Raw genomic sequence first — 144,179 nt, forward strand, 5'->3', positions numbered from 1 at the left:
TTAAACATTATAAAACTCTAAGAAACTATAGTGTAACTTTAGTGTATACATGTTGAGGGGCCATTTTCAACGATGTATCTACGTCGATTTCGCACGTGGAATATCTTCAAAAATAGCTAAATACGCGACCTCGCTTCGATACAGGAGAGTTGTGTTGAATATACCAACGTACGTCCGATGTCTACGTTTGGAAATCGCAATGTTTCTATTGTGATTTTGCTCCTAGCAAACACACATCGTTGTGTACAAAATGCCTTTGTCGGATTATATAAAGGGTATATAAATGATGAAAGGGATGAAATCAAAACTCCACCGGCGGTTGACTGCCGGTCCCACCCGGTTCCGTCCGGTTGCCATTGTTTAAAACAATAAAAACGGCATGGAACCGGACAGAACATCGGCCAGAAACACGTGAACACATCAGACGCGTTCTGATTTTGCTCCTAGCAAACACACACCGTTGTGTAGAAAATGCTTTTGTCGGATTATATAAAGGATATAAGGGATGAAATCAAAACTCGGCATGAAACCGGACAGAACCGGCGGTCAACCGCCGGTTTAGTTTTGATTTCATCCCTAAGACGTTTGCTACAAGGGAATTTTTTTTTCACATCCAATTGGCTCCGTTGTCATTTTAATGGCCAACCAGTACTCTACATTCTTCATACCCTTTTCCCTAGCGGCTATTGGAACTATTGAAGATAAAAATTTCATTCCCATCTCAAAACACTTTCAACACCACAACAGACGGATTCAGGATCGTTTCACTAACTGCATCTTTTCATATCCCTCTCAAGATCACTACGCTCTAAATTATATTATATTATCGTACCCGATCTCATTAGCGCCTCGTGCAAATTGTTCATAATTGAATTTGTCTGTAGTTGTACCATAAATCTGAGTGAATCAAAAATACTAATTTATTTATACATTTGCGCCCAGGTTGGTATTATGAGCAGGAACCCAGCAAACACAAAACGTTTTCGACATCATTCGCAGAAGGTTAGAAAAGGTTGCCAGAAAACGTTTAAATGTTGGGTTATGCAATGGACATATAAAGGGTATAAAACGTTTCATACCATTCAAAAACATGTGTTGATAACCTACTGCAAATATTCCAACATAATGTTATTTTAAGTGTTGATAAAATATTTGGCAAAAAATGTTCGAAAAAAGATAGTTTACAATAACATTTTGAAAACATTTTAAAAATATTGATGTAGTGTGTTTTCATACAAAACGTTTTAAAACGTCTCTATGACCTTTATATAACCCGACATTTAATGTTATTAAAACGTTTTTATCTAAACCAGAACCCAATATATAACATGTTTAAAACGTTTTAAAAATATTTTTGTGTTTGCTGGGAAGTTATAAAATATACATTATGTTGAATATACATTCGATTTTTGGCCGATGTTGACTGACCGCGTGAACACATCAGACGCGTTGTGATTTTGCTCCTAGCAAACACACATCGTTGTGTAGAAAATGCTTTTGTCGGATTATATAAAGGATATAAGGGATCAAATCAAAACTCGACCGGCGGTTGACCGCCGGTCCCGCCCGGTTCGGGTCCGGTTGCCATTGTTTAGAACAATAGAAACGGCATGGAACCGGACAAATCCCTAAGACTTTTTTTTTTTACAAAACATTAAAATCTTGCTACAAGGGAATATAATACCTTTGTGCACAATTGCAACTCCGACAACCGAATAAAACATTTCCTGATTTCTTTCACATGCAATACCCAACCAGCACTGTACAGCCTTCATACCATTTCCCCTAGCTAACTGCTTTTGAAGATTAACATTTCTATCCAATCTAAAAAACAACAAAAAAACTTTCAACACCATAACAGACGGAATCACATCCATCTCAAGATCACTACGTTCTAAACTCTATTATAATATCGTATACGATCTATATAATTACCACCTCGTGCAAATTGTTTGTTATTGAATTTGTCTGATGTATTTGTACCATAAATCTGAGTGAATCAAAAATACTAATTTATTTGAGATATCTTTCACATGTGGTGCATCTTATAGGGGATAGCTCGTTTGCTAGACTCTGAAGTGATGTATTCTTGTCATTTATTTTGGGACATACCTTTTCGAAAAATCTCAACTTTACGAGTCAGAAGCTCTATGATTTTTTAGGGAAACGTTTTGGGATTTAAGTTTGAATAATTTGTGCTTATATTTTATACGTGGTATTTTTTCCAGAAGACCACAGCTTAAAATATGAGGACAACTATTTTCAATCCGATTTGGCAATATCCTGGGCTGGTCACCTAGCTAGATGACAAAATGGTGAGAGAAGGACTCTAAAATTGATCAAACTGATAACCACACTGGCAGGCAATGTGAACGATGTATGGACAACATCAGAGAATTCAATATTCAATGGAAAGTTGCTGGAGAGGCCTTCATTCTGCTGATAAGTGAACTATTCTACATGGGTAGATAGATGTTTATCATATCAGTTTTCAAAAATGATGCACAGAGTTTGGTAGCACAGGCTCTATGGACTCTGGTTAGTCGGGTAATTAAATATTCAGTTTGACACCAAAAAGGCTATTATTGTTAAGATGGCGTCCGTCCAAGATGTCTACCATATTACCCTAACATTGATAAACGTCATTTTTACTCAACCTAGAGCTGTAATATTTATGTCTACCCCTAGGGTATTGGGGTCGGAAAACCCATTGAGACCAATAAAAATGTCATTGAATAATTAGATAAACTTCAAATCCAAGATGGCGTTAAAATTACTGCCGATACACTAAAATGGCAATTTTTTAAACACTAATTTGTTTTAAATTAAAAAAGAAGAAGTTATTTTTAAATTTTATTGCAGACATTAAAATGGCTACCCCTATGTATTATGGGTCAGGAAACCCACTAAGGTCATTTTAAAGTATCATCAAGTAATCAGATAATCCATAATTCCAAGATGGCATCCAATATGACCACCAAAACACTTAAATGGCAATTCAATTACCCCACTCGCTATTCGAGGCTAGTTCTAAGCTGTGGTGACCTTTTGTTATTATGGTTATCTTTTTTATATTTCTTGCTTTTGCGAGCTTTTATTCACTTGCAAATAAAACAACACATTACACACAAGATAACACAAAAACAAAACAACGTACAACTACATCGGTATTAGAGGATAACAGAAATGGTAAGTTACAATTCATCCAGGGCCAAATATACACGAAGACATACATTTATATATATACCTCAGCCCACAGTCAAACTAAGAGTTAAGGTTGGTCTGAACCCTGGAATTATGGAAACTTTCGGGCTATGATAACTTCTAAATTGTTAGTATAAAGTATATAAAAGTATACATATTTAGAATGGCAAAAAGAAGTGGGCCAAAAACCGTTATTTTGGGGATTTTGGGCCAAAAATGGCATTTTGGCCCAAATTTGACCTTCTAAATATGTATACTTTTATATACTTTAGACCAACAATTTAGAAGTTACGAGGCCCGAAAGTTTCCATAATTCCAGGGTTCAGACCAACCATAATCAAGTAGAGAAACGGATCCCATTTTTGGAAATGAACATGGAGCTTATACATTCTATGTGCACAAAAGTGTTCAAGTTTGATAGTATCCCCCAAAATATTTTTAAAACCATTAAAAGAGAGTCTAGCCTGATCACATCTGCATTTATATATAACACCTCGCAATAAGCATAATTTGGTTAATACTAGTGACAAAATCAATATTTGTGTCTAAAAATCCCAAAACCTTATTAAAAACGTTAAGATCTGGGATTATATCAAAACTTTGCCAGAAAGTATTCACTACTTCGCAGGCTGCAAATAAATGAAGAATGGTTTCCTTCTGTACATGACAATACTTACACTGATCATTGTTTGTTAATCCAACTTTATATAACCAATCATTTGTTGGCAGAATATTATGCGTTATCCTAAACTGTAGCCACCTTAATTTTACACCTAATATTATTATGGTTATCGTTGCTTAAGCTATTTTTTTTTAAATATATTTATTTTTCTCGGTTTGCTCTATATACCGGTAGTTATTTCTTAAAGTTGTTACAAAGTACGATCAATCAGGGAAGTGTCATACCCTGGTGTCATATTGTTAAGGAGCTATGATTTGAATGAACCCTGCGAGTTTTTATTTCTATACTTTCGAGCACATGATTTTGTTTCGTTTATAATTTGTCAATTTGTCGAATATCTCAGATATATTGCCATACGTGTCTGCGATAGAGGGAAAGAAGGAGAGAAAGAAAGGAAGAAAGAAAATCAAGCAAAAAGTATTTAACGACATGACATTAATAAGGAAGAAAGAAAATCAAGCATAAAGTATTTAACGACATGACGTTAATAATCTGTTTGTGGAACTCCTTTTAAGGGAACACACCTACGCATGCGCCATTACGATACAATTACATTTACACTATTGAATCTCACGCTACAAATCACCACTCTTTCTTTGTGACAATTGTGAGCAATTGATCGTTTGTCTCTCGCAAAATGCATTGGATTCTTTCTATAGCAGTTATCATTTTGAACTTAAGGAAATTTGACTGTTTCGCTCAAAATATCACATCACGTGCACATATTTATTCTACTGCAGAATCTGCAACACTCTGGCAAATTACAACTCAAGTCGACACCGATTCTGAAGCAGGCAATGGGTCGGTATTCAAAATCCCCCTTTATATTGGCGCGTATTTTTCTTTCGGAGGCGGATGGGATTGCAGCGGGATAATTGTCGCTGCCCAAATGGCTTTAGATCATATCAATGCGAGGGAAGATATATTGCCTGAGTATGAGCTGAGAATGATCTACAATGACACACAGGTAAGATAGTCATTTAACTTTTCATATAATAGAATATCAGACATCTGTATCTAGATTTTATAGGCGAGTGGTCAATCTATCACCAGGGGCCTTATGACGAGCTGCTAACACTAATAGCATTGTTTAGTTGTCACCGTACACCACGAATGAGCCGTAAAGTCGGACCGAGCAATTTTGTTTTATTTCGTGTTTAGAAAATATATATCATACGCTTAAAATTGTATATCATTTGACTTCAAATGATGATCTTTGCTCCGTCAACAAAATGGTACCTTTGTCGGTTCTACGCGTGTCTCTTTTTCCACATTGCTGGTAATAAATATCAAGCAGTCATAATTGGCGGCCATTTCAAATCATCCCCAAGTCAACGAGGTTCAGGAATGTCCTCTCATTGTTAATTGTTGGTTATACATACCTAGACAAAATACAATGCTTTGTAACCCACCACTTGAACAGGATTTAGCCAAAGCAAACAAAGACTAGAGCTATTTAAGAATTCTATAGACATAGGTAGAAGCTTATTATCCTCTTCAATATTAGGAATATTGATTGGTTGAAAAGGTGTTTGACTGGCGCTATCAAAATGATATACATGTAGCACCAACTTGAGGTACCCATGAATACGACCTTCATGTACATCTTGTACTGCAACTAAGAATACAATTTATTGTGGTGAGTGACAACAGATCTAAAACATAATTGTTCACCAAAAATCATAATCGCTGACAGTAGCCTAAACCCTAAAGCTACTGCCAGGGTGCGTGGGGTTTCTTTAATTATTCCAAAGAAAGGAATATATTTTGTGGTGGATAGTTACGTCTTGCATAGATCAGCTACTCCCCACAACAAATCAAACGATGCTATCAGCAACTCACCATAATACCCACGGGCAAGTATTGCCCATTTGCCTGTAAATTCTAGATCCATAACCCTAAATCCCATACCTAAACTTCGACCCCAACTATTGTGGTCAGCCCACAAAATGTCTATCAATTCTGCAGAATACACACGGAAAGTTAAATATAGTACAACGTGTATCTAATAAAATATTACAATCAAAACAGAAACATATCAAGAATACAAGGTCGCCCTTCAATAACCGTACCGCCAGTAACTCTTCATTTTTTGGTATTTAACACATTTAATGCCCGAAAATACAGAACTAAATAGTGGATATTTTCGGGAATATAACAGCTATCGCATCATTTTTGAATTCCGACAATTAACCGATCCGTTGTTGAATTCTACCAATTTCAAATTAACTCCTCGCTTTTAATCCATTCCACGAGTCAAACCCAAGGTTACTTGAACAATCATGATAGTACATATTACCCCAAAAAGATCTTAACGTACTGATGAATATTTTTATACAAACGCTGAGACCAATGTGGGATGTTAACCTGCTCTGTAAGAAGGAATAATCAAGCTTTGGTATAATCTTACCTTATTCCACTTCAATTGGTGGTCTTGAATAAAAGTTATGCTTCATTTAAAAGAGGTGTCAAAACTTGACCTATGTCCTAAAGTATTCGCTAACCGAGTGTTAAGTTCTAGAAAGATCGAGATATTCGCCGTAGAAGTATTGATGTAACAGGGTTAATTACAATAGCAATAGATGAATACAATTATTCAATATATCGCCCTGCACTACAAGTACGTTGCATTCGTCACATGTCTACACTCATTGATTGAATACAATATCACTTTTTTCAAAGATCAAATCATTCTATAGAATTACGATCTTTATCCCTGTTCTTTGACATATGTGGTTCAATGCATAGGTACCGCGTGAACGTTGTAACACAGGGCGATAAATTCAAAAATTGTATTCATATATATTATATGGTAGTTAATTCAATGGTTATATCACTTCTACGGCGAATTGGGAAAGTATAATGAAAATAGGCACCATTTTGAATTCCAACCTGGCGGCCAAATAGCTGGTCGGAAATAAGGGGACAACTTAATTTTAGTTCTTTTACCTAATCTCTTCCTGGTCAAAAAAAAATCAAAATATAGGCAAACAAGCCAATAAATAACACAAGCAGCCATACTATTATACGACTTGTGCTCAGTGTTCGGTGCTGTAGATACAAATAACGGATTAAAAAATAGATATTTTCGAAAATGTTCATATTTCAGGAACGAAATAATCAGTTTTCAAAATTAAAAAAAAAAATGTAAAATCATGTTTGATTCGGGCATGAAAATACCCAAATAGTTAAGTTTCTACCGGTACAGTTTTTCAGGGACACCCTGTACGGTTCTGTTTGTTTGTTCGATTCATATGTCAGTGGAAGCAGACTAATTACTCAACACACTTGTAACTACGTACGAAGTTACGGTGATTTACATAATGTAGAGAAAATAGATGCAATTCCGTTATTTTGGATTTTGATGCACAAACGCTTCAGATTTAGACATCCGTTTACATGCATAATTATGATTGATGTATATATTCACAGTAAGAAACATGCAATGCATTTAAATTCGGTCAAAACGTGACTTTTACCATCGCGATTATAATAATAATAATATTAATAATGTCAGTTTGGTACAGTGTCTTACAACAAAAGCTATCAAGGCGCTTTACAAAGAAAATGAAAGAGGACAAAAGCACATAAATTATTTGTATTATACCGGGTGTTCCAAAAAAGGTTACTTGTAGAATTAAAAAAAAAATCTAAGTCAATGTTAGCAAATATAAATGTCTTTTTCATGACATAATATATGTACCCTTTACTAGTAGTGAATGTTAAGCTTTACACGCATTCCTGTGCAAGTTGTTTACCATGCATGTTTACTTGACATAATGAAACATGATCGAGGTTCACTGTCCGTTCAATGCATTTGGCGGGTCATTTGAGTAGGTCCAACCATAGCATGACAGACGCAATATGTTAATTATTATTCTGTTGAACAGTTTTGATTTTGAGAGTTCAGACAGACATCAGTGATTCCAACTCATCAAAACCCAAACGAAGCCTAAATGCAAATTGTTATTAATTTCATTATATTGATGGCAGAAGCAGAAATGCCTGTCGCAACTTAGTGTTTTTTTAATGATTGTCTTCTTCTTCTTCCGCTAAATTGGATTTCACATAGCAATGCGCGCGGGTGTCTGAGACATACATTCTTTTTTTCTTGGCCTAAGATCGGTTAAATTTGTAATCATTTGTTGGTTAATTCTGATTCACACAACAAGAGTAGGTTAAAACATATTAGTTAAAAGTTTACCCACATATTCAAAATACAATTTTATATTTTCGATAGTTCTGAGACAGTACATGTCAGAATAGCCACTTTGTATCATAACACACAAAAAGAAGTGCATTTACAAATTAACACTTAAAAAGGTTAATTAGCAACTGCATTCTTGTAGATAATTAGATTTGGAACAGAGTATAAATGATTGGTGGGTCAATTGTCAATCCTCTTGTGTTTTGGATTTTATTTTTCTTCCCGATCCCGAAATAGCACTTAAAAACGTCGTACTATACTTTGACCTTAAATTTAATTTTGTTCATTAGCCTCTGACAACTGGTGCTTTATTCGCATCTTGTAATTTAATTATACTGTGTTGATTGATCATTTAGTCCAGAAATGTCACGTGAACTAGATCATATAGTTATTAAACCATTTTGGAAATGAACGCTTATTATAATGACGTTTTTTGTTATGTTTTCGTTTTACAGTGCTCATCTGGACTAGGCACACGTGTTCTATTTGATCAGTTATTTCGTGAGCCACGAAAAATTGCACTTTTAGGAGACGGTTGTTCTACCTCAACTCAGGCAATTGCAGGAACATCGTATCATTGGAATCTCGTAACAGTAAGTCAAAATGCTTTTCTTAACAGTAGCCATTCTCTTAAGCTGTTGTTACACGAAAATTACGTCATTCTAAACTGTGCACAAAAGTTATCGTTGAATTGAAGTGGGCTATTTCAGAGAAAAATCGACAACTAAACACAAAACCTCTCACGGGAAGACAATAAAGGTCATGGACTTGACATGAGGGGATATAATGTATTACTTTATTCTGACAAGAAGACATGCCCAGCAAGCACAAAATGTTTTCGGCATCATTCGCAAAGGTTAGAAAAGGTTGCCAGAAAACGTTTAAATGTGGGGTTATAAAAGGGTATAAAACGTTTCATAACTTTCAAAAACATTTTGGTAACTTACTGCAAACATTCTAACATATCGTTATTTAAGTGTTGACAAAATATTTGGCAAAAAATGTTTGCAGAAAATATTTTTCAATAACATTTAGAAAGCATTTAAAAATATTTAAATATTTAGTCTGTTTTCATACATAAAACGTTTTAAAACGTTTTAATGAGCTTTATAACCCGGCATTTAATGTTATTAAAACGTTTTGAACAAAACCAAAACCTGTTTAAAATGTTTTAAAAACGTTCTGCGTTTGCTAGGCGCATCATTCACATAAAATAGAACGAATCCTTAAAAGAAATGCCGAGGAGACAGTTTCCCTATTTTTTCTACCCTTGCTAATGAAAATTAATCCTTTTGTTAAATTTTATATTTGCCTCTTTTTTTTTGTAACCCTGCGAGATTCGGGTCCAGACTGCATGTGGTTATTACAAACGACGTTAGGAATGACATAAACCGGTTTGAAGGAGACTAACTCTCAGCTTGAACGTTGGTCCATAAGCACACATTTGAGTAATGCACTATTTTGACTTCGAAGGAAGAAAATGTGGCTAGTTTTTTAGTTAAAAACCCGATCCTGGTAAAAAAATATCGGGATTTCGCAAGCGATCTTTATCCATATAACAGGCATTGTCGGATAAAAGACTGCAAAAATAAAATTCGCGAACAGCAAGATTCTCAAAAAGTATTTAAATTCCAACCAGAAACGCTTTTCAAAAACATATCACCTTTTTGTAAAATAAATATGTAATCGTGCAGGACGGTAGCTAGCATTGTCAGTCCGGGGTCAGTATCGTCCCTTTTTTACTCCCTTTCACTTTCCCTTTCATTCCCCCTCCTTCCCTTTCGCTTCTCTTTCTCCCTCTCATTTCACTTCCCCTCCTCTTTCTCCCTCTCCCCCCTTTCTCTTCTCTTTCTCCTTCTCCTTCCCCCCTTTTCTCTCCTTTCTCCCTTCTTCTCGTCCCCATTTCCGCTTCTTCGTCTCCATTTTACTACGCTACTGTAATCGCGGACAATCAAAATTATTTGATATCAGAAGGACACTCTTCGTATTCAGAATGCAATTCGATATGTCTGATGTGCTCTAATGTCCCACAATAAATACTGTCCAAACGTTCATACCCCACCCCTTTTAAAAGTTACGCTAAGGACGGACACTACGTTGCATTAATTATTATGAAAATGTTTCTCTTAGAAAGGGATTCTATGCTGCTGTTAATATTTGTTTACAAATTAATAGTACAACCATTGCCACAGGAAATTTCGATTGGATTTTTAATTGGCTGTCTCTCTCCATTCATATGATACCCCTCTAAAAATCATCGTGATATAATGTATGCAGTAAAATGCCATGATCAATCGTATCATAGGCTTTTGATAAATCCAGAAAAATACCAAAGGTATTCATGCCTTTATCAATCGCTTTACCGATATCATTAACAAAATCCATTACACAGCCGTGTATATTAGGAAAGAAAAAGAGCAAGGTACACCAACTTGATGTAGGGAAACAAGTAAAATACAGACTAGACAGTATGCAGGGGGGCAAAAACAGAAAAGGTAGGCATAAGAAGTAGTCAAAGTTCGATAGCCAAAATTTACCAGTTCCAAGGCCCATAGAAGTGCTAAACTTGCAAAAACAACAAGGATCAATGGGAATACAAAAGTGCACTAGAACGAGTGATTAAAATCACCGTGCATATATTTAGACACGCTAAACCAAACAAACATAGGAAAAAAAACAGGCAAAGTTCGATGGCCAAAAATTGCCAATACCAGAGCCCACAAAAGTGTCTGTAAAACAGTACAAATGTACACTGGAAGTGATGAAACTCACTATGCACATAAAGACAAACAACACCAAATCGAGAACCCCCCCCCCCCCCCAAAAAAAAACCCCGACGTTTCGAACAGATAAACTGCTCTTCTTCAGGGACAGACAACAAAATATAAAATCAAACAACAAGAACTACATGCTGTAGTTTAAAATATGAACTTTTATAATTATTGCATACTTCTACTTCTATGGTAATGCCAGGCATAGTCCATCAGCTTGGATTTCACGCAAGATAAAGTAATAATAAAATGTAAACCTGCATTTTAGCTAGAGATGGCCTGCCAGGCCTGGCCTAGTATTGTAATTCATGATTGCACAGAATATATTAATATGCCACTTACTTTTGTGCTGGGGTCAGGCTCTGCACACAAACTTTGTACTTCTTCAAAATTAAGGCTGCTTTTTGCCATTGTGCTAACACAAGTTCACAGCTAAAATCAGAACGTATTTTAACAACAAAAGTATGTATTATAGTTAAATTGAATTGAATATGACCTGCATCAAGATTAAAGACTCCACAGCCCCTGTTAGACCACCAAACCGCTCTCGTCAACTTCTAGTATTGTCCCGGGGGGGGGTTGAGGGTCACTCCCATTGTAGCCTGTACACCATCCGCGATAATGAGAACGCGTAAAAGGGTAGTTTTTCGTGGGTAGGGACGATACGCGCGTACCGCGTTTAGGGTGTCAAAAACACTATAAAAATTTGAAAAAAGGTACCAAAATTGCAATTGCTAATACGCGGAAATGAAATTTAGGGTATGAAATTTGATACAAGGAATAAAATTCCTGTTAAGGGTATCGTTTTAGCCAAGGGTTAAATCTGTTTAGGGTGCTTTTCAAAAGTTGATTATCGCGGATGGTGTACAGGCCACAATGGGAGTGACCCCCCCCGGGAGTATTGTCCTGGTGGAATTTTCGGGAGTGAAGATTACAATGTACGAAGTACAAGATACAAGGTACAAGGTATAATGCATATGAATGTACGTGCGATCTCCTTATGTATGATTCAGCACATATCTTGACACATGTCAGGTCAGTGATGTAAACAAATCTCTTCTCAAGCACAAGAGTCACCACTTTAGGGCGTAGACCACCAAATAACTTCATTGAAAAGCACGTAAAATTGAACTTTTTTACAAGGCGTTTTCTACCCCACTTGGCAATATTTTTCCCTTTTTTACGTCACCCCTGACTGAATTTTAATTTAATCTTTTTGTTAACTTTTAACAGATTCAGTTTATTCACCAAAACTAGCATTAAACTTGTCCCGTTAGCAGTAATTCGGACAGGGCCTACTTATCTTGTGAAATCGATTTGTATAATTTCATATCTATTTTAGTCATTGATAAGTTAGCATCTTTGATTTAAATCAGAACATGCCAACTTCACGAACAACATGGTCCCTAAGGACACAGTGGCGTAACTTTGGGTCAGGGTGCCCGGGGGCGAAAGTAGTTCGGGTGCCCCTGACCAACAATAATCAATTTTAGTATTGAAAGCCATAGACCTACCGAATAACTTACGAAGTGTTTCAGATTAAATCTATATCATGTTTCAATGCAGTTCATGTTAATAAAACAAAATGTTTTCATATTCTCTAATGTCTTTACTTTGGAGACTCGTCAGTGACGTAGCAAATGGCGCCCAGGGGCAAGAATACAAAATACACCCTCTTCCTAAAGCAATTGCGTGCGGGCGCGCGAAAATGTGCATAAATACCACTAATTTGGTATTTAATCAAGTTGAATTTAGGTCTTTAAAATGACAATTTATATGTTGCACTGCGCGCGAAGCGCGCGAGAAATTTTGTGTTGAATGGGCCCCCAAATGAAGAGTAATTCAATGCATGGTGGGTAAAGGCTTCCACTTCTTTCCTATAACAAAGTACTATCGTGTCAAAGGCTATCCAGGCTTGGGTGCCCCTTAGCCCGGGTGCCCGGGGGCACGCCCCCCCAGAGCCCATAGGAGTTACGCCACTGTAAGGACACCACATTCTCTCCAGTAGCCATATACTTTTAACCGGAACTCATCACCATTGTACCTTTCGCGTAGTGATTTGGTGTAATGCGCCCTTTATTAGTATTATTTATTTCCACTCTGTTAGTACAGAAACAATGGTAACCTATGTATTCCATGACATATTTACCAACTCTAAGGATGTAGTGACGTTGTAACAACAATAACAACAACAACAACAACAACAACAACAATAATAATAATAATAATAATAATAATAATAATAATAGTAATAATAATAATAATAATAATAATAATAATAATAATAATAATAATAATAATAATAATAATAATAATAATAAAAACTATAAAAACACAAGTTTTAATTATTTGCTTATATTATGTAAAATGCGTAACTGGCAATAAGAAATTCAAAAATCACAAAAATTTCGAAATTATTGCTTGTCTTGATCATCGGGCGATTCGGAGCATTTTTAAAATGTGAATGAATACTACGTAAGAGTTCATTAACCTTTGATCTATTTGACGTAATAATCCCTGAGCTGCGCATCCTACAGAAATAATGACAATTGACCTTTTTGTTGCTGAGACGGAGAGTTTGAGGTATCACACAGCATGATTGGAGCAACATTTACATTTTACATCATTATAACCTTTGACCTAAATTTTGGAAACAGGTCCATTCCTATACACCTATACAATGTATCTAAACATTTCCAGCTTTTAACCACAATGTTTAGCACTCAGTTTAATTTTCTACCTGTCTATATAATAGGTGCAACTTTTGGATAGGGGTGTTTTTCATTCAAAGGGTCACCATGGCAACAAAATTTGGGCTATTAAGGCAAATGAGGCATCCAACTTTGCAAAACAAAAGTGGGATTCCCTTTGCTATTTCAGTTTAAAATTTTTATGCATAGATTTTGAGTTATTATCTATAAAAAAAGGGGGGGGGGTATTTACTTTTTGGTAAATATTTAGTTGATATCACTACCGAGGTAAATAATATTTACATTATTTGTAAACCTTTTATCAACTTGTTTATCATTTAAGGTGCACACTACATGGACATATTCAGGCTTCCAAGGTCATTTGATGGTGCCCCAGTACCTAAAGACAGGAGTTGTAGAAAAATCTAAAATGTTTGTAGTGTGGTTAAACGGTTGGCAACTTGATAATAATACGAACTGACACTTTAGATGTAGATTGGTAGTGATTTATTTCTTCCATCATTCCTTCCAAGACTAGTACAGATATAAAATAATGTGTATATGGGCAATTCCACGGTAACTCGTGCTACATTTTTGGGCGTCCTTTTACATACTTTGTGCTCCAGTTTTTTAAACTCATTTGATTGGAATCTTTATTTTTGTTGTATTTTAATACCCAACATTCAAGGCTAGATCCTCATAGTATTGCTAAATGAATATATCAATTTTGTATGTATGGGACAGCTGCGAAAAACGGTAAATCGTGCTACGGGCGGTGGCATGACATGCTAAAAAATCGCTCATTTTTATTATGATCGTGTCCTAAAACAAAAACCCAGTAAAGCCTAATTGATTATATGATAAGTAACTGCTATGCTAAGGTTTATCTTGGTATAACTTAAAAGTTTTGTCCCTTATAGTTTTACATTGACTGGCAAAAACATGGTAACTCGTGCTACAGGTTAACAATAACTTTGACATTAGGAACGATGAGTTGTATCACCAACAAGCCATTATTTACCATAACAATGTTGCTTAACAATATGCAGACTATTGTTCTCATTTGGGAACCAAAGGCCACACACAGTATTGTTACTGTGCATCCATCCACTTTTGATTTGTAATGGTTCATCCTACTGAAATTACTATACATATAGCATAACATCCCATTGCAATATCGCGCAGGTAAATCAGAAACATGTATTTGTGGACTTAACATGGTTTGGAAACAAGCTCTTCATTATTTCTTCAAATGAACATGACCTTATCACATTATAATTTAGAAAGTTCAATCTAAAACTCGCTATCAATTTATGACAATAAGAAAGGTTTCCGTGATAATACGAACTTAGTTTCCCTTTGTTTAGTCATGTTGTCGTGATGAACGTGCCACAACACAAAGAGTTTCAGCTGAAGTCAAATAAAATAGTATAAGCATTTAGTAAACATGCAAGGTCATCTAAATGCAAAACAACCGTATATGGTTCCATAGAGCCTTCATGGAAAATAACGATTAACCTTGCAGGATAGATTTGTTGAACATAAATCACTGCAACATTATTTGTTTGTTTGTTTTTGTCAAACATTTAAGGTAGCTGTGCCTCTCAGACATGCATGTCATAAAAGTGTCGTTTTTTAATTATTCACGCAACACATATAAAATAACACATTTTTTTAAAGGCAAGACATTAAGGGCTCAGATAGCGACATTTTCACGTATTTTGTGTGTGACCAGAGGGCATATCAGACATATCGAATAACATTTTGAATACGCACGGTTGTTTGATGTAATGTAAAAAAGTGTCATCTTAAAGAAAAGTTGAACAATGATGGCGCTATTTATCTTAAATCTTGTTTGCATCCTTACAAGGGATATACACTTGTACAATAATGGTATTAAAACACCAGAAAAATACTAACAAATGTGAAGAAAATACTATTTATCATGAAATGTTAGGAATAAGTCATATTATTTGGCTAATTTAAATTTACAATATATGTAAATAGCGCCCTCAATGTGCACAGAAATGTACATTTTATATAATAAAAATTATCACAAAAAAGCAGAAAAAGATTAATAATTTGATATAGAAACTATCTAGAATCTATCTTAGAAATAGCTTTAAAATATAATGTGTATTAGTGTGATAGCTGTTGGTATTGTCCAGGTCTAGAATTGAACATTATATAAAGTTGTTTGTTAGGAAAATTAATAAATGACCACATCAAACAACCGTGTACGAGGGATGTCCTTCTGACATCAAATCACAATATAATACATTTTATGGCAAATTCCTTTAAAATTGATATTTAAAGTGTATATAGCTGGGATGAAAAGCCGTCAATCATATGAAAATGTTGATCTTTGTGCAAGATATAGAACTTTCCAAAAATGTTTCTTTTCTTAATCATGAGACTACATTCCAGAAACCATTTTTTTTTTCATATTGGCCTTATTTTCTGAAATATTGACCATATGAGGAAACAAAATGATCGTTTAAAATTCAAACACTCCAATTTTCATAAAATGATGCATACAATCGGAAATAGACCAAAAAATAAAAATGACGAGTAATCTATTTCTGGAGCCGATCTTGCTTTTTAAGATGAGCACAGTTGCTTACCTATAATAAAAGCTATTTTTTTAGTTATCGTGTACCTAAATCGTCATTTCGCCGTTAGAGTTAAAGGTGTCTGTATTTTGCCCTCACATTAGATGCATTATGTGGACATCGGGTAAATCCACATCCCATTAAGAACATATTTTAAACCATTGTGAAAAACTTTACGAAGAAGTGGTATGAAATGGGATCAATCTTAGCAATCCAACCGTACCTAAATACAGCAAACATATTCAGAAAGTGCTGTCTTCTTAATGTCATTTATAGAACGTTAATTGAAGGGCATACTAACTAAAATGAAAACGAATAAACGATCGCATTGACTTTCACTTTAAGTGTTTGCTTAGACTACCCCGTAGTCCACTTGCCCATTCTGCATATACTCTGGGTATTGTATTTGAGCTTAAAACTCTGATTTAATTAATGTGTGCACAATTGATAGATTTTCACATCTGATCTTTTTAGTCACCCTACACCCTCTGTTTGTTAGCTCCCCAAGTGGACTACTGACATTGGATTGCGGTCAGAGATGCTTAACACGGCTGTCTATGAGCTTCTATGGATGAGATTGTCGGAAATCTGGCCTACTAAAATTGGCCATGATGTAATGCATCTTTAAATGGATCTGGCTTGTGATTGGTCGCGCAGATCTCGTTATGGTTTAAATCCTCCGGGTACCTATCATTACCACTAATAACTACATGGTACACAAGTCTGCCGCCATTGTGTTGTGTAATTATTGCATGAACGCGTCACTAAGTGCATTAGCGCGTATTGTATTTGCTTGCGGTTAAATTTGATTGATAAACAAGTGTGATTGACAGTGTGAGTGTCAGGGACTTTGCCCACTCAAAATCCCGTTTCAAATTGGAAGTCCATAGTCTAGTGTTTGCTGCGTGAGGAAACAATGCATGTAAACCATATTAACATCTCAAAAAAAGTAACTAACCCCCTTTAAACATTGGCCATTGTTCAAAAAGGGGCTATTGTATTTCAAATCTGAAAAATGCGTTGGAAGCAGAAATTATTTCTGCGCATTTGGACACCTCATTTGATACGGCAGCCCAGAAAACAATAAATCACCGGTCAATTTAATGTAGTAAGGTCCAGATTTGAAACTTGCACTTACATACAAATTTTTACAATACAAAAACACTCAGATATCATTACACAGATTTCCTTCCATTGCATTGAATGCAAAATCAATAGAATTTACTGCAACTTTCAAATCTTGGGTTACATTGATTTAAATGCACGCTATGACGTCAATATTTAGTCAATTGCTACAAATGAGGTGTCAAAATGTGCAGAAATAAATTCTGCTTCCAACGCATTTAACAGATTTGTAATACAATCACCCGTTTTTGAATAATGGTCATTATTTAAGGGGGTCAGTTACTTTTTTTGAGATGTTTAGATAGAGAACGTGGTAAATTGGAATCTCGATCTGAGTGTAGTATACATGGTTAAATGCTTGTTCTTATCTAAAATGATGGCTGTTTGGTGCAAAATCAATGGCTGCTACATAAAAATGCAATACACTTTGACGCAGCCAATCAGAGTAAGAAAAGTAACATACTTACATAGAGGGGCACACAGTGTGCCCCACTTCCAAAAAGAGAAAGAAATGAGCAAACAAAACAACAAAGAAGAGGACCAGAAGAAACCTAAAAACAGGAAAATAACGAACCTAATCAATAAAGCCACAAGCTTAACTTAAGCAATAGCAAATTCCAGTTAATCATTATTACTGTTTATCATTTTCCTGACCTACTGCCGGTTTCCTTGATGAGGTACATTATGTCTATAATATATTTTTTTAAGAAGGTCAAATCCGTGAAAATAAAATCGTTTTATCCCTCGATACGATTGTACTTTGTTCGACAATGTCCTTGATGACTAGTTGTATTGGCAAATTATAACGGTATATGTCTCTCTGCCTCTAATGCGTGGCCTTCCAACTTTTTAATCTATTTTGCATTACGGAAACAAAGATGAGTAGGAATAAAACAATATGCTTCTATTATATAAAATGTATTTATAAATACCCACGTGACTACCTCCGCGCTGCCATTAACAGCTTGGAGACAGTAAGTCTCGAAGTGACCTTCTACATAGCGGGTGGTCTTCCAGTACATTTGAATGCAAAAGCGGTAAACCACGCGAGACTGCGTAGAAATTTGTTTGTCTTTTTTTGTTAAATTGTAAACGTTTCCGTGGATAAATATTTTTCCGTCGACAAATAATTTCAAAATGTTGTGTTTGATAACATATTACAAATTCAGAATCCCCTATGTGTAAAAATGTTGCTATCCAATATTATATTAATATTTAAATTTCATGGTATTTATCTAAATGGTTGTTATGGTTTTCAATGGCATGAGTATTAATTTTAATCACGCTTGCTGGTCTTGGCATGTCCCGCCCATTGGTCAGGTAGTCGGGCTCTCATTCACGCGCGGATGGGAAATAGTGTTCACTTTATGTTTGATACGGTTTCTAGACTGAAATTTTGCGTAGAACACGCTCCCGTAGTCCACTTTAATTAAAAATGTGCCCAAAGTGCATTTTCCGGGGGTGCCCCTACAATGGGGGTCAAAATTACTAAAAATGTATTCTAAGGCCAATGGTGGTGATTTTGGTGTCTAAATATATGTTTATGGACATGAGAAAGTCATTTAGATAGTTTATGAAATCCAAAATGGCTTCCTTATGGTCCAAAAATCAAAATGGCGGCCAAAATGGTGAATTTTAGCCAAACCTATTTGAACGGCTTTTTTATGCAGATGGTGGTGATTTGAGTGTCTATGAATATGTCTGTGGACATGAAACAGTTATTTACATAGTTTATCAAAATCCAAAATGGCTGCCTCATACAAAAAAAATCAAAATGGCCGCCAAAATGCTGAACATTATTCTAACTTATTTGAACGGCGCTCTCGGCCCGATGGTCGTGATTTGGGTGTAGGTATATGTTTGCGGACATGAAACAGTCATTTACATTGCTTATAAAAATCCAAAATGGCTGCCCTATGCCCAAAAATTCAAAATGGCGGTCAAAATGTCGAATATTAGTCTATATCATTTGAACGGCATTCTCAGGCCGATGGTGGTGATTTTGGTGTCCAGTTATATGTTTGGGGACGTGACAAAGACATTCAGCTAGTTTACAAAATCCAAAAAAGTTGCCCTATGGTCCAAAATTCAAAATGGCGGCTAAAATAGTGAATTTTAGTAAAAATTACTTGAAAGATATTCTTAGGCTGATGGTAGCGATATTGGTGTCTAGGTATATGTTTGTGACATATAGGCCCCTATAGTGTACATGACCAAGTCATTTAGATGATGGAATCTTAAATGGCTGCCCTATGCTAAAAAATTCAAGTGGAGGTCAAAATTGCAAATTTTATATTGATTTCACATAATTATCATATAGACACCCAAGCTCTTAATTTTTGTTTTAAATCTAAGGTGGCCGTGTCACAATATAATCACTTGTAATTGGTACATAGATGCCCAAATTATTCAAAATGACGCCATTAACCAAATAATCACATTTGATGTCTATTGATCTATTATGATTTAAAAAGGTGGCCAACTCTTGTATATCCCTAAAAAGGTAAACGATTTCTATCTTTAAACCGGGGTATTTGAAGATCGGCCATAATATGAAACATAATAATCATTATAACGCAAAAGTGATTATCCCTAGAACTACGTAGGGGGTTGTACCACCCCTAAGGTTTTTCATCCTCCATAAACACGCGTCTTTACCTCCAAACGACTTAAACTAATCGTAGATCCATCCTGTACGCTCTTTTAAGTGATACAATTTTTACCCCAGCACCTTACCCGGTGTATGGCCGACCATCAAAGATGATTGACCATAGAGGTGGGGGGGGGGGGGGGAGGCCCACCATAGGTTTCTACAGTAAATACAGTTTCATTTCACTCTTGTAAAATTATTCCAAGATATATTGACTTTTTACTTGTTAGTAAGGTTGAAATAGTCATTTTCCTTTATATTTAGGAGACAATTCGGTGAAATCGCATTTTCGTAGAATTTTTGGAAGAAGATCAATTTTGCCTATACTTTTGTAAATAACCAGAATTGAATACATGAATACAAAACCCACCCAAGTCCATCGAAAGTGATTTTGAAAAACTAAAAACAAATGTGAATCATACATGCCGGGTGTAGGCCATGTTGGATTTAACATGCTAATAGACCCACGTAGAGGGTTGATTTGGATTCAACTTTTATACATATGATAGGCCTATGTATAAGCAACAATTTTCCATGCTTAACTCAATTTGGCCAAAGTACGGACTTGGGTGGGTTGTACATTCATATATTCAAGGATGTGCTCACATTATGACGTCATAGCGATATTATGTGGGGAATGTTTGTACTTCTTTTGGTATCACTGGATAAACGAGACCCATAGCTATACTTTGGTACCTAATACAATTAAAAATTAGGGGCAACACCCCCCCCCCCCTCCTCTTCGTAGTCCGTGGTACAAAATATGGCTCAGTAGTTCTCAGTAGTATATAGCGACTGTTCCTTGGAGTCAGGTAACTGAGAAAGTTGGATTTGTTAGAAAGCCATCACATTCGCTTGACCAAGACCGATATCAAGACCAAGATAGATAATAAACAATAATTTCCACTTTTAGCACATTAATTTCACTCATAACAGATCAAAAGTGGAAACGTCTGTAAGTTTAACCCTAGAACTACTGAGCCATATTTTGTAACACGGACTACAAAGGGAAGGGGGTGTTGCAACCCCCCTCCCTAATTTTCAATTACAAACGTCATATGCCGTTATATTTGGCACCAGCTATAGGTCTACTCTCTCCAGTGATTCCAAAAAAAGTCCACATTCCCCACATAATATCGCTATGACGTCATAATGTGAGCACACCCATGTAAAATTGGGAAATTTTAGCTATCGACAAAAGTATAGGCAAAATAGATTCGGCCAAAAAAATCTACGATTTTAAATCTAAAGTGCGATTTTCACCGAATTTTCTCATAAATATAAAAGGAAATGGCTATTTCAACCTAACTTACAAGTAACAAGTCAATATATCTTGGAATAATTTTACAAGAGTGAAATGAAAATCATGATGGGCCTCTCCTCCACCCCCCCATGGCCATCTTTGATGGTCGGTCCTACCCGGTCCCCCCGGGTAAGGTACTTGGGCAAACATTTTATCACTAAAATGAGCGCAATGGATGGATCTGCGATTAGCTTAAGTCGTTTGGACGTAAATACGCGGTTTTTTTTTTATGGCGGATGAAAATCTTTGGGGTGGTACAACCCCCCTACTTAGTTCTAGGGTTTATCACTTTACTTATTGCGTTATAATGATTATTATATGATGTTTCATATTATGGCCACCAAGGTCTTCAAGTGTCCAGGTTTAGAGATAGAACTAGTTTACATTTTACGGGATATACAACATTTTCAATCGTCTTTAGAGTACCTTTTTAAATCATAATAGATCAATGGACATCAAATGTGATAGTGTTAGTTAGTATTAACATTTGGTTAATGACGCCATTTTGAATATTTTGGGCATCTATGTTGCATTTATAAGTGATTATATTGTGACAAGGCGACTTTAGATTTAAAACAAAAATTAAGTCCCAGGAGCTGGGGTGTCTATATGATAATTAGATAAAATCAATATAAAATGTGCAATTTTGGCTACCACTTGATTTTTTAGCATAGGGCAGCCATTCTAGATTTAATCAACTATCTAAATGACTTGGTCATGTACACTATAGGGGCCTATGTGTCACAAACATATACCTATAGACACCAATATCGCTATCATCAGCCTAAGAATATCTTTCAAGTAATTTTTAGTAAAATTCACTATTTTAGCCTCCATTTTGAATTTTGGACCATAGGGCAATTTTTTTATTTTGTAAACTAGCTGAATGACTTTGTCATGTCCCCAAACATATATCTGGACACCAAAATCGCCACCATCGGCCTGAGAATCCCGTTCAAATGATATAGACTAATATTCGACATTTTGACCGCCATTTTGAAATTTTGGGCATAGGGCAGCCATTTTGGATTTTTATAAACAATATAAATGAATGTTTTATGTTCTCAAACATTATACCTACACTCAAATCACGACCATCGGCCCGAGAGCGCCGTTCAAATAAGTTAGAATAATTTTCGGCATTTTGGCGGCCATTTTGATTTTTTTTGAATTTTTGTGTATAAGGCAGCCATTTTGGATTTTGATAAACTATGTAAATAACTATTTCATGTCCACAGACATATTCATAGACACTCAAATCACTACCATCGGCATAAAAAAGCCGTTCAAATAAGTTTGGCTAACATTCACCATTTTGGCCGCCATTTTGAATTTTGGAGCATAAGGAAGCCATTTTGGATTTCGTAAACTATCTAAATGACTTTCTCATGTCCATAAACATATATTTAGACACCAAAATCACCACCATTGGCCTTAGAATACATTTTTAGTAATTTTGACCCCATTGTAGGGGCACCCCCGGAAAAGCACTTTGGGCACATTTTTAATTAAAGTGGACTACGGGAGCGTGTTCTACGCAAAATTTCAGTCTAGAAACCGTATCAAACATAAAGTGAACACTATTTCCCATCCGCGCGTGAATGAGAGCCCGACTAAGGTGCGTATTTATAAATACGTATTTATAAAAATATATTCGAAGGTAGCTGATAAATGGACACGTATAAACAGATATGTCAGATTGTATTGTTATCTGCTTCATCAACGACACCATCATAATCTTACGGAAGCATAGGGGTCATCCTAATTGGCATAAAAAGCGAGATAAATATACATTGACAAGTATAAGTAATAGGTCTACTTATAACTATCAAGATTCGATTTCCTATTTTCCTTACAGATGTCGTATTCCGCTTCGTCACCATCTTTATCGAACAGAGTGCAGTATCCGTATTTCTATCGCACTATTATGCCAGATACGATGTTTAATCCAGCTAGAATTCAACTCATTAAATACTTCGGATGGACTAGAGTAGCTACCATTCATGAAAACTACGAAATATTTTCACTGGTAAGTTTAGATTTTCCCAATTATTTTGGCTATTTGACTATTGCAATTAATAGTAACAAAGAAATGTAAACTTCGTCCAAAAAATCATGCACTTTCATTAATCTGTCATTTAAAATTCTTTTAATGTCATTGTATTTTGTCTCATTCATATTTTCGATCGTCTAGCAATCAAATTTGTTAAAGCGGTTTCTTCTTTTGTTTTGTCAATAAATCGAGTTGTTAACGAGTCGGAATGAGAAACATGTTAAAAATGTTGATTGCTTGTACATATATGAATTAAACATTTGATGTCTTGAAATTTGTCATTGTTAAGGATAGCAACGTTTGACAGCATTTTTTTATCCAACCTGAGAGCACATCAGACACACCAAATTGCATTCTGAATATGAAGAATGTCCTTTTTTTTTTAAATTAGTGATATAATACAAATTTTATGACAATGAAGTAATTTGCCATTTTTTGTATTTTTATCCACTTGTTTTTTCTATGCTCTTGAATAATCGACTGCTCTGAATGGGAAGAAAATTGTCGTCGTAACACAATCTATAGTTACTTGAGGCTCGTTTCGCAAAGACTTACGATAGATTTAACAGTGGATTACGTGTGGTAGATCAATCGTAAGATTCATGAGACTTTGAGAAACGGGACCAAATCAGGTCGAATGAGAAGAATTATGACATATAATTAAATCAAAATGCTCTACATTCTTAAGGTTAGCAACTATTTTAAACTGTTGTGATTTAGTAGTTCACATCATCTAGGGAATGGTAGTGAGTTTTGGCAAAAATTGTATGATTCATAGCGAGTGTGCAGAAGAATTCAAATATCACAGATATACTTTTGTAGGTTCTGTGGGCTGAAAAACTTTTGCAAAACGTACATAACTCATTAACAACAATAAATCTGACAAGTTTTCAAAGTATATGATTTGTAGAATGAACTTTCTTTTTCCATTTTTTTCGATCAACAATACCTCGTCTACCCTTAAAGCAAAGTAACGTTTCAACTTAAATTTGACTGTCATATAACACATACTCACTTTTAATTAACAATACTGTCCTTACTTTGTTGGATCACATTCTTTCCATAAGTATGTTAAAAAAAAATAATAAAAAAAAACCAAAAAAACCAAAACCCAAAAAACAACAACCTCAAACTGATTCCCAAGCCATGCAAGTTCCCACTGAACATGCACACGGAGTTACCACAACAATATCACATGGACTCAAGTTTGCACAAATTAAGAGCCTTAAAAGGTAAAACAGAATCGGGTTATGAAATTAATTGAAATGAAAAATGATAACCAGTCATTGTTCAACAAGGACATCAACCTATCTTTGCTTTGGAAATTCACTTATGTATGCAGACCGCAAACTTCTGCACGTAAATTTCGGAAGCCTAATGTATAATAACATAACAAAAGAGTAGTAAAAATCTATTTAAGTGCGAAATTGGTTATTTGCACACAAAAGAACATACTATATTCGTGACGCATATGTTATTAAAAGATATTTCATGGTTTGTTGTGGCTGAAAACGGAAACATTCCAAATCAGTGTACACCTTGTCTCGGTCCCAGCCGGTTTGTGTTCCTCTGTCACTAAGGAGCACAAATCGGCTGGGACCGAGACTAGTTTACACCATGCACCACATGGTGGATTCTGGGATGCAGGTGAAAATCTTATTTGATTCTTTTCCCTCATTCTACTAATGTCGTTTGCTGAAAGCATAATTGAATCTTTTAGATGTTTCAGATCGATTTTTACAACGGAACTGACCTTTTTGATTACCTTTGTGGACAAAGAGGGCAAAAGAAAACGATATCCAAAAGTTGGCAGGCAAAAGAGTTTGCACTTTAGAGTTTTAATTCATTTCATAAGAAAAACATTAGCAACGAATTGTGCGAGGCTCATTTTCTTTACTTAACGGGAAATACTCGTTAATGATAATATTATTATTTTACCTCCACCAAAGGAATTTTTCTCCTTAATTGGAATGCAATAATACGAAGTTTTTGGAATTACAAATAGCAATTATCGAGCCGTCTTTGATATACAGGGTTTGATATGACTTGTCTATCTGTCAATAACTATCATAGTATGTATGCCTTCCTCAAAAACTGCTTATTTTTGCAGGAATCTGTTATGCTAGTTCCCTACGTCACTTCCTTCCTGAAAATATATACTATCGTCATTACTTGTCGATATACAATGAGGATCACTATTGATGCCTCGAGGAAGGCATGTATCAGACTATAGTGTTATTGTTATAACAGCGACCTATCAAAATAATAATAAAGATAAAGCAAACAAAGAAACAATCGAATATCAGAAACAACAAATATATCAAGCTCATGCACCAAGAACGTGTCATTATCGGCATATTTTGTTTTTGTTATAAAGAAACTGACTCTTGGCCCATTCAAAGAATTACAATGTCAGCAATAGTTTTGTTATTGATGTAAACGAGATGCCAATAGGTGTATGGCCAGAGATAACAGGATTGAGTTTCTAAATTTGTCATATCAGTAGAGTATTTGAGTATCATTTTGTGGTCTTTTCTAAACCTGAAACTTTCATCTGAATGCATGGGGTCGTTAAAGTCAGGAACCCAGTGTTTTAGCAATATTGTTCAAAAATCGGGTGACAGCCATATTTTCCCACTTTATATGTCGTATTTCAGAAAAATGAGATGTTGGAATGTTGGCTACCAATAAGGTAGCGCGCTTTTCCCCAACGCAAAAAAAAAAAGTAAATAAGATCGCTCTACCTTTGGGACTTAACTGTATAACAGTCAAGTTAGCTCAATCGATAAGGCGTTCGACTATGGTGCGAGAGATTGCGGGTTCGAACCATGGCGGTGCCTAGTACGCTCTCGTGGAAAAATTAAGTTAGCTTGAAATTCCCCTGGACAAGGAACTCACTGCTAATTTGTCTCGTTGTAACCCGTACGAAACTCGGGGAGCTGATCCTGGTTCCGAAGGTTATTTGTGGTATGTCTGGGGTGTGCGCTCTTGAAGCAGCAAAGTCCCCGAATTGTTGTTTAATGGTATATGGAATGATGTGGGGTCATAGTTGTCAGCGACAACCTGTAAAGTGTGCTGAGGCTTGTGGATCAACGTCTAGGCGTTGTGCCTGTGCGAAGCGCACTATAAATCACTGCGCTTTTTTTTTTGTTTTACCTCATTGGCTAAAAATCAATCACTTTCGCTCAGTGATGGAGTATAAATTCTGCTTAAGCAATCAAAACATGACCTCACATAATGCGACCGTTGAGTGCTTGATGATTGGAAAACTTCAAAAATGTATATTGTATGCAAGTGAAAAATTTGTCATCTTTCATTTTGTCATCTTTGATTTTAATAAATTTTTCATAATTAACATTTTGAAACATTTTTTTAAAACAATTATTGCTTCTTTGGATTAAATGTTACCGTATATCGACAGTTAGTCATGAAAATTATTATTTTTACTGATTCATTAATTCATAGGCTATCGACAACCTACTAACACTTTTGCGTAAAGAAAACATTACCGTTGTAAGCTCTGAGAGTTTTGCTGAAAATCCGCACAACCAAGTTGAAAACTTAAAGGTAAAGTAAATTATGTTGCTTTGTATTATTTTGTTTTATTTGACCGCGTTTTTGTCTGATTTAATTTCATTCTCTACAGCTTGTTTGAACATATACCGAATGAAACAATAAATACAGATTGATATAAATCAGTCAAGCATTTACATAAAAGTATTGTGAATGAAATTTTATTTTTATCTTTTACCTCATTTTATTCACTAAGATTATTTTGTGCATGACACATAAACATCTCAAAAAAGTAACTAACCCCCTTCAATAAAGACCATTATTAAAAAAACGGGCGATTGTACAGTATTACAAATCTGTAAAACGCGTTGGAAGGAGAATTTATTTCCACACATTTTGACACCTCATTTGTAGCAATTGACTAAATATTGACGTCACAGAGTACATTTAAATCACTATAACCCAAGATTTGAAAGTTGCAGTAAATTGTATTGATTTTGTAATCAGTATAATGGAAGGAAATCTGTGTAATGATATCTGAGTGTTTTTGTATTGTATGTAAGTGCAACTGTCAAATCTGGACCTCACTACATTAAATTGACCAGTGTTTTATTGTTTTCTGAGCTATCGTATCTATTGAGGTGTCAAAATGCACAGAAACAAGTTCTGCTTCCAACGTATTTTACAGATTTGTAATACGATAGTCTCTTGAATAAGGGCCATTTTTAAGGGGGGGGGGTAAGGGTTAGTTACTTTTTTTGAGATGTTTATTATATTTACTTATCATACAGTATTAGAATGCAACTTGTTTCAGATCAGAATTATCTATTTTTATGTGATGAAGACAACAATGCTTATATATCTGCTAACAGAGATGGCCCAGAATTCTCGCCTTTCAATTTTTATTTTGATACACGTTTTGATTAAATTTTCAAGTATTATTATACTTGTAGATATGTACAAAATTCTTTTCAATTTCTTTCTTGAAAGACTTTTATGTTCAATTAAATTCTCGTCTATGATATAGACATTGTTAGTCAATCGCTGGCACATTTACAATACAATTCTCGTGTATGATATAGACATTTTTAGTTCATTGTTGGCACATTTAACAATGCAATAATATTACATTTTTTTAAATGCGTGGTTATTGAAAATAAATGGCCAATGTCAATAGTGCTTATTACATTCAAACATTATTTTTAACTCACACGTTCAGAACCAAGACGCACGGATTATCATCGTGAATATGTATCAAACTAAGGCTAGACGTGTATTTTGTGAGGTGAGTTATTTACTACTCTTTGGCCAAAAAAAAACCCGATTCTCTCAGAAATCCCAGCGCATTGCTATGTGAACTCCAATATTTTGTACAGTTTGGTTGTTATATTTTTTGTACACATTTCGCCAAGATTTTTAAAGGGACTAACAAAACTATTGTGTATGTATATTACTATGTTTCTGTTTTTGAATACATCAGGAAGTACATAAATATTGCCTTGACTGTAAAAAAATCGCATATTTCATAGCTCATTTTCTAAACAAAACATAGCACCTACAATCCGCGAAATTAATAGTTGGCACACCTGTACTAATTAATTGAAATACGTGCCCTATCATAATTGGAGAGGATAGTAAAACATGCATGCGATATATGTGACGCACAGACTCCCCCCTGTATCTCACCCTTCCCCACTCCCCATCATTCAAGGTTGGAGTGTCTCACGGACCTGTTCACAACATGGCTTGGTCCAACATTGAATTGGGGGAGCGGGGGCAGAGATATACAAAAAGACAGGCAAAGTGTGCCAACCTTTTTTTTCGTAGATTGTAGCTTTTTTACCAAATGTGTCTAAGACAAACCTTTTTTGCCTTGTTAGAGAATAAACACACAGATTAGAAAGAAAAAACACTACTTCTCCATTTACGATGGTGAGTTAAATAGATTCTACCCGGGTATTCTATTACCAAAATTTAACTGTTTTTCCTGAGATCTTAGAAGCCTATTCTGTTGTGATAGTAAGAGTGTTGTTTTATCTTTTGTTTTCTAAAAATCATAATAATATGATATGGCGTAAGATACGGCGAGCTTAAAGACATATTTTAACATTTGCTGAAGAGCACGCCTTCAATATTTTGCAAATTTCCATTTTTTACACGATTATAATGTATGTTATTAAACTAACATACCCAACAAAAATCAAGACTCTTGGTGATGTAGTTTAGTCAAAATCGAGATTTTGAATAAAACGCAGGAACCGTCGTTTAATTATTACGATGGAAATATTAGTTGAACATGTACTTGATGTTCATAACACAGTACGTATATGGCGTGTGGGACACTCAGCAGCACGATCGATGGAGTGATACGCATTGACGACATCGGCGCTGGTATGAGTAAAATCCAATTTGCTTTGCTTTATCTCAGTTGTTCAGCTTTATTAAAAGCGGACATATCCGAAAAGAAAATACTAATCTATTTTAATGGAGATGTTACAACATGGCTTAAAGGTAATTATACCAATTTCCAAAAGCTACATTTATTGTTTAATCTTTGGTGTCTCCTATGCTTAGTTCTTATTATATGCATAGCACTTTTGAACAACCTCTTTTGCAATACTAACTTTTCGACGTTTCTATGTCAAAACATGGTGACATGGTAGTCCTGTACATGTGCATCCCCCAGGACTCTACCAAACCAACTTTGTTAGCTTCCTTTTATGGTCCAATAACACATTCAATATGTTAACAAAAAATAATTCCCGACACCATTCAAAACAATGGTCAAATTTCAAAGTTGCTCTAATCTGGTTAACAAGAACACTAAATTATTTCTCTCATTGCAAGGATTCAGAAATAGTATAGTTTGACATACCTCCGATATACCGTTCTTGAGTTATACATAAAAAGGCCAGATCTTGGGGGAGGTCAGTTTTTTCAACGCAAATGGTCTGAACATATCTCGTCATGTATAAACAAGTCAATGAAGGAATTGTTTGCACTATCTAAAATGCTTCCATTACGTTTCACTACCTGGAGAGAATTGATCAAAAATTGAATTCCCTCCTGAGGATCGTGTCTGTTAATGATTTAACCAGATCACAAGGATGTCATTATAGCTAGAGGCAGTATATAACACAAATGGGTCAATGAGTTACATACAAATGACCTTGTGTGGTATTTGGTTCCCAGGAAGTGAGTTTTGCCTGAGGCAATTTGTGGTTAAATGTTGATCTCTCACTACAAGAGTTATTACCGTCGATTTGGTTGAAAAACGAAGCGAGACATGATCAAATCTATCCAGGTAACAAAACGTAATCCATATGCAGCCTTTTGACCACAACCTATGTTATTATGTTTCCTAGGTGACTCCCTTTTGCACGATAAGCAATATTTTTGCTTATAACTCAATAATCAATAATCCTTTCAATGAGAGGAATGATTTGGTGTGCTTTTTAACCAGGCTTGAGGAACTTTGAAATTTGACCTTTCGCCTTAAATATGGCCGGAGTGCCGGGTAATATTTCTTATTAACATATTGAATGTGTTATAGGTTCATAAAAGGAAGCTAAAAAGGTTGGTTTGGTAGAGTCCTGGAGGATGTACATTAAACCCTGCTATGTACAGGACTATGGGGAAGGGTTGACGACAACCATCTAATATGCTCAAAAGTGGTTAAAATTGTTACATATTGGCGTCCATCATTCCACGGGGAGGGGTGGGGATATTTCGTGGGTTGCGAACCTTGCTGCCATCTGGGTTGTTCATGAAAAGCTGACTTTCGCTTTGGTAGCCTAGATTCAAGGTATTTGACGCCCAGATAAACGTACTCTCATTGTTTACATTGTATTATTGCAGAAATGTAAACAAGATATAATCGTCTGAACAGCAGCATCAGCCATTTTATTTCCACTTTTCGTTTTCTCACAAAGCTGGATCTTCTACCTATTATTAGTATGTATTTTTCATTATTTTCTTTTTTATATCCAGGCTTATAAGCAGGGCATGACAGGCCACGTATGGATTCTTCTTGGGTGGTACGCTACCGATTGGTATAAGGCTGTTGATAATAACATAGACTGCACGGTGGAAGAAATGATCCAATTTGTTGAGAACTCCTACTACTTGGGAACTGAGACGCAACATTTGGAAGATCTGACATCGGAGAAAAAAACCATTGCTAACATAGTAAGTGAAACCATTCAAAGTTATTTTCTCTTGCAATAATTATTGTTGTGCCTATGCTCCACGAAATGATCAAAACACTTCACATTTCGTCGACGGGTCCTTAAAGAACTTTAGCAAAATTACCCTCGATTAGAGAAAAGCGAGGGTAATAAATTTTGTTTCACAGGTTTCATTTTCTGATATTGGATTTCATAATTTGATCTCATATACCTCGACACCTGCTGATGTTTGACCTTTTGCATGTCAACACATTCCTGGTGCTCTGGAGGTCAGCTGGGCAGGGGAGTGAGTTTCAGGGCTGGAGTTGCCAGAGGGCATATAATATGGTGACCCAAGTGAAGTCCAGCTGGTTAGGATGACAGATTGACCACTGTGTTTTTAAGACTAACTTTCATGCTCATGGCAATTGCCATGGCAACTGGCTGTCAAAGCTGAAAACATTTGAAGAAAGCATGGATTCAAAAGTTTTAAGGACATGTACATGGGATAAATAGATCTAGATGATCACAGCAGCTCATGTTTAGATTACTATAATCAAATACAAAGTTAAAAAAGACTAGTGTTTGCGTCTGACGTCATCTGTCAATCAAACACGACACGGTTTGTTTACGAGTGTCGTGATGTTGTCTTTCTGAACGAACTTGGCGGTGAAACGGCGATGATTAATTTGACACCTTCAAATATAGACTTACAAACCTTCTCAAAAGTTCATGTCAAAATTTCAAATGTCAACAATGTCTAAAAAAGTTGATTTTTGCCTTGTTAACAAAGTACCGTATTCCTTTTCTCCGATCGGCACCAGTTGCATCAATCATCCTCTTAGGCGCTTATTATGGGTCGTGGGGAGCTTGATTGACAGTGACATCAGACTCAAAACTATTTTTAATTCTGTTTCAGATTAATTATAAAAAAATTGCAAATAAAGCACCACGTCGACTGCTCGAGTTTGTATGTTTACCATACCTAATTCGATAGCCTCACTTTGGTACACCTATTCGTATTCATATTTTACATTCTTAAACACTTGAGAATATTCTTGCAATCTTATTGGTTCTTACCCGTGTGATATGACACGATATCACACACCTAAGCGCGTACGTGTCAACGCGATACTCGTACGCGTTATTTGAACCAATCGAAGGTGCATGGCAACAACGGGACTGATCGATTATAAGCCTTGGGTAATTCCTTGTAAAATGTAGGATTTAATTTGATTAAAATTTGGTATACTTATGATTAATATATTCAATCAATCAATCAATCAATCTTTTATTTTTCATCAATCTCATAAAGCATACAATGTAACAACAGAGGTAAATTAAATTATTGCACATTAACAAGTATTGATGAAGGCAGGCACATCACAAGGCCAAGAGGCCTGAAAACGATGTACCACCTTATAACATATAATTATAATTGTACATTAAATAATCAAAACATTAATTATACACAAAAACATAAAAACATACAAAGAACCCATCTTAAGTTATACAAAATGCAAATTAAAGCAACAAATAATTTAGCAGTGTTTGATAATACATTATGGTGAATTGTGTACAGAGTCGGCAAAAACAAGAAATTATGAGATTATTAGAGGTATTAATTAGATTTTAAATACCTTATAATGCTATTTTTGAATTCATTTACCCGTTTAGCTTCTTTAATTTCACTTGGCAAACTATTCCATAACCTAGGACCAAGTGTTAGAACATCAGTCATTTTATGGATATCAGTACGATAGTTCTCTTTCTTTCTAGTATTATAATTGTGAATAGACTTCATGTTTATGAACAAATTGTCAAATGATCTTGGTAATAAACTCATATGATATTTGTACATAAAAATACCCAGTTCTTTATTAAATAATTGACATATATTAAGTAAATTGTACTTTTCGAACAGTGGTTTGGTGTGGCAAAGATACGAACTATTTGTGATAATTCTAACTGCTCTTTTTTGGTGCTTCACAATTCTGTTTAAATTATAGTTATTAGCAGAACCCCACAATACTATACCGTAAGTTAAATATGGTAAGATTAGTGTACAATACAACTGATACAAGCTTGGTTTAGGTAAAAATAGCTTTACTTTGTTTAAGACGCCAATATTCCTAGAACAGGTCTTACAAATGTTGTTAATGTGTGACCTCCAAGTAAGGTTTTCATCAAGTGTAATTCCCAGAAATTTGACATCATACACACGTGAAAGTTTGCATCCATCGAGAAATACATTGTGAACTTCAGTTATATTTTTTGTTTGATGAGGTGTTCCAATAAACATAAGATTTGTTTTACTGGCATTTAAGGATAACTTGTTACACTTAAACCAGTTAACAATTTCCTTCAACTCTTTATTTAAATTATCACAAAGCCTTTGAATATTGTTATCAGAAAGAAAAACAGTTGTATCATCTGCAAATAATATGAAAGATAGAAGTTTCGATGTTTCACTGATGTCATTCATATATACAATAAATAGTAGTGGCCCCAGGATGGAACCCTGTGGCACCCCACATTTAACACTGGTATGAGATGAATTTGCAGAATTAAAGGATACATATTGTTTACGATTTGACAAATAGTTTTCGAACCAGTCATATGATACACCACGAAAGCCATAATGGTACAACTTTTGTAATAGAATGTCATGATCAATAGTATCGAAGGCCTTTGAAAGGTCCATGAAGATACTTGCAGTACACATATTTTCATCAATAGCCTTATTTGTATCTTTAATAAAGTCTAATACGGCCATATACGTAGAATGTTTATGACGGAACCCGTATTGTCTATTGTACAATAATTCTTTGGCATTTAAAAAGTTACTACATCTTTCATGAACAATTCTTTCAAGAATTTTGGAGAAACAAGGCAACACAGATACTGGTCTATAATTACCAAATGATTGTGGAGAGTCTTTCTTGTATATAGGCACTACCTTTGCTATTTTCATGGCATCAGGAACTATTCCTTCTGTGAGCGACTTGTTAAATATGATTTTCAATGGATATACAATTTCATCGGCAACCAATTTTACCACATCAGACTTTATTTGATCATAACCTGGACTTTTTCTATTACCCAAATTATTAATAATCTTCAGGATTTCATTTTCGTCAGTTGGTTGGAAAAAACAAGTAGAGTTGCTGCTATTAATTAGGTATTCATCAAAATTTTTACCTTGATGTTTTATAGAAGCAGCTAATGAGGGACCAATGCTTGCAAAAAACTCATTGAATTTGTTTGCTACTTTAGGGGGTCAGTATAAGTTTCATTGTTGCTTACAAACTTCTGACAAGATGTCTTTTTCGGACATCTGAGCACCGAATTCAAAATTTTCCATGTATTTCGCATATTAAACCTTTCTTTGTTCAGTTGGGAACTGAAATAATTTTGTTTTGCCCTCCTTAATAAGGAGTTTAACCTGTTACGATACATCTTATATCTTTGTACATTTGCATCAGTAGGTTTTTGGATTTGTTTTTTTTGAACAGCTTGTTCTTTCTACGAATACATTTCAGCAGAGAATAGGTTATCCAAGGTGCCCTAGGCATCCTATTTTTAGTACGAGATTTCTTAACTACCTTTTTAGGAATACATTCATCAAATACCTCTTTAAATTTATCAATAAACTTGTTGTACGATGCATTAGCATCATGATTTTCACACACACTGGCCCAGTCAACCTTACGAAGGTTATCTTTAAGTGTATCAATGTTTTGAACACTCATATCCCTAATTTCTATGACAACATCATTGGTATCTTTACCATAAACACTTAGGTTTGTAGACACAAATATAGGAAGATGGTCACTTATATCAGTAAGAATAATGCCAGATGTTTGATTTGCATAATTGTTGGTAAAGAAGTTATCAATAAGAGTTGCTGATTTTCTAGTTATCCGAGTCGGTTTAGTTATACTAGGGTATAAAGAGTATGATGTTATAACATCTACAAATTCACCAGTTGGTTTATGAACATCGTCATTAAATAGGTTAATGTTAAAATCACCCATTATATATAGAAGCTTGTTTTCCTGACCCGTTATTTTACATAATACTGCATCAATATACTTATTAAACTCATCAATGTTTTGGTCAGGTGGTCTATATACTACACCAACTACAATGTTTTGCGAATTACTTTTTTCAATTTCTATAAACAACGATTCAGTATATTTCAGCTGATTTAGATCATTAATATCATGTCTAACATTATAAGCAATATTTTCGTCAACATACATTGATACACCACCGCCTCTCTTATCATTTCTATTACACAATTCGAGGTTGTATCCTCTTAGATGATAGTAATCGTGAGGCTTTTCGTTCAACCAAGTTTCAACCAGTCCAATGATTTGAAAGTTGACATCAATTTCTGAGAGTAACTCCTTTAGTGTATCGAAATTTTTAGTCAGACTTCTTACGTTACTACAAAGTAAGGATAAATTGCTGCTTTTGATACCAGCTGTTTCTTTTAGGTTATCGGTGGAAAAGTATTGTGTGTTGTTATTACAATCATTTACTTCAAATGCATCACTCTTGTCTAGAGGATTATACTTCATGTTTTCAAAATGAGATTTCAGATATTCAGTATCAGCCGACATATCCTCAAAGCACCTGTACAGTTCAAGTTGGAATTCACGCTCATCAGTAAAGTGATTAAAAGGCAGTGCCAGATTTTCATTACAATTAGAACAATGCCAATATTTGGTATAGTCATTACTTCTGAACTCCTTTGCAGATAGGTCACTGCAACATTTGTGAACATATTTCTTACATAATTTGCATATTAACTTTCTATGATTTCTTTTTACAAGATGGGAACATATAGCACATAAACAAGACATAAAAATATAAATGAAAACAACAAAAGGAACAAATTATAAAGCAATAACCTAGATATGCTGTAAACACAGCAAAATATTAGGGTTATACTTAGATATTACTTGGCTTGCATATGCCATTATAATGAACATATTTATCAAACACAGTTTGCATATTAAGATAGCTACATATATATACTCAATGTGATAGATGACCAACTTATGGAATAAACATAATATATTCATATAATCAGTCACATTGGAAATACAAACATTCATGAATTTGAAAATACAGAATATCATTAATGGAATCAACATGGATTCATATGTCAAGGACATTGTGTATCATTGTTCATATATTAACATATGAGAATTTCTAGCTACAAAAGATACATTTTTTAAAGAACCAACATGGATTCACATATTAAGCACGGTAAGTGTTTATACACCGGTATTACATTCATTAGCTTGCAAATATAGCATAGATGTCATTTATAGAACTACCAAAATGGGCTTATCGTGCACATTGGAACATTACGTCAACATACTTGGAATTTTAAAGATTAATCATGTGGAAGAACATTATATTCATACATATATATATATATATATTTAATGAATATACAACATACATTAATTTGAAGAAATAATAAGGATACTGTAATTGAATCAATTTGAAATTCATGGCATATTGTATCACATGCATATATGCATTTTAAGATACAGCAATAATTATCATATAACATAAAATGTTGGACACCAAAGAACATATATCAGGCACAAGGTGTGTATTAACATGAGACTGCAGATACAACAAGAATTGTAAACACATGTTTAACAAAGTTATCAGTGTGGTACCAACAATCAACCCATGATTTGTATTTTAACATAGGCCTACTGAGTGCAGGGTATGTATCAACATATCAATATTCTTACACAGGCCATTGTATATACATAGGATTTATAGATACAACATACTTTTTGGGAACCAACATAATTTATAATTATACATCAGGTTTAAAGAATATAACAACATACATTAAATTGAAGAATACATCAATGACACCATAATGGAATCAATTTGGATTCATACACCAGACACATTGAATCGGCATGTATGGATTTGAAGATATAACAACTATCATATAACATAGAATGTTGGACACTCTGGAACATATATCAGGCACATTGTGTTGATCAACAGTGTTAACATTTCATTAATACATTCATTTGAAGAAACAATTTAGTATACTCTTAGAATGGAATTAATTTGGATTTATGGCATATTGTATCAAATGCATACATTTTAAGATACAACATAGTTATCATATAACACCAAAGAACATGAATCAGGCACAATGTGTGTATTAACATGAAACTGCAGATACATCAAGAACTGTAAATGCATGTTTAACAAAGTTATCAATGTGGAACCAACAATCAATCCATGATTCATATTTTAACACACTGGGTGTAGGGTATGTATCAACATTATTCTTATATAGGCCTTAGTAAAGTATCATACACGGGATTTATAGATACATGGGATTTATAGATACAACATAATTTTTTGGATTCATATATCAGACCCAATGAATCAACATGCATGGATTTGAAGATACAACAACTATCATATAACAAAAAAAAAGATACCTTTTTAGGACCAACATGAATTCTTGTATCATGACATTTCATATAGATTGAATTTGTAAAGATACAGCATACATATCATATGATATTATTCATACACCAGGTATACAACAGAGTCGTGAATTGTATAAATTCAACAACGAATCAGCAAAGATATCATTTGATGGAATGAATATGGATTTACCTGATCAAGTACATTGCATATAATAATGTACAAGAATTGTATAATTATATAACATATCATTTTTAACCAACACGATGATTTATACATTGGGCACAATTGTACTGTATTATAACATCATACGGCAATTAGTAGAAACATCAGTGAGAACACCATTTATGGAATCAACATGGACTCATATCAATCATATTGTATAATTTTGTCACAGAACATGGTTATTTAGAACAATAAAAATTGCTATTTCATGATATCATTTATAGCAACATACATTGAATTTGTAGAAATATACATCATAAATCATCAGTATGGAAGAAATGGTTGATCCATATAAGTATAACTGAGAGGTCGCATAGCAAACATAAAAAATGCATGTATCAGACATACCAGAGAAAATATTTACACCTGATACATCGGGCCCATAATCATGAACCTGTGGTGATAGTGAACATGGATTTAAATAAATACAACATAATTTTTGGAACCAACATATATTCATATATCAGTTTTAAAGAATATAACAACATACACTATATTGAAGAATCAAAAATACCACGATGGAATCAATTTGGATTCATATGCCAGACACATTGAATCAACATGCATGTATTTGAAGATACAACAACTATCATACAGCATATCATATTAACACACTGGATGCAGGGTATGTATCAACATTAATTCTATATAGGCGGGATTTATAGATACATGGGATTTATAGATACAACATAATGTTTTGGATTCATATATCAGACCCAATGAATCAACATGCATGGATTTGAAGATACAACAACTATCATATAACAAAAAAGATACCTTTTTAGGACCAACATGAATTCTTGTATCATGACATTTCATATAGATTGAATTTGTAAAGATACAGCATCCATATCATATGATATTATTCATACACCAGGTATACAACAGAGTCGTGAATTGTATAAATTCAACAACGAATCAGCAAAGATATCATTTGATGGAATGAATATGGATTTACCTGGTCAAGTACATTGCATATAATAATGTACAAGAATTGTATAATTATATAACATATCATTTTTAACCAACACGATGATTTATACATTGGGCACAATTGTACTGTATTATAACATCATACGGCAATTAGTAGAAACATCAGTGAGAACACCATTTATGGAATCAACATGGACTCATATCAATCATATTGTATAATTTTGTCACAGAACATGCTTATTTAGAACAATAAAATTGCTATTTCATGATATTATTTATAGCAACAAACATTGAATTTGAAGAAATATACATGTACACCATGTATCATCAGTATGGAAGAAATGGTTGATCCATATAAGTATAACTGAGAGGTATCATGCATAGCAAACATACAAAATCCATGTATCAGACATACCAGAGAAAACATTTACACCTGATACATCGGGCCCATACTCATGAACCTGTGGTGAAAGTGAACATGGATTTAAATAAATACAACATACTTTTTGGAACCAACATATATTCATACATCAGTTTTAAAGAATATAACAACATACACTAAATTGAAGAATCAAAGATACCACGATGGAATCAATGCAGACACTTTGAATCAACATGCATGTATTTGAAGATACAACTATCATATAACATATCATATAACAAAAAAGATACCTTTTTTTTGGACCAACATGAATTCTTGTATCATGACATTTCATATAGATTGAATTTTGCAATTAGTAAAAACATCATTGAGATCATAATGGAATCAACATGGATTCATATCAATCATATTGTATAATTATGTCATAGAACATGCTTTTTGGAACAATACTAATTCATGATATTATTATAGCAACATACATTGAATTTGAAGAAATATACATCATATATCATCAGTATGGAAGAAATGGTTGATCCATGTAAGTATAACTGAGAGGTATCATACAATTAAGCAAACATAAAAAATACATGTATCAGACATACCAGAGAAAACATTTACACCTGATACATTGGGCCCATAATCATGAGCCTGGGGTGATAGTGAACATGGACTTAAATTACTTTAAGCTACCCGCCCTATTTCTTGTTTGCATTGTATGCTTAGGTGAAGCTACACGAGGTTTATCAGACTTAGAGTTTAACCTAGCTAGTTTAAGACTAGCAACAATGTCTTCATCGACTTTGGGGATTTTCTTGAAGTCATTGTCATCTCTTATAATTATTGTCTGAGTTTTACCTGGAGCTGAACTTGGAACTGATGCAAAGATGCGTCCATCAATGCTCCATGCGGCGACAACACCTGGATGTTTACCTGTCTTGGAGAGCAAGATTTGATTTTGCTTAGTTAGATCTTCATGTATAGTAATGCCAGAGCCTTTTAATTTGCTTCTAGCCTTGATAACCTTGTTTCTTGACCTGTAACTGGTAAATTTGACCAAGATTGCTCTATGTTTCTTACTACCGTCTTGTTTTTCTTCATTCATTTTACCGACTCTATGACTTCTGTCAACATCACTGTCGTTTATGGTGATACCTAGTTTTTCTTTTGCCAGGTCTTTTACAATTGTGTCAGTACATTCTTTAAGGTGTTCAGGAATGCCTGTCACCCTGAGACTATTACGTCTACTATATTGCTGAATATCGTTGAGTTGTTTATCTACATTTGTAAATTGTTGAGATAGATCTTCTTTATCTACGCTACTCTCTTCCTTGGCAATTTCCAGAGCTTCTACTTTATTAGAAAGATCAAACAGGTCACTTTCACATTTCTCGATACGTTGGACAATTTTATCATCAATAACTTCAGTAATTACACTCTTTAAAAACTCTTTGTATTTGGTACTTGACATCATCTTATCTAGAAATTCATCCACATTTGGCAGTATGTTAGAACCAGCCATGATATTTGATGAATACAAACGCAATATATACTACACAACCAGTGGTATGATAAACATGAATATAAAATACAAGGTTGTGCTAGCAGTACTTACAAAATTATAATACTACACATTGGTTATATATACAGGCATTGGCAATGTTAGATTAAGCCATATTTGATAAAATACAGACACAGTATATTACACAAACCAGTGGTATGATCAAGTAAAATTAAAATACAAGGTTGTACTAGATAGTACTTACATATTACTATATACTACACACACTGGTTATACTATACAGGCATTGGCAATGCAAGTCAATAAGCTTAAGTTTACCACTACATTGATTTTCCCATTAGATGGGAGCAACGTGTGAAACACGTCTTGACTGGGTGAAATCAATGTATTTATTTGAATAGAAATATTTAAGAATGAGAATAAAGGTATTGTTTTTAGCCACTGTCGTGCATCTATCGTCTCATATAACACGCGACATCATTATTTTTGGCGTAAAACAAGTCGGCTTCGCCTCGTTGTTTTACTTAAAATAATGATGTCGCCCGTGTTATATGAGACGATAGATGCACTCCAGCGGCTAAAAACAATACCTTTATTCTCTAATTCATGTTAAATTTCAGATTTTGTTTGGTATAATAATGCTCTGCATGCGACCATAGCATTCAAAATAAAAAACAAATCCAAGTTTTGAAATATTATCTGAAAATATCCAGAGCTATCTTAAGAACCACTGAACCAATACTATATATACTTGTTTGTACTCAATGATTTCAAATATGGTTATAAAAAATGTACAATTCTGAAATTTTAAAATAACGTTTGAAATTTGTCGTCTGCAGTTGAGACCCGGGTGGAAAGAGTTAATGGGTCGTCATTTTACGTCATAAGTCAGGATTCAAGAGTGTACATTTACACATCCCCGTACTAAGTTTTACTGAATCAGGCGCTTTGTGACCAGTTCAAAGTGTGCTTTGCCTGTATCTATATCAATTAAAAGAAAACGTTAGATAGGAAATTTAACTGAATATACCTCAAATTAAAATGCATGTAATGTGTCATTTTGAATGGTGAAGATTCAGATTTATTTTCTCTCTATAGAATTTTTTTTTTCCTGCGCTTTTCTCTAATATATTCTCTATTGTGCATCACACATCATAAAACCTTTTATATCAACTCAACGGGGAATGTGTTTTCAATTCAATTTAATTAAGTGCATATAAACGTGATAAATATACTATTTCGTATCAAGAAGTGTTTTGATTACATGTGACAGTTACAACCTTATATATATATTTCTTGTGATTAAAATGAAAGACCATTGTGATATTATTGATCTTTAATAAGGTGGGCTAGAGATGTAATTAAATAGAGAATGAGGAAGTTGTCAAGATATTGGATATTAGAGATTCGTTATTCCATTGAATATTAGCACACTATTCTTTAGTTAAGGGCTCATATGAAACGGCTTCCGGCGAAGGTTTATCACGCAAATCGGTGAATTATTAATACCATTTAATAATATCTGGAAAAATGTGAAAAGATAATGCGAGCGTTACGTGATGTTTACGAGTATGTTCACACGGACACCAGTGGAAGTCAAAACGTGAGCAATCTGACGTAACCATACGGAAACGTTACGTTTTTATGTATCGTCTATTTTCTCAGAAAGTAAACAAAAATGTTAAGTAATTTATTTAATTTACTTACAATTAACTCACTCACTCACTCACTCATCAGGCTGTTTCACCCACTGCTGTGTGAAGCCCTCCTCCAGCATTTTCCATCTCCTTCTGTTCCTAGCCGCTGATACCCAAGCTGTTGTACTCATGAAGGTGGTGATGTCATCTCTCCATCGTCTTTTTTGCCTTCCTCTTCTCCTCTTTCCAGTCCTTGGCTGCCATTCTGTAAGTCTCTTCGTCCACCTGTTATCGTCAGTTCTTGATAAGTGACCTGCCCATCTCCATTTAGTTTCTTTAATCTTTTGCAAGATGTCTTTGACTTGGGTTACTTTTCTGATGTCTGTATGTCTGACTCTATCACGCAATGAGAGGTGGAGCATTTTCCTTTCCATAGCTCTTTGTGCTGTTACCAATTTCTGTTCCATTTCTTTTGTTGTGGACCAAGTCTCTGCACCATAGGTCATAGTTGTTAGCACACACTGGTCATAAACTCTTCGCCTCAGTGACAGTGGTATGTTTTTTATCTGTCAACAGTTCTTTATGCATACCAAAGCATCTCCAACCTGCCTTTACACGGATTAGGATCTCTTCAGCTGTGTTGGTATCCATTCTCAAGGTCTGTCCTAGGTACTTATAGTTGTCAACTTTCTTGATCTGGTGATTTGCTATTGTGATTGTTTCTTTTGTCTCAAAGTTTGTCATAAACTGTGTTTTTCCTTTGTGCATTTGTAGTCCCACATGTATACTTTCTTTGCACAAGCTGTTCAGTTGGTCTTCCATATCCTTCACCGATGTTGTTGTTAGTGCAACGTCATCTGCAAATCTAAGATCTGTTAACATCTCCCCGTCGATGTTGATTCCTTTTCTCTCTAGGTTAGACTTTTTGAAAACCTCTTCCAGTGCTGCTGTGAAAATCTTTGGTGATAATGTATCTCCCTGTCTCACTCCTCTCTCTATTCTCACCTCCTTGGAAACATCATTATCTATGTGTATTTTGGCGATGGCATCTGTGTATATATCTTCTAGGATGCAGATGTAGTTTTCGTTTATTCCGCTCTTCCTCAGTGCATCAAACATATCCGTATGCTCTATGGAGTCAAATGCTTTCTGGTAATCTATAAAACCAAGACATAAATCAAGCTGGTATTCATTTGATTTTTCAATCAGTTGATTTATCGCCTGTAGGTGATCTGTGGTTGAGAATCTTCCCCTACAATTAAGAATATAAACAAATAATAAATAAATAAATACATTTCGGATTTATATAGCGCCATTTTGCAGATCTCGGAGGATTCAAAGTGCTGTAATTTCGCAGCCATGGTGAATCATCACCTGGCGCAAACATTATTTGCACTTAGATTGTAACATCCACCAATTTTCCGTGCAGCTCCCCAAATTCTATTGGGTTTTTGAAGTTTTTGATAACCAAACAAAACATCACCGATTTTGAAGCAGGAGGAAACTGGATATCCAGGAGAAAACCTGCGAGAGTGAGCATTAATGGGGATAAACCAAGTGCACATACAGTCCTTGGGCAGGGCCGGGGCTTGAACCCAGTACCTCAGTGGTGCAAGGCGAGGGACTACCGCTGCGTCATAAACACCTCTCCAAAAGAAACCTTTTCAAGCATCTATATCTGAAATTATTTGTGACATGATCATATCGTGTTGCATATCAATAGTTAGCTATAATATTCACCTTTGCAATGACACCACCTTTGAAACAGTCACCTTTGTCACGCCTGTACACGTCTTGTGAATATAGTGAGGTCTCAAACAGAATGTGCCATATTGACAATTCCGTGTAACAAGCTGTAATCCCAGGGACAATCTGAGACCTAATGGAATCCTCCAGGATGACAACGTTCGCCCCAACAGAGCCAAGGTAGTCAACGACTACCTACAGGATATGGGAGGAGAGTGAATAGAACGGCCTGCATTCAGCCCAGACCTCAACCCAATTGAACAGTTGTGGGACCACCTTGGTTGTGCCCAATGAGCTCCAATGCAACCACGGGAAAAATGCCTCAAGTTTACTAAAAAGTAAAAAGCCTAAATGTGACTTTAGTGTTTTTACTTCGTGGATTACCTGAAATTCTTATTCCACAACTTCGTGTACAAAACTCTTCTGCCCGACGTGTAACTCTTGTAAAATGTCGCAAACACATAACCTCAATTTTTAAAACTCTTAATTATTATATCGAGAAAGTACAAATTTAACAAAGTTCTCACGACTTACATTGTGGAGGTTGGTAGCCTGCGACCAGCATCCACTGGTCTTCAATGTTGGATGTTGGACTGATGTTGGATTTGTTGGTAGCGGGAGATTAATTATTAATTTTAAAAACAAAACATCAAATATAAAGTCCTGCTTTTTAACAGAAATATCTAAATTATATGGCCCAATATATCTGTAACATCTCTTTTCTATACTCCAATTCGTAATCTTCGCCATGGCTCTCCATATCTACTCAGTGTAACATCTACCATAAACTCCTTAAAAGGTAACCTTGCTTTCTCCTCTGATGCACATTTATCAAGTCATACTAAAATTATATGGAAAGCCAATTAGCAGTGTTTCCTCTGTTCCTTTCGCCACTGTACGTGCTTTGTATACAAAACACTGCTGGCTGCCTTTGTTATGGTTAATATTGAAATCAAAAAATAATTATTGTGCTTTTAATGGAAAATAAGGATGAATACCTGACAGCCGAAAAAACGAAAAAACAAACAAACAAATTTAACCAAATGTTGAACAATTACTTAAATCGCATATAATTAAGACTGAATGGTTTGTTTATTTGATCATAATTAAGGTCGGTCTTAACCCTGGAATAACGTAATTTTGGGCCTCATGAGTCATACCTGCTAAATTCATGAAATTGCTGGTCTAAAGTATAGCCTACATATTTAGAATGGCAAGGACTTGATGAATTTAACTGGGAGGTCAAATTTTGGGCAAAAATCAATCAACGTCCAAGAAATAAGGACATAATGATCCAAAATCCCAAGGAAGATGCAATCTCAGAAGTTTGCTCCATTGCATAGTCTATTCATTTGTACACAAAGTGGTCTCGAACAAGAGAAGCATCGCCGTGCTTTAATCGATTAGAACATTAAAATATAACTTTCTTTGGGGTTGGATCACTGTTTTAAAAATTCTCAACCGGTTTCAACAAATGATATTAGAATTAAAGAGTCTTGTATTGGCTGGTGGCTGTTGGTTTTCATTTTGACATACTTGTCTTTGCTTAGAATATACATAGGTGAAAATAACTGGTACCTTAATTCTTTTGCAGCCTCTGTGTCTCATCCGCGCGTGACTGAGATACCAATTAATAAACATTTTTTCTGTTTTTCTGTTGGAATGCATATAGATGTTAAAACATCTATATGCATTCCAACAGAAAAATCACATGGGTTCATTTCAAAATGATTTTCATTTTTCAATATATATCTAATTAACGTATCGTGCGGTGTGTTTATGTCTCAAAATAACCTGCTCGTAGAGAAGTCAATTACGCAAAAAATCCAGCAAAAAATCTAAGCGTAAAGGCGCAATCGCAGAAAACCCAAACCATGCACGAACTCATGGGAACCTCCTTATCAAACTTTTGAGTGTGAATCCAATTCAGATAAGTTGCATTTCAATATATGAAAATCTGAGCGCAAGAAGACTGTAAGTCCACTTGGCCCCTCAGCATGTATACACTAAAGTTACGTATAGTTTCTTAGGGTTTTATAATGTGAAACCATCACTTGTTTTGGTCCCTGAACATGTATAAAACATTACCAAACTATACGAAACTTTAGTGTTTACATGTTGAGGGGCCAAGTGAAATTACTTCTTGCGCTCAGGTCTTCAAAATCACAATTATCACAATCCTATAATATATAATAGTTTTATTTTGATGTATGTTTCAAAATACCTTTTCCAGACCTCACAGGAATTCAACATCCTCACAAGAGAACGACTTTTACGTCCAGAAAACCGACAATTCTCGTGGAACAATCGGAACCCACAAGGTTACGATGCAACTTGGGCATTGGCGATGATGTTAAATGGCACATCGGAAAAACTGAAATTTAATGGACGGTATCGTCGTCTTGAGAATTTTACCTATGATGACAACGAAATGAGAGAAATGTTTTTGATGGAGTTGTCCAATCTCAAATTCGACGGTGTTTCGGTAAGCTGTTTTTAATCTCGTACAGCTAAATATTTTTAAGGTCAGGGATTGTCGGGCACACAGTTTTTTAGTTGCCTAATTAAATGCCAATATGTAATAACACTTGTCCACCACAATTTCAGATCTTATGAACTTTGCTATTATTTGATATTTGGAATAATACAGTTACAATAATTATTGCTCTTAATATTGGGTCATTATTTTGACAGTAAATATTCGTTATCAGAAAACTGTCAATATTACTCATAATCAATAAAAATAGACTGATGAGACACGGTTCTTTCAATAAAGGTCGCACTATGGGCCTTGAACGGATCACGTTCTTGTAAGAACGTGATCCGTTCAAGGCCCATAGTGCGACTAAATTACACACGCGTAAGCGCGTGTGTAAATACTACGCAAGGTTCTGTAAACAAAGGTCCAGTGGTGTACCATAGTAATATTAATGTTGTTCTTAAATTTTTGAACGGATGTGTATTGTCAGCGGTATTGTGCAAAATCACAAGAAGTTCTCTGTCCACCTCTACCGTATTTATGCCAAGTGTAACTGTCAGTCACCTCAATGTGTGCATGACCTTCTCGTTTAAAAAGAAAATTAAAATTCCCTGGATATAATGGAAGACAGAGACAAAAAGACTAATTTGCGTATCACGTCATCTGTCAATCAAACTCGATCATGGTTTGTTTACAAGTGTCGTGATGATATAAGTTGCTGATCGCGGCGGTAAAACCGGGCGCCTTATTGTAAAGTTTGCACCTTCAAACATACAAACTATCTCAAAAGTTGGATTTTTGTGGTAGGAAACTTTCTCTCCCGAAGGCACCATGTCAACAATGTCTAGAAAAGTTGCTTTGTAAAAGTACTTAATTGTTCGCAATTTTCTGCTATTCCTTTTCTGCGTTCAGCACCAGATAAATCGACCTTCCTTTTACGCGCTATTAACCAATCAAGGATCGTAGGGAATTTGATTGACAGTGACGTCACACGCAAACTAGTCTTTTTTTGTTATCTCTGTCTTCAATTATAAATAAATGCTTTCTGCTTTATCTAAAGATGGGATCCAGCAGTAACGAAATTCTTATAGAGCACTCCATCCTCTCTCAATTTTGTCTACAGAGGACGCCCATCAATATGCTGTCTTTATTTCAAATTGTGCGACATTTTATTACTCTCATTTTTTTTCCCTCATATTTTTTGATATTTTTTGCTAAAATACGTTAATTTAAGTAAGTGAGAAATAAATGTAATTTCTGCAACAAAACACCATGGAAAACAATTCATAATTCACTCACTTGAGATTTCCAGCTAAGATTTGAAACGTACTTTCTGACCGTTGGGCACCATCTTAAAGGATGACTCCGGGAATCACAATATTATGCCTTATATGTTAGAAAAACAATTATCAAGCACGAATCACGTGGTTTTATTTGAAGCAAACTAGTAGTAACCATAAAAACGAATAAAAACACCTGTCTCTCAACACGTGATATTCAAAATTCCCGGGCGCCGAAATTGTCGAGTGCAATGACGTCCCAGTAATACAATGAAGGCTGACGACATTGAGCACCAATAACCATTACGTTATTTCACTTTTGCAGAATTTTGAATATCGTGTGTTGAGAACCGACTGTTTTTATTCGTTTTTATGGTCAATATGAGCTTGTTTTAAATAAAACCATGTGATTCTTGCTTGATAATAATTTTTCTAACATATAAGGCATAATGTTATGATTGCCGGAGACTTCCTTTAAGATACTAAGAGTCATTACCGAGTTCAAGGTGATCGTGTCAATGATCATTAAATCAAGATGTGACAATAGCGTTATTGTTATTAAAATAATGTCGTAACCTTGCTAGACGTTGCTAATTACATTTTCAGACCAATCGTGATTCAACTTCTATGCGGGTTAAATACGCAAATAAATAGATGTGAAATGATCGGCTTTCCAGAGTATACCATTTCCAGTTAGGACGCTGGACAACCAATTCTTTAGAAATGCATTACACCCTTCAGACTTGCGTTCGGGTTTGTGTAGGCCTATTTGTCATAATTTAGCGCTATAGGACCTACTTTCTAAATGTATAGCTATAGCCATGCTATATAAATATTATAGGTACCGGTATGTTATATTATGTAGGCCTATGGGGCATGGGGGTTGGGTGGGTACTCAACACATTTTAACCATGACTTACAATGCAAGGCTCATTGTTGCCATAAATGATTTTTCCTTTAGGTCATTATAATAGGTTGTTATAAACTTCCATGTTTAACAATTTAATTGTTTTGGCTGCTTCATTATGACTTTCGGTGGGTTTAAGCAATTTCAAACAAACACAAACAAAAGGCACTATACCCAGTCACCTTCATGACAATTGAAACACTAGGTAATTTCTTTGCTATATTGAAGTTCTGGCAACACTGTTCCAGGCCGGGCACCCAGAGATATCGATCCACAATGCTAGTATTAGCCTAAGATTTCACGCGTGGATTTGAAAATTTTTCAGCTGGTAGTCAAAAATTATGGAATCAAAACGGAAATTCTGACAAAACTATGATATATCGCTCACGGTGATGTGCGTTAGAAAGTTGGGAAAAATCCTTCTTTAGCGAACTATATTACTTTGAAAAGCTAAAAGGTTGATCCAAAAAAGGCTCGCGGGCAGAGTTGAAGCCTATCAAAATCGAAAATCTAACACTAAATGACTGAATTTCACGACTAAGTTTAACACTAAGATTTGAAAAAAAATACAGTATCAAGCATTACAGTTTTTTCTGACATTTACTGAAAAATGAAAATTATTGCTTTTCATTTGGTCGAGAAAAAACATTTTACACTGAAAAGGTGTAACTCAAAATTTTGTTCATTTGAATACCAAATTCGATCGTTTGTATTGCCTTATTAAATGACTGAGTGAGCCTTGCAGAACAATAACAATCGGTTGTCCAGCGTCCTAACTGTTTCGTTATTAAATAAATGTAATTGTTTAATTTATTGTGTGTAAACGGACTTCTTTGTATATAAAGTGCCGAGCTCGGGTGAATCTAGCTAAATCTGGTGGTGTCAATTTCTGCTGAATCACCCAACTTCCATGATAGAATTCTATCTAGAAAATATTGAATTCTAACTGATAGATGTGCAACAAACCACTATTTATCAGCATTTAAAAGAGATGTTAATTGACAAAGATAAACAATCGAGTATACACATGATAATTAGCTACATGTACTTAGCTACAAATTACTTTGACGCCGTGATCAATATTGTGTGATTTTCTTTACGTATGTATGTGTGATTAGTGGACATTGATATTTAGTTTCATACGAGGAGATTCGGCGCCACAATGGAAGGTCACGAGATGTGTCAACGGTTTTGTGACTACAAATACTACTTGTATTTCATATTATTAGCAAAAAGTCATTCCCTTATCAGATTAGAAGACTTTTTAGGAAAAACAAATCACTGCTGCCACCGGGATCGGATCTACTAGTAGTTGACCTATTTCCGGCCATCATAACCTTGCTAAAGGGCGTTTTTTACTCTCTCTAATTCACCGTAGAAGTGATGATGTAACAGGGTTAACTACGGTAGCAATTTGTTGAAACAATTTTTGAATATATCGCACTGCACTTCAAGCAACAGGTTGTACTCAATACGCACCTGTGCATATCTGCAATCATAGGTTGAATGCAATACCACTCTTTTCAAAGATATTAAGTTTGTGCGAATGATCAGCATGATATGATATCCAGGTCTTTGTCCCTGTACTTTGTGACATCTGGTTCAATGCAGAGGTGCCGCGTGAACGTACTAGTGCAGTGCGATATATTCAAAACTGGCCCAGGAGGGTGGAAGTTACGGTCACTAAGTGATCTGAGCAGAGATGATATACCACCTCCGTGACCACGGCCATAACGTTTCTAGTACATTTCGATTTCGAATTATTTTTATATTCAACCCACGATGCAAAACAAGTCACGGAGGTACATGTCATGATTGTAATGATTTACAGTGCCGTAATGATTTACAGTGCAGTTATATAGAATATGAGTGAAATATTTTGGAACTATGTCTATATCTTCAAGATCCGTTGATCACGGTCTGATGCGGGGTTCTGATTCTATCAAGCACATAATACCTAAACAATCACCGTCATATCCCATCAATTGATTGTAGAATATACAGGATGAGTAAAAAAAACTGCAATAGAGCACAGAATCGATATTTATGTAAGAACCAAGTCGAACTTTCCCAATAGGGTCACTCCATATGAAATCAAGGAGGCGCCCCACCTGACCCCCTCAGATTTGCTTTATATTTTAGTCATATGTTGTACCTGTAAAAATATTAAAAACCTGCAAATTGGAGGTCTGTAGCTCTTACGGATTTTCTGTGGCAGCCATTTAAAGTTGGAGTAGGAGGTCTAAATTTGGACCCAAAAGTTGCCCTTTAAATAAATTTCATCTTTGGGAGTCTGTGCCTTCTTTATAAAAAGAAAGAGAGGTCTGAAACTTTGCATACACACTAACTGCATGCCCAATTGGTCAAAAAATAAAAAAAAAAAAAAATTCTGTAATTGCGCGTTGTGTCACGGGGTCATTAAATATGCAAGAAAAAATGTAATGTTTTGTAAACTGGCAAGTTTAGCCCCCCTAAATTCACATTTTTTGTCAGATTAATTATTTTTTGTTGTCACCGATGCTATATATAGGATAAAAACAATGCATACCCAAAAAATTGGGGTCACAACTCATTTACATTTCAAACAGCGCCCTCACGAAGATGAAATTTATTGCAAATTCAACATTTTCAGGGGGCCCAAAGTCGATGTGGTCCACCTTCAAAATTTATAAAATATCACTTTTATATAACTACTAGTCTTAAATTACAACTTTGCTAAGTCCCAGTAATTGTATAGGTTGACTTCATATAAAATGACAAGCTCAAAGTTGACCATTTTCTTATGATTGCATCTAGTGCAAATGTGCCGAATTCGGAAGGCTTGAAAGTCAAATTGGCCACAATATTAAAAATAAATGATTAGATGAGTAGTTATTGGCCCTATTTACTTTTATTTCCATTTCGTTTTCAATATATACAGATTTTCTATGGTAGCCATTTAAAGTTGGAGTAGGGGGATCTAAATTTGGACCCAAAAGTTGCCCTTTGAATATATTTCATCTTTGGGAGCCTGTACCTTCCTAATAAAAAAGAGAGAGAGAGTCTGAAACCTTGTATACACACTAATTGCATGCCCAATTTGTCAACAAGTAAAAAAAAATGTCTGTAATTGCGCGTTGTGTCACGGGCCCGGACACGGGGTCATTAAATATGGAAAAAAATGTAATGTTTTGTAAACTGGCAAGTTTAGCCCCCTAAATTCACATTTTTGTCAGATTAATTGTTTTTGTTGTCACTGATGCGATATATAGGACAAATACAATGCATATCCAAGACATTGAGGTGACCATTTATTTTACATTTCCAACAGCGCCCTCGCGAAGATGAAAATTAATGCAAATTCACCATTTTCAGGGGGCCCAAAGTTGATGTGGTCAACCTTCAAAATTTATAAAACATCACTTTTATATGACTACTAGTCTTAAATTACAACTTTGCTCAATCCCATTAATTTTATAGATTGACAAATTTTATAAAATATCACTTTTATATAACTACTAGTCTTAAATTACAACTTTGCTAAGTCCCAGTAATTATATAGGTTGACTTCATATAAAACGACAAGCCCAAAGTTGACCATTTTCTTATGATTGCATGTACTGCAAATGTGCCGAATTCGGAAGGTTTAAAAGTCAAAATGGCCACAATATTGAAAATAAATGACTAGATGCATAGTTATTGGCCCTATTTACTTTTATTTCCATTTTATTTTCAATATTGGGGCAAATTTGACTTTCAAGCCTTCCGAATTCGGCACATTTGCACTACATGCAATCATAAGAAAATGGTTAACTTTGGGCTTGTCATTTTATATGAAGTCAACCTATACAATTACTGGGACTTAGCAAAGTTGTAATTTAAGACTAGTAGTTATATAAAAGTGATGTTTTATAAATTTTGAAGGTGGACCACATCGACTTTGGGCCCCCTGAAAATGTTGAATTTGCAATAAATTTCATCTTCGTGAGGGCGCTGTTCGAAATGTAAATGAGTTGTGACCCCAATTTTTTGGGTATGCATTGTATTTATCCTATATATAGCATCGGTGACAACAACAAATAATTAATCTGACAAAAAATGTGAATTTAGGGGGGCTAAACTTGCCAGTTTACAAAACATTACATTTTTTCTTGCATATTTAATGACCCCGTGACACAACGCGCAATTACAGAATTTTTTAATTTTTTATTTTTTGACCAATTGGGCATGCAGTTAGTGTGTATGCAAAGTTTCAGACCTCTCTTTCTTTTTATAAAGAAGGCACAGACTCCCAAAGATGAAATTTATTTAAAGGGCAACTTTTGGGTCCAAATTTAGACCCCCCTACTCCAACTTTAAATGGCTGCCACAGAAAATCCGTAAGAGCTACAGACCTCAAATTTGCAGGTTTTAATATTTTTACAGGTACAACATATGACTAAAATATAAAGCAAATCTGAGGGGGTCAGGTGGGGCGCCTCCTTGATTTCATATGGAGTAACCCAATATTGAAAGATTCTATATATACCACACTCAATGGACACCTTCTGTGAAAATATGAAGTGAATCGCGACTAATCGCGAATTTTAATGAGTCCTTTTGCTGCGATACCCAATTTCGTTATTTGTCCACGAGGTACCATGTATTTTGAATGAGAGCACACAGTGCACAGTAAAGGCACCAGATCTGAAACTGACTTTAACTTAAATAAGGTTGATTTTTGCGTATTTCAATTTCTTTTTTCTGTTCAAACAAACTTTCTGACATTACTTTAAGTCCTTCATACCTTTCGACTCCAATTCCAGTTTTTTTAATCCCAATATGTCCAACTTATTAGATATTTTGTAATTCACTCCACTTCAATTTGCGCGCATTTCATTTTGACACATTTGTAAGTTTTTGATAGAGAATAAAGTAAAGGTAAAATGAAAATAACAACAAATTATATTTCTTCTCCTTAAACAAGACCAAGGGCAATAACACTTTGGGTGCTCCATTTTATTTCAATGACAATGAGGCTAAGAAAATGGCAGTTGTTCCAAATCTTCCTTACACAGAGTGGGCCGACATTCAAATTTTAGATGTCTCTTGGACAAACATTAAAATTGGGTAGCGATATAAAATGTGTCATAAAAACAAAACGGTAAATGCGAATTCCTTAATTTTTTCACACAAGGTCATTGATGGATATACCATATATAAAATATTTGAAAACATAAAAAGTCCAACTCGGTTCTTAAATAAAAATGGATTATTTTCTCTATTGCACTTTTTTTACTCACCCTGTATTGCATAATCTATGATAAAAAATAACGTTGCTATCCGAGCCCTAAATGCTTATGTTATTACGTTATTTAATACAAACCGTAAAAGAATTAGGATACCAGTTATTGTCACTCCTGTATATCTTAAATAAAGATTAAGAATTTAATCATATTTTTCATTGTTTAATATAAACAGGGGCATAACTGGTACCATAATTATTATGCGGTCTGTATATAAATTGCATGTATCTCTCGTTTTAGGGATCCGTAAGCTTTCTCAATGGCGACCGAGTTGACAGTGTTCGCATTGAGCAACTTCAAAGTAAGTATTGAACGGTTTTATTTGCTGTCTAGAAAACGTATCCGTGTCTTCATTTGATTAATAATCTAGATCTGCCATTTGGTTAAAGATTTTCCATTTTAACTGTTAGGATTAATGATATATAACATTAATATGTGTAAGTTGAAGGATTATTCAATCATTTTAGAACTTGTGCGTGCAGAATTGGATATTAATTGATAAATTGACCCGTTAGACATTTGCGTGGAGCACAATTCATCAAAAGTAATATATCATAGATGAAATCCATAATGTACGGTCTTTTAAAAAGGAAATGGGTTAATTAATTTAAAACTGACTTTCTTTAGCATATTTGCAATGTTTACACAATATTCAAACTTACAACTAATAGAGGTTATCCATGTTCTATAAGCTGCATGTCCTATCAACGACTGCTATACCTTGTTTAGGACATTCTAAAGAAGTACCTGCATGTGCAACCATGACTGTTTCAAAATAGCCCGCCAAAGTCATGCTGGTAACTCCGAGGTCGTGCATTGAATTAGTTTGAATGAGGAATACTACCGGAACCAGTGCCTTTTGTTAGAAGTCACACATGAGTGAAGTGGATAACCTCTATTGGAATCAGTCAAATTCCGTGCGTTTGTAGGACAACAGAGCAATCAGTTCGGGGCACTCATAATTCACGTTCGTGTCTGATATCAAATACTCTTGAAGCGTCATGTCACATAATTTTACTATCCAATTCATGAACTAGAGCGCAGACTCAGGTACTCTTGGCATTTTTTTTTACTTCAAAACATTTGATTTTGGCCATTGCAATCTAAGTGTGTTCTGGGACCATTTGTCAGAATTTGCACAAATAGATATAATTTCTGCACAGGTAGATTACTTGCTAAACATATGAAAGCTTATTCTAATACACTCAGCTTCGTTCCGATGTGCTGCATCGAGTGCCCAGCTGTCAACAAAGCTCGGCGTATGTGATATTACAGACCCCCGTATGTGAAATCAGAGACATCCGTGGATTACGAGTGCCCCCGAACTGGTATTATTACGAAATTGAATCTACCATAGAAATCCACGTTACATTTCTGCTAAAATGGACAGTCCCAAAAGTTAACTCTATAGTATTTCATAATTTTTGGTAAAAAATAACAAAATCAAAATTTGAAAGAAATCATACATTTGATATATGGATGTAATGAATCTTCTCTCAAGATCTTTTTAAACAAAGTTTCTCTTAGTTTGGACATTCGTTTCTTGAAATAGAAATAATCAAAATGTACAAAAAACTAAAGCCATATTATAACCTTTGCTGAGGAGAACGCCCTCATAAAAAATTAAATTATGGGTTTTTACACGATTGCAATGTAGCCAATAAAGATACTCTGCAAAAATCAAGACTTTAGGTGCTGTAGTTTTGTCAAAATCCGAGATTTTGAATAAAACGATGTAACCGGCGTTTTATTATTACGATGGAAATATTAGTCGAACACGTATGTACACACCGTGCGGGATACACATACACGCACACCCCGAGGATCGTACCGTATTACAACCACGGAGTAACATGCATGGGCGCTAGTAGTAAATTCCAATTTTCTATGCTTTACCTCACTTGTTCGGCTCAAAATTAAAAGGGGCATATCTGACAGTAAAAGCTAACATTTTATAAAAATATATACTAATCTATTTTACAGATTAATGTTATAATATGGTTTTAAGTAAATCAGAAAGTCCATCCATTTTGATGGTATCGATCATAATGTTGATGATGATAATAATGACGACGACGATGATGTTGTTGTTGATGATGATACTGATAACAACGATGATAACGTGTCAGAGTAATTGACTCACCGTTGTATCCATATTCAGAACCGTGTGATGTCGAATGGGTAACAAGCGGCGATTTTTGCTACAAATTTGTCGCCTCGCCAAACACATATGAACAGGCTAGTCTTAATTGCCAGTCGCAAGATTCTACACTTCTACACGTGTATTCAGAGGAAGATCATTGGAGGATATCAACGGTGTGGGAAATAGTTGAAGGAAAATATGACACAGTCTCTTGGTAAGGGTTTAATAAAAACAGAATTAAAGCTTCAAGCACATAGAGTTTCCTTTTAAATTGAACTTCAAGCCGATCCTACTTAAATGACTGCAATTTATTGACAGAGTTATTCCAATTTTCTAGAGATCATCTCGGTTTGGAATTGATTAATCCTCAGAATTTCAGACAATCACGAGCATGGAAGTAGGAGGACACACATACCTTCATACCTGACTTATTCGCCAAAAGCGATAACTAAAGACACATTCCATCTGGAATAACGTTTGCCAATGTGTACATACTTTTAAACAATCTATTGTTCTCAGGTTAATTGGTCTGCGCATGAACAATGGCCAATTTTTGTGGGACGGCAGTGAGCATGCGCTTTCTTGGCAACCAGCAGGTGGCAATATAACCGCCCTGGCAACTGTGACCGAACAATGTGTTTACGCCAATCTTAAAGATGGCGTATGGCGTACGACGGATTGTGGAAAGCAGTATTCATTTATATGTCAAAAGAGATCAGGTATGTGATTGAATATTTAGATTTTTTTTATTCATCAGAATCGCTATGGTGAGCTCAGTAGACAAGGTTTTTAGTATCAGCTCCAGAAATTGCACTTACTTATGTACGTTTCAGCAACACCTATTGCCTTTATCAACACTTGATCGCTATGGTGAGCTCAGTAGACAAGGTTTATAGTATCAGCTCCAGAAATTGCACTTACTTATGTACGTTTCAGCAACACCTATTGCCTTTATCAACACTTGATCGGTTGTGACTGCTATTGGCAACCGACGCTATAAGTGGTTCCAGCGCTCATTGTGAGGTCTTTGGCAATTGTCCTTCATCTCTAATCATGGCGGCGCCTTCATCTTCTACGATGTCGTCATTTTTGACGTCGCCATTGGATTAATACATAATCGTAAAATCTTTACAAACAATTCAAAATTTGTTATGTGGTGTCAAAACAAAATTATCTTACTCTAAAACCGTTGGGGTACGACAATGTACCACACTTTAAGTATGGGGCTATCAGCCTTGTATTTTCGCCAGCCTCGAACGTCACGTGTCACGTGTCCTATGCCGCCTGGTTTTTTTTTCTGAAACGTATACAAGTAACTGTAATTTCTGGATCAGATACTAAGAACCGTGTCAGGCGAGATCAGGTATGTGAATGAGAGAAACGATGATAGAAAATAAATAAATAAACCAACCTCCAAACAAATTTAAAGAAATACTAAACGCTACCTTTAATTTAACATTAAACACAACCCAGTGCACCTTTGAAGTAAATCTTCAATTTCAAATACAAATTAGAAACTAAAGTGACCTTGTATCGCGAATTGAGTTCAATGCTATCAAAGATACTGTCAGAGATAGTGGTGCTGTCAAGGTATTGATCATGTTAATCATTGAAATATCTTTAATAAAACAATTGCGTGGCTCAGTATAAAAACAGGCACATTTGTCATCTCGAAGAAAAAATACTTTTGCAATCTTGAATTCATATGAAAATATAAAGAAAGCGTTTTATTTTACTTCTAGCAATAAAAGGGACCCTTTACAACAACATAGGAGCTTGTGGCAGGTGAATAGAGGGCAATATGGCACTTTTACCTGTAGCCTACATCTTAATTTTTCCAAAACAATGTGCCATATAGGCCGTTTTTATACTGAACCACTTAATGACGCGTGACTCTACGATATCCGAAGCAAATAAACTAACAACCATACGGGAGTTTGAAAGTAATTACGCGAACAAAGTAATTCCAATTGAATATTTTTATTTTAAAGAAAAATGCAGAAGATCGATTGTACAGTTAAATCCCAGAGATTCAAGTAAAATGCAGACACAAAGGTATTTTTAGAAAACATAATATAAAGTGAAAGTGTGACTTCCCAAGCAATTAAACTTACCCATAGGGGAGTTTAAAAGCAATTACGCGAGATCCAATTGAATCTTTTTATTTTTAAACTCCCTTTCAATTAGAGGATGTGCACATGCCAAATTTGTGTGATCCCAATTTTCAAGCCTTAAGGGTCAAGATACATATTGCGAGCGCAGCGAGCAAGAAAATTGGCATATTTAAGTGTTTCAATTCTGTTTTCCTAAACCTTTTAGAGCGTTTTATTTAAAATGCAATCCATGAACATGATGAATGTGTGCCAAAATCGTTGACCCCCCTCTCGGCTTGCACAAAAATGCTCGTCCCTCTTTTTTGACTGGCCCTAAAGCCCAGACTTGTGCCAAGAGTGTACCAAGTATTCCAAGTACTTTTTTCCATGATGAAGTTTCAAGTTGGTACTAACACAAAGCATGTGTTTTTATGACAAAATTTACATTTACTTTTAGGTGCAGTGGAACGTTTCATCGCCCTGTATGTGCCAGGCGACTCACAAGATGGTGAAGGTCATCTAGAGTGGCGAGATGAGATATCATGGCCAGGTACATGAGAAGATGTCGATTACCCAGCACACACACAATATTTTACAGAAAACGTTTTATTATCGGGTTATATAAAGGGTATAAATAAACATTTCAAAAATCATTTTTTTATTTAATAATTGACAAAATATTCTAAAAAAATATATCTACACCCCAAAAGGAGTTTAAAAAATAATCACCATTCGGGTAGTCTAGCGTTGTTCAATATACACTCTAAATTACAGGGATTTAAATTCAAATCCAAAAGACTTACTTTTAAAACTTTCAGAGACTGTAGTTAGGGACCAATCAATATAGGATTAAAATAAGTCTTTACAAAGTTTTATAAATTTCAGTCCCACAGGGATTTAAAAATGCAAGTCCATTGGATTTAATATTCAAGTCCTATAAGATTTACTTTTAAGCATATCTGGGATTTATTTCAAAATAATATAAATCTTTATGGGGATTTAAATATCGATATTAAATACAAGTCCGTGTGACTTCTTATCAAGCAATACGGGAGTAATACCAAGTCAGGACTATTATTATTATTCATGATTTATTCAATCACACTCGCAGCTAAAAGCTGAATTGCTGTGAAGCTCACATATAAAAAATACAATATACAACATGACATATAAAGGGTATTAAAGAACATCAAAAACACACATTTGACCAAACAGGCGAAACTCCCTCCCTGCAAACCTAATCCCAAAGTGGAAAAGTCCTCTGAAAAAGGAGAGGAGAAACACCCTGAGAAAAGTCTGAAAAGAGGGGGCTTCGCCCCCGGACAAAAACATTATGACCTATGAGTTGGCAATACTATCCAAAGCATAAATAAACACAAGATCGATATTGCACATAAGTTAAAGATACATTGTTCAGATGACATATATATTAAGCATTATTTAACAGGTTGACCATGTAAGGGATTGCACTATCACGATATCTATTTGTGCGCCACCTAGGAAGAGTAAGTTTGTGTCCATTTCTGAGCTCACGGCCATGTACTTTCACCCTTTCTTTGGGAAACCATTCACGAAAAGAATCGGAAACCATGAGTTTTTGAGCAAATTCTAGGCAAATTTTTTTCTCTTCTTTGTGTGAGTCTCTCAAGTGCGCAAGTTTGGAGCGCCTCCTCATAAGATGATTGTTTGGTCAAACCTAAAATAATTCTACACGCGCGTTTTTGGATGCGCTCAATTGCAAGAGTTTGCTCTCTTGTGATACCACCATGCCATATTGGTACTACATACTCCAATAATGGCCTAACATATCCTATATAAACGGAAATCATATCTCTAACTGGAAGGTTGAACCGCTTAAGCGTAGTGAGCATATATAACCTACTAGAAGCTCGTTTTATTACATCTCTTATGTATGTGTCCCATTTTAGATCTGAACTGATTTGAATGCCTAAGATTTTGACAACATCCACTTCAGCAAGTTGTTGGTCGGCTATAGTAAGAGGAAATGGACTCTCTTGTTGTTGTGAAAAGCAAACAGTCATTGACATACATTTTTTGCATTAAGAGACATGTTGTTGTTGTCTGACCAAGTAACAAACCTGTGTAAGTCCTCCTGTATGACACTTGTTTTGCCTATTTGTGAATTTTCTACAATGGTGAGGTCATCAACATATTTTAGCGCCATAACGTGTGAGTCCTGTGCATTAACTGCATCATTAACAAGACATAGAAATGATGCAGGACCCACAAGTGTACCCTGTGGAACACCTCCGTTTAACTGCTTCCAGTCAGATGTGACATTTTGTACCTCACACATTGAAATCTACAAGATAGAAAATCACAAATCCAAGGTATCAGCTCAGATCTCGCACCCATTTGGAGCATTTTTGAGATGACAACGTTATGGTCCACCCTATCATAAGCCTTACTGAAGTCAGTGATCACAATTCGGCTCAAATTCTTGGGCTTATCAGCGTGTTTTTGAAGGTTATCAAGTAACTTTGCTAGATAATGTGTTGTGGAGCGACCTTTTCTGTTGCCAAACTGGTTACTGTCGAGAATTGGTTCAATGTCTTGCATGAGCCAGTCGGTTATGAATGATTCTGCGGTTTTGGCAAAATGATCCGTGAGCGAGACTGGCCGGAGTTTATCCCAAATTGGATGCGTAGTTTTGGGTATCGGAACTACTATAGCTTTCTTCCACTGGTGGGGAACAATACCGCTCTTAAATGAGGAATTCAAGATGATGGACAAGGGAGAGCTCAACTCATAAGCGAATTCACGAATAATGGAAGCCGGTATTCCATCGGGACCGCTAGCTTTCTTTGCACCAATCTTACGCAACTTGTTAAACACGTCCCATTCATTGATTGTAGGCAATAGAGGTGTGGGTCTGAAGGATGGCAGAGTCTCAAACTGCAAAGGAGTCAAATCCTTGCCTATCGACACAAAGTGGTTGTTAATACTGTCAGCAACCATTTTAGGTACTGACGCGTCAACACCAGGGGGAGGTTGAATCATTGGCTGATTCTTATTGTGCGTAGTCATGATTTTTATTTGACGATACCATGCAGAGGGATTGGACTTCCTGAGTCTTTGGACTCTGCCATGATAGAACTCATGTTTTGCCTTAATTATTGCTCTATTCACTTTATTGCGGTAGAATCTCCATAGCGGGAGTTTATTGTGGTTAAAAGCTGCTTGTCGCTTCCGAATGAGTTCTTTAACAGCGGGGGTCATCCAAGGCTTATCCTTGACGTGAAGTTTGATCACTTTGGTTGGAAAGTATTCATCTAATGCTTTCTGAAGAGTCTTGTAAAATGCATTACACTTTTCAACAGTACCTTCTGGCTCTAAAACCTCTGTCCACGAGTAATTAGAAACCCAACATCCAAACTCGCGAATTCCCGAGTCCTTAATGGGTCTGACACAGCGTCTAGATGTTGCGTTGGGACTAGATCTGGAACTTACAAGAGGAGACCAAACAACCCCTGAATGATCACTCTTTCCAAGTGGTGAAAATGCGACAGGCTTACGGTAGTGAATCGAAAAGTTAGTAAGAATTTTATCAAGGGTCGCACGACCTCTGGTGGGTACCTCCACGATTTGTTTAAGATCATTGTTCTTGCAAAAAGCACTGATGTCTAAGCGATTAAGATCACCTAAAATGCAGAAACCTGCATATGGGTGTTTAATGCGTGATTGATCAAGACCTGTCTGAAGATGTTCAAGCATTTGTGAAGCTTCCTTTTTATCCGGGAAATATGCACAACAGTATATCAAGGTAGATACTTCCCGTGGAAGTCTTGTTGGTTTGACTTCAATCCAAAGTACCTCTAAACTGTCTGGATTTCATAAAGTTCAAGCAATAGTCTACAGTGCCAGTGATATTCCAGTGTCACTGTGTCCGAGTGTGATCCTTCATGGAAATAAGCTTACAAATTTATAAATTATATCATGTGTATAGGTAAGCTTATACATCAGACGCACATACTACTACCTCGTCGATTGAAGATAATGCTCACATTGGCCCTTCGTGCACAACAATGTAAGCTTTTTCATGGAAGTTATAGTCACTGACATTGGCAATTACAGCATCTGGGATGCCATTCTACTCGTGTTTGTGTTCGCCCATATCACTTCATTCATTCGCTCGCCACCACACAAAATCTCAAAAGAAAGATGGCGGCTGAGCAGTCCAGGACAACTTTTCGATTTGATCACGTGCACGCACCATCGCGTTGTGATTGGTTTAATTTTTAAGTCTTTCGAAAGATTTAAAAATAGATTTTATTTTTCCCGATCCCACAGAAAATTTAAATCAAACCCGGCGTAAAATAAATCTGAAAGACTTAAACAATTTTTAAGTCTCAACTAAGATTTAAATTTTAAGTCTTTCTAATTTAGAGTGTACAATCTTTGTTTTTTTCCTGCTTTTATGTATTTTGCTTGCTGTGTTAATAAAGATTGATTGAACAACTTTTGTGTATTTTTTGTTCCAGGTGGCGTGATTCCTTTAGATCACACGCCAGAGGTTGTCATTACATACGTACGCATTCATCTTGGAATTGGTGCATCGCTATATATTCCTATGTGCATAGTTGCTGGGATTGCTATGATCAACGCATGCGTATTTCTTGCATTCAACATCAAATATCGCAAGCAAAGGTAATCAATGTTTGGTCAAAACTAAAGCGCATTAAACAAAATATTATTAATTAAATTACGATTGCGGGGAATACAATAATTATGATCATAATAGATAGAGTAGTGGATACAGTTTTGCTGAAATTCGTATCAAAGGGTATCTGCATCATAATTCCAAAACTAATAGAGTAAAAACAAATTTCTGACTTTCAAAAGTATCCCTTTCCATGAAGTATTATCTTTTCATTCTCTAAACTTCATGTATTTCATCGACACTACTGCTGGGTGTTGTCAGTCTCATTCCACTGGGTGGGTGAGATCATGTAAAGGTTTGTCAGCAAATATTTTGTTCATCATCCTCTCCTCTTCTCTCCGTTTTCTCTATTTTTCTCTGTTACCTTTCCTTGCCCTGGTTTTTATCTGCTCTTTTTCTTCTCATTTTTTCTCTCTCGTTTTCATCATTTTCTTTCTTCATTTTCCTCTTTGTTCATTTCAATTTATTATAAAAGCATCGTGACCATAAGGTCAAATTGAGCAACTTGTGCAGAGTAAAGGACATCAAAATAATAAAATATTACAAATACAAAATATATAAACAACAAATTTATATATCAATTTAAAAAAGGCCTGGTAAAAGATAAAAAGGTATTGGACATAGAAAGCGTAAATAATGGTTACATGTCACATATACACCAGCATGAAGGGATGAGTGAGTAAGCCTTGCTCCAGGATGCAAGTTCCATACCCAGAACATTTGTCCCAAATACGCTATCGTTCTGCAGCGTTTTTCACACATCTACCTTTACGCCATTTTAAACTCCCTTTTCAATCAACTATTTGTTCCAGACACGTGAAGATGTCCAGTCCGAATCTCAACAATCTGATAATAATCGGTTGTATTCTTGTTTATCTGAGTGTCGTCTTAGGTGGTATCGATACTAATATGGTTTCCTTACAAACTATGACAATAACATGCCAGGTAATATGACACAAACATGATCGTTGTTGATTTCTTGTTACCATTCACACACATTTGTTTGCCGCATTAGGCACTGTAGCGCCCATATATTAAGCACAAAAAGTAGCCTTACACTTAAAACGCAACCTAAATAACCAAATGAAGTAATCAATTGATCCATAATTTAGTCCTGCGTGCTTCGATACCTCGTTCAACACGATGCGATTTTATTTCCCGAAGCTATACCTATTTGAATGAAAAAAGAGAGCGTTTTAAAAGTACCAAGTAGAATATTGCCTCCTTCAGGGTGATTCCTACCACCTATTGAAACATACCAATACTAACTCGCGTGCTCGTAAGTATCGTATTTCGAGAGAAATGTAATTTTGTGTCACTTTTGAAATGCTCTCTTTTTCATTCAAATTGCCGAGTGAGGTAGCAAAATACGCAGAGCAAAATTCTCCATATATTGACTACTCTATTTTATTTGGTAATTTAAGATTAGTGTCTGTAAGTTATTGCTTTTGTGTTTGAAGTGTACGGATACGTTTTGTGCGCAATATCAACAGAACCGACGATCGATCAGACATCTAGATGCCGCGTTATTTCCATTTACCTCTAATTTCATAGCAGTAGCTATACATCCAATTTCCGCTGCCAAAGCAACCAACACAGGCGCCACCACCACTAGCACTACCAATAACATCAGCATTACCACCACCATAAGCACCAGCACTACCACCATCACTATAGCACCAACATTACCACCACCATGAGCACCAGCACTACCACCATCACTAGCACCAACATTACCATCACCACAACCACAACCACCACAACACATGTAAAATAGGACGTTGTGTCCAACACCCCAAATAGTATTTTCTTGTCAAGGTAATGCCAAATAGACAAATGGTTTAACGAACCTTGTATGGACAAAACATTTTCATCGTTTATTTTCACACATTTAAAATCACTATGAGGAGATAACACTTATAATTCAGTCTAGGCAACTACCTAAGTAGCCTAACTTCAAACATCTAACTTGCTATTTTTCAGTTACGTGTGTGGACAATTTCTATTGGTTTTGTAATGGCATTTGGGTCAATGTTTAGTAAGACATGGCGAGTGCACCAGATAGCTGCTTTCAAGACCCCAAAACGAAAGGTTAGTTATAATGTTTCTGAAACATATTTTATAGCAAGCAGCTTTACATGTCATGAACATTGTTATTATTTAACAGCATCTTACAAGCATTAAAGCCATAATGTATATAATTTCAGTCAAGTCTTAATGTATTTATTATTTTCCAAAACAATGAGGCGAAATTAAGAAAACCACTTAGCCGGTTAAATGTTGATCTTTATGGATGAATTAGCGAAAAAAAACCCGGCGATATCCGTTTTAAATTTTTTTTTGTAATTAAAATATTGTCAGTATAACATTGGGCATAACAATCACGCGAAAAATGATATTGATTTACATCCGAGGCTGTTACTCAAATTACATTTAAAATTGTTCACGTTCAATCATTTCTTTGTTTCAATCAAGGTTGTTACAGATACACATTTACTCCTAATGGTCTTGGGTCTTCTTCTATTCGATACCATCCTACTCACCATATGGCAAGCGATAGACCCATTGTATGGACAAATTGTGGATCTATTTGATAGGGTTAGTATTACATTTATCACTCTTTTTATTCCAATTATCTACGTCGTGTTTCGGATGGTCTATATTCTGATGCTAGTGAAAAATACAGCCGACATTATACATCTGTTATTATCAGAGCATCATCATCAGTCGGCTGCGGAGCAGGCGACTACAAGCTTTCTCCAACTAATTCGATCTTGGGCAAGCGAAACAATTTTGTTTGGCTGCAGCATCCCTTCAGTATCTCCCAGGAGGTGCTGGGTATACTGTAAGTACAGTGTGCGCGGCCATCCCGGTTTCCTCTTCCCGTGTGGGGGGATATAAAGCACATATTCTTTCACAGGCTCGCCATCTTCAAGACGCACTATATGGCCGAGAAATTTGAGTTGATGAATCTTGACTCTGGCAACCAGTGGAGTGGTGTTGGTCAGGTTGTAGATGGTTTCATGTTATCAGAGCAGAGGGGTAGAACTTATTAAGATGCCGTAAGAGAACGTGTATGCATATGTGGTGTGTGTGTGGCGGGGAAGTAGTGTAGACTGGGACAACATTTATGTTATGACCCTTATTATTTTTGGAAATAATCATGTACTATAGTTTCAAGGGTATTGTCATTGCTTATAGCAAGTGTTTGTCAAATGTTAGTAGCTGTGTGAAATAGCGGAGTTAAGGAATCTGTCACGTAAACCCAAACCATTGATGAGCCCGTTACGTAGACCGATTTCTGCTGCTTTTATGAGAAATATTCTGCTTCAATCAATAATAATATTGTTTTCATTTCCTTGTTAGGATGATCCCGATGTCCCCAATCAGCGTCTCATCCCACACATAGAGCATTGCACCTGTAACAATATGTTCCTGTGGTTGACATTACTTTATGGATTCAAAGGATTACTCTTGGTGTTTGGTGCTTTCCTCGCATGGGAAACAAGAAAGGTAAACTACTACAGTTTGGATTCAAAACGAATACGATAAAATATGTAACTTAACAACGTCTTCCTACCTAACTGAAACGGCAACTATTGAGATTATATTTAGAACGCCAACATTGATTTGACACGTCTGTTTTAAAGTCTTCACGGTTTTTCTTAAAAGTAAAGTACCAATGCGTTATAGACATGGCATTAACTTGGCTAGCATTGTTAAATTTAAACATTTGCTACAATTATTTTTTGCTATGGTATCACGTACATTCGTTGTATTTATTCTTCACTTATATTTAACTCATATTGAGCCTACTTGTCTAAATGTATTTATTTTCCACTTGTTTATTCTTCATTTACATTATAACACTGTATACTTTCACTCTGGACAAGATTATGTCCACCTTTCACATTGTGTGGCAAATATGATTTAGAATTTCCACATCATTATCCATACAGATACAATGTTTTAGGACAGACTCACAAAGTAACTCGTGTCTGGCCGAGTATTCGTCAGCGTTATCTCCCAGATTTTAGCTGTTAAGATGTAGTCTATATGCACATTTGTTTTTCTTCTATAAGGTTACCCTTCCAGCATTAAATGACAGCAAACTAATTGGCATCAGCGTCTACAACGTGGTCATTCTCTGTGTTATCGGTGTTGCTGTCAGCTATATTATGGATGCTGCACCCGCGGCTCTCTACATTTTCACATCCAGTTTTATCATCTTTTGCACAACTTTGACCCTTCTTGTTGTATTTGTTCCAAAGGTACGTTAGTTGACCATCCTTTAAGGCAGCTGTGTACTCTAGACATTGTTTCTTTCGCAAAAATACAAGGAATGAAAATCTAGATTTGTAAACTCCAACTGCAATATTTTAAGGATTTTATTTCACTATTCCACTCGTGTTTGAAATTGAAAAGGAAAGAAAATCTTTGTTGTACCAGCAGGGTACACTCGCGCAACAACGCATCGCGTTGCGTATCGCGCAATTTGTTAACGCACAAATACGCTACGCATACGCGACGCTAATCTGCATGCGCGGCGCATCTTATGGAAACATCACGGAAGCACAAAAACCTAGTGGTCAATTGGCTCCGTTTTAGCTGATAAAATGTGGGTTTTTCAAGTTCTTTCCCCCGATTTAAATATCAAGTTATAAATGGATTTCGCTCAAACTTCTCAAGAGGCCGTGGATTTACCCGATGTTGATGTAATATAAGGTAGAAAAATAAAAACTGCCGCATTCTCCTGCGAGATTCGATGAAAGTGCAAAATGTGACCACTTTAAACTTCAACGGCCATTATTTGCTCGGTAAAAGGACGATTTAGGTACACGATAACTCAATAAATACAGCATCTATAGGTAAGCAAAATATGATCATCGTAAAAAGCATGATCGACTCAAGAAACGGTTTTCTCATTTTTTTATATTTTGGTCTATTTCCGATTTTAGGCATCATTTTGTGCAAATAGGCGTTTGTGAATTTTAAAAAGTTCAATGTGATGCCTTATATGGTCAATATCTCAAAACATAAGGCCAATATCAAAAAAATAAAAAACCTGTTTTTGGAATGGAGCCTCAAGATTGAGCTAAAAACAAAATAAAATATTTTGGAAAGAGTGTTTTTTTGTTATGATGTACCTACCCCATATTGCCAAAAACTCACTTTTTGTAATTTTCTTCATAATTGTTGTTTTTACCCCAAACCTGTATTTATATTAAGATTTATTGATGTCTTGCCTTTATAAAAATGTATACTTTTATATGTCTTGCGCGAATAATTACAAAGTTATTGCACTTTTACTACATGCATGTCTGAGAGTACACAGCCTCCTTAATTTGACATGGATGTATGAAAACAGTTTTCGATATTGTGAATTTTGATTCCTTTTGTCAACACGATCAATGGTGGAATCATTCGAAAGGAGCAACAACATTGTTTACAATATTATGGTAAACAGTAGGCAGCTTCCTGATTTGTTGTTCAATAGTGCATCAACTTTGTGCTTTGACTATATTTAGTCAACACGAGACTACTGTGCAGCAAAATTATATAATTTGTTCAACTTATGATTATATAGTAAACGTTCTCGTCGATATATATTTTGTCGTCGGCAAATGGTTTCAAAATAATGTCCCTATCCTTTTTTTTGTACAGTGGTCAATGGTATGAGGATTTGGTCACGCTTGCTGATACATGGTTTTTGTATGTCGTGCTCATGTGTCACATGCGTATTAATAAATACGTATTTATGAATATAGTCGAAGCAGACTGTCAAGTAGGCCTACGAGCTGCAGTTATGCTTCTCTGCTTGAAATAATAGTCGGATGGAACTTGCATATGAGGGTAAAGTTGGGTATGCATCACATGTTTTACTTTTAATCGGAGGTATATTGATTTTATAACAGGTGCCCAGTGGCCACCTTAAGCATTTCGAGAAATTCAGGGTAAAATTTAAACTCATGGGTCAAAACTCAAAGTTGTTCTGATTTGGTTGAACATATTCCAAAATATACTACAGGTCGCAAGGATTTGTGCTATACATGGGTCAAACACAGAAAAGTTACCCAATTTAGATGAAAATGGTCTCAAAATGTTTGTCTTGGTATAATAACTCAAAAAATAAATAGTTTTTACCGCTTACAATGTTACGTTACCATGGTAAATATTCTTTTCATGAATTATTATAACACAACAAACATTTTGAGAGGTCCCACTTTTTATTACCAAAAGTGGACAAATTTTGTGTGTTGGATCCCGAATGGTACCCGAATTTCAAACTTTAACTTTTGACCTTGAGACTTATTGGTCGTTGGGAGGACAAACTACATATTTTTGAAATCCTTGTAGGAATATTTTGGTATAATTTTAAAATCCGAGCGATTTTGAGATTTGGCCCCTGTTTTTGAATGCGCAATACTTTTATTGCGCAAAGGTGCCCGCCGGGCACGTGCCATTTTGACCTCTCAACATGATAGGCATCAATTTTAAGCAAGAAAATGTTAGTCCGACACGCAACTTTACACTAAAGGGGAAAGAACAAAAGACATCTACTCGACTATAAAGGTTCGTTGTTGTCACGCCATTAAAGTAAATTTGAGTGTTTGTTTACATGTCAAGAAAAACCTTGTTCCACATTCTTGTTGCACAGTCTTCCCTCTTAAAGTGCATAATATCAGTTCGGGGGCACTGCTAATTCAAACACGTCTCTAATATCAAATACTTTTGAAGCGTCATGTTACATAACAGTATCATATTTCAGAGACGTCTCATAAATCACATACTCCCTAGTTTCAAAACCCAGTCGCAAACGATATTAGTAATTTGGTAAACGTGCCAGCGCAGTGGGAATAACTTTGTGTATAGGCCTTTACATGTCAAGAAAAACCTTGTTCCACATTCTTGTTGCACAGTCTTCCCTCTTAAAGATATTGATCATCCACAGATGAAATCAGTCCGTATCTACCCTGATGGGGAGCCTATGAGCACGATGAACATGCCAACATCTACGACTGGCAACATGTCATTTCACGCAGATCCGAGCTTTGTATCTAAAGATGATGTTATCCAACTTGAGACAAAAATTAAATCGGTGAGTAGTGAAATCTTGACCATTTTAAAGCCATAATGTGTGATTTGCTTCAAGCGACGCCCTCAATTTTACTCGGATTTCTACTTTTTGCATAATTATAATGCCCATTGGTATACTAAAATACCACGTAAAAGACTAAGCCTGAAGTAACAGTAAAAATTAACTTTTTGTATTAAAACCGGGTCGACCCGGTTTTAGTCAGAGTTCAACGATCGAGTACTTGCTAACATGTACCGTGGATGTCAGCTTGTATGTACACACCTCGAGCGCGATGCTCCGTGCAGTTACATGCATTACGATCGGCGAGCGTTGGAGGCGTTGGAATGAATCGCAATTTTCTTCGTTATACCTCATTTGTTTGGCTCGAAATTAAAAGGGGATAATGTGATCAGTGAAAACAAACCTTTAAATAAGAATCTATTATTTATGCAAATCACACATTATTGCTTTAATGTAACAATGTTACAAAGGGCATAGTATCATGACATAAACTTACCCAAAGATAATGCTAAATAACTTAAATTGAATTATTTTTTGCTTTAGTTCAATAGGACAGTGGCGTACCGGGCAACAAACATTTCCTGGGGAGATCGGCAAAACCGTAGTAAAAAGTGTAATTTTAATTCTAAAATGCGCCCTCATTAAGAACAATAATTATTGTTTCACCACCACTTATGTCCCGCCCAGTCGGTACTCTACTGTAAACATCATAATATTCTGTGTTAATCCTGAATAAATCTTGTTTTCAGCTTTTGAAACACATACTTGATGACGGGCAAGCAGGACAAAATTTGCCGCGTACTACTGGAGATGAATCCATTGCAAGCAACGGCTCGCCCAAACAGATCTTTAAAATGTTGATTGAAAAGGTTGGTTAAAATAATTGTTGGTAGTGAATTTACTTATATGAGCATAATACATGTGTTTGAGTGGATGTTCTTAGTCATCCAGTAATTTTGCAAATGAATCGAATACTGGAACTTACTATTTACGACGCGACGTTTCGTCTGGAACCACCAGACTTCATCAGGCAGCTGACCCGCTGGACTGGTCACGTGATAGACAGCTAGATATTGTCTTGATGACGAAGTCTGGCGGTTCCGGTATAAAAAAAAAACCTCAACAGACCTACTTGTGCCGACATGACTCTACAAAATTGGTTAGCATTTTTATCCACTTGCAATGTTTCCGCATGGGTGAAATGAAAGGAGCAATACTTTCCAAGTTTTAGCCATTTAACTTACAAAACTGTAGTTAAGTTCTCAATATTAGCATAACTATGATATGGGAAATGATCAGATTTTTCCTTGCGGTCATCAGTTAAAGCCAATAAAAACAAAAACTGTGGGCGTTTTCCCCCCTTTCCGTAATAAATCCTCCATAAAGGGCGAAAATTAAATCCCTATATCAAGCCTTAGGATCATCCTTTCATCGCTTGTGTGTCAGCGTTATTTGTCCAAATATATGAGTACAAATCCCGCTAGGTCATGCTTCCTTCCAGAAAAAATAAACCACCAACAATGTTTTTTTTTTTTTTTTTTTTTTTTACTTTTACAGGTTGATGCTGAACTCGTAGCTGTGAAAAATGGTCAACATACAAGAAACGCGTGGCAATAAACGGCGCATTACTCAATTTGTGTAAATCCAATGATCAACACAAATATCCAGGGGGCGTAGCTACGTTGAGACATGAATGACAAACGCCTCATTATTCGCCCCGAAAAAAAAAATAGAAAAATAATAATAAAAAAGACAAAAGTGAAAATAAAATCACCTAATTTAGTAGATCCATGCCTAAATTAAAGGAAGGTGACCTGATTATTTGACAAACCTAATTCTTTCAAACTTATGTATAACATGAAATGCTGTCCCTTTTAAGCATTCATGCAAAAAGAACACGTACATGTTCCTTATAAATGTGACTAATAATTTCCTTAATGGAATTACTGACATTTATACAGCGTGACACTGGTAGTCTACATAAGCACAAAGGTGCTCCAATCTCGGGTAAAATGCCATGAATGTAAACATTGACATTTGCAATACATGTTTTAACAAGAAAATTTCTGGAAAACAGCATGACGAGTAAAATATCAATGATTTTCGGACACCCTGTATGATGACTGTTTCGCTGTTTTTGCTTCAACCTAGGACTATATCTGGAGATTCGTATCTGTAGCCTGTCCTAGCACGATCAGATCAGATTAAGATTGATTTAGGGTTAATGGTCCGATTTAGGCTTGCTGTTTAGTGTTAGAATTGTTGATTAGGGTCAGGTTCGCATTAGGAATAGGGTTTTTATAGGGCTAGGCTCTTGGATAGGGATAGAGATACGGCTAGGTCCGAGGATTAGATATGGTTTAAAATAGAGTTATAGATCAAGTTAGGGTTCCGGCTTGAGTTAGGATAGAGTGAGGCCATACAGGATGCTGTGTAGAGGCCCATAGACAACGTGTACACAAAGACTAGGTTTTATTTTACACGTGACTATAGGCCTTACATGCGCCTTAAGCTTAAGCAAAATGCCTAGCCTAGGCCTATACTGTATTAACACGTATAGGCCTATGTACGTTATTTAGGGCAAGGAAATCACCAAAAAATGTGCATGTGGGTCTAATTAACAAAGTGGCATGTCTATATGATCATCAACATTGATTTTTCATCATCATTATTCATTAAGGGTACTTGCCTATCAATTTCATTCAGGGGCGTGTTTGAAAAACGGCACAGTGCATTAGTAAAAAGAATAAAAATTACTAAAATTTTCACCGGGGTTCGAACCACTGCCAATTGCACAAAGATGCCTACTGTGCCACGGTGACTGTGTTCAACATTTGGCGATTTTAAAAGATATACATATCAACACGTTTCTAGTGTATCAGATTTTGGTAGGAATACAGTCATAGAAAGACACATGACTCTACTTGTCTGTTTGTTTTTCATTTGATACAAATTAATTTTGATGAATTGAACTGGTACGACTCTTAGGACTCGTGATAAACGACGATTAATTTAGTAATAATAAAATGAAAACGTTGGGTCATTCACGACGTCAAAACCTGGGGAGGACCACACACATCCGTGTTGCATGTGTACGTGCGCAATCGATACTCAATGATCCAGACAATAGCGTTTGAATAATACCATGCTTACCCTAATAGCTTACAATAGATACCCCACCGTAAATAGCTCTCTTCATTACCTCGCTGTCCCAGTATATACGCGCAGCGTACGCACTTTTGAACCATATTTTGTTCAAAAATGATAGGAGGGGACTGTTTTCAGCTAAAATGTTGGTTATCAGCAGATGCTTGATGATACCGGGAAGTGTTGCAGAAAGGTAAGCGTACTCTTTATTTATTCAAAATATCACATATCAATGAATTTAAATTGGAAATCCAGGTCAAAATTTTCACCTTAGAATTATTGTGAAATAAAATCAAACCAAATTTAGGCCCCGCAAACAACGCCCAATTATTCCCATTGGTGTTTGCTACACGAGCATATAATAAATTATGATTTGGGGCTAATTTGAGAAGAGTTTTTGATCAAAAACATCGACAATTCAAGACACTGTAAAAACAAATCAAGAATTTTCTGGGATAATTGCAACTAAGTATAATGAAAGTTATGATCTAAGCTACCAGATGCATCATTAATATCCTGACTATGATATTTAGTTGTGGGAAAAGATTACTTTAATGTTTTGGCGGGATTATTTCCCGCCAAAAATTTCAACCAAAAAGAGCATGTAGCCTTAAGCTTTCTATATGTATACGCAGGCAAGCGAAGGTTGTTGAATTTAGAAGCCCTGAAATCACAGAAACCAGCCGTAAACCCAATACTAATGCCACAAGTCCCCCCCCCCCCACACACACACAACCCGTTAGGGGCCTACTACCTCAACGGGTTCTAAAAACATACCTTAGTAGTCGAAGAAGATGCACGTTTTCTTGCCAGGGCAAATACAGTTAAATATTGAGAAATGTAAGCAAAAACTAGCTAGAAAAGTCCCCATGACGAATATCAGATCCATAGAATTCAGTGTTTCTATAGGTTAAATACCACTAATTATGTATTACACGTGTTTCAATGGAATTTTCTCATATTCAGAACTCTCATAGTTCAATGTCACCAATATCAGGTGAAACTATATGATTTAGATGCCAAATGATCAAAAATTCAACATAGGTTGACCTGAGACTTTTCTTGTTTTAACGCGCTGAACCGTAAACACCTTAAAATGACAGTGCGCCCTCGAAGCTGAAAGTTACAATATGATAGGGCGACTATTTACTAAAAACCGAAGCCGTGCGTATGAATGTTGGTACTATTACATCAAAAATGTCATATAATGAGAGAAAATGTACCATTTTGAAGCATCAAACTCTAAAAAGTACTTTTTTGGCTATATAACTTGATCAATTTCAGCGATTTTAATGCCATGAAAACAAATAGTTACTCATCGTATTTCAATGTATCGCCCAGGCCTATTAGTCGTATTTAACCTACAGTGTTTTTTTTATTAATGATACCATCATGATCCTGTAATAAACTGATATCTAATGAAATATCCTACTTTTCTCAATTGAAATTAGGAGTTCCAAATGGGTGTAATACAGAAGATATCATGAAAAAACTGTTGAATTAGGTTTTTAATGATTTCTTGAGAAATATACCGAGTTGAAGCGCTTAATTTTAGTATGTTAATGAGAAATATGTGAGCTTTCACCTGATACCAAAATATACATTTGTGTTTCAAGTAATGACAGTTTGAAACATTTTAAAATTATAGTACTGGGGGACAATCCCCTTTAGGAACCCCTGCGTATATGGATATAAAGTAACCGTTTTGGGTTCTGTTACACTTTACTAAAGCAATACTAAAAATGCGCACTAAATGCATGGCTTCATTTAAAAAGAGTGCAACTAGGTGGACCAATTACCACGTAGACATCCCCGCATACCGTAAAACAAGTCTAACCGTCTACAAGCATATATAGTGTTTTTGATGAAACCTAAATTAATACGATACATGCGTTAATATGCCAATGCAATAGATTGGTCTTACAATAATACTTGTTTGTATATGCTTGGATCTGTAATTTATTTGCTCAAAACTCCATAATTTTGATTCATTTAGCTTTCATCAGAAGCACTTTATATGCTTGTAGACGAGGTTTTACGGTATATGGATAAAATGTGGTTGTTTGGAGTCTGGACACAGGTAGTACAGTTTTTGTTTCAAATAAATAGTGTAAAAAAACTATAGTACTGAGGGACAGCCTCCCCCAGGAACCCCTGCGTATTATGGATTATAAAGTGGCCGCTTTGGGTTCTGTTACACTTCATCAAAGCAATACTCTCGCAAGAAAAGCGCACTATTAATACATGGCTTCAAAAGGTCTTCATTTAAAAAAAATCCAACTAGGGGGACCAATCCCTGCATATATAGATACTACCCAGCAAACACAAAACGTTTTAAAACGTTTTAAACAGGTTATATATTATTTATTATTATTATTATTATTGTTATTATTATTATTATTATTATTATTATTATTATTATTATTATTATTATTATTATTATTATTATTAACAAATACTTATACGGCGCTCTACAGCGATCACAGCGCTTTACAATAATGCAAAATTACAAAGAAACCAAGAAGCAAAAATCAAAAAGAAGCACATAATAAATAAATCCCTAAACTTAAGGGAATAACTGGGTTTTCAGATGGCGATTGAAGATATGGACGGACGCCGTCTCTCTGATGCCAACAGGAAGCTGGTTCCAAAGACATGGGCCAACCACGTAAAATGCTTTGTCACCAGCCGTACGCCTCGAGCGTGGAACTACAAGCCTGGTAACATAAGAGGAAGAACGGAGTCGACGCCTATAGTCATCATTCCCATCTGAAACATTGTACAAAACAAGATCATTGGTAAGGTAGCTAGGAGCTAGATCATGAAGACATTTTCTGTCCTTAACCGGAAGCCAATGAAGAGTACACAGAAGCCGTGACGAACTTTGGTCCGGTCCAGAAGCAAATACCAACCGCGCAGCCTTATTCTGCATGCGCTGAATACGTTTGAGGTCGACTTCCTTGGCGCCAAAAAGTAACGAATTGGCATAGTCTATTCGGGACAGGACCAAAGATCGTACAGCGTGATGACAGGCTTCTTGTGTAATATACCTTCTTATTCTCCTTAAATTACGAATATGATAATTTACGCTCCTACACAGACCACTGATCTGGTCGGACATATTCATGGCGGAATCAAATATGACGCCTAGATTTTTTACAGAGGAGGTACTTTGAATGGTTATGTTACCGAGCTCCATTTGAATAACTTACAATGTACTCGATATTCTTGGTGTGGCGATTACCATAAATTATTCACCAAAACTAGCATTTAGCAGTAATTCGGACAGGGCCTACTTATCTTGTGAAATCGATTTGTATAATTTCATATATATTTTAGTCATTGATAGGTTAGCATCTTTTATTTAAATCAGAACATGCCAACCTCACAAACAACATGGTCCCTAAGGACACCACATTCTCTCCAGTAGCCATATACTTTTAACCGGAACTCATCACCATTGTACCTTTCGCGTAGTGATTTGGTGTAATGCGCCCTTTATTAGTATTATTTATTTCCACTCTGTTAGTACAGAAACAATGGTAACCCATGTATTCCAATCGTATAAAGGTAACTATGAATATTAATGAAGCAGGTGACATATTTACCAACTCTAAGAATAATAATAATAATAATAATAATAATAATAATAATAATAATAATAATAATAATAATAATAATAATAATAATAATAATAATAATAATAATAATAAAAAATAATAATAATAATAATAATAAAAAAAACAGAAATAATGACAATTGACATTTTTTGTTCCTTATGCTGAGACGGAGAGTTTGAGGTATCACACAGCATGATTGGAGCAACTTTTACATCATTATAACCTTTGACCTACCTAAGCTGGTGACTATACAAAGGACATGAAATTTTGGAAACAGGTCCATTCCTATACCTATACAATACCAAAAAACGTTTTAAAACGCAAAAAGGGGCCAAAGTTCAAACAATCTTTCCTGTGTGGCTTTTCACCCTTTTTAAAACTTGGTCCCATTTAATCATAATAACATGAAGAACGGGTCATAATTTTTCCATGCAACAAAATTAGCACTTAATAGTTTTGAAACTGTTCGAAAGCGGTGCAATATGACTTAGGCTATATCAATGTATGTAGGCCTATTATCAAAAACATTATAGAAGGTGTATATTTTATTATATTGTGTGTTTATATAAAGAGTAGTGGAGTATTATACTTAGCAAATCGACTGTATGTCAATCTGCTGCATATAGGCCCTACACCTCTACATAAGGCGCAGAATCCAACATGACGATGAAAAATGTAAGAAAGTGAGTATTTGCTACGTTTTCTTAAATCAAAATATATTATAACGTCTATACGGAAATACTTCAATCACGCACGAACATTAATTCATTTACTCTACGAAATAAACACTGACAACTAAGAAAACCAACAGGTATAGATGACTCTGTATGGGTCTTTAGAAACTTTCATAAATGGGACCAAGTTTAAAAAAGGGTGAAAAGCCTTTTAAAACGTTTTTTGGTAGATATTGATACTTTTTTTGAGTTGGATATCCATATTGCGCGGTTAGTGGTTCTTTGTAGCCATGCGAGGCAAACTAGTTGGATATCCATTATCGCGAGTATTGGTTCTTTGTAGCCCAGCGGGGCAAACTACTTGGATATCCATATTTCGCGGTAAGTGGTTTTTTGAAGCTCTGGGGGAAAACTAGTTGGATATCCATATATCACGGTTAGTGATATTTTGAAGCCTTGTGGGGCAAACTAGTATGATATCCACATTTCGCGGTTAGTGTGATAAATGGGACCAAGTTTAGAAAAGGGTGAAAAGCTTCACAATTTTTTTTTAAACTTTGGCCCTTTTTTACGTTTTGGTAGATATTGATGCTTTTTTGAGTGGGATATCCACGGTCAGTAGTTCTTTATGGCCCTGCGGGGCAAAACAGTTGGATATCCACATTGCGCGGTTAGTGATTCTTTGTAGCCATACGGGGCAAACTAAAGTCTGCACAAAAAGTAACTCAGCTGTTATATATACGCCTATAGATTCAGAACTAATAATTCTTTTCACAATATTTCAACATAGCGAGAAGGATGATTTATTTACACGCATTTTGATACCCCATTCGTCAAATGTCGTTCAATATTAACAACACAGTAGTGCTTTTACAGAAAAATACCCGAATTTAAAAGTTGCAGTTTAGAGCGATCAATGGTTATAATGCCAGCACTGTAAACACGTAAAGCCCGCCATTATCTTCGCGCTTACTTCAAATCAATACAAATAACTGCAACTTTTAAATTGGGGGTGTTTTTCTTTCAAAACACTGCTGTATTGTCAATAATGAACAAAATTTGACAAATGGGGTATCAAAATGCGCGTAAATAAATCATCCTTCTTTTTATGTTGAAATATTGTGAAAACAATTATTAGTTCTAAATCTATAGGCGTATTTATAACAGCTGAGTTACTTTTTGTGCAGAATTTAGTTGGATATCCATATTTCGCGGTTAGTGGTTTTACCCGTAACCACCCCAACCAGCTACATACCTCATCCAGCTATTTTACTTATCAAAATACTAGTGTCTACCCATCATGACGAAGCTCCTACTTCCGGTAATACCGCACACAATTTATACTGGTGTGTTTATAGTGCAAATACAATATCCTTCGGTTGAGAAGGATATCGATCTACCCTACATACATATACTGCTAGTGTTTATCCGGATAATTTCTGACCGGATATAAATTTACCGTAATGTACCGCACATCTGCTCCCACTATAAACACGCTCGTACATATAACAAATGCACTACGATCAAATAGGTTGATGACAACATTTGATTGAAATGACTGCACTGCACTATGATTTAGTGAAGGACACCGGTTCAAATCCTTTGTTTAGAGCCAATCGATAAAAGCATGCAGAGCCTCAATATGACCTTCATCCAGTAAGGATCAGCCAAGCACGAAAGGTTTCTTGTTTAGCTCAACTTTTTTCTTCAAGTATTTATTCATAATGCAGGCCTAAATCAAGTGTACTGAGAGAGTAGGAGGATTTGTTTGATATTATTCTTGATTTTGATTAATATTATAGTCATACCTGCTTGTTTCCTTAGCATCGGATATTAAAATTACAATTCTCCACATACACATTCCAGTTTGCAAGAGAAGATGTAAGAAAAGCAGGGAGAACAGAATTACATCTTCTCTGGTACAGTACAAAGCTGTCTTTTTATAGTATTTAGAAAATATTTACACAACCACCAACTATCAAAAGACTGTGGGTTCTGGATTCTAGCCCGAGTAATTAATGGATTATTGTGTCATAATATGCCTACTGTGGTTGAAATTGCATACGATGATTCTACACTGACGTATAGAGAACATCATTCGCAAACTTTCACACTTCTCGGACCTAAAGGTTATAAGGGATTAAACGCTTGAAGGATGTTGTTCATACTTGCATCTACCGCCGCTATTGCCATCGCTCGATGCTCGCCTTTCCACCTTTCCAATATGCTTCTTGCGTGCAGTGTGTAAATAAACGAGTTAGGTGTGAAGCATGAACGAAAGATTAACTTTGTTATACGTCGACAGATGCCCATAGGTGCTAGTATGAATTTCCATTTGATATAATTGGGCACTTCAGGGTTCAATATAGATTATATACAATTTGATATATTTTCGATGGTAAATATATTTCACTTTAAAAATTTGTAGTTTTCATAATTGCAATTTGTTAATATTATATAAAAAGCGGGTATAAGTCTATAATTGTAAGAGTATCTGATCATTTTGAATTTTAATAAATGCGAAACGCCGGCGGCAGTGACCAGCAAGAACTGTGTATGCCGCGATTCTTGCAGTAGTTTTTATGAATAGAATACAATAGCGGATACAATAGCGAATACAATAGAACTCTATTACGGGCAAATAAACCTTTTCGCTTTGCTAAATTTCACTTCTTCTTTTTTCATTAACTAACCGTTATTTTTTAAACTTTGGAAAACCTCGACGCGAGGTTTTTAATGTATCTAAACATTTCCAGCTTTTAACCACAATGTTTTGCTACCTGTCTATATACGGTAATAGGTGTACATTTTGGATAGGGGTGTTTTTCATTCAAAGGGTCACCATGGCAACAAAATTGGGGCTATTTGGCAAATGAGGCATCCAACTTTGCAAAACAAAAGTGGGATTCCCTTTGCTATTTCAGTTTAACATTTTATGCATAGATTTTGAGCTATTATCTAACTAAAAAAAAAGGGGTGGTATTTACTTTTTGGTAAATATTTAGTTGATATCACTACCGATGTGACCCAAAGTATGTAGTAAATAATATTTACGTTATTTGCAAATCTTTTCTTAACTTGGTTATCATTTAAGGTAGGCCTACATACTACATATACATGGGCATATTTAGGCTTCCAAGGTCATTGGATGGTGCCCCATCAACTAGAGATAGAAGTTGTAGAAAATCTAAAATGTGTGTAACCTGGTGAATCGGTAGGCAACTTGATAATCATACGAACTGACACTTGAGATGTAGATTGGTAGTGATTTATTTATTCCTTCTTACCAAGTACAGATATAAAATAACGTATATAAAAAACTTAATGATTTATAAACAACCAGAACAAAGATTGCTCAGTGCTATAACCCCATGTTGCTTGTCTGTCAGATTTTGGTACCTTTGTCATTTTCATAGATGTGCTAACATAGGCTGCTAGTGGTTCAGCCGAAAGCCATGTATTTAAGACAAAATAAGACATTTTACACGAATCTGTAATTTAGATACTGCAAATTAGCTATATGTATTTATACCGTAATTGTGGGGACCTTAAAGTGCTTTTCACTGTATAAGTGGGGACCAAAAAAACAAAGTGGGGACGTGACCAAGTCCCCACATTTACGGTAGGCCGGAAAAGTGAGAAAATGCCGTTTTAAAGAGTGGGGACTATAGGTAGGAGGTACCCACGTATCTCGTTGTTTTACGTGCAGAGAGAGAGTGGGTATAGGGTGTTATGGTATAGTGGTTAGAGAGTTTTTTAAACGTGGGGACATCCAAAAATTACTCCATTATGGGGGTCAAAAGTACCATGTCCCGAGTGTCTGTGAGACTATTTTGGTCTCTCACTTTCTTAAGGAAGCATATATCGGGGTGAGAGAATTGGTATGTCAAATAGAAATAGGGGGCGCTCTATCGATTGGCGCTCTATCGCACGGTGCATGCGCGAGCCGGGAAATTCAACCTTGCTGAAGTCTTGTTTTTGAAACGTAAACAAAGCCGAATGCCAGAACGAATCCAAGCAGAAAACCACTTCTTTTTATAAAACTACGCAAAATTACAACAATCACTTCAGGGAATATAAACACCAAAGTCATATCTAGCACATATGTCAACAAGAAGCTGAAAATTCATCAGGTAAGCGAGAAAGGATCGAAATTTCCTTACATTTTCGGTCAAAAAATGTTTTGAAAAAAAATCATATTTTTTTGGCCTAAAAATTGGCCATAAAAAATTCCCGTTCACCACCAATTTCATGATTTTGGTCCTCAAAAATTAACTGAGTAATCCCCATAGTGTTTTCAAGTCAATTCCCCGAGAGACGGAAAAACGGACATGTAGAAAAAAAGATATTTAATTTTATTTTATTTTATCCACAAATTGACACCTGAGTCGGCGCGTTGTATGTATGTACACGTGTACATGCGTACATGTTTACGTTTCAAAACCAAAAGAAAACACCCAAAAAGAACCCAAATTTGCCATAATTTGGCGCTTTTAGGGGCACTTTTGCTCACTAAAAGCCCACCCATTGATATATCAAAATTGCTGAAAAGGTACCCCAAAACCGTGGTACATCCCTGTCACAGCAGAGTTCAGAATTTTTCCAGTGATTTTTAATTGATGGATTTTCCCTGATCATGGGTTGCCAGTTCAAGTCTGTATTTCACACTTTCCATATCCACAGAACTTTCTTTATTTTAATTACAATAGGATTCCCCCAGAGAGCCTATGCCAGTCCATTTAGTTCAAGTATATGGACTGTTCCATTTTCATTGTATTGCAGTTTTGTGCCCAGACGTATTGAGGGCGACAGTCATGTTATCCAGACGGATGGCTGCATATGCCGGGCATGTCAATTTGCTGAGTGAAGGCTGATAATCACCTTTCTGTATAGGTATAAATAAGCTAGTATATTTCGTGTACCAGTTGGTTATAACAAAAAATTAGCATCATATTAAATATATTAAATGTATAAACTTTGAAAGTTTCATGAATTTGAAGAGCAGAGCTTCGAAATCTAGCTAAGTCAGGTGATGTGAAATTCTGCTGCGTGACCCCCTCTGCGTGGTAGAATTATATTCATAAAACATTGAATTTAACAGATATCATGGGCAGCCAACCACGATTTATCAGCATTTAAAATATATATTAATTAACAAAGATAAATAATAAAGAGTACAAATGGCAATTAACTAGTAAACAAGCCTAAAATCTTAAAATGTTGCCACGTGTTTTCCCGAACATGTGACATGCAACATGTGACCACTATTCAGATTTACCGTAAATAGTTGGAGTATGCTTGCACATCATGCACATACACTGTGCATTTCTTTACCTCCGTATAAATTCAATAATTCATGCTGGGAGCCAAGTAACATTGTCTGCACAGTGCAGATTGGTATTTTATTTTACTTGAGAGCATAATAGAAATACATCAGACGAATCATGGCACCATGATGGAAGGTCAGGTCGGGTATCAAAGGTTATTATAACTTAAATACTACTTGTATTTCCCACCTTGCCTCTGTCACATATTTCCTTCATATTATTGACAGCAAGTCCTAATTTTGACTTTGCTATTGCAAAATGTCATTTCATACCAAATTAGTAGACTTTCTTTGAAAAAACATATCACTGGTGCCTGATGGGAATACCCGTCCGCCATTTCATTAAACTGGATCGTTTTCGCGTGATTTGTGCCCAGATGTATTGGGGCGCGCTATACTCTCATCGAACAGGCAAAGTTCGCAAAACTAACAACGTTGTTATTTGTCAAACTCAATTAACATGATCCAAGGGGTCGAACATGAATTATTCATAACGAGCTATAACGGATCGATAACTGGCCTCACTTTGTAGCTAGTAAAGCAGCTGAATTGTTCATAGATTTTGCGTTGCTAATAGAACAACCGTGAATTTAGTGTCACCCCCTTGGTGCTACTAAGCAACCAAGATGTATTTCATTTCACTTGCATTTATGAGATCTTGGAGTGAAGGTGGAATTGAGTCCATCTCCAAAAAAGCAATTCAATTTTTGCGATGCGTCAAATTTGTTTGTAGTTCAAATAATAGAAAGTAATGAGACTTTTATCTAGTTTTGCTTGTGAAGCAAATTGGCCAAATTTATGATCTACAACACACCATCTGTGAGATGATATCCAGAAGAGCTAGTGTAGCCTGGAGTTTGTGTAATGACGTCATCTGCATTTGCTGCAAGTCAACTGAGACATAATATGAAGTGAGTAAATTTACCTATATTTATTGAAGTATTTATGAAAATGCATGCTCTGTTTTTAAGTAATTATTCATCCAAAAATGATTGCTGGTGATTAAGAATGAATATTTAACTTTATCTTGTGATAGTTATGCATAGTTGTGCACCTAAAATATTATCACATTTTCTATAAGAAATCATTTGAAGAAATGTTTGTTTTAATTTCACCTGAGAAATGAGAAATTTATTATAGAGACAATATTAAAAGTTGTTTGTGCTTATTCACATGATATAATCAGTACAAGAGAACTGTATGTTTGTACCAAATTTAATGATATAAATGTGGGTAATATTGTTTGAACATGTTGAGTTGAGAACTTATAGAAAACTTTTGTCAATCACAAAATTGATATTCAACTGGATCAGAAAAGATGTTTCTGAATTTAAGTAATTTTGGACATTTTATTTAATTTTGTAAAAGACAGTCACAATTCCTTTTTATTTTCATTAATGTATTTTGAACATTGCAAATTACAAAATGTTGGTTATTTTGTGAAATCTTTTTGCAGTTCTCGACCTTTCCGTCTTGGTTAAATAACACCACCATTGCGTGTGTATAATACTAGTGAATCCATGGTAGTCTGGAGAGATGATGATGGTTTTACAAACTCATCCAAGAACATCCAGCTGAACCTGTTTAAAGACTGGAATGAATATGAACTGAATTTGTGATGAACATCAAGCGCCAATAATCATGATAATTGTCTGTATCAACTTTATTGAACTTTGAAACTTAGATTTGCAAAGTATCAGAATTATATAAATATACAAGAAGTCATTATTTTGTGTATTTAATGATTGATTTCTTTTGTTGAAACTTTTGTTTATTTAATGTGGACTAGTGTCGAAAGCTCGCGTTACTAGTTAACATTAATAGTTTAAAACTTGATACACATTTGTACACGTTTTGAACATTTGTGGTTATTAAACATGTGATGTATTATTGACAATTTATATTTTTGAACATATGAGATTATTAAACATGTGACGTATTATTAGCAATTTGTACAGCAATTGAGCAATTGAATAATATATTAAGTTTAAAGATATAATCTTATTTCATTGGATATTGATTACTAGTTGTGAGATTGAAATATGAATATGGAATATGAATATGAAATGTAAATATTAAATTATTGTTTAAATTTATTTCATCATAGTATAGAGTATATCATTTTGTGTCTAGTATTCTACTGTTTGTTATATTGTGTTCTGAAGAACACTCTTAGTCACTTTTGCACACCGTGTATGTGACAATCCCAGTATACCTTCAACCAGGGAGAACCCCCTCCGGGGAATTTACATTCATTATTTAAAAAAATGTCCGATCCTAATTATTCTGCATTGTTATATAAATCCCTTTCCGTTGAAGTAGTGTGCTATATTTAAAACTTAGATGTTTACAGAGTTATGAGTCTGAGTCATTTTAGTGACCATAACAATTACTTCATATGGTCCCATCCGTCGAGAAGTGTGTTTGGATCGTTAACTACCTGGATTTTCAAACATTATGCTTAGCTCTACTATCTATATAGAGCATTTTGACCACAGCATTCCCTGTTAAAACAAACTAAATCCTAACTGGTATCATAACATATATTTATGTCATGATAATTGACTCCCATACTTTCACTTCCGTGTTTAAATTACGGTATATTCCGAATTTTTGCCGGAGCAAATCTCAATCCAATAGCCATCAGGATCTGTGATCAATGGAGGACCTGCAACAACAAGAAATGAGAAATAAGCGCAATTACGGTATGGGACTACATTTATAAACATGATCAAAACGTGTTTCATACTGTCATGAGCAAAACAAAGGAACACAATCAAGGCGGGAAATCAAGGCTTGTCATTGGCTGCTATGTCATGAAACAGCGGCAAGCGGCAGGAAAGTCTGGGGCAGAAGACGCATGTTTGGTAACCTTAATATTATGCTTGCACGGAGTACATTCATAGAGTGTGCATTTTACACGCATATTGAATGTGAACAGTGAATGCAAAAATAATAATTTAATATGAAAAAAAAGGACCCATCCATATACCAAAAATGGCCAAGAAAAAGGTTCATCGATATACCATAATAAGGCCGAAAATACTATCCATGCTTGCGGCTCATACCACAGAGATATTTCCCTACCCAAAAAATAGCACCATCTCTTGATATACGGATATGTTTGACGGCAATATTTTGAACAATTTCCGAAACATCTCGAACAGCCGAACTATAAGAAAACTATCCGCACTAGAAAATTTCCAAACAAAGCCTGGCATGTAGAAGATCGTTTCACAACTATCACATTCCCAAGAATACTTTTCCAGAAAATAAATGAGTTGCTATTTGACTAGATTCAAGCAATTTCCGAAGGGCTTTTTCGATACAATTTTCATCAAAGGTAAATTTATGATGACATTTTGTATCCCGATTTTAGAATATTTTTCGAGTTTTGTTGAGAATATTTGATTTTTTACTAGGATGTATGCAAATACAATGGCATCTTCAGGCTTCAACCATCAATTTGGTCATTTCTCCTGATTTTGTCGGACCTGCCTTTTACTATCATTTATATTCAACGCATCGGATGCATTACAGTATGCAGACATACTAAAACAGTAGAGGTTTATATACACCAGGCACAAAAAGAAACTCGTCAGTTATATTCATCCTTGTTGTTCAATAACTTGATAATTTTGGATTTTCCTGAAATATACATTTTGTTAATTGGACTTTGCTTTCTCATTTGACACCTTGTTTGTGAAAACGAACAAGAATTGATCAAGATATACGCCTCCAAAGCCTCAAACCCCAAAAGAAAAGTTGCATTTTCAACGGTTTTCAATGGGAACGCATCGTTGTATTGCACACAAGCACCACGGGCCAATCAATAAAGCACACAGTGTAACAGGCACAATTGAATCGTTAAAACTGCAACTTTTCATTTTGGGGTTTGAGAGTTTGGAGGCGCATATCTTGATCAATTCTTGCTCAATGTTCACGAACAGGGTATCAAATGGGAAGAAAAGTCCAATTAACAAAATGTATATTTCAGAATAATCCAAAATTATCAAGTTATTGAACAGCAAGGATGAATATAACTGACGAGTTTCTTTTTGTGCCTGGTGTAGGCGAGTTTCAGTTTTAATCAATTACTGAATAATAGCATGAAATGTAAATATACCTCCAGTGGCGTAACTCCTATGGGCTCAGGGTGTGCAAACCCGCGGGTGCCCCCTCAGCTTGTGTGCCCATTGGTTCCAGCTAAGATTTTCCTTCCATTCCAACGGCAAAAATGTGCCCCTTTCAACTTCAAGAATTTGTTCATAGTTTGATTGCAAAATTCTCATACTGCGATGCATTTATTCAGGTGCCCCTAGAACTAAATCTGTATTCTGTCAATCTACCAAATTTACGTATTAATTTGCCGTTGAAAATGCTGTTTCTGTATTGAAAAACACGAGAGCTTCACCAGGGGCACTTAAGGGCGCCCTGGACCCCACGTCGTAAGGCTCGCACGCTTCGCGTGCTTCGAAATTTTTTATTTAAATCAGTGGGGCACCCACCTATTAATTACCTCATGGTATTAGCTAAATTCTGAAGTTGCTAGAGCGCTTCTTGTAAACGCATCTTTCGGACGTGGATGAAAAATAGCTGTGCATCCCCGTATGGACTTTAGTACTGGGTACCCCCTTCTCGTTAATGCTTTGTCAATCTCAGTCAAACGTTTTACATGTACGTGAGAAAACTGTAGAACCTGGTAGACATTTTACAAAATGTCAATACACAAAAAGTCATATTAATGATATCCACAATCATGTTTGCGACTTTGATGCTTTATACTACACTGCCATACTTGGAATATGGTAGCAGTTGGAACAACTAAAATATGTTACAAAAACAACAAAACTTCAACCAACCTTGCTTTGGTTTCTCGGCAAATTCTACACCCAGCTCTTCAAATCTTTTGACAGCGTCGTCTATATCAGGTACACGGACTGCAATATGTCCTGCAGAGTACGACGTAAAATAGTTTTTAAACAAAATCCTTGAACAATCCGATATCAATCCTATGGTTCTAATGATGCTAACTATACATTTCGGCGGCCGTATCACATGCTGACGTTTTTGCAAAATACGCATTTCGAGAAAATCGAACTTGAAAATCTTTTATTTGCTGCATAATCTTGATTAAAACATTATTGTCGATTAAAACCAGGTTAACAATAATTAAAATATACCATATTTTAAATATAATTCACTTTTCACTATCAGAGCATATCTTATTCTGCAGAAAATCAATATTAAATAAAATACGTTAATATGTGAAAAAGACTAATGACAATTTCGACGTTCAAATGACAAATACGTCGCGCAAATACGTCACTATGTGATACAGTTGCGCAAATACGTCAGTATGTGAAAAGGACAAAACAGCAATTTTACCGCGCAATGACAAAGTTGCGCAAATACGTAGCGCAAATACGTCAGTATGTGAATCGGCAAATTCTTCAAATTACAGATACGATATACTGGGCTTGTGCAGTATAGATGATCGGTAAATACGTCGTTATGTGATACAGACATTTCAATGTTTTGTAAATACGACATATTTAAATAAATTAATATTTTACTAATTAAGGGCTGGGGTAGCAGCGTTGACACAGTATTTATTTTGGGACCTGAGAGCACATCAGACACATCAAATTGCATTCTTAATATGAAGAATGTCCTTTATGCGCTATAATACAAATGTTATGGCAAATTATTAAAAATTGATATTTTTAACATTTCACAGTCCTTTAAGTCCGAAAATTGAGCTCCTTTTGCAGACAGGTAACACACATGATTAGGAAAAATGTCCAACCGTTTTTGCTAAAAATCACCACTGCCGGCAGTAAATATCAATATTTTTCCGAGGAGCTTACAGTTTGTATGCCTTTTGGGAAACTTTATTTATATCTTCAATACAGAAGGTCAAAATTTTCATATAATCGTCGCAATTTCGTCTATATTTCATACACTTTAAGTACATAGCATTAGATTTATATATGAAGACGTACCTAGTTTTGGTGAAAATGTGCATTTTTGACATGACACTCGGTGCCGAATACAGCGAGAATATGATTTGTAAATATAACAGCTGAATGCTGAGAAGTTTGCACCCCGTCACTTTCACACCCAACCATTTACACATCCTGTCACACCCGGCGCTTTCGCGTATTAGTCATAACTCATTACGGCAACAAACACCGCTGTGAGTGGAATGCACAGCACGGGCCAAAAATATTTCACGTTTGTTTTGCTGGTGTGCACATTTGTCTTTAAGAAATTGGCTAATTATTGTTTTTTTCTTTAGGCCTACAAAATATTGGTAAAAGATGGGACGTTAAAAGAATTTTGTTGGAACTATAAATAGGCCTATACCTACCTGACAACAATTGATTTAACATAGGGCCTGCACTTTGGCTCGTTTTTTGCAGGTTTACATGGTCCAATAATCACAAGATGACTGACATGTGGTAACAAAGGAAGCAGTCACTGCAATTTGATTATGTCCCATATGATTGGCCATTCAAGACACCCCTGTGAATATACTATAGCGGCCTTTTCAAAATATAATACCTGTTTGCTTGACTGCATTGACAATACCCGGGAACAATACACACAGTATATGCATTGGACAAACTTTTTACAATAAGCATGATAAGTGATAATGTGACCTCCAGATTTATACATCGTTCGTCTCGCACGCTGACAACATTTGATTGAATGGACTGTAGGCTACTGCGCCGTGATTACGGTGAAGGACACCGGTTCAAATCCTTTGTTTGGAGCCAATCGATAAAAGCATGCAGGGCCTCTATACCCATGTACAGTTTATCCCTACATAACCTATGTCTTGAATACGCTGGCAAAGTAATGTAATAATCGGATTAATACTATATAGCAGTAGGTAAAAACAAGTTTTGAATAATCCGCGCTATAAAGTCCCATTCAGTGATCCCAGCGAAAGTGAAAAAAAAATCAAATTGTTATGTTTATAAATTTTTTAATGAAAACAAATGGCAAAAAAACAAAACAGGAAAACGACAGTATAGACGAAGTTGAAGCCCCATTCAAATACATGTAGCTAATTTATATACTGTCAGTACCGGTATATAAATTACAGACTCACGTAAATGCATTATTTTTGTCTTAGACACACGGCTTTCGGCTGAACCACTGCACTAGCAAGCTATGTTAGCACATCTATGGCAATGACGAAAGGTACAAAATCAGCCATAGGCCTTTAGATAGCAGAAGACACCAAAGTGGTGTTTTATGACCTTTGACATTCTTTTGTGGCGAGTGACATGGTCTTTCAATTCACGCCGAGTGTCCTTGACAGGTTTGACTATGCTTCAGTGGTCATGAAAGAATTCAAAAGATAACCTCTGCCCCAATAATCCCAAGCAATTGTCTGAAACTGCTCCTCGGATCATAAGAACTCAGTCCTCAAATGATAGTCATAATAATGTCCAAAATATAAAAATTACTGACTATCATTGAAGACTGAGTTCCGCAGTCTAGTATCCAAAATCTGAATTTTGATGATTTTTACGATCGCCGGTATGAAAAAAAATCAAAAAATCACTGAATGGGCCTTTAGTTCCCTCCTCTCCTTACCCTGGCAATATAAATCAAAGAAAAATAATGAAAAAAATTAATAAAACAAGAAAAGAAAAAAAAAAGACAAAGAAAATTAACCAAATTAAGGGATCTGGAATGAGCGTTTTGAGCGTTTCGATAGTATTTTTTGTGGGACATGAGAGCACATCAGACATATCGAATTGCATTCTGAATACGAAGAATGTCTTTCTGATATCAAATAAATTTCATTGAAATTTATGATATAATACAAATTTTATGACAAATTATTAAAATTTGATATTTTTTCACATTTTTGATATATAACAGTCCTCGAAGTAAATATCATAAATCTAATGTTATATTCTTAAACAGTCCTTGGCATACCATACATGTATAGGCCTATGTATAGTAAATTTGTCTGATTTATCTGTTTTGTGCTGTTTAAGCAAATAGTTACTGTCAGATATGTCCCCTTTTAATTTTGAGCAGAACAAGTGAATGAAGCCAATGAATGTTATACGATTGTAAAACGGTACGATCCTCTGGGGGTCAGGTGTGTGGGTGTGTGTGTGTGTGTGTGTCCTGCACGCGTATTTTTTTCTGCAACTATAACGGGACGCAATACGATACCGGTATGTTATAAGAATCAAACTTACAAGAAAGATGGCTCTTGTCAAATCCTACAATTCTGTCAGAGAAATATGCATATTTGCATTAAATTTTTAATTAATTGACATAATTGATTAATTAATAAATATTTTATTTAATGATTTACCATAATTCCAAATATGTCAAACAATATGTCAAATTAAAGCTAATGAAATGCTTTATAAATTGGTCAGAGCGCATTTTGCAGAATGATTTTTGCTATACACGCATAGGAGCTGTATTTTTAAAATCCGCGCCTAATCAATAATAATAGTCTTTCACTCCATTGTCAAAGTACTGTGCTCCCTGTAGCATTATGGAGTGACCAGGTCCTAGAGTGTGATGGTTTTGTAGCAGATGACAGTGCTCATTCAAGCCTGTCAAGGTCAGTTAGTAGCCACTTGCTGAATGGATGGCCATTATCAACTATCAAAGAGATGCCTTTTGCAGCTGCCAATCACAGTAGAGGTTTGATAACATTTTTGTTAAAAACCCAAATGTGATATAAGGACAATGCTGTGCATGTTGGTACTTAATTGTTTGGATTCTTACGTTGAAATTCCCTTGTATTAGTATTTTTATGTGTAGTATAGTGGTCATAAATTATATAGCTTTTAAATTTTGGGCATTTTTGCTCTGTTGCACTGTACCATTATGGAATTTGAGTAAATCAATTACCGACACAAGCAGGTATACAGTGTATTATTTTATTTTTATTTCGTATCTCAGGAGCACAGCTCACTTGGTAAGGCATCAGAATTTGGTACACTAGCGCTTCGAACTTTAAATCGGAAGGTGGTGAGTTCGAGCCTCATCACGGTCACATTAATTTTATAAACCAAATATTGTTCGAACTTTTATTTGTTTTTCTTTTATTGTTTCTTTTCTTTGTCTTTATTTTTCTTTGATTCATATTGCCAGTGTAAGGAGAGGAGGGAACTAACGGCCCATTCAGTGATTTTTTTTCATCCGGACGATCGTAAAAATCATCAAAATTCAGATTTTGTACAAGATCTGCGGAACTCAGTCTTCAATGATATAGTCAGTAATAATCTTTTGGTCATTATATGACTATCATCATTTGACGACTGAGTTCTTATGATACATCATCCGAAGAGCAGTTTCAGACAATTGCTTGGGATTGTTGGGGCAGAAGTTATCTTTTGAATTCTTTCATGACCACTGAAGCAGAGTTAAACCTGTCAAGGACACTCGGCGTGAATTGAACTGACCATGTCACTCGCCACAAAAGAATGTCAAAGGTCATAAAACATCAACTTGGTGTCTTCTGCTAGTGGTTCAGACCTAAGCCGTGTAGGCTTATTTAAGACAAAAATAATGCATTTACGTGAATCTGTAATTTATATACTGACAGTATATATAAATTAGCTACATGTATTTGAATGGGGCTTCAACTTCGTCAATACTGCCGTTTTCTTGGGTTTTTTGCCAATTGTTTTCATTAAATTTTTTATAAAAGTAACAATTTGATTTTTTTTTTTATTTTCGCTTGGATCACTGAATGGGGCTTTGCAACGCGATATATTCAAAACTTGTATTCACCTACTGTTATAGCATTAATCCGATTATTACACAACCTCGCCAGCCAGTCAGACGGCAGGTCACGATCTATGCATTACGAGGTCACAGTTTCTATGCTCACAATTTCTCAACCCAGTCACCGCGCTGATTTTTCCGAAGTTTGCCGAAGTAAAGGCCCATCTTAAAATCATTTTCTGATAGTTATGGAGTAGTCATCAGTTGTGTTAAAAGCCTCAAAAGTATGTTTGTAGGTTTTTCCTTGTCTAATAATGAAAAAAACAGGTATTCATAAAATATTTCTGGAAAATAATTGCGTTAAGATAATATGTTAAATTTGAAGGTTTTAAGAACTGTGCCCAAATAAACCGTGGGCCTGACCGTTTACAACCTTCCCCCTAGAAAATAACCATAGGTAAATTGCTCATAAAACATTGATCTGTCAGTTAATAACAAAATCAGAAGTGTTCAACGGTTTTCATTAGGACAAAAATGGAAGTGAAAGTATATAAAATTACGACTAGATCGGCTTTTTTACGCCATAGAATATTATGGAATCTGCACCCTCATAAACATGACAAAGTCGGGCAGTATCACAATGGATTTTTGTCTAATAAAGCCATTGCGACTTTATTCATGTTTTGTTGTAGCAGGTCTGATATTACACAGTTTTCCGAATACCACGAGTCAATCCGATCGGTTGAATTCACGCGCCTGTATAAACTCCACGCACGATTGGTTCTATGTCCTTGTCTACTACAAAAGCAATATTGATTGATTCCGTGGCTTCCACACAGACGAATTTTGACAAAATATTTTATATGCGTTTTTGGACTATTTTCGTGGATTTGACCGTTTGCAACGTTGATATGATATGTTTTTCATGGCTTTTGGAAGGGAATGATGTAAAGTTTGTACACTGAAAAAACCAGAAGTATCTGTCTGCTGGAGGTATTCTTTAAGACAAAAAAACTACCCGACTTTGTACCCAAAAATTGAGCAATCTGTTTTGTTCCAAAAATCACATTTCTTCACTCATTTTCGCTAAAGTGAAATCTGGTAATGATAGATTGGACCCTTTACTGCCAGAAAACGTTTATCATTTGTCATTCGAAAATGGATAGCATTGCAAAATTAAATAAATACAAGGTTATCTCCACATAATTTGTACAATTTCACAGAGGATAGACCAAGTCAGATGCACTCAGAAAAAAGAAACCAAGGCCTGTATCTGTGACCGGCCGGTTGACTGCAGCGTATTCAAGACATCCAATGCAAATAATCACCTACATTATGACGTATCATACCGTAAATATGGCGGAGTACTCAAATTCATTCAACAAAAGCATGATTACAAGCTATTGCAATCTACCGCGACAGCTGGTCTCACACACATAACAAATGCACTATTCGCTACTTGCACGGTTCCGCCATTATGCACTATGTGCGGGAGAGCCTCGAACTGGCAGCATACATGAAAGGAAGAATTATGTAACCTTACACAGAACGTTATGACTAGTTCAATTCCCATTCATGTATGCTGCCAGTTCGAGGCTCTCCCGCACATAGTGCATAATGGCGGAACCGTGCAAGTAGCGAATACGATCAAATAGGTTGACGACAACGTTTGATTGAATGCACTGCATTGCGCCATGATTACGGTGAAGGACACCGGTTCAATTCCTTTGTATGGAGCCAATCAATAATTTCACGCACATCCTCTATTATTGCCCAATTATTTCCCGGGATGATTGCACACTGTAAAAGAGCTATTGTTATAATGTTTGATAAAATCGTGTTTAACTACCGTATTTGCTTAAGAACGGCACAATACAGATAAAGCAGGCAGATTTACTACATGTGGTACATGTATATGGTCAATTCCAGCGAAAGCGGACAAAATTCTCTCTATGTTAACTTTCCACTTTAAAATGTCATTAATAAAGGAAATCACGTTATTGATGGAGCATATCATGTCACGTCCAATGTGCTCTCTTTGTGCATATAGGCCTTTACTAGCAAGTCATACCAGGGGACAAGTTATGATAGCTTAAATGATTTGGTGTTACCCACGAATTCAAAGATAAAGCACCATATATGTCATTGAATGTCCTTCAATCAAAATGAAATTATTACCGTTAGAAAGACGTTTGCATGATCTCTCATCATATGTAAAACGATTGAATTCCACCAAAGTTTGTGGACTCTAGAGGCCATTAAGTCAATTTGGCTAATAATTTTGTTACCCGCGTATCAAAAATAAAATGATCGTTCTGAAAAATGTTAAGTGAATATGCCATAAATGACTATATCATGAAACGAAGTTTCGTTCTATAATTCTGAGGTCCAAGTGATTATTTTATATTAATACGTTTTACCCATAAAATTCCATAAAATCAAATTTGACGTTACCCACGTATCAACTGTTACCCGCGAGTCCAGCAAATATAATCGCCATAACTTAAATTAACATTTAATGACTTTGGACACTGAATTTAGTTTGACAAGCGCTTAAAATTGTAAATCGTAAAAATACGTTCACCGCTTTAAAAAGAATCTACGACGGTTTAAACTTTTGTTACCCACGAATCCCGAATAGATGCTAACCTTGAAAAATAAGGAGATTGTTTATTTTAAGTTTAAATCAGCACATATTCAAGCCATGGGTATGCTATAATTTTGACAGTACTTACAGTTTATACACCTAAGAAACGCAAACCCCAAACGGTACTATAGTACTTATAGCTTTACCCACGAATTCGGCGTTACCCACGAATCCAAGGATTTACTCGTAAATTATATGTTTCTTATGCATCTTAACATTTTGAAAACATGCGAAATAGGTTCCAAAACAGTCCTGTTTAATAGCGTCCTCTTGAAGGTATACTGAAGCTGCATCATGAAGTTTTGATTGATTATACTAAATTACCATTTTGTGGGTAAATGCAATTAGTTAGAGAAACGGGAATCATTGAAACACAATGGAGGAATAACCGCATGGTGGTTTCCAACCTTCTGTAATAGTTTCTATTTTGCCGCTTACCAATACATACCTTCAAATATGTGTTACCCACGAACATTTTGGTTACCCACGAATCCCTACTTAAATTATAGTTAACAATGTATTGATAGTGTTTTAGTTCATAGGAACTGTCAAACACGTGTTAATAGAATATTGCTGCATGAAAATATGGAATGATTTTACTAAAATAATAATATAAAACTGTTTGCTCTGTCTATTTGAATTTGGCAACTTCATTATTCTCAAAACTTTTATACCCAAAATGCCATAATGATCCATTCTAAATATTCCATGTAGTCTGTATTTTGATTAAAATTCATTTTAGTGCCATTGCAGCCTGAATTATTGACATACGGAAAAGTATTTTTATTTTTGTTAAAAAAATTAATAGGAATTGCTATTTTCCAGACGCTGTTACCCACGAATCCATCCGAGATCCTCATCCTGCGACGAGATACAAAATCTAACTTTATATTTATATGAAGCATTTATTCTAATCTTTCCAAATAATACAGTAATGTTAAATGACAGCCACTTTGGAAAGAGTTCGAAGAATTGACACAATCTTAACTGTACACCTGGTTCTTTCTTAAAATTTGTAATAACCAAAATATTTCTTTGTAGATATATGTAATAAAATTCTATTTTACGTTCAAAGTCTTCACCGGTTTCTAGTGTATATGAGTCACACATAAAATATTGAAAGATATTAAAGAAAGTGAAATTTTATGGCGTACAACAGGTGAAAAATGCTTGAATTCGTGGGTAACATGCATATGCGCATTTAACACTTATTTTGGTCTAGCAAGAAAAGTTATTTTTCAATCCGATGGCACTTCCATCTGATGATTCACCAGACATGATCGTCTCATTTGATAAGTCTAGAATTGAAAAGGAAAACATTTTCAAAATGGCCCCCAGAGAGAATTTTGGCCCGCTTTGGCTGGAATTGACCATATACATATAGGGAATGTGTGTGAGTCGAGTATTACCTAATTATAATAGGGGCGTATCCAAAAATGAATTCACGCCCCTTTCAAATGTCGAGCCAAAGTGCAGGCCCTATGATTTGTGACAATATTTCTGTAACAGAGTCTCTTCTTTGATATAATACTCGTAATTATGTTTATAGGACTATCAATAACATTGTAAATAAGAAATCAGATTCAGAACTCATAATCGACCCAGGCCCCACAGCTGAAAGGCAACAAACCGTGCAAAAAAGAAATAACAATTATCATAGTTGGCTCAGTGATGGTCTCTCGTAGAACACCATAGGCCCCATACAAAAATTGTGTTGAAAGTAATGTAGGCATATTTTGCACTTTCACTCTATACCTAGGTAGTGAACCCTCGTTCAAGTGCACATTTCGCTATATGGAGTTATATGGATATTAGGCTATGGGACTGCAGAATTAGTAGGAGCCTATATTGAACTAATGTAAAATATATTTCCGGGGAAACAGCCCTAATTTATAATTTAAAATCTTCATTCATGAAAACATACCTGCAATTTGAAATTAAGTGCAGAAAGATTTTAACATAAATAAATATAATTATAATGCTATGGAACTGAAATGTCCACATTATTATTTAGAATTAGAAATTATATCACTAATGCTTTAATTTCTAACATGAATTGTTTTTCATGACAATGCAATGTGATCAATGGTCTATGCAACGAGTGTGTATTATGAGCATCGTATCCTTATAGCCACATACCGCAGTTAGTCCGTGCACGTCGTGCATTAGACCTACTATGTTTATGAATATCAATTTTCTTCATTCGAAGCACATCGTCCCGGAGCACATTATACATGTAGGCCTACCGGACATATAATCAAACCGGAGAGCACCATCAGCATTATAAAAGGTCTGCCACTTGTTTATTAGTACACACCTGGGCCGGGCTTCATATCGATCATGCCGCTACCCGCAATATAAAAAAGGGGTGAAAAGTGCACAGGAGTGTGTAATTGAATGGGAGTGAAATTGCGAAGGTGCGCATTGGTGCGAAGGTCCGCATAGACTGCACGGTATAATTACGAGTTACCAAAAATAGAGCGTACAGTGCAAAGTGAGTACACGGGGTCACGTCGGAAAACTTGGATTTATTTATTTATTTTATACTTTGAAAGACTATATGCACTTTATAGATAGTTAATATATTATTTACTGATATAATACGGTACTTCTATTTGATTTGGCATCGTAAATTGCTGGATTTTCGATCCAACAGTATTGATCACTTTTGCTAAGATTATTGTATAATTAAATCGCTGTATGATTCCCACCAGCGGCTTATTGAAAATAATGAATACTTCATCTTTTTCAATTACGAAAAGGAAAAATTATATTGTAAATCAAGATGTGTGATTATTTATTAACCTAAAGTCTGCACAAAAAGAAACTCAGCTGTTATAAACACGCCTATAGCTTCAGAATTAATAATCGTTTTCACAATATTTCAACATAGAGGGAAGGATGAATAATTATTTACGCGCATTTTGATACCCAATTTGTCCAATTGTGTTCAATATTAACAATACAGCAGTGTTTTGAAAGAATTTAAATTAAAAAGTTGCAGCTATTTGTATTGATTTGAAGTAAGCGTGAAGATAATGGCGGACTTTACGTGCTACCGTGCTGGCATAATAACCATTGATCGCTGTAAACTGCCACTTATAAATTCGGGTAGTTTTCTTTAAAAACACTACTGTGATGTTAATATTGAACAACATGTGACAAATGGGGTATCAAAATGTGAGTAAATAATTCATCCTTTCCACTATGTTGAAATATTGTGAAAACGATTATTAGTTCTGAAGCTATAGGTGTGTTTATAACAGCTGAGTTTCTTTTTGTGCAGACTTTATTTTGCGCTCACTTTTAGTTCATACTCTTCTGTGGCTATTCCGTTTAAAGACAACCCTCCCTCTGGAATCTACCGTCGGATGGGTACATTTTACTGCCCTTAAGCCACTTTGAGGCATGATTTTTTAATATAATGTAGAATATAACAAACTAATATACCAATTTTCTCAAAAATGTTAAAAATGTCGAATACGTCAGTATGTGATACGGGCGACGATTTGTATATACAGATGTTTTTAAACTGTTTTCTAGTCATTAAATTCAACATTATTGCAACTCTTTATAACTCGTAAAAAATGTTATCAAAATGATTCAAAACACAATTTGTGTGCGTGCTGGTTAGATAACTAACACCTAATGGAAGCTAATGTTAAGTTTCCCGTCACATATATTTTGTCAAGTAATGAGGTGACCCTTCTCGGCAATAGATTACGCAAAGGTTTGAGTTTGTTTTCATTGAAATGTTCATGCATTGTTTATAATCACGAGGATTCCTCGAAACAAGACGAGGAATCCTTAAAATGTTCATTATTGACTACATCCTCTACTCCTACAACAGAGGTAAATGACTGAAATCATTACTCATCAGCAGGGCATGTCTGACACTCTGAAGTTTTAAGATCGCAATTATTATAAAATCTACTTCTTCATGAAAGTTTTGGCCAAATGAAAAAGCAACGTGGGCAGGTGACGGGAAATTTAGAATCAACTTTCATTAGCCTAAAACAAGACATTCAACTAATAATGCAATGTCTTGTCATTACACCGCGATACCAGAATATAATATAACACCTTACCAAATCCTCTTGGATCTGAATGACCATTGTGGTATCCTTTGAAGCTTTCGTCTGTATCAGTTCCATATATGCTGTAAGGAGGATCATAATAAGTCACCAATTATGTTGGATGATAACAAGATTAATATGATTTAAAAAAAGAAAAAAAAAAGAAAAAAAAAAAAAGCTCAGTGATTTATAGTGCGCCACTTGATACACAATGCCTAGATGTTGATCCACAAGCTCGTAACGATTTCACGAACTACCACTACCGCCCAATATCAAATCTCAAATTTCTCTTCAAGACCATTGAGAAAGCTGCTGCTTGTCAATTGAAAAACTACCTTGATGCTCATGGTTTGCACGATCCCAAGCAGTCCGCGTATCGCAAGCACCATAGTACTGAGACGGCATTAGTTCGCATTCAAAACGACCTTCTGAAGGCTGTGGAAAAACACCAGGAAGCCATTTTAGTGTTGATTGATTACTTTGCAGCATTCGACACCATCGACCATCAGATCATTCTCAAACGCCTGCGGGATCGCTATGGTATTGTCGACACGCCACTGAAATGGTTTGAATCTTATCATATGGGCCGCGTACATTCTGTTGATATCGGAGGCATTTTATCGGATCCTTGTGTGTTGGAGGAGGGTGTTCCTCAATGGTCAGTGTTTGGACCTACCATATTTACAATGTATTCTGCTCCAATCGGTGATAATATAAGTGCCCATGGTGTTGAGTATATGAAATTTGCTGATGACTCACAGCTCTATCTGATTCTGAAGCCTTTGGAGAGATTTGACGCTCTTTTACAGATAGAGAAGTGCATATCTGATGTACGTTTGTGGAGTATTGGTGACAAACCCATATTTAATGACTCGAAGACTGAGGTGATCCATGATCTTGTAAGTTCATGCACTCACCTCTATTTCCTAATGTGTCGATTGGTGAGTCTCTCATCGACATCAGTTGCTACGCCAAAAACCTTATCTTCAATCATACAGTTCCGGGCAGCTTCGTTTGCTATCTATAAGATTGGATGGCGATTCTATCGAGCGACTTATCGATGCGTTTGTTTCGTCGCGGCTTGACTTATGCAATAGTTTATTATACGGACTACCCGCGACTGAAATCGAGAAGCTCCAGAGAGTACAAAATGCAGCAGCTAGACTCATTACACGCAGTAGAAAATCCGATCATATCAGCCCAATCCTCCACGATCTGCACTGGCTACCAGTTCGTCATCGCATCACTTACAAAATTGCTCTCAATGACTTTTAAGGGCGTACTACACCCATGTATTGGTTTGATTGGTCTAAAAAAATATTTTTTCATTTATAGCTAGGCAATATATGCACGGATCATGTGAAATAAAGAAAAAAATAAAATAATAATAAAAAAGGTGGTTTTAAACCATTGTATAGTAAGTCATTTTAGGCCCATATATTTTTTGTTTACATGTATCCTGGTAACTCAGATGTTTGTTTCATAACAAACCATAAATTGTCCATAATTTATTCTTTTCAACATGTTCAAGTAGGGGGCATGAATAGGATACATTAAATCCTTTGTTATACCATCTATAGAAATGTACTCACTGATTATAACACTGAATAAATTAAATAGGCCTAATCTCTTACACATAGACAATTTAATAGTACACCATGTATTTATCTTATGTAATGTGGTGTTAGGAAAAGAGATTAAAAAAGGCTATAAGGTCATCAAAGGTCAGGTTATAGGTCAATTGGTTCAGGTCAAATTCAGGCATCAACATGTGGTAGTCTGTGATATAAACATGTCATAATGAGGCATCAATTTTGATATTTTGTCTGTTACTGGATATATAATGGAAATATGTGAGGTGGATATACTAAAATACCTTGGGATGTAAATGGTGAGTACAATTTAGATTGCCTAGTTGATATGAATTGGGCAAATAAATATAAAATAGTTACCAAAATCACAAAAATGAAGCTTACGGTAAACTACCTAATATGGTGGTATGGGTGACAAAAAATACAATCTTTTTCAACATTGCTGTAGTGTGGTTGTGGTAACCTGTTACCTATGGCTTAATTAAGTTTCAGTGAAATAGTGTCGCAAGTTCAAAATACAAAATATAGCTCAACATTGAAAATAGAAGCATTTTAACCGGTTCGTTTTTTGATAGTTGTGGAGCACCAAGTTCATGAAGTCATAAAAGAGATCAGGGACCGCTTATTCCCATTTTACATATCAACATTATTTCCCTAATGTGTTAGCAACACATATCCAAAATTTTAACGAAATCCGTTGATAGTAAGCTTTCCAAAATGAAGTGGATTAAAAACATCAGTGATGTACCACCTTTTGGCTTATATCATTAGAAGCATGTACGCTTCATTGATACTGATGCCACCAATTGAACGAGAAGATTTGCCCCTTCATTTTGCATACCACTTTGTCCAATTTCTTTTTCTCATTTCTTCACAAAATGCAAAAAAATGCAAAAAAAAATGCATGGGTGTAGTACCCCCTTAAGAGTCTCCATGGAATGTCTCCTGGTTACATCAATGAATTCATTTTTCGCCATAATCCTTCTCATCATCTGCAGCGCCCGGACATTCACAAAACCGTCACATATGGCAGCAGATCTTTCAGTGTAGCTGCACCTACCATGTGGAATGCTCTTCCGGCAGACATTTCTAGCATCTCTTCTCTGCAGAACTTCAAAACATGCTTAAAGACTCACCTTTTTAAATTGTCGTTTAAGTTGTACTTTAATTAGTGTGCTTTATTTAAGATATTATAACCTTGTTTTTATGATTTTTTTTCTTGTATTGTACTAATAATTTGTGTGTTCTTGCTTTCATGTATTTTGCTCTGTAAAGCGCTTAGTGAATTTGCTTTTGTTGTGAGGCGCTCAAAAATCGGGGGGGGGAGTACCTCCTGACAAAAAATGAATGAAAAAGTGCCCTCTGACAAGAAATGAAAGAGAAAATCAGGAGGGCAAAGGAAAAGAAAAGGGGCACTGAGCCCCTTTTCTACCAAAATTCACCACGGTTGTGGACCAAAATAGTGTAAAATACAAAAATGGTAAAAATAAAGCCCTTTCCATCTTTATAATGGGCGAAAATTGTGTTAAATACCAATTGTTTTCGCGCTACGCCGGCATATCGACCCAACAAAGCCTTTTTTGGAAGGGCCAAGACATGCAGTCTCTATGTAACGGTGTGATGCAACTGCCCCCCCCCCCCCAGCCTGACCAAAAAAGCTAGCTACGCCCCTGCTCCCCTGCTCAGTCGGCAGAAATGTTGTGACCAAATCTACGATTTGCATCTTCCTTTTGGTCTATTTTAGACACAAAATGAAGCCCATTTTGGATCATTTAGCGTTAAAATATCAAATTGCCGCGCGCGCTTCCCGCGCATTTATCTCGGCAAACCCATTCTGTGAGTATTCATCTCAAACTTAAACACGATCACAAATCTCACAAATGAGAGCTACTAATTCATACTTTCTATTATGTCAAACATTAATATGAGTGCTAGAGCAGCTCCTCCACTTAATCAATCAATCACTTAATCAATCAATCAATCAATCCGTTCATTCATTCATTCATTCATTCATCCATTCATTCATTCATTCATTCATTCATTCATTCATTCATTCATTCATTCCAATATGTATGACTTTATCGATTGTTGGGTTATTAATTAATTAATTAATTAATCAATTATAATTATTTAATTAAAGCAAAATTATAACATTTTCAAACAAAATAGATAAGCATTTCTTTGCCATAAAATGTTAGCTTTTACTGTCAGATATATCACCTTTTATTTTTGAGCCGAACAACTACGGCAAAGCAAAGAAAATTATAATTTACTACCAGCGCACATGTCGCCAATACGTACCACTCCTTCGGTAATGTTGTGGTACGACCCTTTGTTGTGTATATCACCGTCCCTCATGCCGTGTACGTACTGTGTGTTATGAACATCGTGTATGCGTTCGACTAATAATTCCATCGTAATAATAAAGCGCCGGTTCCGGCGTTTTATTCAAAATCTCAGATTTTGACAAAACTATAGCACCTAGAGTCTTGATTTTTGCAGGGTATATTGGTTTAATAAAGTACAATTTAATCGTGTAAAAAAGGAATGTAAAAAATTCGGTGAGGGCGTCTTCCTCAGCAAATGTTATAACATGGCTTTAATTAATCTACTTTCTTTGTCAGCCCTTGTTTTTTAACAATTTATTCATTTTTAGGCTCTATTTGCATCAAAGTTGCTTATGTGTCAGTTTATATGTAAAGAAATAATTGATCATTTACTACTTTTGAAACCAACCAAATTTTATTTGATACTGTTCTCTCCACCCACACCTGTAAAGTGTCATGGTGAGTACAATAAAAGGAAATAGAAAACATAATGAGTTTACTTACTATCGGAACTCAATGCATCCTGATTGCATAGCCACCCACTCTTTCTTCTTGGCTTTATCTTTGGGAATGTCTTCTGCCTTTGCAAAGCCCATGAAAAAGGTTACACATGACCAAGCAGGCGCGTCTGTGTCATATAACACTCTGTGAAAATGTATAATCAACAGAAATAAATTGTTACTGTCAATGTATTGTATAATGGAATTTACTGTGGTCCAATATTTTTATCGTAGTGGATACCAGATGCGCCGGCATCCACTACTCAAAATATTGGACCTGCCTGTCGTCTATCACACGGTAGAGGATAGTCAAAATAAAAATTCCTATCGTTTATTCTCTAACTGTTTTACTGTGTTATTATTACTATCGTTCAATGTACATCAGCAGGGCTCAAAATACACAGGGGAGCTACATGTAAGGATGATTCACCCACAAATTTGGCAAAATAGCCTCGTGAAAAATGTCTACCAATGGCAAACAGTATACGAGGACTACTTTTCATAGAATATAGACCTTATACATGTAATAAAATAGAAATACATTTTGATGCCTCAGTAAACCAATACCTGAGGGCTAGTACGTATGTAGTTTTCACCACTTCACCTAAAACGAGTGTAGTAGATGCTAGAGAAAGTGTGCAGCAAACACTATCAATCTGATCCCTATTGTCTAAAGAGCTGTCATAAAAAACGATACCAAATGCTAACTTAAGATTTATGAGCCAGATGATCAAACCAACCCTGACACCATATGATCAAGAAAGCTGACTACGCAGGTCATCAGTGGACTCACACAAAATTCCTTCTTCTGCCTGAGATTCTTCAAAGACTGGGACAGCCTACCAGAAATTGCAGTCTCAGGCAAATAAACCCCTAGCTTAAAAAAAGAACCGAAGACAGCCTTAAAACCCTGTCACACGTACTCATCTGGCGCCGTTAGAGAAGACAGAGTACCCCGGTTCCAATAACTGAAACTCCCGGCTCCGACCGGGATTTCTGTGTATTTGTCACCGTAGTTTAGTATAATTCACAAGCCGTCGGAACGAAGAAATCTTTGCTCTACAAATGACTGCAAATTACACATTTGTAATTATTTTTCACCACAAATGGTGATATGAAAACACAGGTTAGCAATGTATGAATATATGGATAGGTCAAACAGGTTGTCAATTAATTATTGTCAATATTAATATTTTGCGACTGTTAGTCACAATATGGCAGACTGGAGTCACAATATGGCACTTTCTATAACTTGAGAACAAACTTTCTAACGTTCGAAATTTGTAATTAATACTACTGCATAGTACCTCCAGAGAAGATTTATAGGCGATCCCATGATACTAGTGAAACATCCGGGTACTTGAGAACCAGTCTCCTAGAAATTTCAATTAAATGAACACAGCTACAACAGCGTGGTGATTCTCTGCGTACACTGTGTGATGAACGCCCGCGTGTGCGTAACGCGGAAGTGAATCAAACCTTGCCAACTCACTCATGATTGGTTAGTATTTTCATTATTGTATCCGTGGTCGTGTGTTCGCGTTGTACTTTGAAATACGCGAAGTACGAAATCAGTCGCATCGCGTACAGCTGTTGGCAGCTGTGTCCATTAAATTGAATTTTTTACTTTTAGTATACCGATTTCTTGTACTTTCAAACTTTTATTCCTCATTCAAATGTGGGTCGATAGTAACAAAAAAGAGTTCATTTGAACAGGGTACCAAGGTTCTTTTCAGGGATTATCTCAAAATGCTTATCGACCCAAGTTTTGGACATATCGTCGGGTGTATTACATAGTGACGGATGTTAAACTTCGCCAGAAAAAAAGTTTTTGAGTTAGACGCGATCAAAGAGTACGCCTATTTGTGATCAACCATAGCAGAACACTGTCAAGTAAAATCCTCTAAAAGTTGCTGTATTTTAAAAAACTAGTATCTAAAGTATCTTGAAACATCTATCACATGATGAATTATTCGCTATTAAATCAGTAAAATTATTACAAAGTTATACGTCAGTATGTAAAAACGTGAAAACGTTGCACCCTAAAGCTACCCTAACATCCGTCACACATCCGTCACTATGTCTTGCGCCAATATCGCGCACGCTAATCTGGTCTCTCGTGTTGATCTATGGACATCCGTCACACATCCGTCACTATGTCTTGCGCATAAAAGTCGGATCAAGGAAGGACTTCGAAGCATCCGTCGGTTCTTTACGCTTATTATTAAACGCTTTTTTCATGATAAAACCGACTCGCCACGAGTGCCCACGACATACATGGCATATTGTATTTGACTATTTACTCCTGATCTTACTAGTACTCGGTCTCATGATATAGCTAATCATACAAGCTGTAACTTCTTTTTACAAAACGCCAATGATTGTATTCAGTTTTTACCAATGTACACTGTATTATCTGTAAATTTGGAGCCGCCTCTAAACGCCTCTGAACATATTTTGATCATCTTTCAATAACCTACTCATTAAAAAGGATCATATTTTAATTTTTTATTACTTAATCATCCCTTTTATATTGTAAAGCATTGAAATAATGTCTCTAAATAATTGTCGAATCAACTCGAACCATTAAAAATTTAATAAAAGTGATATTTTACTAAACTAATGATCCATTGGATATCTGCTCTACGTAAAAGTTTTTGGTTTATACCCAGTTATCCACATCCGTCAAGAAATCATGTAGGTTTCAATGAACAATATTGAATTACGTACGTTCAAATTGAAAAATAATGTTTTTACATAGTGACGGATGTGACAGATACGCCATACAATTTAGTTGTTTTTCCGAGTAAACGGCGTTTTACATAGTGACGGATGTTTAGATACGCCACTATGTAAAACGTCGGGTAATGTAATATATCAACATCCGTCATTTGCATAATTAATTAACAAATTAATTATGCAAACTTGAGCTTCAAATCTTTGTAATATTATACTACTCACTATTTAAAATACATTGGCCAATTTTCATAAAAATGACAAAAATCAACATACGTCACTATGTAATACACCCGACGATATTTTGAGTGCTTGAAAATCGCGTCTTTGGAACGGGAATCAACAGTAAAGAATTGTGTGAAACTCCGTGATTACTAGACTGGTTCTCAAGTACCCGGATGTTTCAATAGTATTACGGGACTGCTTATAAATCTTCTCTAGAGTACCCCGGTATTATATTTCGTAACAATAAATTAACAGACCTTGGTTGCCACACTCACCTCATTCCAAGTATTCGGGAGTAGAAATCCAATGTTTTCCTGGGATCTTTGATTAGTAACTGTGTGTGATGCGAGATGTAATCCTGTTGACGACAAGACAATATTTTGAATCAAAGTTGAAACAAAAGTTGAAATTTAATTGCAACATTAAAACAGTAGTGATGATTCTATATGAATAACCTTAAAAAAAGCCACTGGCGGTGGACGAAAAATGAAGCAAAATACGGATTTCACTTTGCACGATCACACAGGCACGTTAAGCATAGATTAGAGCAAAAAAAATGCCGCAAATTTTGTGTTTTCCATGCCGCTATAGTCACGTGAATTATTTGCAGCGCTAGGGACGGACACTACGTTGCATTATTATGAAAATGCTTCTCTTAGAAAGGGATTCTATGCTACTGTTTATACTTAATACAAATTAACAGTACAACCCTTGCGACAGGAAATATCCAAAAACGTTTTTTCTTTGTGAAACATTTTAAGGAATTAAAATAGCATACCCTTTCTATCAATATTTATAGTACTCAATGTACTAAAGATGAAGAAACTAAATAATCTTTAAGTCTAAGAGTTATTAAACCTTAATTTGGATGTACAAGTACCAATTCATTCATTTCATCATTCTTCAGTTTATTTCCATATCAAATAAATACATAATTACATACATCAAAATCAGACAATGTTAAATTAACAAAATACAGCAAAATCAGTAAAACAACTTAATTACAGCAATTAACAAGACATGTTATGGAGGAGAAGGCTGGAAGGTCAAAGAGGTCTGTAAAAATCCTTCCCATATAGGAGTAGCACCCATAGTGGGTAGGAGAACATGAAAACTAATATGAGATACTGTATTAGGATCACATATTAAGTATCATGTGAGAGTATACTCTTGTACTCCAGAAGACAGGATCACATATTAAATGTGCGACACTATGGAATATAAAAAGCAGGATATGGGTATGTTAAAAATTGAAATGAGGTATGGGGCTGGCTGGGGTGGCTACGGGGCGTTATCTCAAGGACAATATTGTTCAAGGTTGCCCCGCAGGCTTACAAAGAGACAATATTGTTCAAGGTTGCGCCGCAGGCTTACAAAGAAACAATAGCAATCAAGCTTAAACTTTAAATTAGCACCCGATAGAGGGCAGGGCCTGAAGAATGAGGGACATTATGGGGTAAATATTTAACGGAATTAAACTGCATAATCATATTATTTAGATTTATTCCGTTAAAAATCTTATTTTAACTTATCAAATTACTAGTTTTTATATTATATGGTGTCAAATATTTATTATGTGATCCTGTCTTCTGGAGTACAAGAGTATACTCTCACATGATACTTAATATGTGATTCTAATACAGTATCTCATATTAGTTTTCATGTTCTCCTACCTACTATGGGTGGGAGTAAAAACAAAATCAAACAAAAAGAATAAAAAACACCAAAACACCAATGTATTATGTTGAGTGAAAGTATCTGGCCCCTAAATATTAAAACCAAAATCCTAGTCAAAGAGTCTGTCTTTAACATCAGGCCAGTCCCAGAATATGAAGCCATATTAGTATCATTTAGCCTTTGTGCATTTCGCCTTCGCGTATTTCGCCTTCGTGTGTTTCGCCTTCGTGTATTTCGCTCTGTTTCGCACACCAACAGTGAAAATCACGAAAAATTCGTCTTTTCTTTGTTCAATTTTAGGTCTTTCGGTAACATATTGAACATAAAAATACTATCCATGTAGTCCATTACATGAACATTTTAATTTACATTTAAGAGACCTTGTGTATAAAAATCAAAGATGTGGTGGCAGACTTCAAAAAATCGATTTTCTTTATACATTGCACATGGTTAGACATTGAGTCAACATGTATAAATTTGGTTAAAATTGTACCGTTTCATCTATGGTTACCATGGTAACGGCCAAAATATGAATTGACCCAATTTTTACTATTTTTACCCTTTTCACAACTGGAAAAATGCTTAAATATTAGGTCATATTTCTGTATGAAGAACGTGAATTAAAATAATCTTCTCCCATACAATGAAGTATCCATCCTTGTCCTTTCCATAAATGAAGTAAACATAACAATTAATTATTTCAATATGGTAGATACCATTTTGTAAAATAGGGGTGTTTTTCATTAATTTAATTATGAAAAAAATAATCTTTTTAAAAATGACGTAACCTCCAAAGTGGTGTTTTTTTAAATTATTTTTTGCAGGGTAGGTAGATAAGGTATTGGTCTACCTATCTATAGAAAAAAAGTTCTGGTAATTGTTTTACTGGAGAGCAGTGTTGCCAGAAACTTTGAAAGTGGTGCTTTTTTAAATTATTTTTTGCAGGCTAGGTAGATAAGGTATTGGTCTACCTATCTATAGAAAAAAAGTTCTGGTAATTGTTTTACTGGAGAGCAGTGTTGCCAGAAACTTTGAACTTTTTAGGATTGTTGACATTATAAGGTAGTGTGGAAAAATAGGCATTTTGAGCATTTACTTTCACTGAAAATCCTGATTAGGGTTGATAATGTACCAAAAGAAATTGGCATCAATACACCGTAAAGTGAGACACGATTTGATAATATTTTAATGACAGTGTTGCCAGAAAAACGTCTCTCAGTGAAGCTGTTGCTCATCTTGTTATTACCTATCATACAGCTATGCTGAAAAACGGCCAAATAGACCAGGTTAAAAATGAGCTAGGTCCCACACATGAAAGGAGAAACTGAGGAACATGAATGTATAACGTAAAAATCCTGTATCCTGAAAACTTTCCTGTGAGGGCGCTTTTTTCAAAATGGCTGCCAAAATCCAATGAAAAGCAATTATGCTCTTATAAAATAGGCGGATAAAAGATAGAATTTGTTAGATTATGGATTTGTATTTATGAAAGTAATGTATAAATAAGTCGGTATATTAATAAGAAGGTACCAGGAGGTCACAGTTGGGGACGCTTTTCAAAATGGCCGCCAAAATTCACAGAAAAGCATTATACGGTTACCATAGTCAATTATGAGGTATAATTGACTAGATTTTGGTTTAAGTATTGATGACAGTAATGTAACGCTAAATTAAGATTTCAATAGGTAGCTACCAGGAGGTCATAGTTGAGGGTGCTTTTCAAAATGGCTGCCAAATCCAATGAAAAGCTTATATACCGTCACTTAAGAGGCATAATTGATCTGAATTTGGATTAATATTTATCAAAGTACAGCATAATCAGCCACAAAGCCTCAGATAATGTTATTGAAAAAAATATTTGAAACATTGAAATAGTTGTCTTTGATGTAATCGTAGTCTTAAATCATTGTCACCTCTAAGTTATCGTTTTGAGGGTGCAAAAGAATGAGTCACCAAGTCAAGATGTATACACTAAAATGTCCACAGGAATAATTTATGTTCACAAAGGGCAACATATTAACTAAATATACTGCGCCAAGAAAGTATCCTTACCCCAGGGGGCCACTCAACTTTCGAAGCGACGGTATGTGCCTGTCAACCCTCTTTTGAAGTCGACTAATACCCGATGACCCCCTTTTTTTTAAAGTCATGCCCGAAGACCCCCCTTTTTCAAAGTCATACCCGATGACCTCCCTTTTTTAATTGCGGCTACCCAATGACCCCCCTTTTTGGTTGCGGCTACCCAATGCCCCCCTTTTTTTTCTAGAAGAATATCATCAAAATGTAACAAAATAATGTCAAAACTTTCAAATTTTGCTCCATTTTTTTCAAAAATTTCTACCCGATGACCCATTTTTTGAAATCTTATACTCAATGGCCCCTTTTTTAAAAAATATTATACCCAATGACCCCCCTTTTTGTACCCAATGACCCCTTTTAAAATAACGCTTTGTTACCGATAGGCCCCTACTTCGCGACACCGGTAGGCACATACCCGTCACTTCTAAAGTTGAGTGCCCCCCAATCCAAGTTACACTTGGAAAAATAAGCACAATTATTTCAAAACTTAACCATATTGGGGTAAATTGGTTTTTGTAATAGATGTACTATCTAATCCTGCACCACATTGAATCCAATGTGACCTCAAGAAGAAAAGTTACAAGCAATTGAATAGACGAAGGTCCAGTTTTAAAAGTGACAAATTGGCCTATACGATGTGCAAAAAGATTCCAACAAGCGCAACAAAGAGACTACACAGTTTCTTCAATGAAGCTTTATTTTAAAGCAATATTTATTTCAGTTTTTACTTCTCTGTACTTTTCATAACTTGTATTTTTGTCAGCTCTTTTGTTTCAGTTTTCTTTTGTTCCTTTTCTTTTAAATCAAAGGCACACACAAATTAGCCATTTACCACTCTCAAACCAGATGTCTAGTCCGTGTTGTTTTGAATAGGCCAGTGTGTCACTTTTTAACTTTGCTTCTTGAAGTTACAGCAGAGGCAACTGGCATTGCATGTGCCGTTGACCCGATGGCTTTAGTCAGGACATTTACACCTACCAGTCATGTATGAGGATTTCGCTTTTGCCAGTAGGCCTATATGCAAGACAATTGATCATTGTTGCATTTTTCCTTGACATAAAGCATCAAGTATGTTGAGAGAAAAACAAGAGGTATGACAATAATGACATCCAAAGTTATCGCCAGGTAATCACAGTTGTCTTGTGATTTCAACAGTTTCTTTACCAACATCGAGAACAAAGCAGTCTATTGGTGTCAAAGAAGGAAAAGGTTTTAGCAGACTCAAAGTGCAGCTATATTCTTTTCAGAGAATGCAACGTTTTCACAAAAGAAGATATATATGACCTATATGCCGCTTTGATTTCAGATAAGCTAGATAATGAAGAATATTTTTGGTAGTGATATCGATATGAGTGATCTCGAAGATAAACACACAATAAAAGAATTCAGTGAAACCAAGAAGAGTATGAAGTAAATATCCTGCCCTTTGTCAATACATAGGGACAATTCTCTGGAGGTCATTTTGGAGATTTGGTGATCATATTAGCCATCTTGACTCGCTATATAGCACTTTGTAGCTCGCTATATAGCACTCTCAAACACTTGCTTAGAGGTGACAATGATCAAAGACAACTATTGAATGATTCATCAAAGACAACTATTACATTCTCTTATCAAAGACAACTTTCTTTCTTAACACTTTTATGTGTGGCTTTGTGGCTGATATCATGCCGCTCTTTTTGGTGGCCATTTTGAAAGGCAACCTCAACTGTGACCCCGGGTATCTTCCTATTATTACATTGACTTAATGTTACTGTACTGGGATCAATATTAATTCAAGATCTGGTAAATTATACCTCTTTTTAAGTGACTATTTTAAGTTTAACGGTGTACTAAGTTGGTCCGACATTTTGAAAAGTGCCCTCAGCTGTGACCTCCTGGCACCTTCCTATTAATATCTTGACGTATATTTACATTACTGCTATCAATGCTTAACCAAAATCTGGTCAATCATACAGTGGCGTAGCACCAGTTATCATATGGGAGGGGGCCATGTAACCCCGTGCCCCTATGATGTTACACCACTGCAATCATACCTCATAAGTGACTATTTTAACCATATATAATGCTTTTCATTGGATTTTGGCGGCCATTTTGAAAAGCGTTCCCAACTGTGACATGTTGGTACCATTCTATTAATACCTTGACATAGTTATACATTACTTTCATCAATACAAATCCGAAATCTAGACACTTTTATCTTTTATGCGACCTTTTTAAACGTATAGTAGCTTTTCAATGGATTTTGGCAGCCATTTTGAATAAAGCGCCCTCACAGGAAGTTCTCAGGATACATGGTTTTTATTTTTACCTCATAAATTCTTGTTGCTCATGAAAAACTGGTCCAGAAAAACTATGTGAGAATGTTTCCTTTCATGTGTGGTAACATTTTTAACCTGGTCTTATTTTATGGAAAAATACCTATCTTTATGGCAACACTGTTTGTCTATATTAAAATTACCAACACTTTTTTTAAATTTATTTGGGTACAGTACTATCTAGTCCAGCCACACTGAAAAATATAACATATAAAAAGCACCACTTTGGGGGTTACAGCTCATTGAATATTGCTATATTTCAGAAAGTCATAAAATACGAAAACCACCTCTATTTGAAACAATGGAATATCCCAAGTAGGACAGACTGTTTGTTAAAACAACTGTATTTTTAGAAAGCTTCGATGTTGTCAATTATGTCGTGTAAAAGTGCCGAAATAGTCTAAAACCGGTCATTTTGATGTTTTGGCCGTTGCTATGGTAACGAAGGTGCAGTGATGAAATAATTTTGATTTTTGTAGACTTTGACCAAAGTTGCATCCTGATATAAAGTAAGTAGAAATTCCATTTTTTGAAGTCTGCCAACTATTTTTGATTTTCTTTGATTGGTACAATGTACGCAATACTAAATAGATTTCAATGGGACCCACGATTTGACTTTTTCTGCGATTCTGATTTGTAGTATTGACCACGGAATGATATTTTTACAGTACATAAAGCTCGCCGACAAGAAGCTAATTGCTGGTAAAAATCGATGTATCATGCAGATTTTTCAAGGCATGCCTTGCTAAAGAATAACATATGTGACCGTACAGCACGAATGAGCCGTAAATGTCCTCAATTGTATTCTGAGTTACAGTGTAAAATGGGCATGAATGTCATATTCATAGGTATTTCAATGTGGTGCTACGTGTATCTCATTAAATGAGGTACACGTATCACCAAATTGAGGTACCTATGAATACGACCTTCATGCCCATTTTACACTGTAACTCAGAATACAATTGAGGACATTTACGGCTCATTCGTGCTGTACGGTCACATATAGCGTTTAGTTGGTTTGGTTAAGAGAATTTTAAGTAAGCTTAACTCAAAAGCTTAACTAATGAACTTGCAAGTCTTGTAAGCCGGTAATAGCACATTTTACGTAATGCAGAATGACTTGATTTCTTGCATACGATTTCACGGCGTGTGCCAATGCCTGTTTCATACTGTGGCTTGGCAATTTGCGTCTGCAAGTCGCTGAGATGCAGACGCTAATTCATGAACTGCGACTTCCACACGCTATTTGTGACTAGACGCTGGCAAAAACGCTTGGGCTCCCAAGCGTTTTTTCTCTCGGCTTTTCCTCCCAGCTACATACACTTTAAGAATATATCATTAGATTTATAATATTTACTGTTATATGTCAAAAATGTGAAAAATATCAAATTTTAATAATTTATCATAAATTTTGTATTATATCGTGAATTTCAAAAAATGAAAATTATTTGATGTCAGAAAGACATTCTTCGTATTCAGAATGCAATTCGATATGTCTGATGTGCTCTCGTGTCCCACAAAAATTACTGTCGAAACGCTCAAAACGGTCATTCCAGATCCCTTAAAACCACTAACCGCGAAATGAGGATATCGAACTAGTTTTCCCCGCAGGGCTTCAAAGAACCACTAACTGCGAAATATGAATACCCAACTAGTTTGCCCCGCATGGCTACAAAGAATCACTAACCGCAAAATATTGATTTCCAACTAGTTTGCCCGCATGGCTACAAAAAACCACTAAATACGCAATGTGGATATCTAACTCAAAAAAGTACCAATATCTACCAAAAACAAAAAAGGGGCCGAAGTTTCAAATATCTTTTCTGTGTGGCTTTTCACCCTTTTTAAAACTTGGTCCCATTTATCCCACTAACCTCGAAGTGAGGATATAGTTTCCCCCGCAGGGTTTCAAAGAACCACTAACCGTGAAATATGGATATCCAAATAGTTTACTACGCAGGGCTACAAAGAACCGCTAACCGCAAAATATAGATATCCAACTAGTTTGCCTCGCATGGCTACAAAGAACCACTAACCGCGCAATATATCCAACTCAAAAAAGCATCAATATCTACCAAAAACGTTTCAAAACGTATAAAAAGGGGCCAAAGATTAAAAAATCGTTCCTGCGTGACTTTTCACCCTTGTAAAAATTTGGTCTCATTTATGAAAGTTTCTAAAGACCCATACGAAGTCATCTATAGGCTACTTGATGGTTTTCTTAGTTGTCAGTGTTTATTTCGTAGAGCAAATGAATTAATGTTCGTGCGTAATTGAAGTTTTTCCGTATAGACGTTATAATGTATTTTGATTTAAGAAAAAGTAGCAAATACTCACTTTGTTAAATTCTTCATCGTCATGTGCAATTCTGCGCCTTATGTACAGATGTAAGGCCTATATGCAGCAGGTTGACAGACAGTCGATTTGCTATGTATATAGCCTATAATACTATGCTACTCTTTATGAACACGCAACATAATAAAACATAAATCTTGAAATGTTTTTGATAATACATAGCCTACGTCATAATGCACCGCTTTCGAACAGTCTTAAATTAAAACTACAAGTGCAAATTGTTGCATGTAAAAATTAGGAGCCGTTTTCATGTTATTATACTTTACTAAATGGGACCAAGTTTAAGAAAGGGTGAAAAGCCACACAGGAAAGATTTTTTAAACTTTGGCCCCTTTTTACGTTTTGAAACGTTTTTTGGTAGATTGCAATTCATGATTGTACTCAAAATAATAATGTGCCACTTACTTTTGTACTGGGGTCAGGATCTGCACACAGATTTTGTAGACCCCCTATTTCCTCAAAATTGAGGCTGCTTTTTGCCATTGTGCTGTTGGTCTGTTAATTCACCATAAGTTAACAACTAAAATCAGAACGTATTTTAACAACAAAAGTATGTAATTTAATACTGAGGATCCAATATGACCTCCAAGGCTCCTGTTAGATAACCAGACCACTCTCGTCAACTTCCAGTATAGTACCTGGTGGACCTTTTGAGTGTGACGACTAAAAGGTACAAGGTATGTGCATATGTATGGGCAGCCGTGAGAGCCAAAAGGGTCTCAAAACCACACAAGGGTCTCAAAAGTACAATAAGAACTCAAAAACACATAACTGCAAGATTTTTGGTGAATTTCCGCATGGGGAACTGCAATATTTTTTGTGTATTTTCGCATGGGGAACTGCAATATTTTTGGTGTATTTCCGCATAGGGAACTGCAATATGTTTGGTGTATTTCCGCATGGGGAACTGAAATATGTTTGGTGCATTTCCGCATGGGGAACTGCATTATGTTTGGTGTATTTCCGCATGGGAAAATGCAATTTGTTTGGCACATTTCCGAATGGGATGTATTAATCAAAATTATGTCGCATTTTTGTGAAAGTTTAAGTCAAATGGCTACCTGATTTGGCAAATTTAAAGCGATAGCAGGCCTAATATTGAATTGAATAAACTCATATCTGCATTCGGACATGCGACATTAATCATTACATGCGACATTAATTGAATTATTCTCCGCAACGAGAATACAAACAAAAACAAAACGTCTTGTGTGTGTGCGTGCAGTTCCGCATGCAACGGTCGGTTGTGATACCTGATTTGAGACCAAGACGTATTGAGACCTGGACGTGTGTTTGAGACCAAAACGTGTTGTTGACACCCTTTTGGCCCAAACGGCGCGGCCGCCGGGGTCAAAAGGGGTCAACGTCAAGGAATTCTATGGGCGACTGTGAGGGCCAAAAGGTCTGTGAGACCTTTCCTGTTTTTGAGACTTTTCTCTGTTTTTCAGACCTTACTGTGTTTTTGAGACTTTTTCTGTTTTTTGAGACATTCTTTGTTTACGAGACCTTTCTCTGTTTTTGAGACCTTTTTCTGTTTTTGAGTTATTTCTCTGTATTTGAGACCATTCTCTGTTTTTGAGACCTTTCTCTGTTTTTGAGACCTTTCTTTCTATGTTTTTGAGACCTTTCTCTGTATTTGAGACCTTTCTATGTTTTTGAGACCTTTCTCTTTATATGAGCCCTTTCTCTTTATATGAGATCTTTCTCTGTTTTGAGACCTTTCTCTGTTTTTGAGACCTTTCTTTGTTTTTGTTACCATATTCGGAGACCTTTCCCTGTTTTTGAGACCTTTCTCTGTTTTTGAGACCTTTCTCTGCTTTTGAGACCTTTCTCTGTTTTTGAGACATGTCTTTGTTTATGAAACCTTTCTCTGTTTTTGAGACCTTTCTCTGTTTTTGAGACCTTTCTCTGTTTTTGAGATCTTTCTCTGTTTTTTAAACCTTTCTCTGTGTATGTAACCTTTATCTGTTTTTGAGACCATTCTGTTTTTGAGACCTTCTCTGTTTTTGAGACCTTTCTCTGTATTTGAGACCTTTCTCTGTTTTTGAGACCTTTCTCTGTTTTTGAGACCTTTCCCTATATTTGAGACCTTTCCCTATATTTGAGACATTTATCTGTTTCTGAGACCTTTCTCTATTTTTGAGACCTTTCTCTGTTTATGAGGCATTTCTCTGTATTTGAGACCGTTCTCTGCTTTTGAGACCTTTCTCTTTTTTGGAGATATTTCTCTGTATTTGAGACCTTTCACTGTTTTTAAGACCTTTCTCTATTTTTGAGACCTGTCTCTGTTTTTGAGACCTAATTGTACTGTTGAGACGTTGTTGTGTGTTTGTTTCTGAGACCTTTCTGTGTTTGAGACCTTATCATACTTTTGAGACCTTGTTGTATGTTTATTTCTGAGACCTTTATGAGACCCCATTGTACTTTTGAGACCCTTGTGTGGTTTTGAGACCATTTTGGCCCTAACGGCCGCCCATACTTATGCATGTATGCGCAATCTACTCATGTTCGATTCAGCACATAATCTATTGTCCAATGCAAATTTATTACCACGTGATAATATTAATCCAATGAGCGAGTTTGGATGATTATTATGGAGTTCGTAGCCGGGGTTTGTAGTGGCAGATGTAGGGCCTAATTTATAGATATCGCAAGAATGTGTTATTACAAAGTTGTGATGTTTATAATTTGAAGTGGGTAGGGTCATTTTGAGGGTTCAATTATGTTGAGTTGTTAATAAAATATTGGAAGAATAATATTATGTTTGGCACAGGTTGGTATGTGGTGTTGTATGGGATGCTTGAACTTCGAAGTGTTTGTGGGTCATTTGGTGAGTTCAGATATGGTGAGTTGTCATATTCAGATAACAGACAGTTTTCTAAAAGATGCTTAGTGGTTTGTTTTATTTTTAAAATGCTATGAGGTATATTTTCAATTTTAATTGCATTTATGGTTACCTTATTATCTTCTTTCTTTTCTTACCTTATTAACTTCAATTTTTATGAGAACGTATATAATTACTCCTCTATTCGTCAAACGGCAAGATTTTCTAGAATGCTGCTAAAATAAGAAAACGTTTAATTTATTGTGCACATTCTAGGGAAGCGTGGTTACCTTATTTAAATAGCCGGGTGAGAGGGTTTTCAATGAAATATTTTTTGTGTCAAAATTGATGCATCCTATGTATAAAATAATATATGAATATTTACTGCACATCATATATAACGATTCGTGATACCAAATTGTGGCACATTGATTTGATGTCATTTAAGAGGAAGAGAATTTTATTTCAATTTTACATAGGCCAAAATATTTTTTTAATTGAGCAAGAATAAGGATGGAAAAAACGTTGAAAATTCTATGTAAAAATTACATTAGACCCCACCAAATATTCCTGTTTCCTTTTTATGGTAATCTAATCTTTTATTTCCTGAAAAAAATGGGGGTCTAATGTGGATTTTTTTAAATAATTGATAAAAACATCGAACGTGTATACAGGAAAAATGGCTGACTGACTGGCCTTACCTCACAACCGACGCGATGTACTGCAGAGCACGTGGCCGAAATCAAAATCGATTTATGTGTATCATTGTACCCTCGTATTAATTGTCTGTATGCGCTTAAGAATTCAACAATGTAAATAATGGTAGCTCTATTATAATACACATTAATGTTTTTAGGCAAATAAAATACCAAAATATGGTACATTTTCTGCCTTTGCTTGTCACGTGGTAGGCCTATGCTGAAGTTGCGATTATATATATATATATGTTCAAATCAGTTTTAGATGGATACCAACAAGACAAGTGGCCGAGCGGTCTAAGGCGCTAGGCTCACAGAGTATCCAAAGCACTGTGCCGTGAGTTCGAACCCCGCCTCTGTCAAACTTTAAAAAAAGTAGAATTAAAATTTACCTTTTTTTAAATTTCATATTGGGGAAATGTGACTGGGAGAATTTATGTATGGCGTGGCGTGTAGTGGTGTGGTATATAATTATAGTGTCTTCGGAGACCAACGGCCATTATTTGGCAAAATCGCCCCAGTATAGACCGTTATAACACATCATGTAATAGTGTGCCAAGTAATACTTTATTAAATTTATTGACATAACTGGTGCATTATGGGTATTAAGACAGCTAATACAATAATTGCATACAAGATTAACACTACGGCATCCCACCATCACATACTCCGTAGTTTCAAAACCCAGTCGCAAACGATATTAGTAATTTTGGTGAACGTGGCAGCGTAGTGGGAATAATATTGTGAGTAGGCCTTATCAGGGTTGTAGCTAGCCTAAGTTGAGTGCCTGCTAATTTTACTAACCAATTCATGAATTAGAGCACAGGCTCGGGTACTCTTGGGATTTTTTTTTACTTCAAAACATTTGATTTTGGCCATTGCAATCTAAGTGTGTTCTGGGACCCTTTGTCAGAATTTGCACAGATAGATATATTTTATGCACAGGTAGATATTATGCTAAACGTAGGAAAGCTTATTCTAATACGCTCAGCTTCGTTCCGATGTGCTTCATCGAGTGCCCAGCTCATGAGCTGTCAACAAAGCTCGACGTTTAATTTTTAATAATAAAAAATAAAACCTATAAAAACACAAGTTGAGTAATTAAAAGGTTGCTTAAATTAACTTCATACACTACTTGAAATGTAAGCACTAGTGCGGACTCAAACGGTACAGCAGCAGAATCCTAATCTTGCGGTCCCTGGTTTGATTCCCGGTAAATTCAGTAAGGTAGATGACTAGTTTAAATAAAGCCACGCAAGTTTGATTCGATGTAATTTAGGCTACGTATTTTACATTCCTTCATTTCAAATCTTTAGTTTTGGTTTCTCTTTTGTTCAGAAACCAAAAATCAAGGGATTAAAAAGTAGAGAAGATCTGGTCTGCAGTCATAACAATCTACCAAAAAAACGTTTCAAAACGTAAAAAGGGCCAAAGTTTAAAAAATCTTTCCTGTGTGGCTTTTCACCCTTTTTTAATTGGTCCCATTTAGTAAAGTTGTAATAACATGAAGAATGAGTCCTAATTTTTACATGCAACAATGTGCTCTTATGGGTCTAAGACTGTTCAAATGCGGTGCAATGTGACGTAGCCTATGTATTATCAAAAACATTTCAAGGTTTATGTTTTATTATATTGCGTGTTCATTACGTTTGGGTTTTGGAAAGAACCTTCTGTTAAATCATGCATGACTCAATTACAAATCTCTACATCCCTTTCTTCTTGTCTATTGATATTTTGAATAGTGTTTATCTTTCCCTAATAGATAGCACCCTGATCGATTCTTCATGCGTATCAATATGCTTCATTTACATTACATTACAGAGATCGGACACTAATATAACAGGTCTATATTACAGGATTAGATTAGTAAACTATGATCTATTTGCAAGTATTATAATATATTGATTGAGCAGGAAAGATGTGATACTATTTTTTTGTATAGTAGTCTAGTTGCCGGCGTGCGATATTTTTTTTCCTAGTCAACATTTGCATCACATAATACATTTACATGATATAGGCCTATCATGATGCAGTCATGTCTACAGTAGAATTCATCTCGACCTTTGCAGGACTTAACCCCATTAAAAGCTATTAAACCAAGATAACACTCATTGAAACAGCTCAACTGATTAAATCGGATCTTCTCTGGTTGTGCACAAGTGACTGTTTTCATGTGCGATATCGCAATAAAGATGGTATTCATAGCTTCAGTTGGGTAACCGATTATAAAGGAAACGAAAGGAAACAATGTTATGTGTGGCTTTGTTCACGAAATCAGACAATGTCGTGCTTTTTGTAAACCAGCATTCTTGAAAATGAGCAACATAATGATTTTTGACTTAACACGGTTTAGAAATAATTTCTTCATATTTTTGGTGTTATCTGTCGTTTACATATCCTTCCTAAAACACCAAAGTACGAGTATTTCCAAACATCTAAATTTGCTAAAAATTTAGGACATGTTACAAAACTATATTGTCTAGAATTTTAGAAGAGTACTTTTAATATTGGCCGGTTATTTTTCACACAGCGACGTTAACTAGGCAATGTACTATTACCTATAACATTAACTAAAACACCAAAGTACGAATATTTCCAAACATCTAAATTAGCTAAAATTTAGGACATGTTAAAAACTATATTTTCTAGAACTTTAGAAGAGTACTTTTAATATTGGCCGGTTATTTTTCACACAGCGACGTTAACTAGTCATATCCCCATACTGTTAACGTAGGGCTATTTGTAAAGGTCACGCGTCAATGGGAAAGAGCACTGTGTATTGTGTATAGGAAAACGGACAGTAACTGCAGTATGTGAGGCTGGATTGAGCTGTGTTCAGTTTTATACGGCGGATTTATTGCCATAATTATTACCTCTTACTTAAGGGATCTAAAATGAGCGTTTATTGCGTTTCGACAGTATTTTTTGTGGGACATGAGAGCACCTCAGACCTATCGAATTGCATTCTGAATACGAAGCATGTCTTTCTGATATCAAATATTTTTCATTTTTTGAAAATCATAATATAATACAAATTTTATGACAAATTATAACAATTTGATATTTTTCAAATTTTTAATATATAACAGTCCTCGAAGTAAATGATATAAATCTAATGACATATTCTTAAAGTGTATTTAGCAGGGAGGAAAAGCCGACGGTCAATTGAAAATTTTGACCTTTCATATTGAAGATATGGATTTTTTTCCCAAAAAGACTTAATTTTTTTTGGTGTTTTGGGAAAAAAATCCATATCTTCAATACGAAAGGTCAAAATTTTCAATTGATCGTCGGCTTTTCACCCCACCTACATAGACTTTAAGTATAAATCATCAGATTTGTAAAGTTTACTTCAAGTACTGTTAAATATCAAAAATATCAATTTTTAATGATTTGCCATAAAATGTGTATTTAATTGCGAATTTCAAAAATCAAAATTATTTGATATCAGAATGACATTCTTCGTATTCAGAATGCAATTCGATATGTCTGATGTGCTCTAATGTCCCACAATAAATACTGTCCAAACGTTCATACCCCAGCCCTTAACAAAAGAAAAACAAATTTATTCCAATTAAAATTCTACCAGGGTTCGAACCCACAACCTTTTGATTAACAGTCGAGATCGAATACCACTACGCTGTGAGTGCTTCTGCCAGAAATGCGTTTTTTTAATCATACTTATTGATTACGGAATAAATCGCAAACACACGATATATATAATGTCTATTACTAATAAATACGTATATAATCTCCAATCTATGCGGTTCCTATGCAAATGTTGACTAGTAAATTAATATAGGCTGCCGGCGGCGTCAGGTATACATAGAATGTTTTTTTTTTATGATGATGACATGTATGATGCAAACTCATAGGTTTTGTGCGTTTGGCAATTTGGGAGGGGTGGGGATGGGGGTTCAAAATGACCCCATAGGATTATAAAATCAAAATTTCAATTGCTCAAATACCTCTTTCAAATATATCAAATTATTTACATAAATAAACAAAAATAAATAAATAAATAAATAAATAAATAAATAAACGAAAAAAAATTGAACAAATTGTAGCGTAGTATTAAAATCATAAATATAACCATTGCTGGCAGGAGGACTCGAACCAACGATATTGACATTAGCAGTCTGATGCTCTACCATTGAGCTATGACAGGCTCTAGTGATAAGGGTTGAATTTTTAGCTTATACAGTGTTTGTCAGTGTTTGTCCGCCTCGTGAAAGAAAGAAATATAAAATCTCAATTTTTAATTTAAATTTATTTGATAATTTTCTAACCTATATTTTCTTTAGAGCAGGGACAAATATTTCCCTTTTATCTAATTTGACCGCTATATAAGAATCTACTTCATTTATTACTGATTTAATTCCACGATTTGTTCCATTAAGCAATATCAAAGATTAATGTCACACATCTCACAACAGATATTTAGTTGGCTTAGTGGTATTGCACAGTGCTGTTTAACATGGAGGTACCGAGATCGATTCCCACCTCTGCCTGCAATTTTTTTTTAAAGACTGGGAAATAATAACCTGACATTCGCCGCTGACATTCGTACTTCAGAAGCGGAGTTATAACTTGTTAAACTTTGCTCCTTCCGTAAAAGGGTACATTATTTTGGCACTACATTATTTCTTTTTTTTTCACATTGCTGGTATTAAATATCAAATGGTCATAATTGGCGGTCACTTCAAATCATCCCCAACTGAACTAGGTTCAGGAATTTCCTCTCATTGTTAATTGTTGGTTAACCCACCACTTGAGAATAAAGGACTATGATAGGTGCAACAGGATTACCTACGGGATTATCTCAAGGATATAATTCTGTTCTCCATCCTTTTCTTACATCTTCTCTGATATGTGCTAGTGTCAATGGTTATTGTTAAAAGGCAATAAGGTGTGTAATTGCAATATTTCCTCTGAATAGGAAAGACTCTCTACATCGAGTTATGTATGCTGGTGGTTCGCAATACTGTTATTTAAGAGAAGGTATCTTCCAAATCCAAATCCAAATGTTCATAAAGAGTAGTAGAGTATTATATATAACTGTGTGTCAACCTGCTACATATAGGCCCTACATTTCTACATAAGGCGCAGAATCGCACATGACGATGAAGAATTTAACAAAGTGAGTATTTGCTACTTTTTCTTAAATACATTATAACGTCTATACGGAAAAACTTCAATTACGCACGAACATTAATTCATTTGCTCTACAAAATAAACACTGACAACTAAGAAACTCAACAAGTAGTCTATAGATGACTTCGTATGGGTCTTTAGAAACTTTCATAAATGGGACCAAGTTTTAAAAGGGGTGAAAAGCCACACAGGAAAGATTTTTTTAATAAAACCTTGGCCCCTTTTTACATTTTGAAACGTTTTTTGGTGGATATTAATTCTTTTTTGAGGTAAAAAAATATTGCGCGGTAAGTGGTTCTTTGTAGCCATGCGAGGCGAACTAGTTGGATATCCATATTTCGCGGTTAATGTTTCTTTGTAGCCCTGCGGGGCAAACTAGTTGGATATCCATATTTCGCGGTGAGTGGTTTTTTGAAGCTCCGAGGGGCGCAAACTAGTTGGATATCCATATTACGCGGTTAGCGGTTCTTTGTAGCTCTGCGGGGCAAACTAGTTGGATATCCATATTTCGCGGTTTGTGGTTCTTTGAAGCCCTGAGGGGCAACTAGTTCGATATCCTCATTTCGCGGTTAGTGGTTTTAACGACCCGTAACCACCCCAATCAGCTGCATACAGCATCCAGCTATTTTAATTATCAAAATACTAGTTTTTTAATCATATGGGGTAAAAGAATTATCAAAAAAATTAATAGCTGAACCCAATAGTTCAGCCAGGGACTGGAAACGACATATTGAAGACTTTATATAGAGTGTATTCAATAAACCCAAGCGGAACGAGAGTTGCTAAGTAACCGCTTTCCAAACCATAAACACACATGCATGATCAGACAACGAGTGTTCAATTTCCTCATAGCATCCCACGTTGTACACACGTCAGTCGAATTTGGCGGTGTTGGTTTGTTAGCCCTCCAAGTTATAACATCGTTCACTTAGTGTTGAACATTGTATGTGGGCTCGCTGTAATAACATAAAGATCAGTCTGATCAGTGTGATATCATTTCAAGAGGTCACTTCCCGATTAAGGGAAGAAGTGCAGCAAAAACGCCCATTTATGGTTTCTATACACGTCAACCGCTATAGTTATATCATAATCCTCGGGATTATATCCCAACACGATGGTCATCGGTGACGTAACATTTCTATGACATGACATTTTCAATTCTAAAGCTGCAGTCAAGCGACCAATGCTTATGGACTAAATGCGGCCTTGTGCGCAGGAAAGGGCGGGAAATATGAATGCATTATGGGACAGATGGGATAACATTGCCAAAAATAATGCCTTGTGGGAAGGATGTATTACCAAAATCGGAAGTAGAAAGTCATATATTTTAAACATTTAGGGGCAAATTTACCTATGTGGGCGGTCTGGGGCACATGTGAAGGCAATTTGATAGAATTGTTTTTCCGTTTGTCTTATGATAGAATCTGTTCCCATTTTTCGGAAACAATCGGAACAACTTCTTTTATACCTCTACATTTTAATTAAATTTGGGGTCTGCGAAAATACGATTATCCTTACAAAATGTAAAACTTGTTTAAAAGTGTCTTTAGTCGAAAATACAACGTATTTTGATTAAATGTCCCAATATTTGTATTGTTTTGACTTCTCTGCATCTTAAAATGCAGAAATCTGTTGCAAATGTTTATAAAATCCAGTCTAAATGAGCGTTAAAAGTGCGCTTAATCAACTAAGGTCACAACAATCGGTTCAAAATTTGTTTGTGCGCAAAGATTTATCGCTATGAATTTCCAGTTATCCTACCAAATCACGCTGATGGCGGCAATATGAGTGTCCTTAAAAGGGAATTTGTTGAGTCCTCTTCCTTTGTAATAATGAATAGATAAGCGGGATTAGTCACAGGCGATCGATTTCGTTGTGATTCCTTCTCGTCTACTATTTCCATGCTTAAGCTAAACAGCCTATGTGGAGGAATTTTATGCATGAGCAACCACATAAATGATGAAGTAATGAATACCCTCTATTGTTATCGGATTAACTTTTACGACCTTCGATTACATGGAGGTTGCGACGAGGGCGCGATATTTGATTTCTTAATATACTTATGTTGCCCTTCAAAATTCCTAAAAATCATCAAGATATTACAATACTGTCTAAATTTATGTAAAATTGGGTAATGTTTGTATTATTTATAGCACATAATTTCTGCGTAGCGTGGATAATCATTTACATAGGATTTTGGAGAAAAAAATGTGATAATTTTAGAGAAATATAGAATGGGGGAAGAAACAAATGAAACATTTTCCTGGAATGTGTAGACCATACTCTTTCTGTTCCTATTGATTTCTATACTGAAATAGAGTGTAAACATGTAGGCAGATAATAGATATTGTTGAAAGGGCACTCTATTCACGAGATTTCTTTTCCAACGCCAAAATAGCACGAATTTTGGTGGTTTGCGAGTGAAGAGTGTCCGCACTATCGATTGACTACGTAACTGTTCAATAGGTTTTTGTAAATGAGCTAGTGTTAGTGGGTAAGATGCACGTCTCTTTTGCATTGTTAAGACAAGCCACGCGGTGTCGCGTGTTTGGTCAAGCGAGGATAATTTGTAAAGCAGCAAGTCATACACGGTTTGGTAATGGTGAGGATGTTGCCCTTTTTGTACCGAAAGCTGGCCTCGGTACTAATTTGTCGGATATAAAAAATTGTCGTTTCTAGGCTATGTATGAAACAGAAATTCATAAAGAAAGCACGTACCTGAATCAAGTTGTTTTGATGATGATTTATGCTTGTAATGTGTAAACATATAACTTCTGGTTGAACGGAATTTTTGTGTTGATACGATGAATAGACTGTTGGGCAAGGGTGGAAAATGTCTCTACTTTTTAAGTTCCGTGGTCCATATTTAGGGAGGAAGCTATACTTTGCCAGTATATAGCTTGAGGTGTGTACTCAAAATTGTAAGTTGTTGCCCCATGCAAAAAGTGGCTCCTTACGAAGATATAGGACGAAAACAAAGAATTGCATAAAAGTAACGTATACTTGGTGCATCCCCCAACAGACATTGACATTTTATTTCATTTTATTTTAAGAAGGAGATTGGCATAAACAGTGGCGTACCGAAGGGTACGCCACTGTGATATGTCTATCTGTGATAGGTCTTAGGAGGGGATGAAGGAAGAAGGGGTGGAGGAGGGGATATGAAGAATGAGAGGGGGACTGAAGGAAGAGAGAAAGAGGAAGAAATGAAGAGAAATAAATAAATAGAGGTAAATAAATAGAAAGGTAAAGAAAATGATAGAAATGAGAGGGGACAAAAAGTAAGAGGGGATGGAGAAGGGAAGGGAGAAAAGAAGAAGAGGGAGTGACTACTTTAGCAAGGAAAGAATAAGTACAGAGAAAGGAAAAGAAAGGAATGACAAATAAATGTAGGTCTTATAATAATTATTATAGAAACTAAACACAGCCCCAACATAGGCCTAACACTAACAGCACTATATGCAGCCATTCAATGATGTCAATGCCTTTATTGGTTACGTAGTTAAAACACCCAGTCAGATATATTTCACACCTACCAAGCACAAGTCACCCAATTTCGAAAATTGGACGTTGAATACTCTTATGAATATTGATTGGCAACATTTCCCAATATGTCATTGCTCAAATCGGACGCAATAAAACAATATACCATGTAGTGCGTGGTGTATAACCAACAATTTAACAATGAGAGAACTTTCTTGAACCTCAAATGATATACCATTAAAAAAAGCGCAGTGATTTATAGTGCGCTACGCACAGGCACAGCGCCTAGACGTTGATCCACAAGCCTCAGCACACTTTACAGGTTGTCGCTGACGCCCACATCATTCACTACGGCCCTACATCATTCCACAAACCATTTAACAGCAATTCAAGACTTTGCTGCTTCAAGAGCGCACACCCTAGACATTCCACAAATAACCTTCGCAACCAGGATCAGCTCCCCGAATTTCGTACGGGTTACAACGAGACAATTAGCAGTAAGTTCCTTGTCCAGGGAAATGTTCTCAATTTTCCACGAGAGCGTACTAGGCACCGCCAGGGCTCGAACCCTAATAACCTCTCGCACCATAGTCGAACGCCTTATCGATTGAGCTAACTTAACTGCTAATGAAGTATATGAAATAAAGCTTATGATGTATATTTTCTAAACACGAAATAAAACAAAATTGAACGGGGGGGTGAATTTACGGCTCATTCGTCGTGTACAATCACATATCATTTAGTTGAGAACGAGTTTCTCATACCTTTTTCATGCTTTTTTTCTAAAGTTTTCTCGTGGAACAGTTATTAACTAACACTATTCTTGCACACGCATTGTATATATTTGTATTTTGGGACAAGTATATATATCTCTCCGTGACTACAGGTCGGTGATCTTCTGCGTGGCATGCGAGGGATCCGAGGTTCGAATCCCGGGGTACCAAGTGAATTATTTCTTCATCTTCTCTCCTTTTCGTTTCTTCTTTCCCTTCCGATAGCAAAAAAAACTACGGGTTCCGTTAGGGTTAATGGTTTATGCAATAATATGGGGCCGTAATGATCAGCGACAACCTGTCAAGTGTGCTGAGGCTTGTGGATCTATAATAAATCGAACACTATCAATCCCTGAGTTTTTTATTTGGATGCTGAAATAATTATACTCTAACAATACCAAATTAAAATATGTAGTCTGTATATTTCTTCAAATGAACATTACCTTATGACATTATAATTTTATTACAATAAGAAAGGTTTCCGTGATAATACGAACTTAGTTTCCCTATGTGCCACAAAAAGTAAAAATAGCAAAGGTAATACCAATCTATAAAAAAGAAGATTCTGAAGTATTTTCTAATTATCGCCCAATTTCGGTACTACCTTGTTTTTCGAAGATACTTGAAAGACTAGTGTTTAATAGATGTATTGCGTATATAGATAGTAATAAAATACTAAATGATAAGCAGTTTGGTTTTCGAAACAACCATTCTACATACATGGCCATAACTCAACTAGTTGACAAAGTTAACTATGCCGTTGAAAGAAACGAAACCACAATTGGAATTTTCTTAGACCTTTCCAAAGCCTTTGACACCATCGACCATAACATATTAATTCATAAATTGGAACACTATGGTTTTCGTGGTATCGTACTTCAGTGGTTCACTAATTATTTAAGCAACAGAACAGTACATTACAACTCTTGTGAATCAGAACTTAAAGATATTATTTGTGGTGTACCTCAAGGTTCTATACTGGGTCCCTTATTATTCATTCTCTATGTAAACGATATTATCAACACATCAGATGTATTAGACTTTATATTATTCGCAGATGATACTACTATTCTGTACTCACATAAAGATATTGAAAGTAAATATCAATTAATTAATAATGAATTGAAAGAAATTAGTAATTGGTTCAAGTCGAACAAACTATCGGTAAATGCAAGTAAAACAAATTACATGGTTTTGGGTACACCACATATGACATCAAAATAAACTCAACTGTGTGTGATGTATCTCCTGAGATCATTTTAGATGAGTCAGTTCTGGAACGGGTTACTAATACAAAATTCCTGGGTGTGATTATTGATGAATGTTTGACGTGGAAATACCATATAAACTGTATAGCAAAAACCATCTCGCGAAATATTGGAGTTATGAACAAACTTAAATTTTATGTACCTGATCGTATCCTGTATTCTCTATATTGTACTCTTGTTTTGCCTTATTTAAATTACGGAATATTGATTTGGGGTGATACGTGTAAAACATACTTGGATAAAATTATGAAATTACAGAAATGGGCTGTGAGGACAATAGCAAATAGTCATTATAGAAGCCACACTGCTCCCTTATTTGCCAAATACAATATTTTAACTCTTGCAGACACCTACAAACTTGAATTGGGGGTATTTATGTACAAGTACAGTAATAATGAATTACCGGGCGTATTTGATGGCTTCTTTACACTACGTTCCAATATTCATAATTACCAAACGAGAAACGCAGATAAATTCAACTTAATGAAGAACAACAAAACATTTACTGACCATGCCATTCGTACTGCTGGTCCTATATTATGGAATTCATTGCCAAATTCAATAAAAACGGCAAATTCATTGAAACATTTCCGTAAGATATATAAACGTGACTTGATCTCAAAATATGATTAATTCTTGAGCATTGTGTTTCTCGTTTGTTTGTTATGCTTTGTTTTGTTTTTACTTTTTTTGATGGTAACATTTCTTTGTTAAGGGGGGTGACTTCCTCTGGCCTTACTGGCCTTCTGGTCATCCCCTCCATAATTCGTTTGTTTGATATTGCCTTTGTTTTTTAAAATATATACTTGTGTGATTTCATGTGAATTATGGGAAAATAAAATATCTTGTATCTTGTATCTTGTATCTTGTATGTTTAGTCGCGTTGTCGTGATGAACGTGCCACAACACAAAGAGTTTCAGCTGAAGTCAAATAAAATAGTATATAGCATTTAGTAGACATACAAGGTCATCTAAATGCAAAACAACCGTGTAGGGTTCCATAGAGCCTTCATGGAAAATAACGATTAACCTTACATGATAGATTTGTTGAACATAATTCACTGCAGCAGTTTTTTTTGTCAAGCATTAAAGGTAGCTGTGTCTCTCAGACATGCATGTCGTAAAAATGTCGTAACTCTCTAATTATTCACACAAGACATATGAAATTACACATTTTTAATGGCAAGACATTAAGAGCTCTGATATGGGATCAATCTTAGCAATCCAACCGTACCTAAATACAGCACAAATATTCTTCTTAATGTCATTTATAGAACGTTAATTGAAGGGCATGCTAACTAACATGAAAACGAATAAACGATTGCATTGACTTCCACTTTAAGTGATTGCCGCGTGAGGAAACAATGCATGTTAACCATATAAAGTCTGCACAAAAAGTAACCCAGCTCTGTTATGACGCCTATAGACGAATCCAAATCCACGCATTCCTACACCTGACTAGCAGCCTTTTGTTGGGTAGCCGTCGGCTACAATGCACCCAAAATGTGAAATGATTTGGCCTTGGCGGAAAATTTTAAACTGCATTCCATCACCCGTTTTACACTTTCCGCGAAAACATAGGTAGACAAAAGAATGATTTAAATTTACAACACAATAGGCCCTATAGTTCCCTTCGGCTAAACACGCAGCTTCTACATGGTCTATTCGCTGTTGAAGTGACATAATAATCGGATTAACTACACCATATCAAACGCTACAAATATGGATGTACTTAATTGCGAACAAAAGGACTATGTATGAATATATGCGACGGGATTACCTGCGGAATTATCTCTATTGTATATATTATTCTATTAACCCTCCTCGTCCTTGCATCTTCTCTAGGTGTTAGGCGGCTTTTATTTGCACAATGGGGCGCTCAAAACACCAGGTTGGTGCTAGCGGCTACCCAAAGATGGCCGACCAAATCCTGACCATGACTTGGCTCGTTGGATTCGTCTATAGATTCAGAACTAATACTTGTTATCACAATATTTCAACATAGCGAGAAGGATGATTAATTTACACGCATTTTGATACCCCATTCGTCAAATGTCGTTCAATATTAACAACACAGTAGTGCTTTTACAGAAAAATACCCGAATTTAAAAGTTGCAGTTAACAGTGATCAATGGTTATAATGCCAGCACTGTTAACACGTAAAGCCCGCCATTATCTTCGCGCTTACTGCAATTATACAAATAACTGCAACTTTTAAATTGGGGGGTATTTTTCTTTCAAAACACTGCTGTATTGTCAATATTGAACAAAATTGGACTAATGGGGTATCAAAATGTGCGTAAATAAATCATCCTTCTTTTTATGATGAAATATTGTTTAAAAAATTATTAGTTCTGAATCTATAGGCGTATTTATAACAGCTGAGTTACTTTTTGTGCAGACTTTAGTTAGAGAACGTGGTAAATTGGAATCTCGATCTGAGTGTAGTATACATGGTAATGCTTGTTCTCATCTAAAGTGATGGCGGTTTGGTGCAAAATCAATGGCTGCTACATAAAAAAGCAATACACTTTGACGCAGCCAATCAGAGTAAGGAAAGTAAACTTGCATTTCTTGTATGTAATTGTTTGTTTTTGCTTCGTTTTCCCTGCATTGGTCCATGCTGTTATTTTGCACTGGCATGTTGGCCATGTCCTGGGTTTTGTGTGTGCTTTTTAACCTTGTTTGTTAATGAAGTAATATGATGAACTTACATTGAGGAGCACACAGTGTGCCCCACTTCCAAAAAGAAAAAGAAATGAGCAAACAAAACAACAAAGAAGAGGACCAGAAGAAACCTAAAAATAGGAAAATAACGAACCTAATCAATAAAGCCACAAGCTTAAGCAATAGCAAATTCCAGTCAATCATTATTACTGTTTATCATTTTCCTGACCCACTGCCGGTTTCCTTGATGAGGTACATTATGTTTATAATATATTTTTAAGAAGGTCAAATCCATGAAAATAAAATTGTTTTATCCCTCGATACGATTTTACTTTGTTCGACAATGTCCTTGATGACTAGTTGTATGGGCAAATTATAACGGCATAATGTCTCTGCCTCTAATGCGTGGCCTTCCAATCTTTTAATCTATTTTGCATTACGGAAACAAACATGAGTAGGAATATAAACAATATACTTCGATTATATCTATAAATACGTATTTATAAATACCCACGTGACTACCTCCGTAAGTAAGTCTCAAAGTGACCTTCTCCATAGCGGATGGTCTTCCTGTACATTTGAATTCAAAGGCTATAAACATCGCGAGACTGCGCAGAAAATGTGTCTATTTTGTTATATTGTAAACGTTTTCTTCGATAAATATTTTTGTAATCGGCAAATACTTTCAAAATGTTGGTTTTGATAACATATTTCCGAATTCCCCGTATGTGTAAATATTTTGCTATTCAATTAATACTTAAATTTGATGATATACTAAAATACGGGTTAAAACAATCCTAATTTTACAAAAGGGTTCGAACGACTTATGGCCGGAATTGTAGTTTAAAATTGAACAAGGTAGTTTCATAATACCGGGTCACATAAGAGGGCACTATAATACACTGCATTTAAAACGCTATTCGCTACTTAGACGGTTCCGCCATTATGCACTATGTGCGGGGAGAGCCTCGAACTGGCAGCATACATGAAAGGAAGAATTATGTAACCTTACACAGAACGTTATGACTAGTTCAATTCCCATTCAAGTATGCTGCCAGTTCGCGGCCCTCCCCGCACCTAGTGCATAATGGCGGAACCGTGCAAGTAGCGAATACACTAAAGTACCATGGCGTGTACAAATATCATATAAACATAATACATAAAACAAAATACATCAGAATAAATGTGACTGGACGCGGCGAATCAGCCGTAAAGTCGGCCCCGGTCAATTTTGTTTTATTTTGTGTTTAGAAAATATACACCATAAGCTTTAAAATGGTATATCATTTGACTTCAAACGATATCCAGAAGCGGGGTTATGATTTGTTGAACTCTGTTCCTTCGACAAAATTGTATTTTTTATCGGTTCTACATGTGTCTCTTTTTCTACATTTCTGGTAATAAATATCCAACAGTCATAATTGGCGGTCATTTCAAATAATACCCAAGTCAACGAGGTTCAGAAATTGTTCATTGTTGATTATACATACCTAGATCAAATACAATGCTTTGTTATCTACCACTTGAACAGGATTTAGCCAAAGCAAACAAAGACAAGAACTATTCTATAGAAATAGGTAGAAGCTTATTATCCTCTTCAGCAGTAGTATTATTGATTGATTTAAACAGCGTTTGATAAGATACTTGTCGCAACGAATTGATACACCTATGAATACGACCTTCACATACATTTGACACTTTAATTCAAAATACAATTTGCCGAGTTTACGGCTGATTCGCCGCGTCCACTCACAAATATGATTTCAACAGTCTCTTGACAGAATCAATGGATGGAGCCGATCTGATTGTAATGGGGAGTTCATTCCAGGCTTGGGCAGCAATGATGTGAAATCGCTTTCACCAAAGGCAGTGATACTTGCTTTGGGAACTGCCAAGCGAGTGGTATCACCCGATGATCTGAGATGTCGGCCAGGAACATATAGAGTGAAACAGTCAGATAAGTACACTGGAGCGAGATTATGCATAAATTTGTAAACATATAGCAGAAGCTTGAAAGTAATGCGGTTGGAGATGGGGAGCCAGTGTGATTTGACCAGCAGTGAGGCAGCATCAACTCTCCGACCGACAGCAAAGATGGCTCTTGCGGCGGCATTTTGGAGACGCTGAAGTCGACAGATGTCTGTGGCAGATAGATGAGTAAAGAGAGCATTGCAGTAGTCAAGCCGTGATGTTATTAAGGCTCGTGCAACATGATTGTACAAAACCACATGAACAGATTTACTTTTAACAGTGCTTTAATCTATGACATATGACCTCTGACTTGGACGTACGATGATGTACCAATTAGAACCTGTACTGTACATGTATGTAAACAATAACATTACATCTCCCTTATTTTAAGGATGTTTTCTTTCAACATAGTTTAAAGAAAATATTAACACTTCTTTCTGTTAACTGATTATCCGAATGTTCATTGTTCATGGATAATTATGCAAACATTTGTTGCATTCACTGAGGTCTCAAAAGTCTATTGGCATATTGTAATCTTTGCCACAAAATCAATATGCATTGAATATAAAAGTTTAGGACATGTCTTTTTAGTCCATAAAAGTTAAATCAGGTAACTTTGCTAAAAGTCGTTTTTGTAAAGTCTCTAATTAAATGTTAACAACATTTGCCATGTGCTTCATGGCTTAACTTTTTGAACTGACTTGCATGTTTTGCAACTTGAAATCAATAAATTGTGATTTTTTGATCACTAAAAACTACAGTCTCTGTTTGTTTCTAAGAGTTCAAGTTCTTGTTGATTTACTGATTTTGGCTAGTTCAGAATTTACTAAAGTGTCTCTTGCATTACTTTTATTGCTTGAGTAAACTAAATTACTAACTCAATGAGTTGTTATTGAGAGATTTTCAAGAAAATCATGAAATATCAGTGTCTTTTCCTTGATTTAAATATGCTCAGTTTCAATTCAGTGTACTTTCACTGATTTTGCAATGTTCCAAATACATTAAATGTCTAAATTTGGCATAAAAATGTAAAGTCAAAATTTGGCTTGATTGTTTCACTGAAATCTATGAAATACAAATGTGGGCTTTATCAATTTTGGATGCCCTTTTGGAGTAATTATTTCACATAATCAGGCAAATAGGATGGGGATTTTATTTGTCTCCCCGATTTGGTGGTTTTGGTAGTTAGAGTCTGTTCAGTTGCTGTCTCTGTTGTGCTGCTGGCTTTCTTCAGAACTGGCTTACTGATCTTGTCTTGTGTCTTGGTCTCTGGTGCTTGTTGATGCTGATTCTGTGTCGTTGCTTGTTGCTTGTTGTCTGTCTCTGCCTGTTGCTTGTTGCCTGTCGTTGCTTGTTGCCTGTAGCCTGTAGTTGACTGTTGCATGTTGCTTGCCGTTGCCACGCTGTCTTTTTTAGGTGCTGGTGGTTGTTCTGATGTTTTCTTCAGATGTACTCGGTTGCGCCTGTAGATTGCGTGTGGCGTTTCTACCATGTAGGATCTTTAATCCAGTCTTCTGGATACAATGGCTTTAGTCCATGTTTTCTGACCTTGTACGAGGGGTTTCATTCTGACTACGTCACCCTCGTCCAGAGGCTTGAGATCTTTAGCAGACTTGTTGAACTGGGCTACTTGCTTGTCAGTGCGGCGTTGCATATTTACCGCTTCATCAACGATCTTTGGTTTCAAGAGTTCTGCTGATGTGAGGAGAAGCGTTCTGGTGCGACGATTCATTAGTCTTTGTGCGGGGCTTGATGTTAGTCCTTGTGTGGGGGTATTGCGATGGTCAAGTAGCGCAACATATGGGTCGGTACCCGCTTTGTTGGTTTTGGTTAAGATGCGTTTTGTGGTCTTCACTGCGGACTCCGCCTTTCCATTGGCTTGACTGTTGCTGGGGCTACTACAAAGATGCTCAAAGTCCCAGGCTTTGGCGAATGCTGCAAACGCGTCCGAAGTATATTGCGGACCGTTGTCGCTAATGACCTGTGTCGGGCTGCCATATCGTGCAAAATGGTTCTTGAGTTTCTTGATGACAGTTGCGCTGGATGTGTCTGGAAGTAGATCAATTTCCCTGAAGTTACTGAGATAGTCAACAGTCACAAGGAAATCTTTCTTGTTCCATGAGAAAAGATCTGTTCCAACGCGTTCCCATGGTCTTGATGGGAGTTCATGGGGCATGAGGGTCTCCTTTTGCTGACTGTTCTCATATGTCCTGCAAATGTCACAGGTTGCAATGTAGTGTTTAATTTCACTGGACATGTTGGGCCGAAACAGGGATTCGCGATCTCTGCGAAGACCAACCGTCGGTTCCAAGGTGTGAAGAATGAATCTTAACTTTCATGTCTTGTCGGAGTTTCTGTGGTATGACAACTTGTCCACCTCTAAATATCAGTCCGTTTTGTACCGCTAACTCGTCTCTGTAGCCAAAGTATGGCTTAACTTGCTCGGGTAAGAAGTCTCGCGTTTCTGGCCATCCATTCAGGATTGTCGTTCTGAGGAGTTGCAGGGATTCGTCTTGTAGTGTTTCTTTGCGAATTTGCTCCAATCGTTCCTCCCGTATTGGCAAGAAGCTGACAACGTTAACTTCTTCAAAGTCATGGCTGTCTTGAGGCGAGTTGTCGATGAATGCTCTAGAGAGAGTGTCTGCCAGGTACATAGTTTTACCTGCTTGATGGACAATGTCATAGTCGTATTTCTGGAGTCTGAGCAGCATACCTTGCAATCTCTTGGGGGCTTTAACCAGCGCCTTTTTCACAATCATCTCTAACGGCTTGTGATCGCTGATTACTTTGGTGTAGCGTCCAAAGGTATACTGATGGAACTTCTCGAAGGAAAATACCACCGCTAACATTTCCTTCTCAATGGTTGCATACCGCGTCTCCGCGTCTATCAGGGCTCTGCTTGCGTACGCGATTGGGTGATCATGTTGGAGTAATACTAACCCTATGCTTTTGTTGCTGGCGTCACACTGTATCACCAATGGCTCACTGGGGTCATAGTACGCTAGTACCGGAGCTGCCGTGATCATCTGCTTGATCTTTGCTAAGGCTTCCTGCTGAGGAAAATCCCAGTGCCATTCTACATCTGGTCTGCTCAATTGTCTCATAGGTTCCAACACATCTGACAAGCTCGGCATGAAGCGGCTGAGGTAGTTGACGAAGCCAACTAGTCGCTGCACACTCTGTATGTCTGTTGGAGTAGGCATGTTGATGATTGCTGTGACCTTTGCCGGGTCAGGTTTGAGTCCTTGACTTGTGACTTGAAATCCTAAAAAAGGAATTTCCTTTGCTCTGAAAGATGATTTGTCCTTGTTCAACTTGATGTGCTGCTGTACACATCTCTCTAGTAACTTCTCCAGGTTACTGTCGTGATCTGATAGTGCGGCTTCTTGGGTTGCTCCAGTGCCATAGACTACTATGTCGTCTGCTACGCATAGTACACCGCGCAATCCTTCCAGGGCTACGTGTAAGCGATACTGAAATATCTCTGAAGATGCGCATGTACCGAAAGGGAGCCGTAGCCACTTGTAGCGACCGAAGGGTGTGTTGAAAGTAGTCAACTTGCTTGATTCTTCATCCAGTGTGAGTTGCCAGAACGCTGACGACAAATCTAACTTGGAGAAGATCTTGGCATCGGTTAAGCTAGGCAAGACATCATCTATTGTCGGCAGCTGATAGTGCGCCCTCTTCAATGCTTTGTTTAAGGGTCTAGGGTCTATACAAATTCTCAAGTCTCCATTCTTTTTCTCAGCCACCACCAGCTGACTCACCCACTGGGTTGGACCTTCTACCGGTTCAATCACTTCCATGTCAACCAAAGGATCCAGTTCGGCTTTAACTTTTGGCTTTATTGCACGGTTCTACATCAGGGTTGCATTCAAAATGGACTTCCCCTGGTATTTGCCCAAGCTCTTTATTGAAGACCTCCGCATATGTATCTTCAGGCTGCTTGAGCTTAGGATCTTGTTTCACATGAACTGCTCCTACGCGATTAAAGTTTTCATCATTTACTGTGATCAAGTTCATCGCTTGACATGCTTTGCTACCAAGTAGTGGGGTCAAATCTTCTTTGACGACTTTAAACTCTACTGAGTACTTTTTGTTGTTCTTTGGGTTGCGTATCTTTAGTCGACATGCTGCGTGCGACATCAAAGTTGCTTTATTCCACATCTGCAGCTTAGTGGCTTTCTTAACTAATTTCTTGGGGTCAACGTGCTTCACGGAGATCAAGTTCACTTTCGCTCCGCAGTCAACTTGAAAAGTTATGCGTTTTTCATCTTCGACTAACATTTCAGCGAAGATATCATCACTCTTGACCGTGTTTACCGTTACCGTGTCATCCGGTTGCACGTCTACAGCGCCAATGTACTTTGTACTAGTGTCGGTATCGCTGTCATAGTCACCTGTGGGGGCGTCTTCCATGACGTTGTGCCCTGATCGCTTTTTCTTACATACTATCGCGAAGTGGTCCTTACCACCGCAGGCTCTGCATGTTTTCTTATATGCGGGGCATTCTAGTTTATTTCTTGTGTGCTTTTGACCGCAGAATTTGCAGTCTAACTTCTGGTTCTGCCTGCTTTGTTTCTTGGCCTGCTTGTATTTGTCCCTATTACCACTACTATGCTTTGCCAACCTTTGCTTTATTCGGTGAACACTCGCTCCGTTCTCCCCTTGTGTCGTAGTGTATGCTTTCATCTCCGTTTCTGCTGCCTCTGCACTTTTACATAGATCTATGCATGTATTTAAAGTTAGTTCTCGTTTTTGTAACAGTAGCTTTCTTGTGTTGTTGTTGTTGATGCCTACCACCATTCTGTCTCTCAACAGCGTGTCGCTCTTGGCAGTTACAGAAATTGCATGTTTTTGCTAGTGTTCTTAATGTTGTCAAGTAAGCCTCGAATGTTTCACCTTGTTCCTGGTTTCTCTTGTTAAATACATATCTCTCATATGTCTCGTTGATTTCACCTATGGCGTACGTGTTGAACTTGGCAATTATTAAGTCTACAGTTTGATTCTCACCTTCAGCAAACTCAAAAGCATTGTAGATTTCAAATGCGTCAGGGCCAAATGTGTGTAAAAACAATGCCACTTGATACTCGGGCGTTTGCGTTGCTAACTGTGTTACGACGGCGTAATTTTTCCATCTCAGCCGCCAGGTTTTCCAGTTCTCTAGCGCTCCTTTTTTGACTTGCAAATGTTCTGGGGCCTTAATTCCACCAACTGGTCGCATGGGCGCTGCTTGCTGCTGTTGACCCGCTTGGCCGTCACCGGCATTTCCTTCTTCTGGGCCGGGCATCGTGACTATTTTCACTCTTACACTTTTTTGAAACCTTCCTGCTACTGTCCGCTACAATTTGAAACAGTTTTTGGTGCGTTTGGTTTCCTAAAAGCGGCGAAAAATGTCAAATCCCACCGCTGTTCACCATGTACAAAACCACATGAACAGATTGACTTTTAACAGTGCTTTAATCTATGACATATGACCTCTGACTTGGACGTACGATGATGTACCAATTAGAACCAGGAGGGTGAAAGTGCATAGGAACAATGCCGGAAACTACGTCACGCTATTGTTCGACTTAGACTACATATTTTTTAACGCATGCGTGTTCGTCAATACAGCTTTTAGTCTCCTCCACCTTCGCAACACGGTACGTGGAGTGTCTGGAATCACACTGACGGCGGAAAAGAATACTAGCTGGTCAGACAGTTTAATTTTTACAAGCATATAACACCTGAACAATCACCGTCATTTCATCGATTTACTACAGTATATATTGTATATTCAAAATATAATTTTCATATTGTAAACCTGTTAACTTGTATATTTGTGTACTAAAGTATAAGGACACGTGAATAAAATCACGTCGAAGACAAAATGGCCGCTAATCCGCCTATTGTCTAGACCTAGGATACATATTTCAACAGAGGGCAGCAGTCTACGATGCCTATCCCTTTGTCTATTATTCCTGTTAGAACCTGTACTGTGCATGTACGTAAACAATAACATTACAATGATGACAGGTGTTAAAGTCGATGAAACTCATGAACTACGGATGCGCCGTAGTGTTTTATGGAGTTTGGAAAAATCTTTCTATATTGAACTATAGTTTGAAACGTTAAAAAGGTAACTCCACAAAAAGCTTACGGGGCGAAGTGCAGGTCTGTAAAAATCAAATACCTTACCCGAAAAGATACAGTTTCATGACTAGTATTAACACCAGGATGGTTTTGTAAAGGTATCTGGAAGTATGTATGTATATCCTGACATTACTGAAACAAATTACAATTATTGTTTTTTATACACAAACAGAAATTGAGTTAAAATAGTGATTATTATAATATTACATGTATTATGATGAGAGAGAGATAGAGCTAGAGAAAGGGCGCTTGACCACTTGAAAGATAACTAACCCTACATAGTATATCTATCAGTATTTGGCAGCATGCTTAATTGTATTTAAAAAGATAAATTGATGTGCAAATCTTGTTTAAAGAAGCGGTTATAAATCAACTCACATAACCCCGTTTGTTTTCGTTTGGTACAATAAACAACCAGAAAGTGAGATAAAAAAGACTTTTTGCTCCAATTTTGCGCAAAATGGGTTGATTCTCCCCACCCCCCTGAAATTCACTTTACCCCCTCCCCACCCTTCTACCACTCAAAAATGCCTGCCGCCGCCATTACACACCCCCCAACATTCCCCACCTCCCCACCTCCCCAACCCCACCACTGATATGGTTAATTTGCGTAAGGGATTAGAGAGACTGCTCAGCTGCGCAAGCCCGCTCAGTGTTATGGTAATTCTCTTCATTGTTTTACCGTATTCGACACCTTAGGTAAAGGTTTACACCCGTCGCCTTTGGAACAGCGGTTTTATTCAATGAAAGTCATTCAATCGTCGCGATAGCGTAGCGACTGAGTTTAAACCTTTACCTAAGGTGAGTAACCTGTTCCGTAACAAACAATGAAGAGAATTAGCATAACAAGCGGCTTTGCGCTCTCTAATCCCTTACGGAAACTAACAATGAAGGAACCGAGTAGCCATGGTTATCCTTTATCCAGAACAATCAAACGTACGGTATCTAACAAAGGAGAATTAACATACTAATAAAGGAGGTACTTAAGCGGTCATTCACCTAATCCCAGAGAAGTGGGTGTGTTTTTAAATGTGACCAGGCAGCACAAACGAGCCGTAAATTCCCTAAATTGTATTCTGAGTTATGGTGTAAAATGTGTACGAAGGTCGTATTCATCGGTCACTAAAGCTGGCGGCGACATCTGTCTTATTTTGATAGTCACAACACCAATCAATAATCCTATTATTGAAGTGGATAATAAGCTTCTACCTTAGATGGCTATAGAACTTTTAATAACTCTGGTCTTTGTTTGCTTTTGCTAAATCCTTTTCAAGTGGTGGGTTATTTGTATAGGTATGCATAACCAACAATTAACAATGAGAGAACCTTCTTAAACCTCGTTGACTTGGGGATGATTTGAAATGACCGCCAATTATGACTGTTTGATATTTATTGCCAGCAATGTGGAAAAAGAGACACACATAGAAACGAAAAAAGCTATAATTTTGTTGAAGGAGCAAAGTTTAACTAACCATAACCCCGCTTCTGGATATCGTTTGAAGTCAAATGATATACCATTTTTAAGTTTATGATGTTTATTTTTAAACACGAAATAAAACAAAATTGACCGGGGAGGAATTTACGGCTCATTCGCCGTGGACGGTCACAAATGTTCGTTTAATTTCGAAAGTAACTTGCGAGTGTGTCCACACGAGACGTATGCCTACTTGTAAGTTCACTCCCGGGAGAGGAGAGAGTGGAGGTGAGAGGGAATGAGAGAGACGGGGTGGGTGGGTCGGGGCCATATATGGGAAAGAGAAGAAAGGGAGAGAGAGCATTAAAGGCCAAAAAAAAATCGTTGTGTTGCCCTCACGTGCCCGGTCGTAAATTTTGAAAATTCCCGACCGGCATTTTTATTTTTATTTTTTATTTTTGTATTTTCTTTTTCTCATATTTTTCATATTACGTGTTTTTCCCCGTTTTTTTTTCACCATTGAAAATCTTGCCGACTCGGTGGATCGAATTTAAAATGAACGTCGATGAATCTGACTTGTTTTGTGTACATAGCTAGTCTCTTGTCACTTGCCTGAATTCTCGATCACAAACTGTGCACGTCACGTGCCAGTCAGTCTGTGTTAAAGCCTAAAATTTATCAAATCAAAATTCAAGAAGAAAATAAATAAATGTGTAATATTTTCACTCAAAATACACTAAAATATTTTGTAAATGTAAATATTTTGATGAATTACAAATATTGATGAAAAGATTTATACAGTTTTACGCTTTCAGATATTCATGAATATATTTCTAAAATTAAAAAAGTCTATCGGAATATTAAAAAAGCGTATATTTTCACTCCAAATACACTAAAATGTTCTTGAATGTTTATTGATGAATAAAAATATTAATAAAATGATTTATATGGTATTTACCGCTTCCAAACGTTCATAAATATATTTTCAAAATTAAAAAAAGTACGTGATGCATCTCGTACGGTCTGAGGTCACCGGGAGGTAAATCGTTGTGTTTTGAATTCGTGTTGTTTATGGTACATGTACTGTTACCATGGATTTCGCGGTATGTATGACTGCAACTGCTGGTTCTAAAACCATATTTAGCTTAGTCAAAACTGTATCTTTGACGAAAACCTTGCAAAAAATATACCTAAACTTTACAGAGTAAATATCCTAAATATTTGTTGGTGTACCCCCGGGTGTACCATTTATCTCAAGATCATCAATTCGTCTTTACATTTAAAAAAATCCCGACCGTCCGACCCTCCCGTTTTTTGGCTTGTGAGGGCAACACAGCATTTTTTTTGCCTTATGATGAGAGAGATAGAGAATGCGCCTGACCACTTCAAAGGCCAGTATAATCAGCCCTATAACACCCCTTCGGTTTTTATTTAGTACATGTACAATAGAAATTGTGATAAAAAAATACCTCATTTAAAGGAGTATTTCGTGATCCTAGCATCCTCTTTTTATGACATTTTTCAGTACATATCCACGAAAAAAACATATTCCCAAAATTTCAGTTGATTCCGATATTGCGTTTGCGAGTTATGCATGATTATGTGTATTACACTGCTCCATAGACAATACGTTGTAATTTCGTTCTGGTGCACCAGAACGAAATTCAAATTTCACGATATCTTTGCTAAACGAATTAATCTGCAAGAAATATTTTGTACATAAACATTATGTGGCCAGAGGTTTCCAGTGATATAAAAATCTCAACTTTTTTTTGAGAAAAGTGGGGGGATGAGGCTGTGGATCACGAAATGCCCCTTTAAACAAACACATACAGGCGGCGCCGAGGGGGGGGGGGCATGGGAAAAAATTGGTTGATTTAGCCCCCTCCCCATGCCCCCGAAAAAATCATGGCCCGCCATTGTTTATGACATGAAACGAGAACACACGTTTTATGACAAAGAAGGTGGTGGCAGTACACAAAAAATTATGCAAATGTAAACTTGTTGCGCCAATTTTAGGCAAAAGTGGTCTACCCCAACTCGGAAATTCACTTTACCCCTATCCCCGAAAGAGAAATTCATGGCGCCGCCACTACATCCCCCTCCCCTTGAGAGGAACCTGAGAGAGGGTGAGATAAGGATAAAGCCGGCCTTTGGCGGAAATATTTGAGGAGAGAGGTATAGAATATATTTTGCTTTTCAAGGCCAGGACAAGAACCTACAGATAATCAAATCAACTCCGCAGTGGCCCAGGAATCACCCAGGTCGGGGGAGGCAACAGTTTTGGTGGGGCCAAGTACCCTAGGCCCCTCCCCAATAATCTAGGGTAAAATTCACAATTGAAGTATTAAGTTCATAATATAAGATCAATTTGAAGGTAAAATTCATAATTTAAACGTATTAATTATTTTATTGTATTGTATTGTATTTTAAGGTCAAATTCATAATTTTAGGGTATAATTCATAATGTAATTGATTGTAGGTTAACATGAATGCATTTCAAAACCCGCCTTCCGCACCCACCCCCTTCAGCAGATCGCGCCTCGGAGTAGGCTCAAAACAATTGCCCCCCACCTCTCCCCAGGGCTGTCAACTTTTTGGAATTGCTTGGCGTGAGACAGAGGCGAACCGGGATTTGCCGACTCCGATGTTCATTTTGCACCATTATTTGAGCCACGGCGCTCGAGAATGTGAAAAGCGGGGGGTAGGAGCAACAAATTATTCATGACGATGCGTGAGATTTTACTAACTTTCCATCTTTTTGCGTGATATTTACTACCTACGCGTGAGATTATACTACTTTGGCGTGAGACCGTGAGAAAGTGCCCCAATGCGTGAGACTCACGGCCAATGCTAGACTTCTCTGTAGTCCACTTGCCAATTGTGCACTACTCTGGCTATTACATTTAAGCTTAAAACT

General features: G+C 36.0%; 2 protein-coding genes and 2 long non-coding RNA genes across 4 annotated transcripts; 3 read left to right on the forward strand and 1 right to left on the reverse strand.

The window, feature by feature from the left end:
- The first annotated feature begins 4,503 nt into the window (after positions 1 to 4,503).
- LOC140169507 (gamma-aminobutyric acid type B receptor subunit 1-like) lies at positions 4,504 to 62,745 on the forward strand. The gene is made up of 12 exons (XM_072192769.1): positions 4,504 to 4,853; positions 8,549 to 8,686; positions 23,103 to 23,273; positions 26,763 to 26,864; positions 28,030 to 28,095; positions 30,801 to 30,998; positions 46,141 to 46,392; positions 54,078 to 54,138; positions 55,999 to 56,194; positions 56,500 to 56,699; positions 58,531 to 58,623; positions 62,576 to 62,745. Exons 1-12 carry the CDS (start codon positions 4,524 to 4,526, stop codon positions 62,743 to 62,745), a joined length of 1,977 nt encoding a protein of 658 aa, XP_072048870.1. The 5' UTR covers positions 4,504 to 4,523.
- Positions 62,746 to 63,575: 830 nt separating this feature from the next.
- LOC140170316 (uncharacterized) lies at positions 63,576 to 65,342 on the forward strand. Its single transcript, XR_011861523.1, has 3 exons — positions 63,576 to 63,699; positions 64,738 to 64,845; positions 65,230 to 65,342. It is a non-coding gene; the product is annotated as an uncharacterized lncRNA (long non-coding RNA).
- A 790-nt stretch (positions 65,343 to 66,132) lies between these two features.
- LOC140170315 (gamma-aminobutyric acid type B receptor subunit 2-like) lies at positions 66,133 to 71,566 on the forward strand. The gene is made up of 5 exons (XM_072193683.1): positions 66,133 to 66,267; positions 66,837 to 67,025; positions 69,707 to 69,853; positions 70,603 to 70,722; positions 71,411 to 71,566. Exons 1-5 carry the CDS (start codon positions 66,184 to 66,186, stop codon positions 71,468 to 71,470), a joined length of 600 nt encoding a protein of 199 aa, XP_072049784.1. The 5' UTR covers positions 66,133 to 66,183; the 3' UTR covers positions 71,471 to 71,566.
- Positions 71,567 to 85,170: 13,604 nt separating this feature from the next.
- On the reverse strand, positions 85,171 to 99,146 carry LOC140170317 (uncharacterized). The gene is made up of 3 exons (XR_011861524.1): positions 99,076 to 99,146; positions 87,483 to 87,572; positions 85,171 to 85,288 (listed from the first exon to the last, which is right to left on the reverse strand). It is a non-coding gene; the product is annotated as an uncharacterized lncRNA (long non-coding RNA).
- Positions 99,147 to 144,179: the final 45,033 nt, after the last annotated feature.

The sequence above is a fragment of the Amphiura filiformis genome, chromosome 14 (genome assembly GCF_039555335.1).
Source record: "Amphiura filiformis chromosome 14, Afil_fr2py, whole genome shotgun sequence".
Taxonomy (NCBI): Eukaryota; Metazoa; Echinodermata; class Ophiuroidea; order Amphilepidida; family Amphiuridae; genus Amphiura; species Amphiura filiformis.

Coding starts and splice junctions, on each gene's coding strand:
- LOC140169507 (XM_072192769.1), top strand. CDS start 4,524: ATGCATTGGATTCTTTCTATAGCAGTTATCATTTTGAACTTAAGGAAA. Junction 23,274..26,762: donor ACTACGAAATATTTTCACTG/GTAAGTTTAGAT, acceptor ATTAATTCATAG/GCTATCGACAACCTACTAAC. Junction 30,999..46,140: donor AAAAAACCATTGCTAACATA/GTAAGTGAAACC, acceptor TACCTTTTCCAG/ACCTCACAGGAATTCAACAT.
- LOC140170315 (XM_072193683.1), top strand. CDS start 66,184: ATGTTCCTGTGGTTGACATTACTTTATGGATTCAAAGGATTACTCTTG. Junction 66,268..66,836: donor TCGCATGGGAAACAAGAAAG/GTAAACTACTAC, acceptor TTCTTCTATAAG/GTTACCCTTCCAGCATTAAA. Junction 69,854..70,602: donor TTGAGACAAAAATTAAATCG/GTGAGTAGTGAA, acceptor TCTTGTTTTCAG/CTTTTGAAACACATACTTGA.